The sequence below is a fragment of the Triturus cristatus genome, chromosome 9, assembly GCF_964204655.1.
Source record: "Triturus cristatus chromosome 9, aTriCri1.1, whole genome shotgun sequence".
NCBI lineage: Eukaryota > Metazoa > Chordata > Amphibia > Caudata > Salamandridae > Triturus > Triturus cristatus.
The window spans coordinates 817191409-817335587 of record NC_140592.1 but is presented as its reverse complement, the minus strand read 5'-3'; the positions used below and the strand labels follow the sequence as shown (position 1 = coordinate 817335587).

The following is a 144179-nucleotide window of genomic DNA, read 5'->3' as shown; positions in this document are numbered from 1 at the left end:
GTGCAGAGTGCAGAAAACTCCGCGAACCGAGCGAAGTTCACCGCCCAGGTCTACTTGGAACCATAGCACATCAGTTTTGTAGGGACTGAGTCACCATGCCACCTCATGTGTATGATTCCGAGTCCAACTAGCTATAGTGCTTAACTTGCCATCCTAACCTTACCAGAGAAACAAGTGAATTGGAACTCCAGACACAACACTCTCGACCATCTCAGGGATTGTGGCAAGGGGACACACCCTCTCGCTCTCTCACTCGTACTCGTCCACAGTAAGATAACCAAGAGACACAAAGGAAGTTTAGAAGTTTTATTTAAACTATCATGCTAAAAAATGCAGTATACATGCCACAATTAGAAAACGAATGCATACTAACAATACCGTTAGCATGGTTAATAATCCATAAATCATGAAAAGCCCTGTCCTTTTATAGGACAGCTTAAACTAAACCCCCTCCCTTTGCTAATGAAGCTGAATTATTACATATCAAAGATATCTGGGATTACTGGCAGACCCCGTACCTTAGCATACACAGAAGGCTGTTCTACATCTCAGCAGACGCAATGCTCTTGCCTCAGAATTCTCGTTCCAACAGCTGCATTCTTATGTTATGTCTAGGTGCAATTACCTGCTCAGAAAGAATAATAAGGGACACTGTTGTTTGACTTTGTCGATTGTGTTGAGACTAAATCACCAGGAAAAGAACAGAACGTGAAAAAATATGCAGGTTCGGTGTGAATGTATAATGTGGCACAAAAGGAAAACGTGTTTATATAGCAATGTGTGCAAAGGAAATTGAGGCCTACAACTTGCACAGTTAAGCTAACATAGGGAAAACTACAATGGGCCATGCAGAAAACACACAACAGTCCAAGAGTCTGCGCCAAAGAGGATATTTGCCAGATTTTCAAATTAGTTTCCCCCAAAATATGGTAGTTTCTTTCAGTCATTCTCTCACATGAACATATTCTTAACAAGGATTGACCTAAAAGTGTGTTCCCCTACATCTTCTGAGTGTGGGTGGGTTATTTGTAGGTTGATCAGTGATCCACACACGATACCAGGGAATGTTTCAATGGGGATATTCCATGGGCCATGTATTCAGTTGCTGGGTGCAGGGTCGGCCAGCGCTCAGGTGAACCTACAAACCCCCCATTATAGAGACTTCTATAGAGGTTCTCCAACTCCGCATAACCCAAAGCCACACAACAGAAATATAGTAAAGAGGTCTGTACACCTCGTCTTCTAAAAGAATCTGCCTAAAGCTAAAGTGTGACCACCAATTAAAACTACACAGCATGTTCTAGAATCCCACATCATGTGTCTCAGTACTTTTCACCCTTCTAACGGTAAAACTTGGAAGTTGCACTTAAAACTCCCCTCTTCTGGTCCACACATCATAACGTCTTTGGATTTCTCCAGTCTCCAGATATAGTGTGAACAGTGGTCCTCCCTTTGTTCGTTGGCACCTCTCATACTTGCCAAAAGTACTCCTCCTGAGCCTCACTATCTCTCATACGCAATGTGCCTTTCACTAACTATGAGATCATATGCACGTGCCTGCAAAAAAAAGAAAACATTGCAACCCAAGCAAACTTTCATGTTGAAGATTAAACATTAAAATCCAAATGTTTAAGGCCTTTGGTCAAGTTAAAATGGCACACATCTCCGTACACATTTAAATGCACTGTTATCGATACCTATATAGCTATAAAAATCAATGTAAAATGTTATTCAAATAAATACGTTATTCATCTGATTATTCAATCCATGAAAATGCATACACTCTAAGAAAGAATGTTAGTATGCACACTCATATAAATGTCGGGATTATACATTAAATGCACCTTCAATACCTGGTCAAATGCATCACTTTATGTTCATGATTTAAATCACACAAATATATGAGACCATGTGTAAATATATGTGGTATGGCCAAATTGTAAAAGGATGGAGCGAATATGATGCTGATCTCGTCCTCCCTCTGATGGCAAATCAAGCCATCACAGATTAAGATCTAATCTTATCAGACGGACCATCTAAAACCTTGTGGTGTTTTAGCATCTAGATTCTTCCAGATGTTTTATGTCATCATAATATATTATTGACTCCCCTCAAACTCTACATCTGCTCTCTTTCCCTTCTCTCCCATTTTAACTTTCATGCACCTATATCATTTAAAGATCACCATTAGGAATATCACACAAATGGCAATTATCAGAAGAGGTTTCAAAATAGCACCCAAAATTCCACTCCCCAGGTTTCCAAACCATTTGCCCACTGAAGCAAATCCATTCCCAAGGGATTTCCAAACACCTGTCGCTAACTCTTAAATCTCCCTTCTGGCTGGAAATATTCTTAATGTACTTCTGTAAGTCCTTACTTTTCTCAGGAATGTAGGTGCAGTATCCAATAGGTTCCACCCTCCTTTGAGAGAAGGATTCCTAACACAAGTCGATTCTCTAAAACCATATATCTAATCGCTACCATTTCAGTATTTACAACTAATACGCTCCTGCTGTACTAGTGGCCAGCTTATCCACCATGGCAGACAATTTGCTAATCGTATTGTCATTCAAAAACACAAATACAGATGAGATCATCGCTATAAAAATATCTTCCACTACTTCTCCAGCACTTGTTCCTCGTTTAGACATAGAATTATGTTCCCACACAGAATCCTTAGATGGTTCACATGATAAATCTGTGGAAAAACTACACCTAAATAACACACATCATACCAACCATTAGGTAGCTGGAAATAAGCATGTCCTCCACAAATATAATAAACTCCTGAAATAGCATGGTCTTGACCTCCCACAAACAACTTCCTATTCCCTCCATATTCAAAAGTATGATCACATTCACTCTGCCCCACATATTTTGTGTGAATCACATATCTACCTCTAAGTACGCAAAATTTCCTTTCCTTCCAATCCAAAGTTAGTGTAGCTTGATTCCCTTCGACTTGATGTTTTTCTTCTTCTTTAGCCCGCTAATGCTCATCCCTAAAATTATCTCCTCAATTAAATTCAGAAACCTCTTTGTGACCTCTGTTACACTACAAGTCAAATTGTGTCTGTGGGTATGATCAGTATCTAATGTCGGGACAGTCTTCACGAATAATCAGCTGTCTCCAGCTCTAAAGTGTTAAGATGACAATTTAAATGTTTAAAAATGGGAACTTCTGAAAGGACTAAACCATAGTTTGAAAAATAATATTGTAAATGACCCTGTCCATACAAAAGTCTCCTTAAAGGGCTACAAGTGACACCTTATATCAATGGGAGATGGTGGTATGTAACACCCTTTGCAGCTGATGCAGGCAAATGCTTGCAAACATAACTGTCCCTTTCATCCATAGTGTCAATATATTCATAAAACAGTTTAAAATAAGCATTTGAAGAAAAATCTCCACTTAATGCTTTTACAAGTAATTCCTGATCACAAATGTGAATTTCCATCTCCAGGATATGGTGTTGTAGGGGTAACTATGGGCTTAATCCCTACTGAACTAGGTGTAGACGACTGTAACCCTATAAGCAAAATGATTAGTACTACAACCACTAATGTGCCTGCCATTATATACCTATGTCTATTAGTATTAGGACTGGCTTCCATGATTTTTCTAACACAGAACCGTAGGGTGGAAGTTAGCAGCAGCAGTCTTCTTTGTTAGATTCCACCTGTGCAAACGGGAAAACCAAAGTTCAAATGATATGCAATAAGATTATGCACAACATCTTTGCCAGACTTTCTTAGCCCTACTTCGTGTTCTTCTAAAGGACAACCTTACCCTCCTTCAGCTGCCTTGAGCCTCTGTACTCTTCTTTCTTCACCTACCAAGTTTATATAAATGTCTCTAAAAAATGCACAGTTCAAATGCACTGATAATCACATCTAGAATAAAATGTCTCAGTCTATAGATGGCATAGCAAGTTCAAGTCACAGTTCAAACAAAATGTTCAGTTCAAGGAGGTTTAGTTGGGTCTGCACCATTATTCCAAAATTCCCAGAACTCTCTTTCTCTGTCATTTGTGGCAAAACCTCTGACAGCATATGCTAGCTCGTTTTGACCTTCTGAGAGCAATCCCTTCACCTTCTCTGTCACTCAGATCAGAATCATCAGTGTCCTCTAGAATAGTCTAGAACACACCTTCTCCTTGCAGATTCAGTCTTCCTCTCTCCTCCCTTCTTGGCCAATGCTTTATGGCTGTCACTCGCTGTTCTACAAAACTAGGCCTGAGTCAGGGTCTGAGTTTCACTCATTCACCACCACAGGACAAGACTCTCCTGCTTCAGATTCAGATACGGACTCCTCAAGACCCCTCTCAGGCTGAACAAATGATGTCTTAGATTCTTGCTGGTTCCAGACATCTTGACTAACCTGCTCCTGTGGCCTCTCAACCACCACTGACACTTCTGGGAGAGGTGCAGTTACATCAAAGGGATACGGAACGCAGTGAGTGTGGGCAGCATGCACCCAGTTGGGTAGACCTCCACACTTCACAGCAATTGCTGTGACTAGAATCACCTGGAAAGGACTATGCCAGGGGGACTCCAGGCAACTCTTTCATACATGCTTCTTCACCTAGACCCAATCTCAGGGACGAAGATCATGGTGCTGCTCGTGATGAGGCAGGCTGTGGCAGCTTCAACCCGATGAGACACATAACGCACCATGTCAGCCAGTCCTTTGCAGTAGTCAAGTATCATGTCATCAGTAATGTTCACAAGTGCATTTGCAGGTACAGCGGGCAGTCTCATAGCTCTGCCTATGATGATCTGATGGGGGACAATCCTGTCTTCCAATCAGGTATGATGCATAGACTCATCAAACAAAAGGCAAAGCATCAGGCCATTTCCAAGACTTGGAAGCACACACTTTTGCAAGTCTGGATTTTAATGTCTTATTCTGCTCCATTAGACCTGAAGCCTCAGGTCTATAGCTATGGTCTGGTCAACTAATAAAGCTGCATACAGCTTCATCAAGATTTTATTGTTGAAATGTGTCCCTCTGCCATATTCCAGATAATTCAGGAAGCCACACCTAGCCAAACTCTCTCAAAAGCAACTTTGATACTCTGAGACGGTCATTCTTCCTAGTGGGATATGCTTTAACCAACGTGAAAAGAAACACACAATGACCAAGATGTATCTCAACCCATTGCACACTGACATTGCGATGAAATCCAACTGCATCCTGTTGAAGGGAACACCTGAGCTTCCTAGGGGGCTCGATGTCACTGCATTTATTTTCCCTATATTGTAACATAATGCTTCAGCCATCAGCCTTAACCTTGGAATGAACCAAGTCTGTCTAAACAACCTGACCATAGCATCCCTCCCTACATAAGTAGGACTATGATAATCCCTGGCCAACGGTGGTAAAAGACTATTAGGTAGCACAGGTCTTACCCAGCCGTGACCCGTGGAGGGAGTTCCGTGGGGCGGTAAGGCAGGGCGGGGGAGGGGCAGGGTGGGGGGTTCTAAAAACCGGAATATGGATAATTGCAGGTAAGTAAACAATTAAATAAACAAAACGAATTTCATAGCGCGCGCTGCATCGCAAAATGCGATGCAGCGCGCGCTACGAAATTCGTTTCATTTATTTAATTGTTTACTTACTTGCAATTATCCATATTCCGGTTTTTAGAACCCCCCACCCTGCCCCTCCCCCGCCCCGCCGTACCGCCCCACGGAACTCCCGCCACGGGCCGCGGCTGGTCTTACCTCTCCTGAAACCCAAATCTCATCCTAATCCCTATTCACACAACCTGCATTAACCCAACTATGATGTTCTGTCTCTGATACTTCTTCCAGAAGCCTCTTGACTTCCTCTCATGTGTCAGCTTTTGATAACAAAAGGTTGTAGTAGGTCTATTCTGTCCCTTCATTGGTGTATTCGCAGTTAATGGTGCGAGCATTATGGGCACAGTACTTTGCAACCTCATTAGCATATCTGTTGCTAACGGTCACATAATCATCTCCTTTACAATCAGCAGCGCACTTGATGACTGCAACCTCAGCGGGCATCTGTAATGCTTCAAGAAACTTTTGTGCTTGCTCTCCATTTTGGATAGGTGACCCAGAAGAGGCCATAAACCCCCTCTGGGACCATAACTGTCTGTAACTGTGAACAACACCAAAGCCATACTGACCATCAGTGAAAATGGCCACCCTCTGATGGTCGGAGACACAGCATACTCTTTTAAGAGCACTCTATTTAGCCACCTGTGCAGAAAACACTCTTTGGAACCATGAAGCTTTAACTACTCCCGAAACTGTACAGACTGCTTAAGCAGCTCTTAAATTTTCTACATGGCCTCGCAAACACAAGCCATCCACAAACAATGGAAAATCAGATTCAGGCAGTGGCCCATCTTATATCTCTGGTATTAGCTTGGTGCACAGTTCAGTAACATTGAGACAGTCAAGATCTATGTCACCCTCATCACTATCACTGTCAGTAAGGGGCAACAAGGTGGCAGGGATCAAAGCTGCACAGCTTATTAAGATAACATTTCCAGACACCAGTATGATTGGTTCATACCGGGTCAGGCGGCTTTTTATTAAGTGTTGAGTGCGAGTACGCATCAACAGTATCTCCACAGAGTGAGGCATGTCCACAGAGAATGACCCATAACAATACCTTCACACCTCTCAATGCTGACACCCACAGCAGCCACAGATTTTAGACACCCGGGCAACGCCGCAGTTACTGGATCAAAGGTAGAAGAAAAACAAGTGACAGGTCTACGGGAACCTCCATGAGACTGTGTAAGAAGTGAGAGAGCGCAGCCCTTCCTCTCACTGCAGAAAAGCAAAAACACTTTGTTGTAATCAGGCATTCTCAGTGCCAGGGTACGGCAGAGACTTTCTCTCAACTCCAGGAAGGCAACCAAACAATTGTTATCCCAGGGTACTGGATCTGGCACATCCTTGTGTGTCAGCCTTATGGAAAATGTGAGTATCCACTGACAACTGTAGCCCACCATTCCCAAGAACATTCTGACTTCTTTCTGTGTTGTTGGCACCTTCATTTGCAGAATCACTGAGATTCTTTCCTGTGACACCTTCCTGGCTCCTTTCTCAATGTGATGTCCAAGATAGAGGACTTCTGTCACACATTATTGCAACTTATTGGGGGACACCTTATATCCATTCTCAGCCATGTGGTTCAACAGAGAAATATTATCCATCTTGCAAGCTTCCTGAGTATTTGACGCAACCTGTAGGTAGTCAATATACTGCACCAGGATAGAATTACAAGACATCACCATGGACTCAAGGTTCTTTTTAAGGATCTGGTCAAAAAGGGATGGGCTTTCCGTATACCCTTGCGGGACTCTGCACCATGCCAAACCACGACTACCGAAATGAAATACAAAGAGGAACTGACTGTCCTCGTGCAAGGGTATGGAGAAGAAGGTCTGTCAAAGATTAATGACAGTGAACCACTCAGCCTCACATGGAATCTGAAACAAAATCACCGCTGGATTTGGTACCATGGGACAACAAAGAACCACAATATTGTCTATCTTTCAGAGGTCCTGGACTATGTGGCACTTACAGTTAGGTTTCTGTAAGCCCATAATGGATGAAATATATGTACTACCCATAATCTTCTTCAAATACATTGTTGGATCATGGTCTTGATTACTAGAGTAATTCTAGCAATCATTTCAGGGTTCAGATTATGTTGCTAGGTTCTTGGGTACTCAACATTAGGTGTTATCTGTATACAGACAGGCTCAACTCCTTTGATGAGTCCAATGACCTTCCCTGAAAAGTCGCAAACCTCTGATTTCACTTTATCTCTGAGATCCAGGGATAACTTTTCACTTGCCATCATAGGGAACAACTCAATTGCAGGAATTTGATTAACCAATTTAAAAGTAGCATCTTTATTATGAATTTAGAACTCAACACCTCTTGGGGTGAGGTTAATGGTGCAATTCAGCTTGCACAACAAATCGCATCCCAACAGACTCACAAGACTCGAATAATATACCACAAATTGGTGATTCTCCTCAAAATTGCCTATTTTTACAGGCACATCCTTTGTTATGGGATTTGTCTTTTGTTTATCTGTGACACAGCTTGAATTCTCTTTTCTGAGACGGATAGGGCTGTAACTTCCATTTTTCTGACAGTAGAACGGGTAGCACTAGTATCAACTAGTAATGAGATGGGGTAGCCATTTTCCTCACCATCTATAAATGGACCACTCTGGTCTACCTTCAAGACTGCGCCAAGCACACAATCTTCTTCCCTTCTCTGGCACCATCAAGAGGACTGATCGGAGGTACATAATTGTCAACTGTGTCAAACATGGGATACTGCTGGAAAGCATTATTTTCTTGGAAATAATTCTGACTCGTGTTTTGTACTTGGTTTAAAGTGAATCAAGGGCCAGTAGCAGCCTGCTGTGGCATCCAGGTTGTGGCAACTGCATCACTGGAGCTTGAGACACATTAAAAGTTTGAGACCTTGGTCTCAGCACATTTTGTGATTGCATGAGGTTATTATTCTGAGACTGTATAACCCTTGAGTTTTGACCTTGAGTTACAGGATTAAGATGATATTCCCTCTTCCAATGCCCAATTTATTACAATAATGACAGGGGCTAGACTTCTTCAAAGTAGCCACACCACTCCCAGTGCTCAGACTAATTGAAACTTCATGACCTCCTCCTTGTGGCTGAAATCCACCTCCACCTTGTATTGCAGGAACTCCCTCCTGACACTCTACCTGCATGAGGGGAACATCCCCTACAAAAGGCTGACTTTGAACTCCTTCCTTGGTGCCACCATCAGTTTCTCTTTCAATTTCTTCTGCCTCATTTCTGTTTCATCATTACAGTACTTGGCATATCTCAAAATCTCATCAACTGACTTATTCTGCCAACAAATTAAATGCTGCTGAATCATCATGCTACTTACAGGCCTCAATCCTGTCACAAACCTAGAAACAAAATGTCCCATACCTTTGGGCTTCAGTGTCTTCTTTCCACTGTACTTTTAAATGCCTGCAACAATCTCTCATAATATGCATGAATCGTCTTTTTGGGTTCCTGGGTCGCTCGGTCAATCTTGACCCAGTCAATATCTTGTGGCAATACTTTAGACTTCAAACATATCATCATCTGGTTTTACTTTCTCATTACTATGGGTGACAGACCATTAGTCGGTGGCTCCATTGCCGGTTCTCTCTCTGGCCATTCTGTGGCTATTTTATATGTTGTCCACAAATCACTTGGAACCCCAATATCAAATAGGGTATTTAAATCAGTCCACAAAACCTTTGAGATTTTCACAAACCGCTCAACTTGTTTGTACCATCCTACAGGCTTCTCTCTGAATCTCAGAAAATCATTTGGGAATGACGTAAGATCACTCCTACTCTAAGGTATATGGACATAACTTCCGCTGGGTACTTCCCATAAAGGTAAACTTGTAGAACCCACTCCCGCTCCTACAGGGGTTCTTCATAGATCCATTTAGACCTTTCTTTCTCACCCATTTACACACCGTGACGTCAATCTCACTCTTTGCAGCAGTTCACCCTCCTCACAATTTTCATGAACTCACTCTCCTCAGCAAAACCCATGAAAACAGATACTAAGCAGTTGCAACAAATAACTTTGTCTGTTCAGCTACAGAAATCAACAGTTTGCAATCATACAAGAAATGGTTCAGAATAACACTTTCTGACCTATTCAGACACACTCTGGAATGAAACCTTGACCTGTGGGCTTCATCCGGATTAGTCCATCTTCCCCCTGCAGAAAAGACTCCACCACACTAACCACACCTCACTTTACACTAGGTCACATTCGACACAATGACAACTGTAACTTCTCCATGTTAGGCACCACTTTCACACAAACTTTAAAACAATTACGCCAAACATCATGCAATGTCCATAAACACCACAAGCTAAGCGTAAGCTGTTAAAACGTGCAACCCTAAAATATTAGTTCCTCTGCTGTTATAACTTTGGGTCAAACCGCTGGAACTCCGCTGATCCTCCAACCAGAAACATGGGCTCTATGACTGGGACTGGGATCTGAAGCATTCTAATATAAAGTATTCTAACTTCCCTAAATCAGGACGTAACCACCCTCTCTTTGCTACCATCTGCCAGAGCACTGAGCCATATATACAGATTTCCCTTCAATAGACCTTTTCAGGTTCCTGAGGAATAAAGAGGAGTTAACATCATCCAAAAGTTCAATTTACAGTGCAGCCCAATTGCCTACACAGTGAAGGCACAAAGTCGCTAGATGGGGTTGAGTATAGATTTATTGCAAATTCAAAGCAGAGGTGATATACACTAATCTCAAGAATATGTTGTAAAAATACAGAATCACTATTGGCAGGCCAAATTGTCTGACAAAGTTAAGTCTTAAAAACATGAAGCATACAAGAAATTTTGTAATGGCAATACAGAATATAAGAAACAGAACCTGGTGGTCAGTATATTATTTTCGGTCCTCTCGCCTATACATTAGGAAATCTAAGAGCCTGATTAAGATGTCTGCAGGTGAATTACTCAGTCACAACAGTGACGGATAGCCCGTCCGCTGAAATATAAATCCCATTATATCCTATGGGGTTTATATTTCGGTAGACAGGATATCCGTCACTGTTGTGACGGAGTAACCCATCCACAGAGATCTAAATCAGGCCCTAAGTTTCCTAACTGACCCTAAACTAAGTTGTATTAATTGGAAAACCTAATTAGTTCCAATGATGCAGGAAGTTGTCAGCAATGTAGAGACTTCTGTAGACGTTTTCCAAACTCAGAGGTATTGCATAGCCTAAAGCCACACAATGAAAATATAGCAAAGTGGTATGTACCCTTTAAAGTCTAAAGGAATCTGCCTAAAGCCAAAGTGTGACCACCAAATAAAACAGTACAGAATGTTTGAGAATCTCACATCACGTGTCTTAGCACTTTTCCCCCTTCTCACAATTAAAATTGGAAGTTGCAATTGAAGCTTCCCTCTTCTGGTCCACAGATTAGAACATCCTTCGATTTCTCCCGTCTCCAGATACAATGTTAACAGTGGTTCTCCTTTTGTTTGTTAGGGCCTCTCATCCTTGCCAAAGGTACTCTTCCCAAGCCTCACTATCTCACATATACAATGTGCCTTTCACTTACTATGAGATCAGATGAACGCAACTGCAAGAAAAAGAAAACATTGCAACTCAAGCAAACTTTCATGTCAAAGGTTAAACATTAAAATCCAAATGCTTAAGGCCTTTGGTCAAGTTTACATGGCAAACATCTGAAAACACATTTAAATGTACGGTTATGGATGCATATACGGCTATGAAATACATGTAAAATGCTATTCAAATTAATACGTTGTCATATAAGGGTTAAAAATATTATTCAAACCATGCAAATGCATATATATATGAGAACTGCAATTCGGTGACATTATAAGGAGGAATATTAGTATGCACATTCATATAAATGTCAGGATTATACAGTAAATGCACCTTCAGTATCTGACCAAATGTATGAGTTTATGTTATTGATATTAAATCACACAAATATATGAGACCGTGTGTACATATAAATGGCATGGGCAAAATTTTAAAGGGGGAGCCAAAATTACACTGCTCCACTGGCATACGGTGTGTTTATCAGGGAAGTGAAATAGGACATGACGAAGCACCATTTATGGTTAATAGAACCTATATGCAGCACTTCTTTGAGAACATTATTATTTGTTTTTCGTTTGCTTCCATATGAGCATTTGGGTGGAGTTTAGTGGTGATTAGGGGTGGGCGGAATTTGCGAACTTCACTTTCGCAAATTATCGCGAAAATGTTAAAAAATCTCCGCAAACACGCAGAAATATCGCGAAGATGCGGAAGTATTTTCTGTGAGGTCGCGGCTCGCCAACTTACCCATGCGGTTACTCGCGGGCGCGCCCATCTTGTTTTTACTTGTCTCGCGGTGCATGATCGCGAGAAGAAAGACGTGATCGCGCGACAAATGACGTAACTGTGGGCGCAAACTGTCGCGAGACAGCGCAAATGGCTACCAACAATCCCACATCTCGTGGAGAACGCGACCGGATCGGGAAAACTTGTCGGCGAACGCGGGGATTCAGGTAAGGCGATCGCACGCACGCGAGAATGTATTATTTTACAGCGCGAGCAAGCAAAAAATTTCTGGTAAAATGCAGATTGCGGAAATTTTGACATTTTCGTGCTATCGCAATTTCCGTGAGCGGAACGGAATTTTAGCCCAGGCCTAGTGGTGATCACATCTGTGCTTTCAAGAGGCTCCAAGGTCATGCATGAAGATGTCTGTGAGCCAGTAGTTCAACTGACGATGGTAGTGATGTTGTAGGTTGGCCACGGGTACGCTTTCTAACTGATATGAGGACTCAGTTGTTAATTTCCTCCTAATGTTAGATTTTCTGTTTGATTTGTTCAGAATGATCAACATAGTCAGAAAAACCAAACATAGTGTTAAAATATACTTATATTGATAGACAATTTTACCTTTAAATTCTACTCACCCAATATTTTAGATTTTCCCTTCTTTCAATCCTAGCTCTACAAACTACATATTGAATATGAATACATTTCTAAATAGGGCGGAAGGTGTAAAGACCTTCTTCCATCAGGCCATCAAATGAAGTATTCCATTGACAGAGCCAATGAGGGGTGTGGACCCTGAGTTTTGCAGTCAGGGTGAAGTACCCTGTCCCCCAAACTGTAAACCACACCCTATGTTCTTGGATTCACTTTCACTCGACCTGTGAAAAATCTAGTCCTTACTTCTCTCTGTTTGTTCTGCTCTCAAAAACTAGCGCATCCCCTGATGTTATGCTGCCACATGTTTCTGTGTCAAACGTTTGAGGTTATGTTCGCTTCAGTAGAGATTAACTTCTTTTAGTGATGTTTTTTTAAAAGATGATTTTAGCTTTTTTCTTCTCTTTCATCGTGCAGCTAACCTGCCTTGTTGGTTACTGTTACAGGAGCAGTGTGAGACGTTTCAAGCTGACTTTGGTTGTTGACTTTGGTATTCTGAAAGGACAAGCCCAAACCGGCTACAAAAGCATACTTCTGGTTAAATATACAAACGAAGTACATAATTGGAAAGCGCACGACAATTACAACGTTCAGCTTCCATTTTATAATGCTTTTAAAATTCGACAAACAGTGTTCCTATTCCATTCTGTTTGCGTGCTCCTTGTGTTTCAATATCCCTCTAAGTCTACATTTGTATGTCAAGCATAACACAATTTATGTCAAAAGCCAAATACCACACCAACAGCATGAATCTTCAAAAATATGTGTTCTCTGTTCCAAACATGATTTAAATTAGGGACTCTCTCTTCCAGGGAGGGGTTGCAAGGCCAGACAAGTCTGCTGGCACACCTTAGGACAACACACTTGGCTTTGTAGTAAAGTAATAATAGCGAAAGCCAATAGCACTCCAGTAAACATGATATCCACTTTGGCACAGATGTTTTGGTTCACAGCACTGAAGTTCCAAGTTCCACTTTCAAGCACAAACGCTTTAGGTGTGCCATACGGCCATGAAAGAGAGATACCATGGAGTTGCTCTCTCTGTTAGCTGTTTGGATAAAACCTGCTGTAAGGGGTTACACAGCTCATTTTAGGGCTACGTTATTCAGCGATTGGACAAAAGTTAGAAGACTCTTTAAAAGTGAGAGTACTTACAGCTAAGAGAGCAAACAGGAGCAGATTACATTTTAGTCTAAAGCCTTATTCCCTACTCCTTAAAGTTTCAGATGTTTATGCACACTAGAGAGGATGTTAACTGCAGCTGTTGAGCTGAAGGGTGATTAGCAGCTGTTAATGTCCGGCACCATGGGGCTATGTGCGAATCTATTAACACTCCGCCCCCCCAATGTCCACCAACAAAGAGAGGTAAACAGAACGATTGTCCCTATCTGCGCCATGTTCATTTTTCACACTCCTCTGTAGGCAGACACCAGTAGATAGTGCCAGCATCAACACATTCTGATTGGTTAAGCCAATCTCAGCATTCCATATATCTTGCTAATATGCAAATGTCGTGGGCCCACACCCTTCAATGACTCAAAACATGCCTCTAGTTCAGAACTGGATGCCAATCTCTCACTTAATGCTCAATCGACCAAGACAGAATTCCCCCGGTTCACCAAAACCAGCAAAGAAATGCAGATTCAAGCGTGGCTTTCTTAAACAAACCTAGACAAGTTCGCCCAGCTGGCTAGTGACAGCCATTGCTAAATTGCCCGGATTCATCATCAGCGCAGACCTCCCCTTCAAAGAATCCATTGCAGGGAAAGCCACAACGGCCTGGTACCACTTCTACTTAAAAACGTAAACATTTCTTACCTCAAAACTGACTTCAGAACAAAAGTCAAACATTCCTGCACTCTCATCTGGAAGGAGGTAAAGCGATGCTCAAAACCCCCATCAACACAGTAAAAAGAAGAAAAAAAAAGACCTACCTTATTGCGGCGCCTCTCCTCCGTCTCTCCTCGCGTCAGGAATGGAACAGGAAGCACCCAGGCTCCCCTGACTAATGTTGTGATTGGTCTGAGTGCAGTGGTTCGGTGCTCAGCAAGGGATTGGGAGCCTGGGCATGTCCGTCACCCAGGCTGTAATTGAGCCTGGGTGGAGAACATGCAAAGTGTGCATAAATGTTTGGCCGGCCCGAGACGGCCAGCCAAATATTCATGCGCACTTGGAGTGGGTAAACCACTCCTCTTCCTACTCCTCTGTCATCAGGGCAGCCCCGCTCCGCAAAGCTGCCGGACCAGGAAAAATTACAATGATAATAACATCAAGCTATCATTTTATTTTTCATTTATTTCACTGCAAAAGCTAGTGCGGCGATGCTCTCCCACCTAAGTGGAGGAGCCGCCACTGCTTAGAATGCACACATACAGGGCACACCAATACCGTCTTTTATTCTGCCTTCCACTTCTTACTCTGTGCCATGTGTAACTAGATCAAGGGTACAGGAGATATTGTAATGTAGACCCACAAGGAATTTAGTGTTTGCCCCAAAAGTGTCTCAGTAAGAGTTACGTTAGGTAAGCATCACCACCACCAGCCCTATAAATAGACTCACCTGGTAAAGATCTGACTGTAAACTGCAGATATCACCAGTGATCTATTTAGTGACATCATTTGAGATAACATTGTTATAGTCAGAGCAAGGGAGGGCCAGGCTATTAGTTGTATAAGTTGTATTATCTAGCAGCGCAATTACAGCGGCTCATGACCTGGAGTGCCCCAGAGGACCTCCCGAGGCAAGGTACCTCTGGTCTAGGGGGAGTTGCTCGTCAGTACTTCAAGACATTCTGGTATGGCCCCTCACAGTACATGTTTGACAGTGAGTCTGTACACAATTGCCACTATTGCTCCAAGTAGTTTGGCACTGCAATGCACAATGGGGTACTACCTGGATCATTCTCTCTGGTGCCTACCCAACTTTGCCGATGGTAGGATGACGGCTCATAAATCGCAGTGGACACATGCTTCCATCACGTTCCTGGGGCAGCTGTTCAAGTTGGGTACTACCCTCAAGTTCGAGGGGCTAGTGAGATGTACATGCTTCCGTTTAGACAGTTCCAGACACACGCAGTGCTTCAAGGGGTGATAAGGGGCAATTGGGGTGTCCATGGGGTCGAGCCTGCCACTGACTCTGCCTTGCTGACATGCAGTTCCACAGAATCACAAATGTGTATATGGCATTGGGACAGTAGGTAGGACCGCGGTTGACTGTCCTCTGGCTCCAATGGAACCAAGATTTACAGATCGTTCGGTCGGATAAAAATGTGTCCTATAATCTGAGCCATTTTCCCAAGGTTTTGAGAAATGCGTTCTTGAAATCGTTACAACTTAATTATGCCTATCATAGGTATCTGACTCCAACGCAGCTATATAGGATCAAACCAAAGGCACCAGAGCACACCTAATGAATGTTACTTCTATTCTACATGCATTCCACACTGTCACCCTAAATAATCTGATCCAATTCCAGGACAGATGCCACAATTACAAGTCCCAAGTTCATGTACATAGTCGTAGATATCCAAAAATCAATCTTTATTCCTTTTCAAAACACAGCAGCCGATGCGCGTTTCGCCCAAATGGGCTTCCTCAAGGCTCGCTGTTTCAAAAGAATTGTTCTCACGACATTAACCAGTTCAAACACCTTATAATTTGTGGTCATATACACGATGTCCTGTTAACTTGTCTCATAATATCACAGTTGTTTCCTTGGTAATTAGTTTAATTTGCAGTTGAATTTCCTTTTAATGTCAATGTTTTTAGGTATTCCATTAAGTAACATACGGTCTTAATTTGCAGAACCTTGTTAAGTTCCATCTTATAACTCTCACGAGTCCCACAGAATCCGGTACGCAACAGAAGGACCGGAATTTGTGGGACTGCGTTGGGTCGCAAAGACCCAGGGGTGATCTGTGTGGCAGGCCTGGCACGAAATTGGAATCACCTCGCCTTGGGCTGCACCTGGTGGCCAGAGCAGTTGCCACTGTGGGACATTGGACTTATGAGAACTTGAGTGCTCCCCCTAGCCCAGTCAGGTGGTCCACGCCTCTCAAGGCAACACAACAGAAAGGTCAGTGACAAGAGGCTCGGAGCCACAAGGGAGCCAGATGATGTGAGCCATGTGAGGCCCAATTTACACAAGGGGTGAATATCAAGCTCTCCCCTTCTCCTGTACTGCATGATATCCCAAAGGTAATTTGTGGGGGTATTGGGACCAGGATGCATACCTTGTCAGGAAAAGACGGATACACCAAACAAGGTTTTGCACTCAGACCACTCTACCCACAGGCTCACAATCCGCTACCATAGGGATGCTGAGCAACTCACATCCCTCTGCTACCTGACCGTCGACGTTGGTCCCCCAACTACACTGACAACCCTTGGGGGACACCGATGCAACCACTCCATTGCCCCTATTTGATCTTGTTGCCCTTCCTGCACTACTAGAGTCGCTGCGCCTGGACAGACTCAAAGCAGCCCCAGGGGACTCCCTCCAGCCATTCGCTATCATTTTGCTTGGCGCTCTCCATTGGGTAGACCTGAGTGCATCCCTTCATTGCCCTCACACAGGCCATAAGGGAGTGCTCCTTCACTGAAGCACACCCACAATTCAGGGACATAACAGCCCCGTGCAAAACAGCACTCATCCATCATAGTGAACATCAAGCAGGCCACAGAGAGCTCTGTGCTGCACACCTGGAGTTGCACGAGGGAGGAAGTGCAAAAACAGGAAGAACAGCCACCAGTGTCATCCAACAAAGTGATCACCACCCAAGTCACATATATGGACAACTTTCTCACAGAAATACACTCTGAAATTGGCCTCCTGCAGACAGACATCAAATCCTGCCTGCAAGACCTAAGTAGGGAACTTACAGAAGTGGGCCAGCATTTAAACGACTTGGAGTGGTGTAGAAAAGTTCTTTTTTTGCATAGTCAATCCTGCACTTTTGGTTCCAATGCTGATGGTCATGACTCTGAAAGAGCTCTGGAGCCTGCTGCCTAGGCCTCAGTGCCAGTGCTCTCTCCCTAAAACTGATATGTGTGAATTGGTAGCCCCAATTGGAAAGGACTGTAACCCGTTTATCAGTCTCTAGTACATAGTACCAGTGGTACCCAGGGCATTGGTGTTAAAGGGATCATCAGGGCCCGAAGCACTTTTTGTACCACCCTGAGTGACCTAAGTAGCATACTGGCAGCAGGCCTGCCATTGCAGACTGCAGGAGTAGTGCAAACTGCTTGAAAAGGTGACATCTACCCCCCGGATGTATTCTCTTCAGGGATGGATTAGCTACTGGGGTTATTAGATAATTACCACTTTTACCCACACCCCTAACACCCCTAAATCTAGGATTTAAGGGCTACCCCTGACACCAGAAACTAATTTCTGATCTGACTTGCAACAAAGGACACAGGAAGTGATCTGAGTCTGTTATGACTGGAGCTGAACAAACCAAAGGAATGATACGCTCCTGGAACTGCATGACTATGTCTCATCTTGGACCAAAGCTCAGTTGCCCCAGACAGAGGGACTCCTTGAGAGCTAAAGGCAGCTCCAGACTAGTGATACTAGTCCCATGCACATTGCATATAAAACAATGTACCATAATCAAAGAATCGCTGGCCATTGGGCCCTACAAGGGATTGCCCAAAAGTGGATGGCCCAGTGCATTGTGGGATACATAGTCCTGACCTCCAGCAAGTTTCAGGTGGCTATCATTTTCCCCCAGACATCGAAATAACTTTCTGCTGAGATTACTGCTGCCAAGGCTTATCGGTCGCCAGTCTGGCAGGCACTGCCTTTACTCGATACTGCATCTCGAGGGAACTCCCCAAAATCTTCATCTGATGTCAGCAATGGCTTCATTGTTGACTTTTTGCACCCTGTTCCCCACCACCACTGTGTAAGTGGTAAAACCAGCTTCCCTGAGGCTCCCACTTCAGCACTAAGGACAGCCATAACATCTCTGCACCCAGGTTTCTCGAGTCAGGTAAAATCAAACTGACTGTTGTGGCTTGGTCCTAGGACCCCATCACCTTTACCCTCCTTGGGTTTCACGCAACTCAACCTGCAAGTGACCGATTGTCACTAGTGCTTTTTACCATTGAACGCAATGATAACGTTTTGCAGAACTGTTTTGCACTGATTTAATATTGTTTCTAAAAAACATGGGGCCCGATTCACAGAAGTAATCTGAGACAAAATCCTAAACTTACTACTTTTGGTATTCACAGAAGGCATTTATAGTAGAAAAGTTAGGATTTTGTCTTAAGTTTGTCTTAAGTCTGTCTTAAGTCTGTCCTAAGTTTGTCTTAAGTCTGTCTTAAGCCTGTCTTAAGTCTGTCTTAAGCCTGTCTTAAGTCTGTCTTAAGTCTGCCTTAATTCTGTCTTAAGTCAAACTTAAGACAAAATCCTAACTTTACTACTACTAACTGCCTTCTGTGAATACCAAAAGTAGTAAATTTAGGATTTTGTCTCAGATTAGTTCTGTGAATCGGCCCCCATAACTTTCGTTATACTTTTCTGATTTAATTCATTTTGGTGTCTAAATTTATATTCAAAATCTACTTTATTTTTATAAATTGGTGTCAGATTTCTTTAGAGTCGTATCAATTACTTATCGTCCATGTTGGTAATCTGCTTTTTGCCACTCTACCAGGACTGAACTAAAGATTTATTATTGTGAATCGAAAGACCATATTTGGGGTATTGTGAGAGTATTGCATTGTGATGCCTAAACCAGCATCACCACATAATACTTCACCTTCCTACAAGCGTACACTAGATGGCAGAATGGAAGATCAAGAAATGCTCTGGCAAATAGCAACTCAACTGGAAGAGGTAATACTTGGACACAAAAATGAAACTGGAAGACCTTGAAAACTGCAGCAGGTACAACAACATATGCATACGGGGAATTCCAAGGGGAAACAGAGGGTTCAGATGTCCTCAACTTCACCAGTGACCTTCTTCAGCCCATCAGAGGCAGCTCAGACCTCCCAGCTCTGCGACTGGACAGAGATCACAGATTCCTCACCACCTTGGCTAACGCAAATGCTGACCCAAACATCCTGGTATGCATCTACTACATTGAGGAGAAAGAAGCTATTCTTCAATCAGCACAAGGGAAGGCAGTCTGATTTTTCGGGGACACACCATACATCTCTTCCAGGACCTTGCTGTCTCCACTCTCCGACACCCCAGGGAATTCTGCCCCACGGCACAACATTTTAACGAACGACACATAAAATATCAATGGGGCATCCCTTCAGCATCATGTTCACATGGTCAGGAAAGCAGCGGATGCTCCTCAACATCAAGGGCAAGGACACTTCTGGGCATCCCACAAGACAAAGTCCCCCCCTACCAGGCTTAAGATCAAACTCAAATACTCTTATATCTCCGTCTGGAATGGCAGCAAATGCACAAAAATGGAAAATGGAACAATCCAGAGAAAACTCACCAACAAATACGAAGGCAGGCATCATGGCGCACCTACAAAGGCTGAAACAAGAAATGTGGAAACCACCAGATTGGTGAGCACCATGCCATTCCTGGCAGGGACTGAAACTGGGTCCAACTTCTCATAGAACCTCACCCAACAACCTCCAAAGGGGATAAAGCAAGGGGTCTGGAGATGGAGAACATCTCCAACCTACCTTCCACCTCTTGACTCTCGCTGCTGTTCTTGATTGAATAGGACTTGCCAGACATTGACTACCTCTACCGGTAAGACAGTTTCCTTGCTTCTAGTCAAACCATGAGGTCACTCCTCCAGTGGGTAACTACAACCTCATCCACACTACGGATAGCCTTGGAACATTGGACTGGGCCAAATGTTTTGTTCAGTCCCTATTGTTTCTTCATATCTTCCTCCATCACCATGTTGTTAGGTCTGTCTCACACTAACACAACCCTCTACCTTGATGAATTGCAACAACACCACATACCCCAGACATGAGCAACACTCACCACAGACCCCTACTAATACGTATCACCCATCATGATCTCATCCACCACTAAGCTACTCTTCCAAAATGTCAGCGGAATTAACTCGCCTAACAATTGGCTCCAGGTCTGACACTACCTACTCCAACTAGATCCTGACATTATATTGCTCCAGGAGAGTCACCTCCTCAAAGAGGATCACCACCAAACGCACTACAAGAAACAACCCCACCAACACTGACCCTTGTCTCCCTTCAAAACAGCGGGCATAGCAATCCTATGCAAAGAACACCCTGGCGATAACCAATGCACATCACCCTAGATGCAGAGGGCCAATACCTGAAACTAGTGCAGCTAGACAAGACAACTTTCCTTATATTATTTAATATTTATGCCAATAACAGCGCAAGAATCATTCGTACGACATATCCTAGCTACCCAACTTCTGGGCGCTTGCGGACATATTATAGTATGGAGCACTTTAATCTAGTGTGGGACCCAGTAAGGAATAGAAAAGCCAATATATACCAGGGCACTGGAGCCAAGTCATCCTTTCTCAAAAAGGAAATAACTGAACTAGGCCTCCTTGATGCTTGCTGTCATTTAACTACTCATACTTCTCCCATGTCCATGCATCATACTCACGTATATATTACCTACTAATCACCCACTCTCTTCTTCTTGCTCTGTAATCTGTCACAATGTCAGACAGATCAGTTTCTGACCATGCATATGTGGATCTTTTCTGGACCAACCCACACTTGACTGGAGCCAGCTCTCCTCACTGGCGCCTTAACCCTCAAATTTTAAGTGACTCAGTAATAGGCAAACTATTAGTATCATCATCAGCGACTATTTCACTCACAATACTGAGCAGACAGCGTCGAAGCACATCTTTCGGGATGTTTTCAATGCAACTAATAGAGGTATGATTATTTCACTTGAGATAGCTAGGGTGTGAGAGGCACGACTTGAAAAGCAAAACCTAATGGCGGACATTAAAGCTCTAGAACACGCTGACCAACAGAATCCTAAGAAATCAACACACCACAAATTAGCAATAGTATGAAGTTACCTAAAAGCTAACAAGGCTGAAAGAGCGCTGATAGCAATGGGACAACACTTTTATATGTATCCCACAACTTTGCAAACACACTAGGGAATGGACTAAAGAGGAACAAGACAAACGAGTAATGTTTCACACATTTTTTCAAACTTCATACAAAAGTGTGCATGAAGCCCCAGCGGCCATACATACCTACCTGGAGGATTGTGAGTGGCCGCCTCTAGATCTTCGACATACAGAAGTCCTGGAGGCTCCAATCCATATTTCTGAAATACGCAAAGTCTTTAAATCACTCCCCACCGGGAAGTCCCCAGGCCTGACATCCTCACAGCTGACTTTTTCAAAATCTTCCTCCCACTATTCCAAAAACAACTATTATTTCTTTACAACTCTTTCCTCAAAAACAACAGACTCACCCTTACTATGTGAGAGGCTCAGTGTTATGCTCATTCTACCACCCCATAACCCTGCTGGATACAGACACAAAGCAATACACTAAGATACTAGCAATAAGGATGGAGGCCCGCCTACCAGGCTTGATGGACCCAGATCAGGTCAGATTTATCCACAATCGGCAGGGAGCCAATAACATTTGACATTTAACGCTTCTAGTAGACGAAGTTCTTAATAGGAATATAATGGCCATACTGTATACCTCAATGCTGAAAAGGCTTTCAACAGGGTCAGCGGGGCAGTTTTTGAATCAAACTCGGACCCAAGATGAAAAACAAAATATTGGCGGCCCAGAAGGATTGTGCAGATCAATGGACAAAGTGCCTCCCCAATCCATCTAGCCAGGGGGACTAGATGGGTGGCCACTATATCCACTCCTTTGTGCCTATGTAGTAGAACCATTAGCTATTAAGTTACTCGGGAGATCAAAGGCATCAGATTTAGAGGCTGAGAGCATAAAATGTTGATTTTTGCAGACGACATACTACTTACCCTCACAAACCATGAATCCTCCTTATCCACTCTGGCCCATATGCTTGATCACTTAAACCGGGTCTCCAGCTTTAAAATAAATAAGGACAAAACACATGTCCTCAATTGTTATACCTCTTCCAGGCCCTGCCAACATCACCCTGCAGCAATCTAACATTTATGCCTTCATATGATATGGAAAACAACCCCGGGTATCCAACAAACTACTAATGCTCCCAAGGGATCGAGGTGGGTTGGCATGTCTCAACCTCATTGACCACTACTGGGCTGCCCATCTATGCTATATTTCAGAGTGGGTGGTCTGCGAAACTGACAAACACTGGCTGCACATGGATCAGGAAGTTGCTTGCCCCCCTTATGGGACATTCCCTAGCTCTCAAAGCAACACTGACCCAAAAGCACTGACATAGCTACTCCCACAAAAACCGTCCTAGACATCTGGGATCACGAAGCCACCAAAAGAGGCCTCACAACCTTCCCATCCCTGAATACTCCATTGCCAGAAATCCAGACTTCAAACCTGCAGTCGCTCCCAACTCCTTCCTAGAATTATCACAGGGGAAATGCTGGGCACTAAAGTACTTCTTCTTCGGGGACTCCATTAATACATTTGACCAATGCAAACAAGACTTTGATCTTTCTGAAAAGACTAGAATCCAATTCTTTTAACTGCATCATCGGGTCCTCCAACTACTCAACTCAGTAGCAGTAAAAGGACTGGAGTGTGCATTCTTGGGCTCCAAGGGGCTAATCTCTCAAACATACAATGTTCTGCAAGACTTCACACTTGGATTCTCCCACCCATATCAATTCAGAGGGGAAGCAGACCTACACTGTTATATCTCACCCAAAGACTGGGACATACTCTGGCTCAATATTCCTGACTCACTGCAGAGAGTCTAACAGCAAGATTCTGCATACAAAATCATGTACCCATGACAATTAACCAGGACAAGACTCCATAAAATCTTCCCCACTGCGTCTAATATATGCTGGCATTGCGGCAAAGAGGAACGATCATTCCTACATATCTTATGGACCTGTGCACTCATCCAGACTTTCTGGAAATAAATTCTGGGTCATATCAAGGGGACACTAGGATACCCTATCGCAGCAGAGCCACGGATGGTGCTGCTGGTTATGTCAACATCAGCTCTGGGCACCTTAACTCGCTCGGACAACATATTGATATGGCACATGGCAGATGCTGCAAAACAATTAATAACCCTATATTCGAAAAGGCAGTAAACCCCACCTACGGCACCGTGGTTCTATAAAACATGGCCAGTACTAGCTATGGAGCAAATTACTGCCACCCTTACACTCACAGAACATAAACTTACTCGCATCTGGAAGCCATTGATTGATTATATGTCTCTGCTTGAATACCAATATTTCACTCCACAATGCCTCTGTGCCCTACACCTTTTTGACTGACACTTTGGATGCGAACAGAGTACCATGTCCTAAGTGATGTAACATTTGAAGTCATAAGCAGTGAATGATTAGGGTGAAGCTAAGCAACTGGTGTATATCAATTTTTTATTTTTTTTATTAAACATTAGCTCATGTCTCATTCTTCCACCTAACTATAATGCCATTTTGACTTTTGTTTTTTTAGTTAATTTCTGGTTTGTTTATTAAAATGTAAGTTGAGGTCTTAGAACCCAAGCTAACTATAACGTCACTTTAACCTTAGATTTCTTCAATGAATTTCTGAGTTTTTTCCTATTCTAATTTGGGCCAAAGACCAACCCTATGCAATAGGCCAACCCTCACTGTGCACAGCCTTCGGCCATGTGCAGAGGCTGTTGGCCGCAGGGCAAAGTTGCATCGTACAGCGGTACCATGGGATGGAAGCATGCAATACGGATACTGTGAGAGTACTGCACTACCTCACATGAGTGCCCCACTGGATCCTGTAGGAGTAACTGAGTACCCTTGACCTGGTTTGTAAAAAACATCATTTAGTGAGGGGGTCCCTCTGGGTTCCCCCATAAATGCCTCAGGGGTACTGTCTCCTTCTGTAGTTTTTCAAAAGCTTTTCCAGGACACAGATACTAAGATCCCAAGTCCTCTAATGGCCAGTGCAATATTTACTTGAGCTGTTGCAGCTGGCCAATCAGATAAAGAGATACTGTGTATGATCTTGGGTACTGTAGTACCATGGTACTGCACTTGCTGATCAAAGAAAAGGCTCCCTCGGCCAATGGAATTCGAGGATTTTTTAATTTTCAGTACTGCTGGGTTCTCATTTGAGGCCTGCCGCACATAATGGTCCACATATCACTAACTTTCCAGGAGAGAAACAACCTCATGACCACCTACAGCACATCTTTGCACTATGACACCTACCCGATTGAGCCTCCTATGCTGCTTTCCTTACAGTTAGTACTCACTGCTACTACTAATAAGAAACTGGTCTCCAGACTATATAGATCAATAAAGGGAGAATGTATAAGTCAGCCAGACAGAAGCTGGGAAAGATGGAATGATTGTCTACCTTCCCCAATATTGGAGAAAGAATGGAAGTATATATGTGGATTAACAGGCACACTTGTTATGAATGGAAACTTACGTATAATACATTTTAAATATATACACCAGGGGGCCGATTCACAGAACTAACTTAAGACAAAATCCTAAACTTACTACTTTTGGTATTCACAGAAGTTAGGATTTTGTCTTAAGACAAACTTAAGACAGACTTAAGACAGACTTAAGACAAACTTAAGACAGACTTAAGACAGACTTAAGGCAGACTTAAGCGAACTTAAGACAAACTTAAGACAAACTTAAGACAGACTTAAGACAGTCTTAAGACAGACTCAAGACAAACTTAAGACAAAATCCTAACTTAAGACTGTCTTAAGTCTGTCTTAAGTCTGTCTTAAGTTTGTCTTAAGACAAACTTAAGACAAAATACTAACTTCTGTGAATACCAAAAGTAGTAAGTTTAGGATTTTGTCTTATGTTAGTTCTGTGAATCGGGCCCCAGGTGTATTATTCACCGTCACGGTTATACCGTTATGGGCTGCGAGAATTTAGCCGTTGTGTGCGTTGTGGTCAATGTGATGCTGATTTTTTGCATCTTGCTTGGGGTTGTCGGAGGGTGGCCGAGTACTGGACACTTGTGGTGAAGAAATTGGAGAAATGTCGGGACTGAAGCTGCAGTGTACCCCGCTTGTCTGTTTATTGTGTTGTGTTCCGCATGCAAGGGGAGTGGGCGGTAGATTTGTACGACTGGCGTTGCTCATGACTAAACGCAGAGTGGCTATCACTTGGGGTGGGAAGCGCGCACCGAAAGTAGATCACTGGATCAAGGACCTTGTATACTGCAAAGGAAATATGGAGACTTATGTAGAGGAGGGTGGCTGAGCTAGTTGGTGTGGGGTGGGGCGGCGGGTGACTTGGGGATGCAGCATGAGTGCAATGGTGGGAGGATGCTCTAGTATTTTAGTACAAATTTGTGTTATCGCTCAGGCATTTTATGGGGGTTCCTTTTTGTCGTTATTATAATTTGTTGTTTACGTATTTTGTTGTATTTGTGAGGAGGATTTTGTTTATTATCATTTTCGCATAATGATGATGTGCGATATGGATAATTTTTTGTTGTGTATGTATTTTATTTCAATAATAAAAATTATAAAAAAATATTTTCGTAAAAATAATTTACACCCAATAACAAAAAGCAAGCTTTCTGAGAACAGTTTTACCTTTCTGGCAAATTTGTTGCTATTGTGGTCAGCCTTTTTTTTGGTACAGGAGAGCAAAGATTTCTATGGGAACTAACATGGGGAAATTATGTTTTGGGACCCACCTTTTTTCTTCGCTCCCGCTTGACAGATCAGTGCAAAACTTTCCAAGAAGGAGCCGGAGTGAGTGCACCATTTTTATGGAGAGATTTGTGCAGATTTGTTGAACAGTGCAAACAGTATTGAAGAATTAAAAATGCCTAGCCCGTAGACAGTCAGATCTAGCTCTAACAGCACTGAAACTAGTACATCCAATGTAATATTTACACACACATATATGTATCCACTAAAAAAACAAAGGTTAAAAGTGATGTTATAGTTAGGTGTTGAAGAAAGGTGAAAACTAATGTTTAAAAAACTAAAACTCTCTGAAATTCACCTGTTTACTGAGCTAAGTGTAACTTGTGTCCTTGCCATGCACTGCTTATGACCTCACATGTTACATCACTCATGACACATTAAATAACATGTCATGAGTATTGATATCACTGATGACATAATACAGTCATTGTGACACCATCCTATAGGGTTTGTGGATTTGAAGTAATTCAAAACTCTACACCTGTAGACAATTTTCTATTTACCTAATGGGATTACCCTCTTAAAGACTTCACATAATCCGTAATTGTATGTCACAAGGTTGAGAGGTATGCATTTGTCTTTGTAAAGACACCTTCTGTCAGGCCATATGGACAGTGCTCTGTAGGTTAGTAAAATCCACTACACACATTCCTGAGATGGGCAATTTGACATACAACTTTAGAGCCATGCTTACAACACCTTTATGACATATACCACCTCTAAGTGGCATATCCCTATATTCATAAATTATACTATAACCTGCAATGCATCCCATTGTTTAAGGAAGTCATGAAACTAAACATGCACAGCTTATAGAATGTGTTTACCACTATATTACAGCTATTTAACATGGGGACGTGCCTCAATATCCACTGGTTTTAATGTATTGTCAACAGCAGCTTTGGCCTTTCTCACAAACTTATTAAAACTAAGCCCAGGTGGAGCAGGCAGAGTTGCTCTATGCGGAGCTCCACGGAGTTGGGCAAAAACTCTGTGGAGCTCCGCCTCCATTTCCTCTCAATAAAATGTATAAAATAAAAATAAAAAATAAGCTAAATAAGACACACTTAACTTTATCGTGGCGTCTTCGGTCTGCCCTCCTCCTCCTCGCCATGATCCTGCAGAATCCCCTACGTCAGATGTACGTCGTTTAGGACTGCACGCATGGAGTCAGAAGTTTTGCATGAACTTTGCGTGCTCCGCGGAGCGCGGAGTATGCAAAAATCCTCAAGCTCTGCCAGCGCAGCAGAGTTCCCTGCCCAGGGTTAATTCAAACAGGCTTTGGCTTTAAGCCACAACCTACTTTCAAACGTTCCTCTGCAATCCACATCAGGTGCGCTCAGAATTTACTCTGTTTAACTTGGAGTACTTCTTAAAACCCAAACTTTAGTTATTTGTAAACGGTGCTCAATATAACTTTTAAAATGCGCAATTACAGTCCATCCTAAACTACCAGATGAGGCCCTCACTAGAAGGGAACACAAGCTATCTCAGACCAGTTTCTACCTGTACGGATTTGCATACAATGTGCCTTTGTCTAGAGGAGGACAGTGGGTGACAAACGATGGGTTGTAAAGCTACCCCAGGAGATATTCAAGTGCTCTCCAACCAGCATGCATTTCTTACGCTTTTTAGCAATAGGAGCAAGTGATTGATGAAGATCACCAAGAATATCAGGGGTTCTTCCATCATCAGCATGCTGTTGAGCTACCCAAGACCTGTCTCCTCCAACTTTGAAGACATGCCCACAATTCTGCCACTGGCCATTGGACAACCACACAGCTCTTGCATCCTCGCTCACTACCTCAACCTCGCATAGATACTCAAACCTCATCCCTCCTTTCCTTCCTGACCTTAGACTTGGGCAACTTAATGTGCATAAAATCCTCTCAGACAAACTCTTCAATGCAAACTCCTTTTATTGCATCAATTCTCATTTTGGTCTTACTTTGGATTATTGCAAAACGACCTTTCTTTATCTAATTTCTCAATCCATTTTCAACCGCTCTAACACCATTCACAAATTGCTCAATCATGCTGGACACAAGTTACGGGCCACTCTTAACCTAAGATTTTTGAAAAGCTTAACACCTGAGACACTATGTAGAGTATTGCTGTAAGCCCATATTAAACATCCAAAAGAATCCTCGATGTTTCGTCCCATAGTGACTGCACCTCTTAAACATTCATTCCCTACTCTGTTCTTCCTTTCTACTAAACCATTCTATTGAGAGTGATACAAACTATTGCTCTTGTGCTTGATTCCGGCATCCTCTAAAGACCCCTTCATCTCCAAAGTAACAAATTGCTCTCCATTATAGGAATGGAGTTCAGCCGGCGATACCCCCCTAGAAAAACATGTGAGAAAAGCTAAAACACTCCTGGCACCCAGATGCTTCACAAACCTCACTTCCAACTATTTCAAAATGTAGTCCAAAAGTACAACTGCAAACTTATGATTCTGAGGCAGAGCATAGAATGAACCTAAAGGTCTATACGTAATTTGGCCCACACACTGTCATGACATCAAACTTCAGCCACAGGAGGAACACACATTACATTTCTCTATTCATCTTTCCACCTCTCTGTCCATAGCAAGCCACCAATAATTCTCTTTTAGACTCTTTTTTTCATAGTTATGCCTAAGTGTCCTTCATGATTAGTCTCGGCTAATCTGGCCCTACACTTACATGGGGGTATGAATTTATCATCTCTAAAGAGAATACCACCTCGAAGTAATAACTCACAGTGTACTTTGCTCAACTCTGAAGTTCTCAAGGCAAGCACCCTTCTTGACACCAACCATCTTTAACATAATGTATAACCTTGTTCAAAACATTTCTTCACTCAGAGCATCTCTCCATTCACTCTCTCTAGTACACTTATCCAACAACCAACAAATACTTACCACCAGACATTTCATATCCTCCTCGCCACTTTCAGAATTGGAACTCATACCTTCAGGTGTCAGCTGCAAGAAATACAATCAGTTTTCTTACTTTTGCTACCTGGTATGTGTTTCACATCCTTATGATGCTCCATTAACTTCAAGCATAGTTGTACTAATCTGGTAATTGCCATACTAGAAGCAACATTGGTCCCATTCAGAATAGGAACCAATGGTTTTTGGTGCGTGTGCATAAGAAACTTGGTCCCCCACAAAAATGGTTTAATTTTTTATACTGCCCAAATGCAGACCTACATTTCTTTCTCTATGACCGAATATTGCTGCTTGTGTTATTTCAGAATGCTAGATATGAATGCAATAGTATGGTGATTGCTGTTCTTCCCCTGAGGCAATAGGACTCATTTACCAACAGCATTGGCATCTGCTTTTATGCAGCGTTTCTTAAGTCAAATAAGTCACATTGGAAGGTTCCTGATCAGGTTGACTCTGATTTGAAGGAAATCCCTTTATTTATGACAGAGACCCTCACCCATCGTTAGGTACCAAGGTTCATCAAAGGGTTCCTCCTCACACCATTCTTCAAGGTCAGTAGTGTGGGCTACACAGAGAGGGAAGAAACACTTAGGGGGATATTCACAAGGACTTATCTCCGATTTATCTCCACCTTAACGCATCAAAAGTGGAGATAGATTTAACACCACATTCACAAGCTAGTACAAACTGCAGACAACGACAGTATTCCCGCAATAACTGCCCCAAAATTTATCTCCACGGTGGACACCACCAACTAACCCTAATGAGATGCAGAGTAGGCGTTCCCGTGCAAAAACACACGAAAAAACTACAACACCACTTTCACAACAAACTGCCAGATCTGCGAAGCGAACCAAAAACAGGCGATAAGCAGTGCCAGCACCAGGGATTTAACACCTGCCTTTTGCTGGTGCTAAGCAGGATGACTACCCACAGCATGAAAGGGAGACCAGCCAAGAGCCACACCTGAAGACCCACAGATGCCATGGAGACAATGATCATGCAGCTCCGATACCCATGAGGGCCACAACACGCACCGCCACCACCTCCAGCCCTCCTCCCCCGCCCCCCTGGACATACACATACCGTGCACGACAAAAGAGCCACAAAAAGCGCATGATGACGCACATTGCCAAAAAAAAAATGTGTGGCAAGAAGAACGAGAAGCAGTCACACAGCACTGAAGTAACAAGCAAAAACTTTATTGAAATACAACACAAAACACCAATGCGGAAGACTCCTGACGGGTCCGTCAGGGACAATCTCGACGTCACAGCCTGATAAATGAAGCACAAAATCAGGACGTGTGTCATGCGCACATCAAAGGAGCGAGACACAGAGAAACAGAGAAGGAAAGAAAGCCAGAGAGAGAAAGAGAGGGAAGGAAAGGAAAGGAAAGGAAAGGAAGGGAGAGAAAGAGAGAAGGAAAGAAAGGGAGAGAGAGAGAAACACCGCCACCCCTGCGCACCCAGGCCCCACTGTTCACCTGCTGCCACCGGTGTGTTCACCAGTTGGCACACCACGTGCCCGTGTAAGCTCCAGGCCTCAGCCCCGCCACCATGGCATGGTCCACATCATGCGGACTCACCCTGTGGCCCAGCAGGTCCCACACATGACGCTGAGTCCTGAGTCATCAATGGCGGAGACCACATCAGTGCACATCTCATCATCGCAGGCTGCACACCCGCCCAGCTATTTCGGTGCCACTAACCCTGTGCAATGCCAGTCAACGCCACGTGGTGGTAGGCCCGTGATGGCCGCAAGGCTTCGGATGCCACTAACCCTGTGCATCTCCAGTCAGCACCACATGGTGGTAGGTCTGTGACGGCCGCAAGGCTTCGGTTGCCACTGACCCTGTGCGCAACAACTCATAGTACCTTTATGATTGAGATCCGTGGAGCGTCCGTCATCCAGTCTCCACCGGCAGAGGGGAATGTGACGTTGTCGGCCCCTTATATTTGCGGGGTCACATGGCCTGTAACACCTGTGCCGGATGGGTGTGGTGTGTGTGCAAACCTGCCCTCAGGGAGTGGCTGTGACATGCTGACAACTAGACCAGTGACCTGCACATCACCAGCGAGTACGCCTGCGACAGGTAGCTATGTGAGCCCCCTTGCAACAATGACTCGGGGGCTCTGGGCGTGGTTCAGTCCATGTCCGGACAAGGAAGTGGCTAATGCGTGTGTCCCTGTTCTAGTGTCCACGGCACCCGGAACACAATAGGCAATGTAGCACTCATTGACTGGCATCCCACTAGATGAGCATCATTGACGTAAGAGGAATCACTGTCCCTATATTCATTCACACATTCATACATGAATGATAAAAGACATGACACAGCAGTGCGTTACTGGATGTTTATTGCACATCCAGTGGAGTTTTGCAGCTGGAGCGGTACAGGGACATGCCAAGCACACTTCACAATATGGACCCGTGGAGGGCCAGCCAGAGTCCATCCGGGGATGACAAGTACTGCGGAAGAGGAAGGGTACAGTCCGCAGTCTGGTCACCATGTCATTGGTCATCAAACAGGATATGTATGTAAATAATAGGGACCCCCTGAATATGAGGAAATAGAGTGTAATTCGTAGGACAGGGTATAACACAGTGCAATAATAACTTCCTAGGCAATTGACCTTTTTAGTGAAATGATATCTAGGACGTGTCCAAATAGTATAGATTCTTTTTATATATGTAACGGATAAATATTCCGCAGGTGGTATTTAAGATAATGCCGTTTGGATGACGGGCGTCTTGTTTTTAGAACAGATATCCTGATCCGCGGCATTGTGAAGTACCGATTACTTCTTCGTGGACGCTAACTCAGCTGTAAGTCGGCGTACTTTTCGCCGAAACGCGCGTAGAAGATAATTATATGGCCACTGATTTGTTTTTATCTTTATTTGTTGTTTGATGAATATCATTACATTGAATGTTTACATTATGTACAAATGCATTGTTGAATTGCCTTTTTAATTATTGATTTTTTTCTTTGATTCTGTGAGAATCATATTAACAATAAACACTATTGTGAAATTTTTAAATACTGTTTTGGCTATACTATTTGGACACGTCCTAGATATCATTTCACTAAAAAGGTTAATTGCCTAGGAAGTTATTATTGCACTGCATCAAACAGGATATGGCAGTCCATGTCGCGGTCCATGGTGAGTGCAGCGGAGTGTATCGGTGGTCAGTGGAAGGTCATGGGGCCATGTGCGGCACCAAGCAGAAACAGGCCAGGGGGCGGAAATGAATGCTCGTGCCTCCTTCGGAACTCAAACCTATCCACGTCCTCGTCCTCGGATGTGTGCTCTGCCCCCCACTTGTGGGTGTTGCAGTACCGGCTGCGGCACTGTGTGCCAATGACACATCAGGGGCCGGAGGAGGATTGTCGGCCGCACTGTGTGGCAGTGACACATCAGGTGCCGGAGTGGATACACCTGCCACACTGTGAGGCACTGACACACCAGGGGGCGGAGATGTGGATGGTGTGGGGGCAGCAGCATTCATCAGCACCACGCCTTGTGACAGCAATGCCATGATGAGGATCTGCAGGGCATGGTAGATCCCAGCTACATTTCGCTGATGTGCAGCGGTGGCTGCCATCCTCTCCGCCTCCATCCGCACCATGTCCTCCATGAGCCTCTGCATGTGTGCCAGCTCACAGCTAGGATCGCTGGAGCCACTCTGAGCGGACAGGTGTTCTTCTCTCCGCGTCATGACTCCAGTGATGTCAATCAGGGCTCGTTGGAGACCATGGAGCGGGCCCTGATGGGACCTAGACACCCATGGATGGCGTCCAGTTTGGTAGCCATGATGTCGAACCCCACCCGCACCTGCTCAGCCATCTCCCTCTGGCCCTCCAGCACACGGCATTGGAAGGCCATATGCTGTTTCTGGGGGTCTTGGGAGACTGCCAGGGATGTGGGTGCCTCCTGCTGGGTAGTTTGGGTAGTGGGTGGGGTCTCCTCGATGCAGCTGGGCTGTCCTGATCCTGGAGGTGAGTTGTGGATGATGTCAATGATGTCTTGGAGGGCTTGAGTGTCGATGCTGGGGGTGTCCTTCTTGTCATCAGTGAAGAGTGGCTGGGACTGCTCTGCAGGAGGTGTTGATGCTGCCCCTGCAATGTGAAGGGGAGATGGTGTATTACAATGTGTCCACATGTATGTAGCCGCATGGTACATGTTGACATTCAGACAGCATGGCATTGTACATTGCGACAGTATTTAGATCAGGGCCATGACCCAGACTCATTGTGGGTGTGCACTGTGCTCTGCTTGATTGTGTATGTGTGCCATTATGGCCATCTCCACCCATCCCCCCAGTACCTGGTGTTCACTCACCCTGTTGCGGTTGTGTTGTGTCCTGTCGAGCAGTATTCGGTCCCCCGACTCCGGCCCCAGTCTCCACACTGATGATCGACACCAGCTCCTCCATGTCATCCAGCACGAGCTGTGGCACTGGGCTCCCACTCCAGTCTGCATTGCTGTCTTCTGGTTGGCTGCGAGTTTATCCTTGGTCTTGCGCTTGATGTCAATCCATCGCCGCTTGGCCTCGTCCATTGATCTCTTGTGCTCTCCGACGACATTCACCTTGTCCACGATGTCCCGCCATATTCCATCTTTGGTGCCCAATGACACGTTGGAGGTGACGAACAGTTGTTGATGGTGTTCCATCACCTCCGTGACTAGGATCCTGTTTCCCTGCGGACTGAACTTGGTCTTCCTCTTCTTCTTGTCCTTGCCCTTCCCTGTCCCCGAGGTCCAAGGGTGGTCGTCCGGGGTGCTTGTGGGGTTGCGCTCGTCCTCTGTGCCTGCTCCGGTTGCCTCCATGGTGCTTGGGTGTTGGTCAGTTTGTATTTGGGTGTTTTTTCCACTTTCATAGTGATTTTTCACACCTGCCATGTGTGTATTGCAGGCTTGACGCTGCTTATCGCTGATTTCCTCATCGCGCTTTGGCCCATCGCATGTTTTTTGCGTTGAGGTTTGTGTTTTTATCTCCGTCGATGTGGTTGTATTGCGGATATTGGCCGCGGTTTCAGCAGACTATCGCATGGTACCGCCTTGTGAATTCCACGTTGACAAGGAGTTATTTTACAATGATAGGCTGCGATGTGTAAAGTTGCGTTAGCATTTTCTTGGTGATGTTTAGCACACATTCTTGTGAATATCCCCCTTATTAGTCTATTACCAAGGAGTGAAATAACTATGTGAGCTGTGGGTGTGGGTGACATTTGCAGAGTGCTATGAGAAGCGTGTAGGGATTAAAACTACCTGGAGAATTTCAAAAACATATTGTGTGTCCCTAAGAGATCAATGGGAATGAGCTGCAACCCATTAATGGTACAGGGGTCAACATGTTTCTGCCAGTCTAAAGACCCTATAATGAGGTGCTCGGCTTTCATCAGGACCAAATATGTAAAGGGACTTTGTCATTAAATGAGGGAATAACTACATGTTTAGGGTGTGATGATAAAAAATTAATACAAATTAATTTAAAACCAGTATTCCACCAGTTCCTCCGAAAGAAGCTGCTGAGGTGAGGAGACTTTGATAGCTCAACCTCTTTAAGCTCCCTCTTTTCATCTTTCAAAACATCTGAAGAGCAACCCAAGACTTTCTACAAATGACAAGTTTTGCTCTCCACATCTTTCACTCACAATACCTCTTCCCTACAACTTGATTTCAAAGCAATGGCTAACCACCCTTGATGACTCCACCCAAAAATATCAGGACCCTCCACAGACACATATACTTTGGTTTGAACTGCTCACCCTCTAAACTCCACTTTCGTTTCAAAATAACCCACTAAATCAATTTTTGGATGCATTATTCCTTTCAGAGTTGATGTCATTGGGAATGAGGACATTGTTAAGATCTCTTTCATCTAATGTACTCCTAGAGGTACTGGATATTTTGTACCATGAATCAGGTAACAACAGAACCAAAAACCTCCCAAAGCAAAACTCTCCCCAAGATCCCCTGTGATTGGTACATCGTATTCATTTGTCACGCACAAGACTAAGGGCCAGATGTACAAGGCTTGCATTTTGCGTCTCGCAAATTGTGTCGCTTTGCGACTCGCAATTTACGACTCGCAATTTGCAACTCACAAAATGCAATGTACAACAGTGTCTCAGAAACTGTTTGCGATTCCCAATAGGGTCGCAAATTGCATGCCTCATTAATATTCATAAGGCAAGCGCAATTTGCGATCCCATTGGGAATGGCTAGCACTCACAGGGATGGTGGCCTGCTGGGGTCAGCAGACCACCATGTCTGTGAGTACTTTTTTAATAAAGCTGTTTTTTTATTAAATGCAGCCCGTGTTCCTTAAAGGAAAACGGGATGCATTTAAAAAAAAGAAAAGTTATCTTTTCACTTGATTTTTTTAAAGGCAGGCAGTGGTCCCTGGGACCACTGCCTGCTCTTAAAAAATATTTCCTCACACACTCACAAAGGGGAAGAGGTCCCCTGGGGACCCCTTCCCGTTTGCAAGTGGTTTACCACCTACTTGAAGTAGGTGGTAAACTGCGAGTGTTTTGCGGCCGCAAATGCGGTCGCAAAACAATTGTACATGGCAGCAGGCGGGCAACTAGAGCCAAATTTCGGGGGGGGGCTGAAAAGATTTCGGGGGGCGGGCTAAGTCTTCCAGCCATAGGCAGAGTGGGTGAAAACACAATAAAAGCCTCATTAACGAGTAAATGGTCTTTTAAAGACCTGTGAAGTACTCAGGTGCGGCTGCAATTAGATGGACACCAGCCCGCGAGGCTGTCTCAGCCGGGCTGACACACATGACGGGGGGGCTGAAGCCCGGTGAGCCCAATGGGTGTTGCGCGCCGGCAAGGCAGTGAGTCTCGCTATTAGGAATGGACACCCCAGTGACTCACAAAATAGCAATTGTACATGCCATCACCCTTTTTTGCAGTCGCAAACGTGCCGCTCTCCTGTTTGCAAGCACAAAAAGGGTCATACATCTGGCACTAAATTGTTTAAATTACTTGCCAAACCTTGATCATTTAACTCTTCCACAATGTTTTTGAATGATGCCCTGCAGATCCTGTTAAAATGCCTAATCACACCACAATTCATACACTTCTTCCCCAAGAGAGGGTATTGATTAGAGGTAGTAACATGAAACTTTGAACTGTATCCGAAACATGTTTCCTCTCTGTAGTTGCTTCTCCTCCTCAATGGATATGATTGTCTTCCTTCTTGCTTCTAATTGCACACACCATCTCACAAGCCCCATCATTCAACTCTTTCGAGGACCCTTTTAAATCCGCTGTGATTTTTGGAGTTTCAACCACCTCTTATATATAGTGAACGATTTCTAAAAGTGAGGAATCTCTCCTTGATCTTCTTGTTAAAGCATCTAGATGACCCATTATGAATTGTTCTGTGAAAATTTCGAATTTACCCTTGGCAGTACATACCTGCAAAGAAGCAACACACATATCAGCTGTTTCAGCAGCTTGCTGGTATTTCAAAAATTAATTATGTCTTATCGCTATCAAATTGAGTGATTTAGGGGAAATGGATTTCAAGTCTTTTAATGGCTACCTTACATTTATCAAATTCTTCATCCTCCTCTGCAGACACAAAAGCAGGTAAGTGTTTGACTATTTCTTTGCCTTCCAAACTTAATGAATGCTCAGGTAACCAAATACTTTTCTCTGGCTTTAATCCGTGAATGTCGCCAAGATACATGTTCAACGCTCGAAATCCTCCTTCCATCTTACAGGAGGTTCACCAGGCAACTGCAACCATGGTGGAGAAGGGCTGATAGATTGCATTTTGGAACTAATATTTGCTGTATTGGAAAATATTACCTCTGTTACTACTAAGAAAAAACCCCTGAAGTGCAGAACCAGTGATATATTTATAAGAACTGGAAAGGCAGAATATATAGGCCAAAAGAAAGTTACAAATGCAGAATGTTTATAAATGTGAAAATGAAAGCTATTTTGCAGAATATCACTCAAACGTAGATTGAGATATAACGTATTATTCAGAGCAGATTTCAAATATTGAAAAAAACAGTGTGTTGTAAAATATACAGGGTAGCAGGATACGTATAAATCAATGTACACTTTCAGTAAGTCTCCAAGAACTTTGGTGCTCGCTGGATAAAGTTGAGAACAACTTTATGCGTTCATTGACTGACCTTCCTGTTAGCACCCCGCTCCTTCCTCTGCGCCTAGAATTGGGACTGAGAGCACTTAGTTGAAAAATAGGGCTTAGACCTTTATTGTATTGGTGCAGATTTTGGGTGACACCCAAGCTATTAGCTTATCGGCAGGGCCTAGAAGAGGTCCTTAGATTACCTGGTGCCCTAAAAATACAATGGGTCTGGTACATCCAACAATCTTTTACCCAACTAGGCTGTGCAAATCATTGAACCATTCCAACAGACCTCAGCGGGGTCACTAATGCCGCCATTAAGAGCTCGTACTGGCAGGATAAGACACTTACTTACATCGGGCAAGCAGGAATAGGTTCTCTAGCTCCTGTATTTCTTGAATTTAAAGAAACCCTTTTTTCATGAGGTTGAGCCCCTATCAACTAAGACGTTTGACATTTTATTATAGTCCCTTCCTCTTTGTTCATTTACTTCTAACTGGCAGAGAGTTTCCAGGGATCTGAAAGGAACTTGCCCTCTTTGTGCTGGATTCAATGAAACCATCGAACATGTTCTGCTCTTTTGCTCACTTTACAGTATCGGGGAAATGGATTCTTCCACTTTGTCTGCTCCTGGCCATACGAGATTATAGAAAAGTAATTAGGATTTTGAGAACTGATTCTAGGCAATCCATTGTGTTTGCGGTCTCACTATGCATGTGGAGACGAAGGTCCAAATATCTGCAGTCCAGAGATCCTGGTTTCATTGCAGTTTGACTTGTACACATTCAGTATGCAAACTGTATTTCTTGCTAGGATGATTGTTGTAGTCATTTAACCAAGTATCGACTGATTGAACTAATCATGTGTTTTATGTACTTTTATGCCCTTGTGCCAATAATGGTAAGGTAAGATTTATAGAAGATGCAGCAAGGTTGCGTAAAGTAGTGGGCAAGTAACTTAATCAAATATTTACACTAGCTGCATATAAGAATCAAGTTGTCCCTTTCTTTATTTTCCTATGATCTATTGATGGTAGGACATACTGGGAGTTGCATTATGCACATAATATGTTATGTTATGAAATGAGACTGCTCATGTTTATGCTGCTAGTATTAGCTGCTCTTGTACATTTTGCACATTTATTATTGAGATATCTTTGCTACAACCATAGGATAATGAGAGCTGCAGGTGTTTTTCGGATATTTGCACATGGTTTAATAGCAAGTTGTTGTTATATAGTATGTTATTTAGGATGACGTATCATGGAGATTTTAACTTTTGGAAATTTTTAATTGTGCTTTTAATGGAATTGTTACAATGAATTGTATGTTCCTTTGATGTTTTTTTTAAACTGAATAAAGATCCTTGTTGTAAGTCTCCAAGAGGACTATCTGAGTGCTATCTGAAGAAGTGTGCTACAAACAGGGCTCCTAACTACTCTTGATGACATCACCATGTCATCACTTGAGGGGTACTTTTGTACTTGCTATGCACACCGCTTTGGCAGTAAGGAATGACGCCACCCGCTTCAGATTGAAATCTGAAGATCCGAAGATTCTCAATGGCCAACATGGAAAGATATGCAGCTGCAGACCTCTCGCTGTCCTTTTTTCTCCCGTTCCCTCGTAATAAGGTTTGTTAAACACCGCACACATGGTAATTCTCATAAGATACTGTTGCGCCAATTATAAATTCAGCTCAAACTTCAGATTTCAGAATGCACAAGTCACCCAAAGATTGTCACCATGGATATACGATGGGTCAAATGACGGTTATGGTGTACTTTCACAAGGCACCCGAGTTATGTGTGCAAAGTATTTATTGAGAAAATCAGGGAGGTCAAAACAACAGCCAAAACCTTTGATATGTAGGAACCCACATCCAATGCAGCCTTAAGGCACCATTCTCTGCACTACCTACCATCTTAGAATGCCTGATATCAAACAGGTCAACATTCTAGAATAACAGGAAGAAGATGAGTGAAAGAGAGAAAGAACAGACATACAGGACATAGGGCATAACAGGCACTCTAATAGCAGCAGGTAGATAACTAAATACACTAAATACACTAGAAGACAGCACACTCTAATCAACGTTACAAAAGCAAGTATTGTTATCATGCTACAAGAAATTTGTGTCTGGACCTTGGAAACGTGGGGCATCAATACTTGGAATTCACCAGCATTAGAGTTGAGAGTAATTGCTTGTTATAAAACATCCAGCAGAAAGCAATGCATAATAAAACAAAAAGATCATTAAAATGCAAACAAGACAAGGGGCCTCTGTGGAAAATGACTGAAGTTTGCATGGTTTCCCTCAATGTTTGACCTATATGTTTTACTGAATTAGAAATATGTGCACCTTACCCTGCTAGCTAGAAGTAAAGTGCCTGTACTCCCCTTTAAACTTGTCAAAATGGTTTAAACCCTTACTGGCATATTTATATTTCCTGTAAGGCAGTAGTATATGGTGCTGAAATATAACCTCGGCATGGAAAGTTAAATGACACTTGTAGACTGCAGCACTGATTGTGACATCCACTACTGTGACAGAGAAAGGATCAATTCAGACCTACCCTGTGTAACCTGCATGTACCAACCTAAAAGCACCTGTCCAGACCTTTCAAAATAAACCTTTTTAGCAGGCAGGAAACCCTGCATCTAAAGATTAATAGGTCACCCTAAGTGCATCTTGTCCCCACAAAATAGGGCCACTCAAAACAAAAACCCTTGGTGCGACACACACAACATTTATACAATACATAAGTTAGGGTGGCAGATATTTAAAAGTGGAAAATGTGTGAATTTACAATAAGCATGGTCCTCCAGTGACTAGGCCCCCAAAATTATTTTCCCTGCAGAGCTGTAGCTCAATCCTAGAAAAAGTCAATGTATAGATTATAAACCTTAATCTGTAACCTTTGACACGAAAGGGCTATGAAGTTCATTCAATATCTATTGTTAATATTTAGCAAACATCCAATTTAATAGTTAAGTCAGATTTTTATAAACGTTTAGGAAAAGTAACTTTTAAAAAGTTTCACCTGCCTGAAGCTCCAGTAGGCAAATCAGCATTAGCCCACTAAAAACTGGCATGCTTGACATTCTTAAAGTGGGAAACCAGCAGAACAATGTCCTGGGTGTGGGAAGGTGTTTTTCTTCTGCTTGCAGGAAGACCAGTCACGGTGGACCCAAGAACTTCATTAACTTCTAAAATGGTCTGTCCTTTCACAAGTAAAATATAAGATGACACTTTGAGAAGACAATCCTTTGACCCACCTGACAGGCTGGCACCAAGCCCAGTGGGAAGGTAGTGTAACACTTGGCTTAGTGCTGCAATGCCCGAATAATGCTCAGCTGGTAGGAAGAAGAACCCTGAACATCTGCAAGGATGGTCTTTGAAAATCTGAAACTTTAACTGAAACCCAAGACTAGAATAAGTCTCTAGATGGCCACTGGCACTGCCCCCCCCCCTTATGCCCCATGAAGAACTGTAGGGGGAACTGCCCTGCTGGGGGACCCTGGAGGGTTCCCAAGAGACATCTGTAGACTGGTCCTGTAGAAGTTTGCCCTTTCCAAGAAGCGTAGCCACTGACTTCTCAGCGGACACGCAGCGATGCCCTACAAAACTGTCAAAACCATGTAACAAGGCAGAGTTTGCACGGAGGGGGTTCTGCTTGTTGGTTGTGGGGGGGCTAGGGAAGATGTCCCACAAGCAGGAGAGAGCACTAGGTGACTAGGCAGAGGACAGGTCTGTCGAAGGAAGCCATAAAAATCAAGTTCTCCAACAAAAAGCAAATTTAGTTGACAGGAGGTCTGAAGAAAATGCTTATAAGAGCAACAGCTGGTCCTCAGGAGAAAAACAACAACAAAATGAGGCAAATCTGCCATTTGGGGCTGGAGAAAACAGTATCTGAAGCTTGGTTCCCCAAGGGCACCGGGCAGGAAACTAAGCACATAGAGCTCCACTCGGATTTCTACAAATGCCCTTGGGGAGGACCCAGTCTCCAGGAGTCAGCACAACTTCCTGCAAATATTTGTATGAGGCAAGAGTGTGTGGAACCCCCTACCTGAGATCACTTTTGGCCCCAGGGACCCCATCCCCTGGGGCCCAATGCAATACAAACTGTCTGAGGGACCCCTTCTTCTTGGGATAGAAAAGCACAAACCTGAGCCTGATGGTGAACGGCCCCCACTCCCTGTGTCCATGTCTGGGGAGCAGGGCGCACAACACCACCCCACATCCACAAGGACATTGCCTGGACAAATAAGCTGCCGGCTACCACACCAGTACCAGAGCAGTGTCGGCTAGGCAGGAAGCTAGCCAGGGAGAGCCTATGGGGGCTTCCCACGATGCTCCAGCCTTTGGTTTTTGCTGTATGTCCCAACCTAGGGGCAGGGGCACCCAGCCCCTAAAAATGAAGAACATGGCTCAAGGCAACATTGTTTTAATAAAATGTTGCAGCTTCCCGCATTGGGAAAACTGGAAGCTGCTCATTAACTATTGACACTCAGGGCTAATGAGCGCTCCCATAAGCCCATGCATAGGTGCAAAAGTTGATTGTTGGCCTTTGTGGTGCTCCAACAGTGGGCAGGAGAACCACCAACATTTGTAAATGCTGATTGGGGGCTGAAGGAAGTGCATCAGTGCCAAAATGTAACCCTTAGGCTCCAAGGGGTTATATTAATGCCCCGGCAGATGTTTTATATGTTTGCAAAGCATTCCCAGAGCTTATGCTTTTGCACATAGGCTTTGCAGTGAGAGTACTCATATTGGATGGTGTAATAGCTGCAGTGATAGCTAGTTGAAAGTGAAAGAATGACTCTTCCACACATTTGGTTGAAATAACAATGTTTTATTGTCAATGTTGGTCTTGACAGTGAAATGGAATACATGTTTTAATGAAGATTATTGAAAAACGGTACCATCCCTTTTGATTTTAATGGTGTGCATTGGTTGATTGTAAAATCCATGCTTTTATCAATAGGTTGACACTGACAAAACCAGTAGTTCTGCCTTTTTGAGACTGATGGCCGCTTATTTTGTAATAATGTCAATGTTATAGGTGGGGATGTGAACTGTTATCAAAGGTATTGCCATCTACATAATTGTACATTTTTGTAAATTGATAGTAGTATTCAGTAGTGCATGCATAATGCAATGCTTTTCCATTATATTAGGTTGTACAAAGTCCTGCTGTGGCATTTTGTTGAAAAAAAATGTAAAAATACATGCCAAGCAAGGCCAACAGCACAGAGCCGGCTTGGCACATTGTTCAGCCTACAATATTTTCACCACATTGGCAGATGAAGTGTAGATTATGAAATCACCACAAAGCAGGCAAGGATCTCAAAATAAGGTGAGTGGTCCACTAACAGAGCTGCAGGAAGGGACATTTACAAGTTATTCAATAGTACAGATGCAGACAACTTTCAAAGGTTGAGATAAAACAAAGAGCAGGCATAATGGTCCTTTTGAGAGAATCATCCCCACAACAATGACCTTAAAAATAGTTTGGAACATAGTATTTGTTATTAACGTAGGACCAGTTTATGAATGACAGTGCCCTCAGATCTTGTTTACAACTTCCACGCAATGGTTCAAAAAATGGACTTCTCGGGTACCATGCATCTACACATTCCTCTAAACCAGTGGTCTTCAACATTTTCTGTAACAAGAGCTACTTATATTCAATCAAAATTATTCTGAGCTACTGATATTATTAGTGCTGTATAGACAACATTACGTTAGTGGCCACCCTATGCAAGACTCGCAGCGTTCATTACCTCAGTGCATTAGGCAGAGTTGCCATTAGTAATGCAATAAAGGTTTTATTAACTTGGAATGTAGATATGTTTTGGACATTCAACCATTTTTCTCCAAAAATCATCCTATGAGCTCTGAAAATACATACATTTACATCTTGAATACACACTTTTCAATTTTGGAATACATATGTTAATTCATCCAAGCAATAACTTCTAATTTAGTAGGCTGGTCTGCACATAGGAGAGCTTCTTAGAGGTAACTGGAGAGCTGCCAGTGGCTCATGAGCTACTTGTTGGAGATGCCTGCTCTAAACCAACTCGCTAAAGGAGGGGTTGAAAACGCTCTACAGTTACTGACAATATGATGTTACTCAAATACAAACCCTAAGGTCAATATACATTGGACTCTATCCAATTTCTTCCCTGGGTTAGTTACAGTTTGGCAAAAAGGTGCTCCTCCACAAACATTATAGAGCACCCTGTCCACTAAACTGGCAGTGTACCTGCTCTATTCAGAATTCAGCTCTATGTCATATTTCTGCCAACAGTGCTCCAGCTGCCCGAAACCGTAGAGCAATGGCCCAAATGGGGGTCATCAGTCCAAGTACCTCAGAATAACAACTCTATTTAGGGCGAACCTTCTGACTTATGAGGAAATTCCTGCATTGATTACCAGAAGAAAGCCGCAGGGTCATAGTCCATGCTACTGTAATCTCTCAGCTGGACTATGCGAACAGTCTGTACCCAGGGTTACCTTCTTATCTGCTCCACAGACTTCAGATGGTACAAAATGCAGCAGCGAGATTAATCCAACGGGTTCTGTTCAGTCATCACATCTCCCCGCATATCAGGCAACTCCACTGGCTCCCGGTAGCGAAAAGGATTGAGTTCAAGTCCCTGACCTTGGCATTTCGTGCCCTGCATGATAAAGGACCTAGATATCTCAGGCATAGGCTCTGCCTATACCAACATGAAGGCACGCTGAGGTCCAATTCCCAGTACCTGCTCTGTGTATCTCACTATGCTAAGTCCCGAATGGGAGGAAGGTCCTTCACAGTGAGGACCGCCAGTTTGTGGAATGCCTTACCCTCGCATATGCGCTTGGTTGAATCAGAACTTGAGTTCAGGAAGATCTTGAAGGCCTGGCACTTTATCCAAGGATAACCCCCTGTCGGTCTGTATCACCACCTGACTTCCACTCAGCACTGGGACACCTCTGTCTGAGGTAGCTGCCGCGCTCTATAAGTGTCACTATTGTTATTATTATTATTATCATACCAGCAATAATGCAATTTCATGATCATCCAATGGAGCGAAAAAGTGACAGGTACGCTGTTTCAACTACCTCTAGGCACTTCTCTTCTTTAATACCAATTGAGAGAATGGCTGTTGCTTTAGTTGAAATAAGAAGAAATAAAGCAATATTAGAAAGGATAGTGAATTCAATCTCTAGAGCCTTGGGCTTTGTCATAGATCAGTTAGATGCCCAGGCAAAAAAACTGGTGATCCAAAACGATACGGCTTTATATTATGTTTTAGAACCGAAAGAGGGAGGGCTTTGCAGTATTATGGACTGAATGCTGCACTCATTTTCCCAAAACTTTCTTTGGCGTATATAAGTAAATAGATCTTATGAAGGAGAATGAAAAAAAAGTAAATGGAATACAAAGTGGCTCATACTTAATTCCTAATGGCATCTGCACATGGATGGGGGACATTTTCGGGCCTTGCTGTATGAAGATATTTAAATCCATTATCGGTATTGTTCTGATTGTGGTTAGTATAGGCATTGCCATAAGGTTGCTATCGTGTGTCATCCAACACTAGCAAAAATAGAGGCACACCAATACTTTCATGCTTGATACAACTCATGATGGTGAGAAATGTAATATTAACAAGATTAATAAAGAAATTGTGAGACTGTATTCTATTGAACTGCTGTAAATTAAAATGTTTCCTCTAGGACAAAAGGGGGGTTGTGAAACCTGAATCTTGCCCTTATCGCGGTCATATATTCCTATCTAATATTGGGTTAAAAATCACATACATAACTCAGAATGCATTAACACTTTTAACCAAATATGAATGTCCTTTTATATTAATGCAAAAACTACTGAGCACCAAAGTCCAAAAGAAACTTGCCTTTCTTCACACTTGATAGTTCCAAAATAGGTACTTTTTTTAATTCAATTCTTCATGCATCCAAAACAGGTTGGTGCAACCCACAGATATCGTGCATATGTTATGCACTCAGAATTTCAACGAAAAAGGAGAGCAAAGACAGCATTAAGCGCAAAATTACTACATGCATGCAAAAAGGGCCAAAGTTACATTCAGGTCACCACCGTGCAACCAATAACGAAATACCCAAAGGTGCAATTTAAATTTGGAAAAGAGCTTCTGTGTTATGGTAACCTAGCCACTTTGATTGTTGTCCTTTTATATTAGTTTGAGACTTCCTGTAACACAGGCCATGCTTGCTAAATCTCATGGCTGTAGTAGGCCCAGAAGAGCCGTAGGGTTTAGGGTTGTATCTTGAACATTTCCTAACACCATAACCTCATGTTTAAACCTGCCAAGTGAAAGCTGGATTTTGTGGGAATAATGAGGCTTGTATTGTACATATGGATGATCCCTTCCCCTTAATGGGGCAAGACCCAGTTACCTGCATATTAGAGAGTTTTTAGAGAAGGGTAAAACTTTTCTGTCATGTTATTAAACTTCATGGACTTGTATTGAGAAAAACCATATATCATTAATAGGATGGTCTTCCATGAATTTTAGCTCTAGGCTTTAACTGACCATTTTCTAGTGGGAGCCCTGGTCAGTTGAAGTGACAATTGTCCTTGACCTTTTTCTGTGCTACTTGCTGTTTTGCCGTCAACACTAGCTGGTCTTTAGGTTTCCCAATGTGTTGTGTTTTATTTTTACCATACTAATAGTTTTTATTAGCCCCATCTTACATACACACACATGCACACACAGACAAACACACACACACACACGCACACACATCCTTCCTTCTCTCCCCACACCTTATCCACGATGCAGCAGGCAGCTGGAATGTAGCAGATCCGCTGACATTTCAAGCAATTCAGGGACAGATGACGTGATAGGCTAGCAGATGGATGGAGCTTAGTTGGGGAGGGTTTTCGTAAACCATGCACAGTAGACGGTAGGTACCTTACGCTGTTCTTATTTCACTAGAATTTGTGTTGCTGCAGAAGTCTGAGCTGGCCTTGCCTGATTGCAAAAATCATGAATGGCATTTCTTAGGGGCTTCATCCCAGGTTGGATGGATTTATATCTGATATCCCCACCCTTGGAGTTACCAATGCCGGATGCATTGGTAACTTTACGAGTTGATGGTTGGAAATAGTTCTAATTCCTAGATCTTTAATATTAACATACCAAAATTGGCCTTTCCTCATTGCTTTTGTCACTCCATATAGCAATCCTGAACTAGCTTATAAATTCTGTCACTGGGCCCATCGGGTTTAACGAGACACGCAAAATGAGGCTCTACTTCAGAGATACTCAGAGTACAGTACAGGAGCCACTTCCAGCCCTCCTGACGTTTGCATGCAGCCCCGAGGTGAACAGTAGCACTGGGCTGCTGTTTACTTGACGGAATACTAACCTTCAAAAGGCTGTAAACGGGCAAGCATTTATTTACATGTTAACGAAAGTAAAGGAAAAGAAGCAATGGTGTCCTACACTAATAATTATAATTAAGAACACCTTCATTATCAAAGACATCCTGCAACAAACATGTAAGAATATGATAATGTGCCTTAAATATTCCTAAAGGTATAAGGTATATTCCCTTCACAGGCAGAACCAGAGGTGTAGCTGGGGGGGCCGGTCTGCCCCGGGCGGCATAAGTTTTGGGGGCGGTGACCTACCCACAGTATCACCTGCCGCCTCGGGGCGGCAACAGATCCCCCCATTTCTCAATGCATTTGCCACGAGGGTGCAGCAAACGGAGAAAATACTCGCCAGCAGCCCCCCTCTTTACTGCGGCCGCTGCGGGGTGGCAAATGCAGAGATCACCACGGGCGCCCATAGGGCTAGCTACGCCACTGTGCAGAACTATTTCACCTTACTGCATCAGAATATAGTACTGCGAGTGATAGTTTTCAAACATGAATGATGCCGAAGAGCAAGACAATTGTCCTTTGCATCCTATGGGTAGCCTAGATTGTCGTTATACATGGTACAACATTATAGTTTATTAAATCAAACATAAGAGAAGGTTTTGGACAGTACACATCCTGAACTCATGTATTTCAAGGCGCTTTCGTAGATTATAATGAAGTAAAAGGCTACCAAGTGAAATAGAACATTTTTTTTCTTAGATCACACAATTTGGTCAAGTTAGGAAGCTGGGACTGACCCCAGGTTTTCTGGTTTAACATTTTGCAATTTTGCCAGTAAAAGTATATCTCTATCTCTCTATTGTTTTACATCAAAACTTAAAGCATTGTCTTTTATTCTTGGCACATTAGGTTAGAGCATGGGTGGCAAACAAAACCCACATGAAGGCTTGGCTTGGTATGGCTTGGTTTGGCTTGGTATGGGCTCGGGGATTCAAGAGAAACTCGAGCTGAGCCAGATCCAAGCATCTGGTTCGTGGTTGGCTTTAACCTTCAGTGGCTTATCCACATGTGTCGCATAATGATGATTAAGTATACAATACATAGAAGGATGTGATTTGGCTATCATCAAACAATTTGGTGAATCAAAAGTACCAACACCACAGTGCAGAAACTCTTCTTTCAAGATTCATACCTTTCTCACTACACCATACTTTAATGTGTGTACACTGAAACAGGGTGTTCTCTCCTTACAGGTAAAATCAAATTATTGTTGGGTTGCAATCTGATGTCTTATCACATACTTACAACCAATGTTTATTTAAAGTTTTTCATATCTTTGAGGAAAAAAGAGAAGCAGAGAAATATATTCAGAAAGTGATTACCCAATATTACAAAAAATTTTACATGGGAGGATTAGGGGCCAGATGTACGACCGTTTTTGCGGTCGCAAACGGTAAACTGCAAAAAAGGGTCCTGGCATGTACAAGCGCTATTTTGGGAGTCAGTGACTCGCAAAATAGCATTTGTGACTCTCACTATTAGGAAGGGGCATCCCATCCTAATAGCGAGTCACAATGGAATGTACCATTGTTTTGCAACCGCATTTGCGGCCACGATACACTCGCAAATTACCATCTACTTCAAGTAGGTGGTAAGCCAGTCGCAAACGGAAAGGGGTCCCCTTCCCCTTTGTGAATGGATGCGAAAATATTTTTTAAGAGCAGGCAGTGGTCTCACGTACCACTGCCTGCTCTTAAAAAATGAAACAGAAACGTTACATTTTTCTTTTTTAAATGCATCCTGTTTTCCTTTAAGGAAAATGGGCTGCATTTAAAAAAAACTGCTTTATTAAAAAAGCAGTCACAGACATGGTGGTCTACCGCCCCCAGGAGGCCACTATCCCTGTGAGTGCTGGCCCTTACTAATGGGGTCTCAAATAGCACCTGCCTCATGAATATTAATGAGATAGGCAATTTGCAACCGCATTAGGAATCGCTAACAGTGTCTGAGACACTGTTGTAAATTTCATTTTGCAAGTCACAAATTTCGACTCACAAGTTGCGAGTCGCAGAGCGACGCAATTTGTGAGTCACAAAATGTAAGGGTCGTACATCTGGCCCTCAGATTAATAAAAAAGCATGCTTTCTGGTTCCATATTTACCTTCTTGCTCACCACAAAACAAACAGGGTGTGAGTGATTCTGACGGTAAGACTCGGGACCTGCTCTCACCACAGAAATGCCATTGTGCTGTAGAACCTGCTTAGACTTTAAACAGAGTTCACAATCACAATTTTTTGGCGAAGTGGTAAAGCCAGGATTAAACGTCAAGGCTCTAAATGCCATGGCTAAAACTTTCCCACTATCCCATGTCTAGCGGTGGAGGTTGAGTGCTTGTGTTTGCCAACTTAAGTGAATTTACTACCTTGTTGGGGGGTCTTTATCATGCACCAGCTATCTTAACTGGTACTGTTTCATTCCAAATCAATAAGCAAGTTGCTTCTGTTGTACACCAGACTCACCAGAAGTTACGAAAGCAGGCACAGATGACTTATTCCAGGGTTCAGGAGAGGGACAGTGAATCAGATGCAGCATAACACAGTATTGCTCAATCTATGACTCTTGTAGAGGCTAGGGGTTTAATTTAGAGGGCAATATGGAATGTGACCTTCACAGTAACTCCATAACTCACTGTCCACACCATGTCCACCCAGCTCTCTGCTCCCCTTCCCAGACAGACATTGAGAAGGCCATCAATGACCAACTCTCCAAGTTCATCTAAACAAACCACATCCTGGACCTCTCCCAATCGGACTTCAGAAGCATCCACAGCAACGAGACCACTCTCCTCGCCGCCACAGACGATATCCGCACCCTCCTTGACTGAGGCGAAACTGCAGCCCTCATCCTCCTGGGCCTCTCAGCCGCCTTCAACATCATCTTCCACCTCTGTGCAAGAGTCCACAACGCCAGCATCCGCAACAAAGCCCTGGAATGGATCCGCACTTCCTCATCGGCCGAACACAGAGAGTCAGACTTCCACCATTCTACTCAGAACCCATAGAGATCAGATGCGGAGTGCCTCAGGGTTCCTCCCTGAGCCTCACTCTCTTCAACATCTACATGGCCCAAATCGCAGCCATCATCAGAAGCCATGGACTCAACATCATCTCCTATGCTGACGACACCCATCTGATTCTCTCCCTCACAGACGAACCGACAGTCGCCAAGAGCTACTTCCACAACGGGATGAAGGCAGTTGCCATCTGGATGAAGGACAGCTGCCTCAAGCTCAACTCAGACAAGAACGAAGTCCCCATCCTTGGCTCCACCCCTCCTCCTGCGACAAATCCTGGTGGCCCACAGTGCTCGGAATCAACCCGCCACACCCACGGGCCATGCACGAAACCTCGGCATCACCCTGAACTCCTCGCTATCAATGAGCCGCCAAATCAATGCCGATTCGTCCTCCTGCTTCCACACGCTCTGCCTTTTTCTGAAGATTTTCAAGTGGATCCCCACCGAGTCCAGGAAAATGGTCACCCACGTGCTCGTCAGCAGCAGACTCGACTACAGCAATGCACTTTATACCAGCACCACTTAAAACCTCCTTAAGAAACTGCATAACTTCCAGAACGCCTCCGCCAGACTCTTCCTGAACATCTCCCGCCGCAGCCACATTACCTGAGAGACCTCCATTGGCTCCCGATCAACAAAATAATTACCTTCAAGCTCCTCACTCACTGCTTCACCTTCCACACACCCACCAGACATCTACGCTCTGCCCAACTGGCCCTGGCTGCCATTTCCCTGATCCGCAAGACCACGGCTGGAGGACAATCCTTCTCCTTCCTCGCTGCGAAGACCTGGAGCTCCCTGCCTCTACATCTCAGGCAATCAATGTCACTGCCTCAATTCAGGAAGGACCTCAAGACCTGGCTTTTCTACTTAATTGCAGATTCCTCCCCTTTCAGCGCATTGAGACACTAACGGGTGAGTAGTAACGCTTTTCAAGAAACCTGATTGATTGATTGATATGCTTGGCTTCCCCTATGTCAACCTTACCCCCTGATCCCCATCTTACTGGTATACATGTGCTACTCATTTACACCACAAACCATAATTTTTGGCCCATGAGTAAATGTTTGCAGTATCCCCTGCTCTAGATGGCAGTAGTGAGCATTTAAATGACTCAGCCATCTTGCCTGCTAAGTCTTCTGTGTACTTACAGACAGCCATTCCAAATGTGAACTACACCTTATACGATTGTTAAATAAGCCTCCTCAAAATACAGATTATGGGGATACAGAAAGAATTAGTTTCTCTATCACCACCCTGGGATGACGGAGGCCGGTGCTCCTCTTACTCACATGCGCTGGACCTTACAGAGGAGGCAAACAGCAGTTCAGGTAGCATATTTTTCTCTCTCACTATCTTTCACAGGCTTTTGTTCGCAGTTTAAAAAGGCCTAACAATATATGATACATTACAACTCTAAGGGCTGCATTACTCTTACGAAAGAGCGTCCATTATGGAGGCAAAGCTAACAATTATGATTTTTTTTCCAATATACACCAAATGGTCTATGCTATGTTTAATACTTCAGTTGCTTGTATCTCGGCTGGGTGGGAAGAGGTGAAGCTTTGATGTTGAGTGTTTTAATCTAGTGTCAGTCAGATTAACATTGCTTATACGTGGACACAAGCATGCGCATACACACCTATAAAACTGGTGCAGTTTTATGATTGAGATGAAGGAAATTGGCCACTGGTTGAAGAGCAAGGGCTGTATTTGCTAAGATTTTGCGGTGTATTTGACGCAACATCCTTTTTTCAAAAATTACCTTTCAGCGTAAAACTTGTTTTGCGCTGAAAAATCCATTGAAAGTATTACACACAGTGCATAGTTCTGCTTTGCATTACTTAGTGCCTAGGGGGGTGTTCCATAGGTGGTGCATGGGCGTTCCTATACAACCACCCATGATTTTTTAAGCAAAAACCCTATTTACTGAGAAAAGTGAACAGGGTTTTGCATAACAAAATAGCACCCATTTCAAATAGGGGCTATCATAGAGAAATGCTTTTATTTCTCTTTTCTTTTCTGACTTTGCATTTGTGCTACCTTGTAAAGCACACATACAAAGTGGCACAAGTTTTAAAGTTAGTCCAAGCATAGTATTTTGTACTGGAAGGGTACCCTTCCAATACAAAACCTATGCTACACTATTAGAAAAAGATCCAGGCTAAAATGCTTGATATGGGTAATTTATTACCAGCACAGAATAACAACATCCATCAAGGTGAGGGTCCAGGTGTAACTGACCCTTACAATTGAATTGTTTACCCTGGAGGCTCCAAATAGAACCTGGGGCTTACATGAAAATACACATGTCGCATGCCTTAAAGAGACAGCTAACTGGAAGTATTATTTGGCTTGAGAATACAACACATCTCCCTTATTAGCAAAACAAAGACATCAGATATGAAACAAAATCAAACAAAGTCACAAAACGATCTCGGTGCATTTCTAATGCACACATTACTTTTAACTCTTGACGCGATGGATTCATCCATCTGTATTCTGTGTGAATTACCATTGTCAGCAACGTCATTTGTATTTTCTACCATTTTGCATAGGACATTTGGCTACCCTCTTGGAATTCCAGACTTTACCATCTTGGGTGATTACACTGTTCTTGAACACTTTTTTAATTTGTATAGGTCTGCCATACTTACTAACTCCTTTATTACCTAATGTGGGTTTCAATATCCTGACCCAATCACTCACCTTCTAATCGTGTTCTTTTGTTTTCCACTTGTTGTCGTACCACAATCTGGTTTTATCTTGTTTATATTGAACTCTATTAGCAGTTTCATGTATATCCTGTTTGTGCTCTATTAATTTTTTACATTCTACAATGAACCACCAAGGACATACATCCGAAGCTGGATCTCTACCTTTAAACAACTTGAAGGGACTGATCTCTGTAGTCGAATGTGGGGTTATGCGAGATACCCATAGTTTTTCCCTGAGGACACTCAACCAATTACCCTTTTGTTTTAAGGATTCAATCACAAAATTTTTAAGGACTCGGTTGAAACGCTCGACCTGACCTCATGAGGTTCATAAAGTGAGGTACAGATGTGTTGGATGCCACAACTTTTAAGAAAATGTTCCATTTCACATGAAACAAGCTGTACCCCATTATCTGAAACGACGGTGGAAGGACAACCTTCTCATGAGAAAACGTCCTTAAAGAAGTTTATAACTGCACTGGTGGTTGCCTTTGATACAAACTTAACTTCGGGCCATTTAGAGTGGTAATCGATCATAACTAATGCAAAGTGTGAATTTTCAGGTAACATGTAAAACAGACCTGAAATATCAAATGCATCCTTCTTCCGTGCTTCTTTTGGCCATTTAACTGTTTTTAAAGGAGGAATGTGAACTTTTAACATTTTGTCATTGGAACAACAATCATTACATTCCCGAACGGTACGGTCAATCAACCTATCCATGCCTGGCCACCAAAAATAGGATCTTATCAGTCGTTTCATTGCAGATATACCAGGATGTGTCTTGTGTGCTAACTTGAGGATTAATTCTTGAATACCATGTGGGGGAATGCATTTACCCGCTTTAAACACAAAATCTCCCTCACAGAACAATTCATCAGCTACCTGGAAAAACGGCAATAATTCTGACCTTACATAATCCTTCCTTGGCCAACCTTCCATGACAAACTTCCTGAGAAGAACCCATTTGTCATCCCTTTCTTGGCTCTCCTTCCAAAGTTGTTCCGTGATTTCCTGGTATTGTGAAGGAATCACGTCAGAAATGCCTAAAACAAAATCTACCTCTTTCACAATGTTAACATTACTGTTAATATCATCACAAGGAAGTCGTGACAAACAATCTGCAGTTACATTTTTTTTTCCTGGTATGTATTCAACTGTGAAATTGTATTCTTGTAGTCTTGAAGTCAAACGAGCTATTCTAGCTGTGGCATTCCAACCACCACCCGCAGACAAAATATGAACCAAAGGTTTGTGGTCCGTTCTGAGGACAAATTTGCTTCCCCACACATACATTCTATAATGTTCCACTGCCCAAACACAAGCGAGCAATTCCCTTTCAATTACAGCATACTTACGTTCTGTTTCATTAAGAGTTCTGGAGGAAAAGGCTACATTCCATTGTTTTCCCCCATCTCTTTGTGATAAAACACTACCAAGACCATATAGGCTGGCATCAACAGTAACAATACGTTCCCTCTTCATTTTAAAAGGTTTGAGTGTGGGGGCATTAATGATGTCACTTTAAAGTCTAAGAAAGCTTTGTGTTGTTCGTCACCCCACTCAAATGTGACTTTTTGTCTTAATAATTTTCTTAGGGGTTCTATTTTGGTAGCAAAACTTTCAACAAATTTGCTGTTGTATTCACACACATCGGAGAAAGATAACAATTGTTCTCTGATAGTCGGGGCAGGGGCATTTAAAATGGCATCAACGTTGGATTTCTTGGGGACAAGACCAACTCCCGAAAGGGTATGTCCCAAATATTCTACGGAACGTCTGAACAACTTGCATTTGTGTGCCTTGAAGATAAACCCAGACTTTTCAAGTCTCTTACATACTTCATTTAAGTGTGCCTCGTGTTCTGAAATACAGAGGCTGCTGATGCTAGCCCAAAAGGCATCCTGGTGTATTGGAAAAGTCCTAATGGTGTGGTAAACGCTGTGTACTGTTTTGATTCCTCTGTGAGCTCAATTTGATAGTACGCAGATCTTAGATCGAGCGTCAAAAAGATCTGAGCGCCATCAAACAATGAGACAAGTTCATTGATGTTTGGAAGAGGGTGACAATCTATTACAATGTTGGAGTTTAAGGCTCTTAAATCAACACACACACGCAATTTTTGATCACGCTTACGTACTAAAACTATGGGTGAAACTCATTCAGCAGATTCAATAGGTTCAATAATGTTATCTTTTAGAAGGTCGTGTAACATGTCTTTCAATTCATCTCGGACGTTGATAGGTACCCCTCTTAATTTTTGTTTGACTGGAATAGCTTTATCTTTCAGTACAATCCTATGTGAAAAATCTTTCAACTTTCCTGATTTGTCTCAGAATACCTTGTCATATTTGTGTTCTGCTACTTGATTTACTGTTGTGACCGTGAGCATGTCTTGCTCATTGCATAGGGAAATGGGATCTTTGGAACGTGGGTTGAGAATAATACCTAGTTCCCACTGATCTCGCCAGCCTAGCACATTTACCCCTTTGGTTGCAATATACAATTTCATTACGAGCAGACCTTCCTTTAAATCCTAAAGGTACTCTAAAAAAACCTTCCATGTCAGTTTTTGAACCGTCAAAACTTTCAGCGTAGATGTCAGATTGCCGCAAATCCTTAATATTACAGAGATTTTGTAATTTTTCATTAAAGTACTTTTTACTAATAATTGTCCACGGCGAACCCAAGTCCACCATGAGCTCCAGGCCGGTGCCTAAAACATCAAATGAACATTTGGGAGACTTCATATGGTTTCCTTTCTCAGGACCCGCATGTGTGATGGATACAACAAAACCTTTGTCAGAGTCTTGGCTCTCATTAACGCTAGTAACTTTATTTGTATCAGAAGCACTGGACACGTTGCGTGCTTGATTGTTGAACCGTCTATCCCTGCAGACATTGCTGAAATATCCCATTCTGCCACAAACTTTACACTCTTTATTAATTGCCAGGCATCCTTGAAAAGAGGCAATATGTGATCTGCTCCCACATCTATAGCAAGCAAAGAAACTATTAGGGTGATCTTGTTTTCTTCCTGAAAAGTTATTGTAATTGTGTTTGGGTTTCCCTTGTATTACGTTGGCATTTTTTATTTCTCCTTTTGATTTGAGAACACATATTTCTTCCTCAGAGGTGGACTTATTAGATTTTTGACTTACTACGTCCATCCATTTTTCGGAAAGCTCTGTAGATTTAGCTATAGCTATTGCTTCATTTAGTTTGGGATCACCCATGACCCATAATTTTTCTTCTATTTTGTTTTTTACATGAACGTTAATCTGATCCTGAATCATTTCGTCAGTAATGTTGCCAAAGTTACAGTGTAAGCTTAAAGATCTCAAGGCAGTAAGAAAATCATCGAAAGATTCATCATCCTTCTGTGCCCTGGCATAAAATTTAAATCTGTTCAGGGCAATGTTGGAAGTCGGTTTGAATCTTTTTTCTAACCTAGTCAAGGCTTCTACATACACATTCATTTTATCTCCTTGTCCAGACTGAGGGGAAATTTGAGGTAAAGTTCTGAAAACTTCTTGGCCCTCTGAGCCAGGGCAGTGAAGTCATATGCTTTTCTTCCTTTCAGTGCCCATACGTTCTCCATCTATGGCCTTCGTGTAATTAATAAACTCCTCTTTCCATCTTGGTCAGGGTATGCGTGGATCACCTTTGTTTTGAAGAAATTTAGCTGGAGCTTCAAGTTGCATATTGTAAGAATAAACACTTCCCCACAAACAGTATTGTTGTAAAGTGTACCAATAAAGTTGATTAAATTTATTCCTCTAAAGTCAGTAAACAGTAATATTATGCACTATTTAGATCTTTGAAAAGAAGAAAGAACAAAAAAAAACAAGATATAGCATATATTGACTCACGTGTGAGGGGTCTTCTGAAATTATGTAACAAAAGGTTGGCGCCAAAATACACTTAAAATGAGCAAATATGTGTGAAAACCTTCTTTAAGGTTGTATAATTAAATGCTAGTACACATTTGCAATAATAATTAGTAATTGCTGCTGCCGATTGCCGCCGAATTTCTATTCCGTGTAATGAAATGTGACCGTTGCTAGGTAACCGCAAGATGGACGCCGGACGTACACGTAGCGTTAGCGCGGTGATGTCAGCGCCGTCAGCTACGTGTTCCGGAGCTAGAGGTTGGTTCTAGGGGAGAATGCGGCTGTGTAAGGCAGTAGCGCGGACACTGGAACGAGGTGTCAAAAGCGGTGAGCGCTAACAGTCATTTTAAAAGATGCAGTCTCAAGCCAATTTGTGCATATAGATTTACTTTAAAAAACAAATGTCTGCCAGCGGTGCCAAAACAATCCAAGTTGCCGTATGTCTTCTCCTTGTACTCCTCACAAAACCTTACTCATGTAAACCATCGCTTCCCAACGATGCAATCTCAATATAGTTAGATGCAGCCACAAATCTTCTTTCAAAAACGAAGTGCCTGCAAGCGGTGCAAAGTGATTGAAGTTGTCGTCTTCTCCTCGTATTCCTCACCAATCCTTATACATGTAAAATCACTGCACCAATCCAAATTGAAAACATCCATGATAAAAAAATGTTTTTACGTGGGTTGAAATACTCCGCTCCTGTGCTGGAGATAGGCAGGAGTTTCTTCTTGAGCCTCTCGTCGCCAAATATTAGAAAAAGATCCAGGCTAAAATGCTTGATATGGGTAATTTATTACCAGCACAGCATAACAACCTCCATCAAGGTGAGGGTCCAGGTGTAACTGACCCTTACAATAGAATTGTTTACCCTGGAGGCTCCAAATAGAACCTGGGGCTTACATGAAAATACACATGTCGCATGCCTTAAAGAGACAGCTAACTGGAAGTATTATTTGACTTGGTACCCTTCCAATACAAAACCTATGCTAGACTCATGCAGACGCCCTTGCACTATGGTGCAAAGCTGAGTGCAGGGCACATGGCTGCCTAATTGAGCACCGGCACTAGGGAGAGGGAAGGAGAGTTTCATATTTCTTTTAATATGGCACTCTCCTTCTCTCGCCTTCTCACGTAACACAGTACAGCATTTTTGTCTGCTGCGCTGTGTTGTATCAGGATTTAGTAAATCTGGGCCCAAGTGTCTGAAGTTGACAACCGACAAGACCAAAATCATAATCTCTGGGAAGACCACTTCACTGTGGGACTCCATTTGTTGGCAAATAGAGCTAGGACTGACACCTACCCCTACACCCATGCCAACAATATCAAGATCGTCATTGACAGCAAGCTTGACATGACCACCCAAGTCAAATCCATCACTGGCTTTTACGCCCATACCCTAAAGATGCTGAGGAAGATTTTCAAACGGCTCCCAATCAGCACCTAGAAAACTGTCAGGCAAGCCATAGTCATAAGTAAGATAGACTACTGGAACACTTTCTATGTCGGGATCAACAAAAAACACACCAGAAGGCAGCAGACCATTCAGAACTCTGTGACCAGAGTCACTCTCAACCTCCCATGCCGCCCTCACATCACTCCACATCTGAAGGAGCTACATTGGCTTCTCATGCACAGATGAGCACAATTCAAACTCCTCACCCACACTTTCAAGACACTGCATAACAATAGCCCAGTACAGTATACCTCAGCAATCACATCCGCTTCACAAACATTCCAGACACCTCCACTCATCCCGACTTCTGCTTGCACACGTTCCACACATGCGGAAAACCAGATCTGGCGATCAAACCTTCAATATTGCTCGTGAAGTGTGGAACGATGAGCCAATACACATAAGAGCCTGCTACTCACTTCCTGAATTCAGCAAGAAGCTGAAAACCTGCCTTTTCAAGTAGTCCCACTAGGACCTGGGTTTGGCTAAACTACACCTGCTCAGCGCCAGAATACCCTCCCAGATGTAGAACACTACACAAACCTGCATAACATAACAACATAACTTAGAGATAGCAACCAATACATAACTAGCGATAGTGCCTACATGATGAAGCAACACACCTTGTCATTATTTGTGGAGAAAATGCGGAGCCGGTGGTGTGTTCGGAAGACAGCATTTTATGTAAAGAGCTGAGTTTACAGCTCAGTAAGGCACCTAGAACCAATGTTTTCTGATTCTGATTTGTTGTTTACGCTACCCATATGCCTACATTTTACAGATCCACATCTCTCTACACCAAGTTACTCAAGATACCTGGAATATGTATTTCAAGCAATATCTACACTTTTACAAAATAATTATGAGTATTTTCAAAAGAAAAACATAAAAATGCCACACAAACCTACAGCAGACCAAACAGGGTGTTTTTTCATTCAGAGTACTTGCTTTTTCACAATGTGCGTACACAACACGGTCTCCTATAACTTATGAGTATGTTGAACTGAGGGTCGGACTGGGACAGCAAATAGGCAGGGTACCATAGGAAAGGGGCTCGTATTAGCGAATCAGCTAACAAAAGTAGCAAACATTTTCAAACCGGGACAGCTTTGAACTTGTGGAGAGATGCTTTATAGGTAATAGAGACTGAATGTATTTGTGCTTGCTGCAGGCAATGTTTGTGATGATGTCAGGAAAATCAACAGAATAAACCGACCCACCAGACCATGAAACAGGCCCTCAAACAACCAAAAAACCCACGCAAACACTGACCTGTCAGGCCAGCCCTCCTGGCACTGCTAGACTGCACTACAGGCCAGCCAACCTTGATTGAACTTCACAAATCGATGAATCGTATTCAATTTTAGGGCACTTCGTCCAGAGCTCTTTACATTCAGCAATTGGGTTGGAGGACTAGAAAAAAGCAAGATGCAACTAAGCCCTGACCACGGCTGCAGAGCTATGTATCGGGTAACCACCAATTCACTTAAAATCTGTCACTACGCAGCAGTTGTTATGCAAGGAGGAAAGAAGGCTATACGTTCTTTGATCCTAATTAGGCCAGGTGGGGAATGCCTTTTAAGGAAGAAAAGCAATTGGAATGCGCCCGGGAGAGAAAAAGCACGCATTATTAATTTAGATAGGGAACATTTTTAATGCGGCCGGTTGGGTCTTGTAGAGTTTTGTAATTTCATGAGGTAGGCAGGATCTTCAACAATGATAAACTGGCCTTCATCTGACATGCGCCGCACCTGCACGGTCACGAGGACAGACGCACGGCCTCACATACGTAGCATGCCAGCGCCAGACACAGACGTTTATAGGTTCAGCTGGCGCGAGGAGGAGAGGGAACGAACTTAACGTTACATTTGAAATGGTTCCACACTTGCTCGAGCCATTTCAGAGACTTTTTTTTTTTTTAGGTACAGCTGTCTGGCAGCCTGTGCTCAGAAGAACCAACAGATTATCAGTCGCGCATCTACTAGCACTGAGTGATCAGGGGAGATCAGCAGTGCTACTGACAGCATTTTTTGACACACACCGGCAGCAGTTAGCATACTTGAAAGTCACACTTCAGTTGTTTTTCTTGTCAGATGTGCCACAATAGAGGACTCATTATGAAAGGTTCAGGGTTTGGCGGTGGAGACATACGGGCCGAAATTCGAGAAGCTGGCCGGTATTTCCACCCTACCTGCGGACATCACGTGACGAGATAATATCCCCAGAAGGGAGAATAACCTACGGTAATACTGGATTAAAAAAACGCTTAGTTAGATTCCGACAATTTACTAATCAAATCTGAGCGACGGACAGTGTTGCTGCCACGTTAGGGGGTGGGGGGGGGGGGGGCGTGGATAAGTGCAGTTTTTTGCAGGGGAGTAGCTATAACTGGTGCAGCAGGTGCAGTGGCACCTGGACCCAGAGCTCCGAGGGGTCTATTGATCCCTGATAATTGCTGTTTGTACTACCCCAAAAGCAGTCAAAGGACTACGTTCCCTTTTTGCCCAAGGGCCCATGGGATCTTTGCCATGCTATTGGTTTCTGTGGATGCTTGGGGGAGGAGGCTTTGCCTGCTTCACCATTGCTGTGTTAGGGTGTGGCTGGTGGCAAGCAGTGCCCCAGCATCCCACCACTGGCCTGGTGTCCCGGTGGTTTTACTGGGTTGACCTTAGAATTGCCAGATCCAAAAATATACGCTGTCGTGTACAAACCAGTACATCTCGATTCTAGTACCACTATTATTTATAGTTACCATTCTAATTAGCTTTAGGTTATTGGCTTTCTCGTCATTATCTTGTCCCGAACCATACTACATTGTGGCACAAGCGAACCTGCAATCGGACAGTCTAATGTATACCTAGGGCCCCCTGTTTTGTGGTATTTATTTTTTTAACATTTCCGTCTGTATTTATCCATATTTATTTTTGGGCCATCTTCTTGGTATTCTCTTACACATGCCTTTATACATGGATGCCTTTCGCGTTTTAGCAAATAAAGAAGCCACATATAATATAAAACTACACCCACAGGTACATATTAGTATTATACTACAAATATATGTTAACACATTTCTGTATTTAAGTAAATATCATCCAATTTTTAACTCCCTATGCTGTCTATCTGTTCAGGTTTTGCTTGGAGTTCATGAAAGACAGTATGGGGAGTCTCTTACAAGAACAATTTTCTGTATGTTTCCGCTTTTAAAAATAAATACAGACAGGAAACACATTGTTTTCTGCCTGTATTCATCTGTAAAAATCAGTAAAAACGGAAAACTGGGAGTCTTATGTATACCCTAACCTTTTTCTCCATTTGTTTCAAAAGTCTATAAATATAGTCTACACTGTCATGTTTTTTCCACTATTTGTCTGCATCGGACAGACTTCTTGAAGACCTGGCAGGTCAGGTAAAGATGAATGCATTGCATCAATCAATCAATCATAGGCATTTGTATAGCGCACTGCTCACCCGGAGGGTCTCAAGGCGCTGGGGGGGGGGGGAACGCTACTGCTCGAACAGCCAGGTCTTGAGTTGCTTCCTGAAGGCGGCGGTGCCGGCATAGAGGGCGTTCCTGTAGTCCAGCCGACTGGTGACGAGGGCCTGGGTGACCGTCTTCCTGGTCTCGGTGGGGATCCACCGGAAGATCTTTCGAAGCATGCACAGGGTGTTGAAGCATGAAGACGAGACGGCGTTGACTTGTCTGGTCATCGAGAGGGAGGAGTCCAGGATGAAGCCTAGGTTGCGTGCGTGGTCCGTTGGCTTGGGGGTGGCTCCCAGGGCGGGGGGCCACCAGGAGTCGTCCCAGGCGGAGGGTGATGATCCCAGGATGAGGACCTCCGTCTTGTCTGAGTTCAGTTTCAGGCGGCTGTTCTTCATCCATTCGGCGACGTCTTTCATCCCTTCGTGTAGGCTGGCTCTGGCGGCGTCCGGGTTGCTGGTGAGGGAGAGGATCAGCTGGGTGTCGGCGGCGTAGGTGATGATCTTGACGTTGTGTTGACGTGCGATGGTTGCGAGGGGGCTCATGTAGACGTTGAAGAGGGTGGGGCTGAGCGATGACCCTTGTGGAACGCCGCAGATGACTTCGGTGGCCGCTGACCGGAATGGGGGGAGGCGGACTCTCTGGGTTCGTCCGGCGAGGAATGAGGTGATCCACTCCAGGGCCTTCTCCTGGATGCCGGTGTTGTTCAGGCGCTGTACCAGGGTGCAGTGGCAGACAGTGTCAAATGCTGCGGAGAGGTCCAGGAGGATGAGGGCCGCAGTTTCCCCGTTGTCCATTAGGGATCTGATGTCATCTGTGGCTGCGATGAGGGCGGTCTCCGTGCTGTGATTGGCTCGGAAGCCGGATTGCGAGTGGTCGAGGGATCCGTTGGTCTCGAGGAAGGCGGCTAGCTGTCTGTTGACGGTCTTCTCGATGACTTTGGCAGGAAACGGGAGGAGCGAGATGGGGCGGTAGTTCTTGAGGTCGGAGGGGTCTGCAGTTGGTTTTCTTCAGCAGGGCACTGATCTCTGCGTGTTTCCAGCACTCCGGGAAGGTGGCGGTGTTGAAGGAGGCGTTGATGATGTCGCGGAGGTGGGGTGCGATGATGTGGTCGGCCGTGTTGAAGATGTGGTGTGGGCAGGGGTCTGTAGGGGATCCGGAGTGGATGGTGTTCATTGTGCGTGTTGTGTCTTCGGTGCTGACTGGGGTCCAGGTGCGCAGGGTGGCGGTGGGGGGCATCGGTTCGGTGGTGGGGTTCGTGGTTGGTGGGCCGAAGCTGTTGTGAATGTTGGCGATCTTGTCGTGGAAGAAGGCTGCGAGGGAGTCGCAGAGGTCTTGCGAGGGAGTGATGTCATTGTTTCCGGCATCGGGGTTGGAGAGCTCTTTGACGATGCTCGTCGGTGAACCAGGAGGCTTTCTTGCTGCCGCGTCTGCTGGGGGGGTTCTTCTTCAGTGGTGCGAGGGCGTCTGCGCAGTTGGTGATCCACTGTGTGAGGTTGTTGGCGGCTTCGTTGGGGTCCGTTGAGGTGGTGGGGGGGTTCTGGCTGAGGAAGGTGGTGAGCTGGTCGCCGGTGATCTTGTTCCAGCTCCTGCGGGGGGCTTGTTGAGGGTGGTGGTGGGTCGTCGTTTTACTGAAGCTGAAGTGGACGCAGCTGTGGTCAGTCCACTGGAGATTGGTGGAGTGGCTGAAGGTGACGTATTTGCTGGATGAGAAGGCTCCATTCTTATGACTGGCTACAGACATTAGTAGGTGTCTGTCTTGTGATCAATTCCCCAAAACAATAGAATAAGAAGTATAAAGATGCAGTAAGGTTAGAGTCACCTCCTTAATCCACTGGCTTGCTTGAGCAAGCCACGTTGATTCATCAATGTTATGGGTTGTCTGTCAAAGCCCTCTGGGTGTTACTGATATTTACATTTTATTTGTTGTAAAGTTTTCCATTGTTGAGGAGTCAAAAAATTGCCTCTCTTTAGCTTTAACTCTTCTGTTTTGAGACAGCTCCTCTGCTGCTCCTTCTCCTGTCTCCTCCTGTCTCAAAGACGAAAAAATACTGAGCATTCACAGTGGTACAATTTCTCTGCGACAAGGTCGCTCTGCACACGCAGGGGACTATTTATGAGACGGCTCCAAAAATGTTGAGAAAGGCAACGCAGCGCAAATCGCTGCATCGCTTACTCTGCCTTGGGAAGGTGTTCCATAGGCATTGCCTGAGTGTTCCCTCGCAACTCCCATGGTTTTTGAGGCATTCCTAGATTTACCAGAACTGGCAAACCTGGGAATGCATCAAAAAGATACGCCTTCTGAGGTGAGGCATAACGAGGAGAAAGATCTTTATTTCTCCTTGTTACTTCCGCTTTCTATGTGTGCTGCAGCAATAGAAAGAGGAGTATGCCCCTTCCTGCACAACATCAATCCTGGATGCAGCGCAGGCACCCTTGGACCAAGGATGCCTGCATTGGCTCTAGGCTGCTAAAAGGGCATCAGCACAAGAGAAAAGTCAAGAATGTGACACATTGCCTTCAATACGGTGCATTCCTGCCCTTTCCCTCTCACGCAGTGCAGAAAGGTGCCCCTATTTGACATGGTCACCCACACTTTTTGCCTGGTATTTGATGTGATTTTGACTGTAAGTGCACTGGGTTCCTGCTAACTAGGTCTCCAGTGCCAGATCTCTTTCCCAAAACTGTGCAACTGTACCCCAACTGGCTATACCTTTAGTACTCTCTGTAAGTCCCTAGTAAGTGGTGCCCCTAGTACCTAGGGCAAGGAGCCTCACGACAGTCCTTAAAGGCTGCAGCCCGAACTGTGCCATCCTAAAGGACCCCTCACCAAGCCTGTACAGACAGCCAATGCAGGGTGTGTGTCTTGATGCAGAGAAAAGTGAAAACACAACTAGGCACACATCCCTGTGTGCCATGCCAGTAGACACTACATGCAGTATAGGTAAGTCACCCATGCAGCAGTCCTTACAGCCCTAGGGCAGGGTGCACTATACTACATGTGACAACATATCTGCATGTACAGATATGCAGTTGTGCTCGTCAGCTCTATGGCTGCTAGTACAAGTGAACAGGGAAGCCATTTTAAGTACACCTGCTGGACACTGGTGAGAACGAGTTCCACAGCTACATGATAACTTCAGTGAAAATTGGGATGTTTGGTATCAAACATCTCATATTCATTAATATTGGCCATGATGCCAGTGGTGGATTTATTTATACATGCACACAGAGGTCACCTTAGAGGTGCCCCCTGGAAACCTTCCAGCTACTGTTGTGCTGACTGACAGTTTATCACCAGCCTGCCAGCAGAGACAAGTTTCTGCCCCCATGGGTGAGAGCCTTTGCTCTCAGGAGGCCAGAAACAAAGCTTTCTTGAGCATAGGGTGTTCACACCCCCTCCCTCAGGATGACCTGCAGATTAGCATTCCAAGGCAGGAGACTTTCAAGGAGCCCACCACCTTTGGTATGCAAATCTGGTTTCTCTGACAGGAGAGGAAGCTGACCCCTTTTGTCCAGAACCCTTTGGCAGCTAGACAGGTGGAAAAATTAGCCAGTCAGATAGGCGTGTCCACCCTCAGTCTAGTACCACCTCTAAGGTGGGGGCTACCTGAAGTGGAGGCAACCTGTCAGAGTTAGCCATCCTTGTGATGGCAAACTGAGGAACTTGTTATAGCATTATACCCACTTCCTCCAGGAAGTGGTCATATAGGGGGCATAGTGACCCCAGGGGTAGGTAGCCCATTGGCTACTACCCTACACTCCCCTAATACCCCTAAATTCAGTGTTTAGGGGGGTCCCCGGCATTAGAAATTCAGATCCTGATGACCTGTGAAGGACACTGAAGAGCAGCAAAAGTAAAGACTCAAGAAGAAGCAACTGGCCTGGCACCAGCCCTGCCAGCCTGTCTGCTGCTGCGAATTTCACCAAAGTCAACCCGTCCTGCAGCTGTCATGCCTCTAAAGCGTGGGAGGACTGCCTTTCTTCAATAAAGACTCAAGAACTCCTGTGGAGCATCAGAACTGTTCTCCTGCATCCTCCAAACACCCCAAGAAGAACAGTGAGGAATCTGGAACCGCCAAACCTGACTCCGCCAAGCAACACTGCAGCCAAGCCCCCTAGCATGAGTCGAAGTGAGCCAATGGTGTCATCACGGTCCCCAAGCCCTCAAGAGACAAAGTCCAGCTTGGCTTCACCCTTCGTGAACTCTCTGATGTCACCTGCAGCCTCTGTGTGCAGCTTCCTCAACCGCAAGTGCTCGTGGATGAAGAAACTCGACACCTCAAAGACGAGCACCTAGCTGTCCCGGCCTGAGGAGAAGAGGACCTCCAGTATCCCCACGCCCCCTAGCATTGCAAGACTTGAAACCTCTGGTTGGTTCAGCCTAGCTGGCCTCCCAGTCCAAACCTGCAGTCTTTTTTCCCGAAGAATGACCCCCATTGACTAACATTGAGCACCCAACACTGTATTGCACCACTGCACCAGGCCGCCTTCGTGCCTCCAGAGGTTACCTGTTGGTGCTGCTTTGGACCTTGCCGAATACTCATCCTAAGTTCTGGAGATTGGTCTAGTAAATTGGAGTATTGTACCTTATTGCCACACTTGTTTTCCCTCCCATAGCATAACCCTGCAGCTTCTGAAAAATGCACTGTCGACATTTTGGGCGTAAAAGTATTTCTCTTGCAAAACGTACTTACCTGATCGTATTGGTTCTGGTGCCTAAACATATGTAAACATATGTTTTATTTGTAAGAATTGGTGTGGATCTCCTTATTGAATAGTTTGCATAATTTATTGACTATTGTGTGTATTTGCGGATGTCTAACACTCTTCTCCGAGAAGCCTAAGGCTGCTCGACCACACTACCCCCTAGAAGAGCACCTTGGGATTGCTAAAGGAAGGCCCTGTCCACTCTTAAGAGAATACCTGGACTCTCTTTGTGATATACCTCATTTGGCCATATCATATAAAGAGCCAGCTTCCTACACGAAGTGCAGTGCAATAAGGTGACTTGCTGTACTGCACTGCTTGACATTCTCATAATTAGGACCCAGAGTGCCTGGTTGATGGCTGTTCTCCTGCTGAGGACAAGCACATGCTCACACAGGAAGTGTGTCTAGCTGCTGTTCTCCTGTTGCTACCAGGCTGCACTGCAGTGAGTGCAGATGGCATCTTTTCTTCTTGTCACTGCCAAGCTGCTACTCACAAATGAATATGCCATACAGCTCCTGTGATGCGGCTATACCTGCTCCCTCTGGGCACTCTTGTAAGCATTAGAGCTCTTGGTGGCTTTTCTTCTGCTATGGCTAAGCCAATAAGACTTAATTTTAATTGAAAATACAAACAACACCTAAAGGCTTTGCTATTGCTTATTGTTTTACTTTTTCTCCCCTTATGATCAAATCTCTGTGGGCTGCTTTTGCTACTGGGCTTTTGAACCACACCAGGTGGAGTGGGCTTCAGGGCTTAAGGGCAGAAGGCACTATTCTTCCATCAATCACTCCACCACACTCTATTTTTAGAGAGTATGATTGCCACTGAGTGGCATGAATACTGCGGGAAAGGCATCACTGAAATGGATGTCAAAAGGGTGAGCATATAATGCCGACACTGGTGATACTTAGTGCTGATTTTTAAGTGGGTCCTTTTACCCGCTACCTGTAAATTAAGGTCTTGATAAGCTTGATTTTTTCCAGTGGTGGATGCGTCATAAGAGCTCACCTGCATGGGTGTATCATTTTATCTTAAAGAGGTTGCAAAAGGTGCCATTTTGAAGATACTAATGAGGGACTAACTGGGTAAGTGGAGAAGGTGAAGAAATGTAAAAAAATAAGATTTTGGATTCCTGAGATAGATTATTTAATAACTTCATCCAAAACATCTTCCAATAATGTCAGCCAGAAATTGAACCACTTGAGCCCTCTGAATGAGATCCTGATGGAAAGTATATTAATGAGATGAGGACATGACTGATACTAAAATGCCTTATCTTAAAGAGAACTTAAATTTCCCATCTAATAAATTACTTTTCACCAGCAGGTAACTTTTTAGGAACCCTTGACAGGGACAGACTTCTGCTTTCAAACTGCCTTTGATCAAGTAATCAAACTACTAGAACAGCATGCCCTAAGTATTGTGCTACAAAAATATTTTAACAAGAATATTGATAACAAAAGAATTGTGAAAATAAGCATATATAGGTAAGCATAGATGTCCTTTACTTATCTCCAAATGTATGTACCCTGATGATATCCATTTTCAAGGTATGTGGATATAGAGTTAAAAATATGAAATCTATTCAGACTAATATGTACTTACCCTCACAATATTTTTGTTGGCAATATTCTTGCTATGAGATTTCTGCAGGATAATATTTTTGTCCTCGATATTCTGACATAGAACCAGTCACGTACATGTATGTCATCGTGCGATCCTCGCAAGAGCAGCGTATTTCTAGCTATGTGACTCGGCGGCCATCTCGGAACACGTGAATATCCCAATATATAAGAATTATACCAGTATTTTACTGAGTATTATTGTGCCATGAATTTGAAGAGGCCCCCACATCAATTATCAGTCAGCTATTGTGTGCAGTGCAAAATAGTTCAATACTCCTATCCACATCTTCATAGTCAATCCCATGCAGCACACATCCTCGTTCAACCCTTACATAAGCTACTTTCTGAGCTATGTAACCCAGTAGCCATCTTGGAACATGTTAATTTCCCCGATCTAATATGTATTAGAATGTGCATTATCTTCCTATATTACAATAGCACATTACTACAAAATCAAATTGTTTAAAAACAATTGTCACCTCCTCAAAGAAATATCTACGTGTATATGTATGTGTCCGTACATTCATCATCAATCCAAATCCGTGTTATATATGATATCTTAGTGTGTGTTCCAAATCTACATATATTTGCCAAATAACACATGTTTTTCTAGGTGGTTACTACTCCATGTGTATTAGTATTGTGTGTCATTATTGCTAGTCACCCAAACGTCCACCCCTGATGGTGGCGGAGTACGAATCATCAACATTGCAGTCCCCCGAGTCACAGGCGGTACACACTCCGTCAACGCGGCCGGCGGTTCTGGCTGCAAGCATCGCAGTAGGGCTGGCGGAAGACTGCTGACTCCACCGTGCTCTTGGAACCGCCGCCCTGGCGGTATGGCGGTAAAACCGACAAACTCGCAATCAGACCGTTAGTCTTGTGCCCGATATTGTCTGAGTCTCTGAGGACTTCTTAGAGGCATGTGGGGGTAGGCAATCTGAAGTTTTATTCTACTTAATTGGCTCAAGGATTTTTTCCTATCTATGTCAATAAAAAATTGGTGAACCAGATGGACGTAAGAGCCTTCCAGACCGGCAATCATTGCCTAACAACATGGTCTTATTTGCAACAGATGCAAGGGTGCCTGTGATAACACTAGACTGCCAAAGGAAGCCAGTGCAAAAGAAAAGGCAGGAATTGGCCATATTGCCTTAAATACTGTGCATCCCTGCACTTTCCCTATCATGCAGTGCAGCACTGTGCGATATTCTCGTAAATAGGCCCCTTGGTGTGTCAAAGTTTTCAGTGTATGCATTAGTTTGATATATGTGAGCTTCCTGATGAAAAGCTGGTTACGGAGTCCAAATTCTAGCCTGATCTGGCTTTGGGCTGCATTTGGAAGCAGCTGAAAGATTTTCCTGAATACTTTAGTGATGATGAGGTTAGAGAAACTAGCAATATCAGATGGCAAGGCATCAATATCATACTAATAGCCAGGCTCTAGCTTGCTAATAAATGTTTTCAGGAGTGGTTTGAGAGAAAGATCCTGCAATTTGGCATGTAACTGTTTAAAAGTATATTTGTTTTTAGTTGCAGTGATACTTTGTTAATTGAAAGAGACCTGATGACTAAAAGTAATGCCTTATTATTTTTAAGAGTATACAGTTTTGACTTTTCGATTATTATCAAACCAAGCTCCTTTCTTTTTAGATCTTTGTGTGCCGACTTTAATAATTTTTGATTGAATTCTGATTTATTGTTGGTGCAATAAATTCAAAGTTTGTCTAACATTTGTTGAAGACCAATCGGTGTGTTATTCATTACAAGCAAACCAGCAGCATATTGTAACATCAGAAGATGTAGCTGGATCACACATGAGTTTATCGAGGTCTCTCTTGGGTCTACTGTAAAGAGGGTCTGTTGTATATCACAACAGGTTGCAGCACTCATCCCTTTTAACTTACAGTTCTTAGGAACTTTATGCCATTCTTGAATAGGGATATTAAAAAGTTGGGTTGGCTTTGCTCAGGGCCGGCTTTTGGGCGGTGCAAGCAGTGCCATCGCACCTGGTGCCAAGGTCAGGGGTTGCCATTTGTGCTCATTTCTGAAAAGCCTGCACTGTCGAACACTGTTGTTCCTCTTTCTTTTCCACCATGTTAATCTTTGTAGAAATAGAAGGAAGATAACAGTGTAAACAGATCACAAGGCGCGCTCATGCCTGCCCATGTGCAGTGCTGCCACATTTGGCTATTTCCTACACAAATAGGCAAAAAATTTCCCATTTGTTAGAGAAAAAAAAATTGCGGGTGGCTACTTTTTGGGTATTTATTAGCCTGTTGTGTGCATTTTTTAAGCTGTTGCGGCGCCTCAGCAGTGTCGTCATCACCACAACACTATCATCATTGGCAGCCAGCCCTCAGCAAATGGACAACGAAGAGCACAGCATGACTGGCCCCGATTGGCCTTTGTGTGTAAGTGCAACCACACTGCATGCACCACCTGAGGATGCGTTACCAGCACCACCTGAGGATGCAAACTAGCTTGTTTGGGTCCCATGGCCGTCAATCTGGGAGTGCGCGAAAGTGCTACCAATGAAGACCATGAAAACATTATTGTCCGAAGTCCGTCCCGCGGCAGTGAAAGTCACGCTGAGTCAGAGTGCTGTGGAGTTCGAAAGTGGAGCAGGAGTCAGTGTCAAGGCAAGGGCTGGTTGGCCTATTCTGCAGCCTGCTTCTGTTGCGCGTGATATCCCTAGGTTCCCAGCAGGTTTATTAAGGTAAGATAAGTGTTCGAAGTGCTCACTTCTCCTGATCTGCTACTTTCACCTGCCCTCCTCTTTCTCTTTTTCCCTCTCCTCCGGTCGCTCTCTTGCTGCTCCTCAATTGCTAAAAACTGTGACTTCAATAAACATCTGTTACCATCTGTTTGCTCTACTTTCCTTCATTTGTTTCCCTGTGAAATGGTTCCAAAACAGAAAGAAACACTTTTGCTAAGTGTTTTGCAGACTGTTTACTCTTGCAACCAGGTGAAACACCCACATGTGTGCTTAACCACCATAATATCACAGGCTCTGCATTCTAGGCACCTTGCACATGAACACAAAAAGTTTGAGGACTTTGCCTGAACCGCTCGCAGCAATATCACTGCATTGGCGGAGTACTGGCCCGGCCATTAGAAAATGCATGTTTTTTTACTTTGTGCTAATCGTGAGGCTCCCCGGTTGTATCCTGGTACACTTGTTCTGAGTTTCCTATTACTCGGCAGGCACCGCTTTGATTCATGTTCTAACCATCCACTGCCATTCGTCACCTGCTTCGTATCTGAGAGGCGCAATCTATGCAGTTAAGGGCATAGGTTAAAACATTAACTTAAATCCTTTGCTTCACGTGGTGTACCATTTGACCAGTCAGTATTTGAGTGCCTGTCCCCTGAGTTTTCTGCTACTGCATCCAAACATATCATACAACAATGAACATATGACTAAAACAAGGCAGACCTAATAGGTTTGCTAATGCTTGTTAGTAGCAAAACAAAAATAACAATTTCATTGTGAATAATCAGAATTGAAAATGTTTCGGTTCTGAAAATATGAGACTGAATTAAACATTATTAAGTCTGTGGAATGGTTAGTGGACACTTTGACCACTAATCTTACCTTAATAAACCTGCTGACGTGACTAAGCCACTCAGAAGACCGCTAACCATTCCACTTCACCTGCTCCGCCACTGTCAGCTACCCACCCTCTTTCTTCCTCTTACACCTTTTCCCTCTCTTTCTGTCGCTCTCTCTCTGCTCCTCACTTTGTGGTAAATAATTCTCCTTTACCTGGACTGAATTTGATACAGGAACATAATAAAATAGCTCAGTAAAATGAGAGGCAGAATCCGGGGTATTAGAGGTTCGGAATGGGCTTTATTCCAATACTCGATTATAATCGGTTGCTCCCAATGTTCCGTCACTACGAAGGTTCAGGAAGTGAAGCACACACATTATTGACATGAAATGGCTTTTATAATACATACATTACAATGAAGCGAATGCAATAGGCGTAACAATTGATAAGGAAAATGACGAATTGTCTGCGTAACCGAAAATGGGTGGAACAAAGAGTAAAAAGGAACATAATTGGTGGTGATGTCACCTATAGGTGGATCTATAAGATAATACTTGGCATGGATGCGCGCGCAGCAGCATGACGTGTGATTGACGTGTAACTAGGGGGTGAAGGGGACTTGACATTTAGCTCTACATGTGGAGACAAGAAGTCTGAGGGGTCAAGTCAACCTAATCCCAAATCATATCTAACATCCTATGTTTAAAGAACTATGTTATCCACAAAGGAAGGACTCTCGGACAGAATCTATTCTATACTGACTGTGCGTGCGTGTACAAGCGTCTAAGTGTCTACACTAAATGCGAGGGCAGGAATCTTCCATAGTAACAGGACTATGAATTACTTGCATAAGGGCAGAGAAGCCGGGCCCTTTGCTTGGTAGCTGGAAGAATGTTTACTTAAACTACTAGGCAGGAATGCATCGGCTGAGGGAGAAGCAGATAACTCGAAGGTGAAATACAGTTCTTGGCAGAGAATAGGCTGATGTCAGGCTTCGTGAGCCGCGCAGAGAATGAGACAAAGTTCATGGTCACAGATGCAGGCTCAGACTGGAGCTTTCAGAGGCAGAAGGCAAGAGGAGTTTTGATGACAGAATCAGGGCCTACTTGCCTGGACTGTAAAAATGGCATAAGTGAGCCATATAAAGCCGGTGGCCTTTTGTACTTAGGAATGGAATATCCGGCCTATTCATGGCGGATCTGACAGAGGACATGTTGACGGTGGACGCACATGTATTTGCGTCTTCATAACTGGAACTGGAGGGAACATACATGTACTTGTGACATGCACATAGAACCGTTGGGGTCCAAGATAGGGGACATAACTGACCAGAAAAATCCATATTTCCACATTCCCTCCTTGTCCCCTACTTGCCCGTTAAGAGATATCAATCTTCATTAATCCATTGATCTGTTCATATAGCATCATTTGTTCTTCTTTCTTCTTCCGGGATCTTGAATGAAATCTTGGTGGTGGAGTACACGATGTGGCACACAGACCACAAATCGCTGGTCCACATTGTAGACATAGACAGCAACTGAATAGTATGAGAAGGCCAATACCTAGGAAGGATAGAACTCTCCATCCCCAGGCTGATATCACACTCCAAAACCAACTGGACCAAGTCCAGGTGCCTGGATTCTGGTGTATCTGGCTTACAATCTTGTGAAGGCGAGTTATAGCTTTATATACAGATGGCGAATTCTCTGGTATGAATACGCAGCAGCTTGATCCGATGACCCTACAAGCTCCGCCTCTATCAGCCAGGATGACGTCAAGGACAAGACGATTTTGAAGCACAACAATCCGCATAGCAGACTGCTCTTCTGTTAAATTGCCTAAGGCGGAAATAGTTTCATTCACTACTGCTTCAAGAGTTCTAGTTAATCTACGTATCAGCTTACTATTGGTAACTGTACCTATATAGGGAAAGATGCCTTTATTGAAATCTACATACTTGTCCCATGCTGTCTCAGTATAATCGACAATTGGGAGATCTCTCCGCTCTCTATTGTGTACTAAATGAATATTTCTATAATAATCAGGAGGAGCTAGGAAAACAGGTGGCAAAAGGAATGCTATGTAGCAGGTACCATCCCAATCTAGAGGTAGACGCATATATGCAGTCTGACCACATATAAAGTAGGAGTGGCGATAAGCTCTGAATGAAGATTTGCCTTGATCACTGAATTCTACTGTAGTAGTGCATTGACTATGGCCCATATGTATGGAACCAACCTTTCTTACACACAATTCACCTTTTGCTGGGAATACTGACATGGTGGGTAAGACTAGTTCAACTTCGGATACGACATTTAGAATCATGAGATTAGGTGTAAAATTACCTAATCCATATACTTCATTTTCTAGATCAGTTCCTGTTCTTTTGGGGCGACCCTCCTTGTCAGGATAGCAGACCTTGAGTAAAACTAGGTTTAGGTTTCCCCATACCCACTGATCTTGGTAAACTGCTGTGTCTGAGTCTATGGAATTGATTAAACTAAACCATGCTCCACAGGAGCCATTATGTGTAAATGGATGTGGAAAGAAAGGCAAGACTCCTTCATAATTCTGATAGGGAGGGAGTCGGCCACACACCCAACAATTAGTTGCATTACTAGTCTGATGGGAATGATGTAACATACTAATGAAAGTGTTATTGCGCAGCGCAAGTCTATAGGACAATTCATGCGGGGGTAAGTCACTAAAAGAATGTTCTGCAATAACATTGTGAACATTTCTGGCAATAGGGTAATATATGTGCAACAACATACTGGTAATAATTATTAAAAGACTTAAGGAAAACAAAATTAATAATGTCCCTATACAATGGCTACGCAGTGATTTACAATACGCCTGTCGTTTCATCATTTTTCGCGACTGTTCATGATTCAGGTCTAGAGGATACATGTCAGAGACAGATTCAACCGCTTCACCTAGGAGAGGACTTAAACAATCAAACCGTCTGACGTCCTAGGCCTTAACTTAACTTTGTAAAGTTCGCTTTCAGTTTTTTCCACCAAAGGAAGTTTTGAATCAGTCTGTGAGGGAGTGCAGGGCACAATGTCTATATCCGAGGATTGTCCATGAAATTTCTTGATATGACTTGAATGAATCCAGCCCTTGCGGCCCTCGATCTTCACGGCTGTTCTTGTGGTCAGCAGAACCAACTTGGGTGTCTTCCACCTGGGCTCCAGCTGAGACTTTCGGTCGAAGTTTTTCACAAATACAATATCACCCGGAACTATGTCATGGGGTTTCACCTCAGTGTTGTCGGGAAATGCTGCAGCAACCTGTGAACGACAAGATTGTAGTGCAGACATCAAGGAAGCCAAGTAATCTGTCAGCATATTACAGTCAATATCAGTTATTTTGCGTGGTACAGGCGTCCCCCACATATTTGGTGGTCTGCCGAAGATCACCTCATACGGGGATAGCCCTGTTCTAGAGTGTGCTACCATTCTCATGTAAAAAAGTGCAACTGGTAATGCTACTATCCAGTCGACCCCTTTCTCTCTGCATATTTTGGACAGTCTGATTTTCAGTATCTGATTATGTCTTTCTACGAGACCTGCTGCCTCGGGGTGTCGGACACAGTGGAATTTCCACTGATATCCTAGCAGAAGTGAAACATGTTTCATTAATTCGGATGAGAACGGCTGGCCGTTATCTGAGTAGACAACACGTGGTAAACCGTAGCGTGGGAAGAATTCTCGAACTAACTGTTTGGCAGTAGTCGGGGCAGTGTAATCTGAAACCGGGTATGCCTCCGTCCAACGGGACAGAGCGCAGACAACTACGAGAACATATTTGAATCCTCGACATCGTTCCATCTGGATATAATCCATCTGGAGGACTTCAAAAGGGTGATCAGGAGGATGAAATCCACCCTGTTCTACGGGAACACTTTTTCCTGGGTTGAACTGGCAACAGATCATACAGGTACGGACTTTTTGTTTGGCTGCTGCTCGTAAATGTTTATTGAACCAAATGTGTTGAATGCTGTCTAGCATAGCTTTTTCTCCTAGATGTGCTGGACTATGTATAGTGTTAACTATAACTTGGACCATTGAATCAGGAAGGAACCATACAGACTTTTCTTTCATCATCCATCCTTGGTCCGTTTGGATCCCTCCTAATTCAGTCCATTTCTTTATTTCGTCTGGTGTAGCATGTGTCTGTATGTCAATTACGTCAAGAGTAGGATCTTTAACTGTCATACAGTGTGTCGGCATCGGGACTATTGTCTTTGTCATGTCGGATGTTTGGGTTTGAGCAGTCTGTTTAGCTGTTCTGTCGGCTAAATCATTGCCTTGAGAAATGATATCAGTAACTTTCGTATGAGCTTTACATTTCATAATTGATATTGCAGTAGGTAGATGTATTGCATCTAATAAGGCATGAATGAGGGGTCCGTGCTGAATGTGGGCACCGTGGGAAGTTAAATAACCTCTCTCTCGCCACAGCACGCCGAAGTCATGTACAACTCCGAATGCATAACGTGAATCAGTGTATATGTTTACTTTTTTACTTGTGGCTTGAATACAGGCTTGTGTCAGAGCGATGAGCTCTGCGGCTTGAGCTGACAAAGTATTTATACGATTAGTTTCAATGACTTCAGTATCTGTTGTGACTGCATAAGCAGCCACCAACTCTCCTGTACTTGTTCTCATACATGAACCATCTACATACAACGTCAGGTCTGGATCTGACAATGGAACATCTGTCAAGTCTTGTCTAGGTTTCGTCGTTATAGTAATAACTTCAATACAGTCATGAGCTAGTGGGTCTGTTCCGGTTACTGGCAAAAGTGTGGCAGGATTCAATGTGTTACAGCGTCTGATTTCTATGTGTGGCTGAAACAATGTAAGTTCATACCCTGTAAGTCGCGCTATAGTCAAGTGTTGCGTTTGCGTTCTATTCACAAGGACTTCTACTGTGTGTGGAACTTGAACTGTCAATGGATGTCCTAATACTATGGCATCGCTTTGTCTGATTGCTAAAGCTGTCGCTGCTACTGATTTCAGGCATGCAGGCAAAGCCTGAGCTACGGGATCTAATGTACTAGAAAAATAAGCACATGGTTTGTGTGCTCCTGCTTGTTCCTGTGTGAGTACTGACAAAGCAGTACCTCCGCGTTCTGTAACAAAGAGTGTAAACTGTTTTCTGTAACATGGCGTTGCTAAAACAGGTGCTTGACATAAAACTTTCTTTAGGCCTTCAAAAGCTTGTGTATGTTCCTGAGTCCAAGGGAGAACAGTCGATGTGGCTGCCTCCTGGGTTGTCAACTGAATGAGTGGTTTTGCTAGAAATGCATATTGCGGGATCCACTGTCTACAGTATGAAGTGAGGCCTATGAAAGCCCGCACCTCCTTTTGTGTCTTGGGTATTGGCATGTTAGCTATTAACTGAATGCGGTCTGGTGTAAGCTGCCTTCCCTCCTTGGACAGCGAGTGTCCAAGATAAATAACTCGCTGGACACAGAATTGCAGCTTAGAAGGGGACACCTTGTGCCCCTTTTCGGCTAGAAATTGTAAAACTGTCAGTGATGCTTTTTCACATTCAGGTTCGCTTCGGGCGGTGATCAGCAGATCATCGACGTATTGAAGCAGAGCAGTGTTAACTGGCATGTGGATACTGTCAAGTTCTCGTTTCAGTGCTTGGCTATAGATGCTGGGGCTTTCTGTAAATCCTTGAGGTGCGCGTGAGAATTTAAAGCTACGTCCATTTAAACTAAATCCGAATAAATATTGGCTTTCCGGATCTATTGGGACGCTGAAAAAGGCATTCTTGAGATCGATTACAGTAAAGAATGTTGCTTCGGAATCAATAGCTGTCAGTAATGACGAGATATCGGGAACCACAGGAAATTGTGGCACAATGCATTTGTTTAACTCGCGCAGATCAATAACCAATCGATATACTGGCGGGGCCTTTGGATCTGTTCGTTTAAGAATCGGAATTATTGGTGAATTACATATATTGGAGTCAGTTTCTACAACCACTCCTTGGGCAATGAGTTCGTCAATGATTTGTAGTAAAGCCACTACAGCATCTGGGGGTAACTTGTATTGTCGCATTCGTGGTAGTACCACTCCTGCCTTTAGTGTGACTCGATATGGTGTAATATTCATGCAACCAACATCAGTAGGGCCTTGTGCCCATAGATGTGTGGGTAAAGTCTGTAGTCGGGGATCCATGTCTCTGGACACATAATGACCTTTAAAATCACGTAAAAACAATCTTACTCCTTCCGGAGAACAACATATTATAGCTCCTAGAGCTTTTAACGTTTTTATTCCTAACAAGTTTTCTGGACATGATTTAGTAAGCAATAAATCTGTAGTTCGGGTCAGAGGTCCTATCGTAAGTGGCAGAGGTTGTGACACTTCATTAACAATAGGCTTTCCTGAAAACCCAAGGGAAATATTCTGTGAGCCTGAGAGGGGTGCCCCTGGAACTTCACTACGTTTTATTGTTGTTCGACTTGCCCCTGTATCGAGTAAAAACTTTCTGTCTTGGCCTAATAGTTCACTATGTACATAAGGTCCTTCTTGATCTACAGGGATTTCGATAAGGGGTAAGTCAACTTCCCTCTCTAGGCTTTTTCATGCGTAACGCTGATACTCAGGGTATTCATACTGTGCGGTCTGATACATTTGTCGTGTTGTTGTTTGTGTGGCAGTAACAGGCAACGGTGGTGCAGCTGGCACAAACTGTATTGGCTGTTGTGCGGCTGGCATGGCCTGGGCATGCTGCATAGCTCCTTGTTCATTCTGATCTTGTCTGAGTGGCCGTGATCTTTCTTGTGTTTTACCTATGGCGATATTATGTTTTAAAACTGGGCAATCGTGTACATAATGACCTGGCTTTTTGCAATAATTGCATGTCCCTTTTACAGGTCCTGCTGACTCGGAATGTGTCATACCCTTTTTATGTCCTTCAGCTGGAACTGTCTGGGAAACTAACATTTTCATTTTCGTGTCTTTCATGCGTCTGTGTTCATGTTCTTGTTCCTCTCTAATTCTATTGTGATGGTATTGTAACATTTGTAACATTTGTGATGGAGTGTTACCTTGCCAGGTACTCTCGAACTTTAATACTCTATTCTTTACTGGGGGCAGAGCATTTTCTACTAATTTTGTTACAAACAGATGTGGGTATGATTCGCTACTTGCTTTTATGCCACTATTTATACCAAAACATTTTTCAAATCGGGCATAGTAATCACTAGTGTCCTCATCTTGCTTCTGTTTACAGGCTGAAATTGTACCCCAATCTTCCTTTTTCGTAGTTAATAAACGTGGCAGTACCTGTACTAGTAATCCTGGTAATGCCTTAGTTTTGTCCCCAAGCCCTGCTCCTGCAGTTCGGGCCTTTTCTTCTGCTTCTAACACTGACCATTCTATCTTTTGGTCTACTACCTCCCACTCTTTTTCCTTGAGTTTCTCATAAATGCCAGCAGGCATCAATACCTTTAATATTGTCATAATGTCGGGATAGGTGTACTCTCCCATGAGTAACATGTCTTTAATTTCTCGGTGAAAACCCGCTGGGTCTTTGTCATGACTGGGTACCACTTTCTTCATTTGTAACAATTCTATTTTCGATATGGGCGTATATACAAATACGCGTTTAAACTGATTGTCCTCGCCCTTTATTGGGTGCACTTCTCGTAAGGGATTCTGTCTATCCATGTGATACATAGTTCTTTCCTTGACGGGCAATGGAACATGTTCTGAACATACAAAAAGAATATATTGCTTTCTTGATTCTAGAATTTCTTTAATTAATTTAGTACCTGGACCCCTCCATTTATTCATAAGTACTTCAGTCAGTATGTCAGGTAAGGGACCAGGGTCCGAATGTTGACTTCGATATAGTATAATGAGTTGTTGAATCATATAAATCCCAGCTAACCTCTGTTCATCTGGGGTAAGATTCAAGAATGTGCGCACTACTGTATCATCACTATATTTTCCGGGACTGTCCACCCAATGGACAGCTGCCCTGGCTAAATCTTGTTCATCCATAGAATCGAGGAAATGATAACCCCTTCGTTCTCGGAGTAATTTGTCAGCTGTTTGGAACGAATGCTCATTAGACCTTATATGGACTATGGGTGTTGGGAAACTCCTGTTATTGTCTGGACATATCGGGCGTATCGGGTCATTAAGACATCTCGTACTATTACAAGATCTTCTTTTACCTACATAGGCTATAGTTTCTGACTGTCCTGTGGGCGGTCCTGACCCTTCTTCCTCGCTTTGTTCGAACTCGTCTACCTCTAATCTCTCTTCGTGTAGGCGTTCTATTTCTTTACGGATCTTTCGGCACATGGCTATTATACAATTTTGTTTATCATGTCTCCCTTCTGATATATTCTGGCTCCATCTTGTAAGAATTTGCATTGCTTCCGGGTCTACCCCCGGTCGGTCTTGATTTCTGATCACACAGTTTATGAGGAAACGTAACAGTTCCCCCTGTATCTCTACTTTCTGGTATTCCATAGCTCTGTTAATACATCCTGGATCTCGCCCTGTGTGGACAAAATGGTATATATTATCTAGATGCGCAGTCATTCCTGGTAACTTCCCTAAATACACTGCGGCTCGTCTGATACGCAATGATGCTAGGGTCATTTCGTCCTCCTTTCCAGGCACAGGGTCATATCTACAATCTATAAGAAGTTCCTTAAGCGCACGGGCACTAAGGAGTTTGGGTGTACGTGAATGTGCTGACTCTTGAAAAGTGAGTTTATTTATTCTGGGTGGCGTAGAAAAGATATTGGTAGCACCTCCCGTGGCCCCATCTGGGGTGTCGGGTGTGAAAGGATTCGTTGAACGTGATACAGCAACTATAGATGTGGACACAGCTATAGAAGCAGCTGCAGGAGCGGATGCAGAAACAGATGTGCTTGCCAGAACTTGTGACTCGATTTGTTGCTGTAGGGATACGGGTGCTGGATCTGGGCGTTGGATCTCCCTGGTATGCGGTCTATGCGGGGCAGAATTAGCATATTCGGGAGCTGCGTTATCTAAATATGAGGAAAGAAAAACGTCTTCTGCGGTTCTAGGATGCCCCTTAGGATGTACCTTTATTGGGAACAATGGGGGTGGCAAGTCTTTCGGTACTTCTGGGGTAGCCTTAGGTAATCCTTCGGCCAGAAGGGGATACATACCATTCATAAGGGCATTTCTTTGTCTGTCTACTTGTTCTGATTTCACTCGGATACCTTCCTCAATTAATAGATTTTCTTGAACTTTATTGGAATTCTCTTTACTCTTCTCTTCCTGTCTACGTGCCTTTTCTGTTCGTCTGTGTGATTCTTTACGCCATAATTCAATGGCATCTTTCTGTGACTGTCTGACTTTCCTTTTCCATAACTCTTCTTCTACTTTCATGATGCACTCTGCATCCCAGGTTCCCGCTGTGGGCCACCTCTGACTTTCTGGTAATCCCTTGGTGTAGTCTACCCATAAATCAAGAAATAATATAGCGTCTAAGCCATGTTTATGATACATAAAGTGCCCTGGAGTGTCCCTAGGAGGAATAGGAACGGCTTCTTCGAGTACCCCTTTTCTTGTAGTGATCTGTCTTAATTTCGAAAAGAGCGGCATATTGAGAACTGACCTTATACTTGGTTTTGACCAAACTGACCTGATACTTGAATTTGAACAGACTTAATACAATAAACACGATAATGAACAGTCATTCATACCACAATATACAGAACGTATTTAAACATATTAAACATTAAACATTAAACCTTTAACTGAAACAACAATGATGATTGTCTGCATAACTAATCACCAAGCTTAATTCTCGACAATAACTAGACAATGACTAGACACTTCGGAATACTTCGGAATACTTGATATACTGCTAAACAGTACAGATACACTGCTAAAACAGTGCAGACCGGATTTGTGTACCCAAACCCGTCTTGACCGGCACAACCTATGTGCACGTCAGAAATGCCTCCCCAGCAATGGTACTCACCGGGTAGCTTCGGAAACGGAAGGCCTCAGTAACTTGAACTTGACCTGGACTGGACTCGACTCGTCGGACACTGGGCTTGACTTCGGACTGGTGGGTCTCTGTATACCTCGGATCTTGCTCTCTCAGCTAGGCTCTGGTCGGGATACTTCGCACTTCTCACCGCCTCGTCTGGGTGTTGATCGCAGTCTCAGTCGCCCCCGCTTGACCGGAGGGAGATACAGGAAATCCTGCTGGTACGCGTTATTGTCCGTCCAGCTGTGGCAGGAGACCGGGCCTGCAACGCACCGCCGGCGCGTGAGATGAGAAAGTGTCCCTGTTCGGGCGCCATTCATGTGGTAAATAATTCTCCTTTACCTGGACTGAATTTGATACAGGAACATAATAAAATAGCTCAGTAAAATGAGAGGCAGAATCCGGGGTATTAGAGGTTCGGAATGGGCTTTATTCCAATACTCGATTATAATCGGTTGCTCCCAATGTTCCGTCACCACGAAGGTTCAGGAAGTGAAGCACACACATTATTGACATGAAATGGCTTTTATAATACATACATTACAATGAAGCGAATGCAATAGGCGTAACAATTGATAAGGAAAATGACGAATTGTCTGCGTAACCGAAAATGGGTGGAACAAAGAGTAAAAAGGAACATAATTGGTGGTGATGTCACCTATAGGTGGATCTATAAGATAATACTTGGCATGGATGCGCGCGCAGCAGCATGACGTGTGATTGACGTGTAACTAGGGGGTGAAGGGGACTTGACATTTAGCTCTACATGTGGAGACAAGAAGTCTGAGGGGTCAAGTCAACCTAATCCCAAATCATATCTAACATCCTATGTTTAAAGAACTATGTTATCCACAAAGGAAGGACTCTCGGACAGAATCTATTCTATACTGACTGTGCGTGCGTGTACAAGCGTCTAAGTGTCTACACTAAATGCGAGGGCAGGAATCTTCCATAGTAACAGGACTATGAATTACTTGCATAAGGGCAGAGAAGCCGGGCCCTTTGCTTGGTAGCTGGAAGAATGTTTACTTAAACTACTAGGCAGGAATGCATCGGCTGAGGGAGAAGCAGATAACTCGAAGGTGAAATACAGTTCTTGGCAGAGAATAGGCTGATGTCAGGCTTCGTGAGCCGCGCAGAGAATGAGACAAAGTTCATGGTCACAGATGCAGGCTCAGACTGGAGCTTTCAGAGGCAGAAGGCAAGAGGAGTTTTGATGACAGAATCAGGGCCTACTTGCCTGGACTGTAAAAATGGCATAAGTGAGCCATATAAAGCCGGTGGCCTTTTGTACTTAGGAATGGAATATCCGGCCTATTCATGGCGGATCTGACAGAGGACATGTTGACGGTGGACGCACATGTATTTGCGTCTTCATAACTGGAACTGGAGGGAACATACATGTACTTGTGACATGCACATAGAACCGTTGGGGTCCAAGATAGGGGACATAACTGACCAGAAAAATCCATATTTCCACAACTTGCTGAACACCGTGACTTCAATAAACGTCTCTTACTCTCTGTTTCCTCTACTTTCCTTTTTTGTTCCCTTGTGAAATGGATCCAAAAAAGAAAGAAACACTTTTGCTGGAAATGTCTTTTTCTGACATTATTCTGTTCCAAAGTGCAGCCTCGGGTCGAAGAGAAAAAAGGTTCAAAATACAAAAAAGAAATAAACAACTAAATAAAGCATGACAGAGCAGTGGCAAAGTGACCAGTTTGGTTTTATTCACCCCCAAACACTTAGTGCCACTTTACAAAGTTTGCCAATGAAGCACTACTATCATTTTTCTCGTATTTCTTTTTTTATGTTTGAAATGCTTTATTGAGGAAAAAGTATAATGAACAACAAAATACAGATCATAGAAAGAACATTGTCATACAGAATCAAAAAGAGAAAAAATAAAGGATCATCATGAGATAAATATAAGAAACCAGAGGGAAAAATTAAATTAAAAAGCATTTTGTAAAATTTTAAAGGCAATCAGGGGAAAAAAGGGGGGAAAGAGAAGAAAAAGAAGGAAAAAGGGAAGGAAGGGAAAGAAGAAAGAGAGAGGTAAATATGAGGCGTTAGGAGAAGGATAGATAAAGAAATCAGAGAGAAACAAGGTAGAATAAAAAGAGCAAACAAGCCAAGGATAGGGAGTAGTTGAAAGGCAGGAAAGAGAAATGTAAATGTAGAAGATACAAAAGGGAAAGAGTAACTTATGGGGGTTTGAAATTCTCAGAGGATAAAGGAGAGATAGATTTTGATTTGAGAGCCATGCGGTCAAGATATGCTGTGAGAGGCAACCAGAATAAATCCCTATTGAGGGTAGGAGTGGAGGCAGCAGCAAAACGAACATCAAGCCTGTGATGTTGACAAAGAGAATTCCACCAACATTGTATAGAGAGCTTAGAAAGGTCCTTCCAATTAGAAGAAATATGTTGGAAAGCCAGAGCCAACATAAGATCTAATAGACCAGAGGAGCGGGAGGGAATATCAAGAGTATCAGAGATACTACCTAAAAAGAGAAGAGGGATAGAGTATGGAATAGAGATAGAGAATAGACGAGAGACATAAGACCACACCTGATCCCAAAGTGCGAGAACAGAAGGGCACAGAAAAAGTAGATGAAAAAGATCAGCATTAGGAGCAGAACAGTTCCAGCAGGTAGAGTCCTTATCAGGAGAAAAGCGAGAAATAGAAACAGGAGAGAGATAAAGCCTGTGATATAGAAAGAACATAGATTGAGTTAGTGAGGCGGAACGGGAAATTTTTAAGGACCTGGCCCAGATTTTGTCCCAAACAGCTATAGACCAGTCGCAGCCCAAATCAAGTTCCCAAGCAAGTTCCAATTTAGATTTTGGGCGGGTCGGATTGGGGGAGGAGAAGAATTTATAGATAAGAGAGGCCTTAGGATATCGTATTTCTTTAAACAGTACTGTTTTCCCGGGGTGGGGAAGTGCACCATTCCTAGAGATACTGCAATACCTGGTTGATGACTGGAGTGGTAAACGTTTAATGTGATCGTTAGCAGCTGTTTTCCTTATTTTAGTTTATAAAATGTGTACCGCGGCTCTGTGTTCAGGGATGTGGTCTTTTTAGTCATTTAACACACATATTTGGGCCATATGGTTTATGTTGTCCAAAGATTTAGTTCTGCTCTCCAGTGTTAGCACTGCACTAGAGACCTTCCCTCTAAAATGTTACTGGGTGTTTGGTTCTGCCTCCACCTGTCCCACCTCGTCCTCCATCAGAATTGAGTTGAATTGGCTGCCCACAAAGCATTGGGTGCAAAGCCTGGCTAGAGGTCTAGAGCTGTCAGGGTTTATCACCCGCAAGTGCTGGGTGCAGTACCTGACATTCAACCCCTGCTGCACAGGGCGGGTTAGCCACCCTTTGATGGTTTGGTGCATGGCCTGGCTAGAGGCCAGGACCTGTTGCCTACTCTTGCTGTGTACAGCTGAAAACCATGAGCAGCAGTGGTTGGATACCCACATAGGGTTGAGTGCAGAACCTAGCCAGAGGCTAAGCCCTGTGGCCAACCCACAGCAATAACAATCAACACAACCCAACTAAACATAACAAAACACTCAATACAGTAACAGCACACCAACAACACACCAAACAATGAGACACAAACCCTCACTTTAACAATATACAGTAAAACACACCAAAACATGAAAAAACACAAAACACAGCAATTACAAATTACAATACAGCAGCACAACAACAGCACAACAACAACATAAGGCAACAACAACACATGTAACTACAAAAATAGCACAACCTAAGCATGGCATCACATACCGAGAACAAAACACCAAACACCAATAGCTGCAGAACAAAATATCAATTATAAATACTCAAAAAGCAAAGCCACAACACAACAACACACCTACAAACAACACATTAACACAATGACAGAATCAACATACCAATAAAACACCATAAAACCACACGCTAATATGAAAAATACAAAAGCAAACAATAACACTACAAACATTTATGGAACACAATAATACATAATTGTATTGTATTGTTTGGTATTGTATTGTATTGTGGTTGTTTTTATGTGTTGTTGTGGTATGCTGTTGTGTTGTTAATTGTATTGGTGTGTTATTGCATTGTGTCGGAGTATCAGCTTGGGCTTCTTTGTGATATTTAATAGGAACAATAAATCAGGGCTCTTTGTTGAAAGGAAGTACCATGTGTTTGTCATCTTTTTTGTATGTTTGAAGCTGGAGGAAGATTGGCATTGTGCATGCATGCATTTGCTTTAGAAAGTCATTGTTATAGTGGTTTTCACACTATCTGTGTTTTTGATGAGGGGCGTGGCCAAGCAGGCTGCGATGGCAGATGTGTTCTGCTGAGGCTCCACGATCGGGCTGGAATATTGCCCACTTCCCTGCATCGAATCTGGCTGCCAAACCGACACCCTGGTATCGGATTATGAGAAGCATCAAGCGGTGAACAGCCAACTCAGCAGTCGAGGGGATCCATGGTGCAAACCGTAATTTTAGTGACCCCGACTCTAGGCGGCAAAATGGCGTCCACCCGCACCTAACTTTAGCTCCTGTAGGATCGGGTTTGTGCCGAGGGGTGCACACCAAGAGCGTGGGCTGAGGGACAGACATTCAGGAACACGGAAGCAGTGGGAGGACGACTCGGCATTGGTCGCCATCAGCAATCATCTCAAGAGCGAGAAAGGGGTCAGAAACCGGTGGCGGCGACCAGAGGTGGCCCGCCATTTCAGCCGCTACGGGCTTGATCAGGAAGACGGCCTTGGCTAGGCGTGCAATCGAGTGGCACCGGGAGTAACAGCCCTGACATCAGTGGTCCAGGGGCGTTGGGACTGTTTCCACCCCCGACCCTGCCGCGATCCAGAGAACTGCTCTCCGCCGGAGCCGCCTGACCCCAAAATAGCACCCGATGGTCGCAGCGGCTGACATGGGTGAAGACAAGACCCCTGAGCCCATAGTGAATGCGCGGCAGCGGCGAAGAAGAGGTGAACGGCGGACCTCCCAGATCGATTGGTGCTGAATGAGCGACCCCCCGCCGCTGTGTGTGCCAATTTGAACGCGCCCAGGACAGACAATGCCTGACCCTAATATGGTGGCATAGAGATCCACACTACACCTGCGAGGGCCTGAATACTGCATCCCCGGTGAGGCGCTCAACCCGGCAACCAGAACAGCCACAATACCTGCCTGGAATCCTTCCCCGAGCAACCTACACAGCGAACTGCACCCCCCCAACCCCCCCCGCCCCCGGCAGCACCGATCTTTTCTAGTACAGAGCCAGAACCGCGGGCCAAGTGCTGGGGCGATCTTAGCAGTGCCACTCCGCCCCCTACAGTGCCAGGGTGTCCTCGTCTCCTCGCCCGGCACGCTCCTCACGACCAGAGAAGCAACCAAGAACAGCACCGGGGCACCTAATAAGCGGAGGCTCTGCCACGTGCTCCACAGCCACCGGCAGCGCCCACCATGCGAGGGGCCCTCCCATACAGTGCAATGGGGAATCCGAGGGTCTCGCAGCACGCAACAGTACCGGAGACTGCACTGGAGAACCTGCTGAATACCCGGACATGGGCCAAAACAACCGCAACTCAGTCTGATCAAACTATCTCTGATAAACTTGACCAAGTAGTGGCAGCATCGAGCTTTCTAGGGTGTCTATGGAGGAGTGACTCGGCACCCTGATGACAGACATTAGTCTCATCCTGGATGACCATCAAAAACTGGCCGACAAAGTGAAGGATGGAGAGAAGATTATGGCCGACCTGCAACCCTCCATCAAGGCACATCAGACAACACTCCAAACCGTCCTGGGCCGCCTGACCATCATGGAGGAGCGAGTGGATGATTTGGAATGGCGCTCGAGGTGCTGTAACATCAGCGTGCTGGGACACCCAGAGGGAATCGAAGGGGCGAATCCGGTGGAATACATGGAAGCATGGGTGAAATCTTTCACTCCCACTGCTGACCGCACAGCATTCTTCTCCATTGAACGCGCTCACAGGGTCCCAGCCCGCAAACCCCCGCCAGGAGCCGCCCCCAGACCAATGTTGGCGACATTTCTGCACTTTCGAGACCGCGACACGGGCCCCCTGCATGTAGAAAATAAACAGATAATGATCCGTTTTTGAGTTGCTTGCTCCTGTTGACTATTTTAGCTCTTTTTAGATATCCATTTTTGATATATTGTTTATTTGTCCCCACAGACAGTTTTTAGAGCCCTGTTCTTTCACAATGTGTACTATTAATGTGGGTGGTGGGTCAAGACTGATTTGCATATGGCCAGGTTTAAACTGGGGTGGCATGGTGAGCAAAAGAATGATGGATTTAACCCAGATCTCTTGACTGGGGGGAATGTTTTGATTTGTTCTGCATTCCGTCCATCAATTGTGTGTCTTTTGCTTTCTCGCCCTAAGTGTGCCAGGTATGCCCAGACTTGGGTCCTGGGCTCACTGTGCCACTGGAATCAAGCTATCCTGGATGAAGAGGGGTGAAACCCTGAAACCAGCCCTAGGATGCTTGTTTCCGGTCCAGGCAGGACCTGGCTTGGCAGTTCGGGCTGGACTGTTCCCATGAGGCACAGGGTCAAGACTGATTTTCATATGGCCAGGTCTAATCTGGGGTGGCATGGTGAGCAAAAGAATGATGGATTTAACCCAGATCTCTTGACTGGGGGTGAATGTTTTGATTTTTTCTGCATTCCGTCCATCAATTGTGTGTCTTTTGATTTCTCGCCCTAAGTGCGCCAGGTATGCCCAGGCGTGGGTCCTGGGCTCACTGTGGCACTGGAATCAAGCTATCCTGCCTGAAGAGGGGTGACACCCAGAAACCGGTCCTTGGATGCTTGTTTCCGGTCCAGGGAGGACCTGGCTTGGCAGTTCGGGCTGGACTGTTCCCATGAGGTACAGGGTCAAGACTGAGTAGCATATGGCCAGGTCTAAACTGGGGTGGCATGGTGAGCAAAAGAATGATGGATTTAACCCAGATCTCTTGACTGGGGTTGAATGTTTTGATTTGTTCTGCATTCCGTCCATCAATTGTGTGTCTTTTGCTTTCTCGCGCTAAGTGCGCCAGGTATGCCCAGATGTGGGTCCTGGGCTCACTGTGCCACTGGAATCAAGCTATCCTGGCTGAAGAGGGGTGAAATCCCTAAACCGGTCCCAGGATGCTGGTTTCCGGTCCGGGGAGGACCTGGCTTAGCAGTTCGGGCTGGACTGTTCCCATGAGGCACAGGGTCAAGACTGATTTGCATATGGCCTGGTCTAAACTGGGGTGGCATGGTGAGCAAAAGAATGATGGATTTAACCCAGATCTCTTGACTGGGGGTGAATGTTTTGATTTGTTCTGCATTCTGTCCATCAATTGTGTGTCTTTTGCATTCCCCAGAGCAGCCTGTCTTATTCTAGACCTCGAGAAGGCCTTCGAAACCCTCAATTGGCAATACCTGTTCTCGGGCCTAAAACGAGCAGGGATCAGTCCCACCCTCTTTGTATATACACAGCTCCTGTACACCAAACTAACCTCGCGCATCCGCATGGGACGATGCATATCACCAGCATTCGCGGTGCAGAGGGGCACGAGGCAGGACTGCCCACTTTCGCCTCTGCTCTTCGCTCTCACTGTAGAGCCCTGGCTATACGGCTGCGCCGGAAGAGGGAACACTGGGGCATTCCCATCGCGGATACCATAATTAGTGTCTCCATGTACGCTGGCGACCTCTTACTATATATCCGGGACAGTACTGCGGATCTAACACCCATTTGGACAACACTGACAGAATTTGCGGGAGCCTCCGGGCTCAGAGTAAACTGGGACAAATCCACAGTTTATCCACTGCACCCAAACCTCACCCCTCGGGATGTATGGATGGGTGAACAGAAATTGACCTGGAGTGCAGGTGGCCCCCGTTACCTCGGGATCCGTCTCTGCCACTCTCCGGCTGACATATTTGAAGGCAACCACTGCAGAGTGCTGCCCGGAATCAGACCGGCGGTCGGTTTCTGGAAGAACCTCCCGTTAGCCCCGATAGGCCGTGTGACCTTAGCCAAAATGATAATAGTTCCGCGGCTATTGTACCACTTCACAAATCTGCCGGTATTCCCACCCAGATCATTTTTCCGGGACTTAGACTCGCTCCTCAGCTCGCTCATAAGGGGAACATGCAGACGTAGGATAGCACTAGCGAAGTTACAACTACCCACCATACAGGGAGGACTGGGCGCACCGTCCTTCGAATCGTAATTCTTGGCAGCACAATTACAGTAGCTGTCCTACTGGACGGCAGGCAGACACATAAGTGAGACGCACGCGGCGACTGGCAAGGTACCCATCCCAGAATTCCGCCGCTTGCTACTGCCAGGCACCAAACCGCGACACACATACCCCGTACAAGTAGTGGTGGCATGCAAATGCATGCAACGGATACACCGTATGTCGGCAGGGATGCCTCTGTACTCCCCTCTGCTGCCGCTGGTTGGCTGGCCCAAACAAGAGAAATACTACACAACTAACATGCTCCGCATATGGACAGACCACGGCCTAACCGAAATAGAGTCTCTGTTTGGGGACGGACAGCTTAGACCATATCGCCAGCTTATGGAAGACTATGATCTCCCCCTTGGCCAGTTTCTACTCCACCGACAACTCATAAAAAGCTATCGATCACACCACGACCTATCGACCGGAGAGCCAGCAACTCAGCCGGTTATCCACACGATCATACACATGGGGGTGGGACGACACCTGACCACATGGCTCTATAAAGACATTCGTGAGCTCATAAACAAATCTCTGGATTACCCTGCGGGCCACTTGGGAGGAGGAACTAGGGCGCCAAATACACGAGAAAGAATGGGAGATGGCCCTTGAATACCCCAAGAAGGTGTCCAGAAATGCACGCTTTAAAAATATACTATTCTACATCCTACACAGGGCGTATCAAACGCCAGCGCGCCTCCAACAATTTTACCCAGACACCCAGTTCCTCTGCCCCAGATGCCGATCACAGGAAGCAGATTTCCACCACATGTTCTTGAGTTTCCCTACACTACAGCCGTATTGGAGCAATGTTCACAAGACACTCAGGGATCTCACGGGTCTTTCGCATATGAACACCTGGGAAGCCTGTGCATTAGGAATCTTTTGGAAACAGAAGCAACGCAAAGTGTCAATCCGCTTTGTCTCACTGGCAATATTGCTGGCTAAAAGAGGTATAGCCATGACCTGGCGATCCCCCACGGGTCCCCCGATTGCGGCATTAGTGGGAGCAGTACACAAATGGGCGGCAGCGGAGGAGGAAACACTCAGGGAGGAGGAGGTGAAGGGGATACGCAAGCACCCCAGCTCTATGGAGTGGACCCTATTGTTGCACCAATTCAAACAGCCACCAGCACATGATGACCCGGATGGTTCCCCACACACCCCAGTGGACCCACAATCACAAGCCCCGGCCAGGAGCACACATGCCAGCTCTCCTGTTATAGCAAATACGTAACGCTGCTCGACAATACCACCACGAACCTCATGGGACACGTAGATAGGCCGTAATGGCTGGACCACCCCGCCCCCCAGCAGCACTCAGACATACCAACAAGCGAGATTCGTACCAACCCTGATACCCCGTCCGATACATATACCCTAGGTCCCATTAACACTATCCCTGTTCTGCATCCCAGTTAGACATAGAAATTGTTTATTGAAAGGATTGAATAAAATACAGGATTCGTGTCCACCCAATGCAAGAATAGCAATGTCCAATGGTGCAAAATACATGAAATGAAGTCAAATTACATGTATTGTAACGCAATCTGTTTTTGTAATACGAAAATGTCAATAAAAAAATATTTAAAAAAAAAAGAAAAATCTGTGTTTTTGATGGGCTATGCGTCATTTTTTTGTGTTGTGGAGTGTGACAGGTAATATGATCAAAGCTACAACTTACAGACATCATTTAGGGATCGTGGCATGGTGATTACCACCCACAGACTAATGCCAGCTGTGATGCGTCATGGACACCCCTGACATGATGGAATCCTCTTCTGGCATGATACTGATCATGGCTTTATGGTGGCAATTCTTGGCATAATGGTTGTAACTCTTAAGAGAATGTGGCCATGCTTGGCATCTTCTTGCCCATCACAAGCATTTTGATATTAATTCTTGACATACTGTTAACATCCATGGCATGACGGAGTCCACTTCTCCATAACGCGTGCACTGGCATTATGGTGGCAATTCATTCTGTGTTGTAGGCATTATTGGCACGATAGTGTCCATCCTTTGTTTATTGCGTGTATTCACGATATTGGTAATTATTTGCATTTTAATAACTTTATCTCTTAAGAGGCCTCCCTATCGCTGTAACCTGTATGCATCTATCAGTGCAATTGCTGGCTTATTCATTCAGCCCTTAATCCAGGCACTAGCTTCCCTACTAATTATGTATGCATGCAATCGCTTTGTTCAGCCCATCCATGCACGTATTCATCAATCCAAGAGGTGACAAACTATTTCATTTAGCAAGTAGCCAGACATATTGCATTGCAAATGCTTGTTTTTTGCTGTGGCACCCCAATATAGTCTGTGTTTTGGGAAAGTATAACAAGTGAAACATAGTCATGGAAAAACGAGTTTTATGCACTTTCCTTCTCAGGTGCGACGGGAGAAACATGACTTTCAGGAAACCAGCAGATAGGACCGGATTGTTCTAGGAACCAGTCCCGCTCTGTGCGGTGTGTTCAAGCACTGATGTGGGCCCCAGGGGAAGAAGGTGTTTTTGATCCGCGTGACAGACTCTTATGTTGCCATTGAAGCTAGCGCCGTGTATGTGATAGCATATCTTTCATGTAAGGAACACATCCGCTTTATGTTTCACAACATAATGGCTTTCCAGTTAATTTAGTACTTAGAAAAGGTGTCTAGTGAAGGCCTTACGAGCTCTATCCCCCGTGTATTTATAGAGCAAGCACCGTGTGGGGAGCAATTGCACGCACGTCCATAAATGTGCCGTGTAACTTCACGCTGCTTTTATGGGAGAATCATTAGAATACGATGTGGTGTCCTGTTGTAAACCACATTTAAGTATGGCCAATCATTTTTGAAACAGTCAATTAGTCTGGTAGTGAGGCCATATTATGTGGAATGAAGTAGATTGTCCAGCTTAGGTTAAGGAAGGCCTCATCCATGCTAGATGTTCAGTTATATCCAATACTGATTAATTTACGTACAGCGATTCTAAACCGTGCGCATTTAAATAGCGGCTTAAACATCAGGCATGGATCCGGCGCTCCTGGACCTACGGTGGACACCCTTGGACTAGATTCATCCCAGATACTGATCGTAAGGATATAAGAAGCACAGGCTACGTACTTCTGTACTTTATACAAACGAAGAACACAGAGGGGATGTATAATATATGTAAAATGTAATGGAAGAGGATACATTTGTGGTGTAATATCAAAAAGACAAACCTGCACTTGGAAATTGGAACTCACAGAAAGCAATGGAATATCGTTGGGAGGGCTTAGTTATGACTGAAACTATCTAAAACTGGTGCCACAAGCTCAGACTAGGTCAATGTGCCAATTAACTAAAAACTCCAAGTGCAGTCTCCTGAACATGTGTTAAGTGTACGATCTAACACATGCACTGAAGAGTGTGGCACACTCACATAGAGCACCAGATGGAGGGAAGCCAAAGGTTCACAGACGGATGGATTTTTCAATGGTTGCAGGGCACCAATGTGCAGATACTATTCTTTCTTCAGCTGCTGTATTGTCACTGTCTGTGCAGGCCCCCCACATCTTGAGAAAACGGCCATTAGCCCCCAGTAAAGGTGTGCCATCCATGCAGTATGTGGACTTTCTGCAGCTCCCCAAAGCCATTGTTGCCTTTTGTGTATGCTTCAGGAATATGGAGCATGCATATTGGCAACGCGATTTCTTGTTGTATAGCCTCCTGCATCCACTGCTCCTTCTCCTGTATCTTCAGATTGCACACCAACATGAAATCCACCACTACGCAAACCTTCTCAACACTCGCTCACTTTGCAAACACGCCACTGAGATCTGGAACCTCACACCACCCTCACCCGACGCCGACTTCTTCACCGTGACCTGGCTCACACCCACGTCCACTCCCGACATTGCCATGGCAAAATCCAAAGGATACAAGATCATACACTGAGACCGCACCAACAAACCCGTGGGAGGGATCACCATCATCCACAAAGAAAACATCCACTGCGCCACCGAGACAGAAGACATCATCCTGACCATGGAACACCTTAACTTCAAACACCATCAGAGGCATCTTTGCCTACAGACCACGTGCAACATGCCCCAGCTTCTGCACCATCACCCCCGACTTCATCACCCCTCCCACCATTGACTCCAAAGACGACATTTTCCTCGGATATCTAAATTTCTACCTCCACAACCTCAACAACACCAACACCGCCAGCCTACCTGACAGCATGAATAAAATTGTACTCACCCAACTCATCACCAACCACATCCACAATGCAGGAAACATGCTGGACCCCATCTTCAACTCCAGGAACAGGGTCAAGTACAGCCACATCACAAACTCACCTGGACTGACTATTCCATTGTACACTTCAATATCTCCAGCATCTGCACCTCCTCCACCGAGCCCCCCCACTGCAGTTGGAGCAAAGGAGCCAATGAACTGACACGCTCAGCACATCATGCCCTAAAGTGGCATCTAATCTGGACCAAGCTGTCAAAAACTTCCACTCCTGGATCACCAACTGTGCTGACATCATCGCTCCCATCAAGACCAGCAGACGCAGGAAATCCACTGACCAGGCAAGATGGACTACCTAGGAACCAAGAAGGTAAAACGCTACTCCAAGCAACTGGAAAGAAGATGGCACACAAGCAAGGACACCTCAGACAGAACCACCTTCAAGACCTCCCTCCATATCTACCACCGGCTACTGAGAGAGACAAAGAGGAAAGCCCTCGTTGACTGGATCAAGTCACCGCTCCAGCCACAGCAAAGAGCTCTTCAACATTGTCAGAGAGTTTGCCAACCCTGCAGCCAAAGAAAACAGCATCACCCCCTCCCAAGAACCTTGTGACAATCTTGCTGACTTTTTACACAACAAAATCCCCACCAATTATAGGAACTTTGAACCCCAGCACAAATCCTCAGATTTCCTTCACACACTCATAGAAATCAACACGGACCACAGACTTACCTCAGTGGACCAGTTCACCCCCGGACACCACCACCTTCATGAACTCTATTCACTCAGGAGTCCCCACAGACCCCTACCTGCACCACATTTTCACCCTCAGAAGACATCATCTGTGGTGTTCCTCAAGTATCCTCCCTCAGTCCCACTCTCTTCAACACCTACATGACCCTCTTGGCCAACATCATCATATTCCACGGACTAAATATCTTATCCTACGCAGATGACATCCAGCTTATCCTCTCGCCTCACTGCTTCAGGTGCAAGCTAAGTATAAAAAATAAGATTATAATATTATAATTTTGTTTTTTGTATTCAGCTTGCAGCTAAAGCCTGGGCGGGGGGTGGGGGGCTGGTCTCCCTGCGTTACAGAGGCAGGAGTGGTGGCAGCACCTAAAGTGCACATGATGGTTTGGCCGACCATCTTCGGCCACCCAAACCGTCATGCGCACTCTGCTTATTCTCAACTCAGTCTGCATTACAGCCCCGGTAGAGGACATGCACAGCCTGCCAGCCCCTGTCTAATTGCTGAAACACAGCGCTCAGACCACTCACAATGCTGATAAGGCACCATTGTGATTGGTCAGGGGATTCTGGGATGCTGTGTGCTTCCTGCTTAGCACAGACAGGAGGATGGAGGAAGAGGAGGCGGCGGTCGTCGAAATAATGGTAAGTGTTTTTTTTTTATTATTTCCCACCCCCTCCCTCTTCCCCCGCATCATCCACCCTGTTTGGTAGCAGCCGCTACTGGGTGCAGGACAAGATTATCACCAACTGGATAAAGGACAACTGCCTGAAGCTTAACATGGACAAAACAGAAGTGCTAATCTTTAACAACAATAAAACCCCTTGAAACGACTCCTGGTTGCCCTCGGAACTATGACACCCAACCCTAAAATCACACCAGAACCCTCTGCATAATCCAGGACAGCAAACTGGCCATGAATTCCCAGATTAACGCAGTCACCGCTGCCTGCTTTCACACACATTGCATGTTACATAAAGTCTTCAAATGGCTCCCCCTGAACACAGGCGTACCATCACTCAGGCCCCAATCACCAGCCAATTAGACTGCGGCAACCCACTCTATGCTGGGATCACCATACATCTTCTGCAGGGACTTCAGACCATACAGAACTCCGCTGCCAGACTCATGCTAGACCTGCCCAGGTGGACCCACATCACCCCCCAACTCAGAAAACTCCACTGGCTCCCCACACAAATGAAATTTAGGCTGATAATGTGTGCATAAAAACACTGCACAACATAGGACCAGCCTACAACAACCATTGTCTGCATTTCTACCACCCTACCAGACAACTACACTCTGCCTCCTTCTCAATCGTCCACAGCCCCCTGCATCCATGAACCAAGAGCAGAGGAAGCTCCTTCTCCTAATTCATGGCAAAATAACTGGAACAACCCCTCTCTGCAGCTACAGATCTCCACCTCTCTACTGGAACTTCGGAGAGCACTCAAGAACCTGGATTTTTAAATGAGTCTCCTTGACCATCATGATCCTCAAGCGCCTGGATACCCTCTCGGGTGGATCCCCCACTGCATAAAACCACTTGATTGATTGGTATCACTCCATGGATATCTCATTGAAATGAGCATCCAAAGGAAGAGTGAGTGTACATATGCACCCCGAACGGCACAGGGGAGCAGTTTTAAAATGCACAATGGGAAAATGCTATTTAAGTGTAGTTGGGTGTTGGGGGCGTGGCCAAGATGGCGACTGAGGTGGACACATGATAGAAAGCTCTGTGCCTGGCCCATCACTGATCCTGAAAATTCCACCACTCCCTGCTGGCCCAGTGGCACACAAAGTGCTCCCCTGTCCCTGCTACTGGGTGTGGCTGTGCATGGGGGGCACTGGTTTGACGGATTGAGATCCCGGGCCTGGAGGCCCATGCTGCTCCTACGGCTTCGCCTGTGCTGGGCTGGCGCCCAAGGACTGTGCTGCCTAGAGAACTGGGGCCCCATGATGTGCTACCCGGTCAAGTGCGTCAGGTGCAGAGGAGCGCCCTCACTTGCTGTCCCTACTCTCTGCCACTGCCCGCGGACAGTAACAAGTGGCAGGGACACATATCAGGGGGGCTCTCAGTATAACGTGGTCCTCAACCAAAAGGCCCTGAAGCCCAACAGATGATAGGCCCTAGCCAGTGCACTTTCAGACAGCAGTGTCCGGCAGTAATTACTTAACCAGGGCGATAATACATGGATGAAGAGCTCAGAACCTGTCACACGCTCACAACACATGTGGCATTAGGACCCAAGCACACCTGTCTCCATAACCCTCCTCAGCAACAAGAAGTGGACCCTGTCCCTTGCCATATTAAGCCGAGCCCACGGAGGGCAGGGCACTCACACTCTTTAAATATTCCTTGATTTATCTATCTGCATTTCATCTCCTTTCTGAGCTCTTTGCATCCAAGCTCCACCCCACACGAGGCCTCCCTGAGGCAGGATACTGGCCTAGTGCTTATGGCCTGGGTTAGCGAACGCTGAGACACTAATAGAGGTGGTGAGACCAGGGTGGCCCCTACCTACTACACTGCTACCTGTTTCACCCCCCCGGGGCACATGGATCAGGGCGTGACCTCAGGCCATACCCTTCATCAGCTACCACGTTAATACTGCTGCTTTGCTCATGGAGCAACCACCACGATGGTGAAAACAACACAAACAGGACTCAGGCTCCGGCCAGCGGCGCACAGGGGACTAATGAATGCCTGACAGATGATATCCTTGTGGATAAGACACTAGTGGCCACACTATCAGATTATTCCCGCCGATTCGATGAACTGCTCCAAGAGGTTCTGGACATCAAATCTACCTTGGGACCAAAACTGGATTCCCTATGCATAGAGCTGGGCCGTCTCCGTGAAGACCACAAAAAACTGAAGGATTGGGTTGAAAAGTCTGAATCCATGCTGGCAACTTTCAGATCCACGGTTTTAGACTCTGACAAGTGCCTTCGACAGTGCAGGCAGAGGTGAAATACCTGCAAGGCTGTTTTGAAGACCAGGAAGGGAGGTCGCGGTGAAAGAATGTGGGAATAGTAGGCCTCCCCGAATGAACAGAAGGTCTAACCATGGAACTCTACTTGGAAGACTGGTTCATTCATACAATCCTCCAGGGTAAACTTCTTCTCAGTGGAGAGGGCCCACAGGATGCTGAGGGGTCCTCCCTGCCAGGGCGCCCCGCTGCGTTCCGTGGTGGTGCGCTTGTTCAATTATCGTGACAGAGATCACAAATTGCAGGTGACTAGAGCAAGAGGCCGATGAACAATTGATAACACCAAGGTACATATCTACCTGGTCTACATTCTGGAGGTTCAGAGATGCAGATCCTCTTTTCTTGAAGTGCAGAAAAGCCTGCATGAACATAATGTGAAATACTCTCTACAGTTCCCCCGCTAAGCTCCGGGTGCAACATGAGGGCACTACCACCTTTTGTGCAACTCTGGAAGGGGCTTGGTCCTGACTGGAGCATAAAGGACTTGTATCTTCATGGAGACAAAACTGGATCCCCCATTCTGTGGCAAACACAGAGTCATCAGTCGGCATGCAACAAACGCTGACCTCAGGTTCCCACCAAAGAACAAGCAGCAAAGGAGAGGGCTCAGAGGTAAGGGACATGAAGAAACACACTACATCACTTTCTCCGTTGGCCTCAGGCTCCGAGGCGGAGACCTGCATGAAGACACACGGGCAATGACAGACTCTCAGCTCGCAGCGGTGCTGGGTAGGGTCCCCATCATCACCCCTCAAACATCCAAAGAACTGATATGACAAATTTCAAATAGGTTTGGAGGGGGTCTAAATGAGTGATTATGACTGTTGCAGGGTTGGGAATGCATTACTGCCCCAATTCTTCATATAGGACAAGCCACAGGAGGTGGTTTATATCATGCGGACCTACCACGGTCACTGAACTTGTTTCCCCCCAGCTACACAGTATAACTGATATAGACACTTTTGATTCTTGTTTCATTTTTATTGCATATAAGTGCTAAAGGCCAATTGCCCGTTGGCGTACCTGCCTGGTAGTGGGAGTTCGGGACTGGTCCTACTCTGTTTTCATTGTTCACAACGCAAAGGAGGAACTATTATTAATCTCAAATGGGGGTCCTTGCATGCTGTGCGAGTGGGTGGATTACAATGGTGGGTGTAGGGTGAATTGTTATTACTTATGGGGCTGATTTTGCTTGCATTAAAATGGCTTTGGTGGCATGTGAACAGAGCTCACCCACACTGGTATTGACTTGGAATGTTCGTGCCCTAGCGGGGTACACCAAATGCTATCATGTAGACCAATAGCTTCAGAGATGTAGGATCGCTATAGCCCTCCTACATGAAACTCATCTCACCTCACAAACATTGAACTCCACGCACAAGTGTTGGATGGGGACACTGGGGGGGACCACGTACCCTAGCTATGCTAAGGGTGCACTGATCTGGGTGGCCCCTGGAACACTGCTGGAAGTCCTGCACACTCACGTTGACTCTGAGGGCCACTATGTGGTGCTGAAGGGGCTGTTAGACAGTCTCCCAATATCGAGCGTTGGACCACTATTGCCTCATGTAGGTGTAAGACTGACTATATGTCGGCAGTACCAACTGCCCGATTACAATGCAAACGCTGGGCAGGTGGTTGGAAAACTGCTCTTTTCCATTGCGGATTGTGCTGCTTTGTTCGCCCTAAGTTGGCAGTGTATGCCCAAACGTGGGTCCCTTACTCACTTTGCCACTGGATTCAAGATAGCCTGGCTGAGGAGGGTCTGAACTGGGGTGGTGGAGTGAGCTAAAGAATGATGATGGATTAAACCCAGATCAGTTGACTGGGGGTGAGTGTTTGATTTGCTCATACGCTCCGTCCATCATCCCATTTGGTATCGCTTTGCATCCCAGAAAAGGGCCACAGCACAAGCCACAGTGGAAAAGGGCAGTTCTCAAACATCCATGCACCATGTGCCAGGCACCAGCATGTGGTGTCTGGCACATGGTGCAAGGATGTTTGGGGGCGACACATGTGCCCCCCTGGTTACATTCCAGTGGCCCTGCTAGGGGCCCCTAGCTTTTCCGACTGCCTGTCTATTCATGGCAGTGGGATATCCTGATCCCTACTGAGGTGCCTGTGCAGGCACTGCCCCATTGTAGGTATTAGGAGTCCAACCGCTGTCCCGACATGCTCCTTGAGCCCGTTGGAGGCGGCGGTCTGTCCCACCAACTGATGCAGTCCGACCTACCGCATCGTAATGCAGCAGTCAGACGGCTATCCTGGATTTCGGTGGATCCGCCACCGATGGCCTGCCACTGGCAAACCCACCGACATTCTAATGAGGCCCATTATATGTTTGTTTAAAGATAATGAATGATATTTTTGCCTTCATTGTTTCTGTTTTCAATATAAGTTAAAATTACTATTTTTCACAACAATATGTGTTGTACTCGATATTTTTGGTTTTACTAGTGAAGTCTAGTAAGTTGATATTTTTGTTATTTAATTTCCAATATTTTTGTTGTTTCAATATAGTGTGCATGGATATTATGTCAGTGAACCAGTTTAGAGACATCAGAAAGATCTGGGTATCAAAATTGACCCAAACAATCAATAGCAAGTGCTTTTGGTGGATGAATATGTCATTGGTATGTGTGTGGAATTGCCAGAAGTGTGCTCTGAAAAGCTGGGGTTACTCAGAAATTTTGTACACAAAATTAAAATGAAATTCAAAGCAATTCAATTACAGGGTGCAGACCTATCTCCGTACACATGGTGTGCATATTGCAAATTTGTTGGAATCATAAGTCCAATAGATTCATAGGAAATGGAGAGGTCAGCCACACACTCCACTTATGCCCGGTGAGGGCTAGTGCATGGTATGCTTGCTGGTGTGGAGGTCTGCCTGCTAAATGTTTATGCTCCAAATGTAGACAATAGGGGTTTTTACTTAGAGCTTGGAAGACACTGCTTCTCTCTGTGGAAGTGCCTCTGCTATGGGCCAGGGATTTTAAGTGTGTGCTCGATGGAGTATTGGATTGACACCCCCCAAGGTTACATACTAAGCCCCACATGACAGACGTGCTGCGCACAGTAATGGACCATTTGCACTGCATTGATGTGTGGCGCACAACGCACCCTGGGGTACAAGAATGCACCTGCTATGTGTCTGTGACGCATATAGCCAACTTGATAAGTTCTTGGTTTCTGGCAAGGTGGTGCCGCTGTGCTACAGACACACGCTCTGGGACGCTTCCTATCAGACCATACCCCGGTACTGTTGGAGTGGGGAATGGGTGGAGTCCGATCAAGAAACCCTCTGTGCTCTCTCCTCCCAGAGACACTTAGAGACACCTTGTACCAGGAGGAACTCAGGGAGGTGACTGCTGGCTATTTCGAGGCTAAATGCTTATCCACCTCTAACAAGGGGTTGGAGTGGGATGCATTCAAGATGGTGGCACATGAGGAGAGCCTGTCTAGAGTTGGTGGTGCAAGGCGGCATCTGGAGAGAGAGAGCTTACTGAGGCGGAGGAGGTTCTGACTGATCTACAGGGTCCAGGACCCCCGACAGTAGCACATCATGAGACCTTACTACAAGCACAGCTCCAGTGGAATATATTTTGGACAGACTGGATTACCTGACTAGGTGCGAATACTGGCAACTATTACACCGGGTGGGCGAAAAGTCCAGGAGACTTCCAGCATGGCTGCTGAAGCAGTAACGTCGACCCCGCCCTTATTGACTCTCAAACTTCCCAATCGGCATTAACATCCTGCTGAAAGACCATTTGGCTGTGCTTTATAAAAGGGGCTCACAAGTTAACCTAATGGATATTGGGAGGTTTTTAGATGACTTACCACTCCTGCACCTGACTAAAGCGCAGAGTAAAGGTCTTAGAGAGGTGCTCAGATGCGAAGACTTATAGGAATCTATGAAGAGCATGGCCCGCTGCAAAGCCCGGGGCCCGTATTGACTCCCAGTATGGTTCTATCAGAAGTTTGCTGACAATTTGTTGCCACACTTGCTGGAAACCGTCCGGGAATCCAGGCATGCAGGTGAACTACTGCCCTTCATGCGGGAGGCTCAGATCGTCATCCTCCCCAAGTTGGGCTGTGACCCACTGGACACCGGTTTGAACTGTCCCTTATCCATGCTGGGAGTGGACACAAATATTTTGGCTAAGACCATGGCGATGCGCCTGGGCAGTGTGGTGACCTATCTGGTCCATGAAGACTAGTGTGGGCTTATGCTGGGCAGAGGGACACATATGAATATCTGGCGACTTTCCAATGTTGTTTACTCAGTGGCAGGTGTCGATATGCCGGCGGCAGTGGTCGCTTTAGACATCGAAAAAGCATTCAATACCCTAAGCTTGGATTACCTTTGGGAAGTCCTGAGGAGGAAGGGAGTGAGCCAGGAGTTCATCTCCTGGGCCTGGCTACTTTACGGCTGACCGATGGCGCGTGTCTACAGTGGAAGTGTGGTATCTGAGTGTATCCCTATAGAGAGGGGCACAAATCAGGGGTGCCCGCTGTCCCTGCTCCTATTTGCGCTGGCAATGGAGCCCTTGGTGATACGGTTGTGATGTGATATGGTCCGGTGGGGGACACACTCATGTCATCTCCTTACATGTCGGCACATTACTTTAGGTTTGCCACCGAGAGAGGTCGGTACCCACATTCTTGGAAATGCTGTCCTCCTTTGGGATGGTCTCGGGCTTACGTGTTAACTGGCAGAAGTCGGTTCTCTTCCTGCTGGCAAGATTGGTTGGGGTGGATGCTGTCGCTCTCCCTGTGACGGAGCTCAGGTGGGTGTGTGACCACTTTCGGTATTTTGGTATACAAGTCCCCCATACGGCAGAGGCTAACTATGTACCAAACATGGGAGGTTATTGCAGGTCTGGACGCCTCTGTTCAATTCCGGAACGGCCTCCCCCTCTCTATCATGAGAAGTGTGACCTTAAGCAAAATGGTTCTGCTTCTGTGACCTTAAGCAAAATGGTCCTGCTCCTGCATTGCCTCTTTGTCCTACAAAACTCCCTAGGCTGTATTCTGCATACCACTTTCACCACCTTGAATAGTCTTCTGATTAATCTGGTGTGGGCCGGCCAGCACAGTAGGGTGAAGCTAGAGGTATTAAAGCTGGACATGGAGTCTGGAGGCCTGGGTCTACCGGACCTTCGCCTCTATTATTTTCAGGATTACTGTAGTATGCAGTGCAGTGGTGTGCTGAGGGTCCCAATACTGAGAAGGCCTTGCAGGAGGATTAAGACGGAGGGCAGACCTCCCGAGATGTTTAATGATGGGATAATAGGTCCCCTATGACTACCTGTTCATAGTCTATCAGGTTGCAGTGGTTTGTGAGCTGGCACTTCCTTTAGGGGAAACAACCTTTACAACGCAGTCATTACATCGCACTACCTTTACAACGCAGTCATTACATCGCAACATCCTTTACATCGCATGTCATTACAACGCATGTCACTTCAACGCAAGCATTGCATTGCAGGTCATTACAACGCATACCAATAAAATGCATAGTACCCTTACACTATCCAACACTTACCCTACTGTTGCACTCACAGGAGTTAGAATAGTAATTTTTACCCCTACACTATCCAAAACTTACCCTACTGTTGCACTCACTGGAGTTAGAATAGTAATGTTTACCCCTACACTATCCAACACTTACCTTAAATGCGATGTAATGGTATGTGTTGTAATGGTATGCATTGTAATGATATAATGCGATGTAATAGAATGTGTTATGTTAAGGTAGTTTCTGAAAATGCGATGTTTTGGCATGCGATGTAAAAGAATGCGTTGTAAAGGATTATGTGATGTAAAAACTGCGCTGTAAAGGAATGCATTGTAAATGTATGCGTTGTAACAACATCATACATTCTTCCTTTAGTGCTCTGCAGAGTTCCTTATGCTTGACTGCTTCTCCATCGATGGCTGCACGTCGGAAACAGAATGTGGTGTACCTTACGCAGTGGAATGCTGGGGGATGCATGGCAGCTGGGGATTTGTATATTAATGGAACCTTCCTCTCGCTCAAGGATGCAAGGGAATGCCATCAACTGCCACCTGGTCAATTTCTGCAATATGTGAAAATTTCACGGGTATTGCAATTATTGCTTGACTCTGGGTTCTCTATGGAGCTGATTTTGTGCATATATAAAGCTCTAAAGGCGCACTACAAGGTCAACGTGACTAAAATCCAGGACAGATGGTTGGCAAACCTGCCGCTGCCCCTTACAGAGGGGGAATGGCGGTGGGCATTTGTGCATGTCCAAGAGGTTGCCAGCAACACCCGCTTTAAATTCACACAGTTTGATTATTTACATCACACTTATTTGACACCTCAGCGAATATCTCATTTTAATGCGGCACACTCTTCGGAATGTCCTTGGTGTGGTCAGGAACTGGCGACGTTCCTTCATATGACTTGGACTTGCGCAAGTTTGCAGGATTATTGGACAGAGGTATTGCGGGTACTGTGGGACATTGTGGGAATCCACATTAAGCACTAGGTTCAGCACTGTCCATTCGGCATAGCTCGAACCCCAAAAACTGTGTCACGAATGCGATAGATTTGCCCTACTGGAGCTTCTGCTGGCCAAGGGCTGCCTTGCAAAGAATTGGACCCCCCCCCCGACTGGATAAATGGAGGGCTGATTTGAGTGAATGGGGAGTAGCCAAGCAGCAGTGACTCCAGCTGGTCCACACAGATGAGAACACAGAACATGACTTAGAGATCTGGGTGGATATATTGGAAAGGCTGATAACAGATGAGGAGTCAGGGGTTGTGCAATCTGTTCCTTCTCAGATTGTGGGATCCACCAAGCCGCTGATACCACTTGAGATCATCTCCTCAATTGTATGAATGTTAAATAGCAGAGTCTGCAAGAGTAGGATGTATGTGAGGAGAGGGGTCACCCACAAAGGCAATAGAGGTCAGACCAGCTGCGATCCCTGAGGTTGACTGAGGGGTCCCATCTGGGACGGGATGGCTCCCTATGGCCGTTGTGACTACTAGATTCTAGATGAGCGGCGGCTATTTACGGAAAGGTTGGCCTCTACGACTCTTGGCCCCCTGTTCCTCCCCCCAAATGCTCTCCATCTGGGCGAGGAGGTTGACCTCTCTTGAAGACCAGGGCCACAAATCCTGTTTTTTGTTCATTTTTGTCTGACTGCCATGGGTGATCACACCCCTTAATGCTTAGCTGCCACCACGGTGGATGGTTATTGCATTTTATTTGGGTGGTCACTCCCTGGTATAATGCACTGTATGCTTGCTATATTGATGTGGAACTGTATATTCTATCATGATACTACTGAGTTAGGATCCTGGCACATAGCACAGGTTAAATGTGAGGCTTTCTGACTGTAGGATGCTACATGTTTCTTAATTTTGAACTGCTTTCATATGTGACCACATGTACTGTACTATACTGTGCAAAGTCTTAATAAAAACAAGTTAAAAAGAAGGAAAATACATGAGGCTGAGACATCCGTCATGTAGAAGACTGTCAGATTCTTTCTCTGATTCCACTGGTTATTCAGATATTTCTGCAATAGTCTTCCAGATTCTTTTCTGGGGTTCATTTTAGGTGGATATTGCAATAATTTGGTGAACACCTACTAAGACAAAAGCATTCGAGTTTAAACCACTCTCATCTTTACAAGAATGACATTAGACATCGAGCACATAACAATTATTCACGTACTAGTATCTCTGGCCTATGGGCTTATCATTGGTAACTTTGCAAAACTTGGTTCTGGGATAAACAACATTAGTCTCTCAAAGTTTTAAAGTTCTGGGATGCCTTTGAAAGGGCCGGGTTCAGAAATTCTGGACCTGTTCTAGAGACACAATCCAACGGTACTTTTTAGCAGCATGGAAGCGTAGAGGGGAGGAATTTTGTTATTCAGCAAATCAATTAAACAAGAATCCCTTTGGACACCTAGTAACCACAGACCACTACGCAAAGTTAGTTTGATTTATTACAAAGCCAAAAACAACTGAACATAAAGATACCTCACAATGAGAGTTTAGAAATACATCGGAATTAGCATGAAGGCAAATCTGTGTATCCAATTTAGAGGATGTAGCATAAACGATACAATTAGCTCAAGAAGCAGAATGCAGAGGATCAGAAAGTATGAGTCCACATTTCCCTGCATCAAGGGTTGGTGAATAAAGAGCATTAATCTATCCCTACACTACACTAAAGCGACTTCACTACCTAAGCATCGTCAGGAAGAAAGTATAAAAGGTGTTAGCTTGTGGAGTCTTCCTAAGAAGTCTCTCCAACATCAGTGGGTGATGTAGCATAAACTTATTGAGTCAGAGCTTGTTTTCAGATGCCTCTCTCCGAAGGCAGAAGAAGAAGTGGGCACTTTCCCCACTCCCAACATCACATTATTGCAAATAGGTGACGTTACAACGCATGCCGTTGCAACGTAAACTTTTACTCCGACTTTCTGTCAGGGGGGGCGCTGGAAGTTGGAATAGATTAATTTTCTATTCCAACTCCAGTGTGTGCAACAGTAGGGAAGGTGTTGGAGTTAAATCCAACACCTTCTACCCACTGCTGCACACCTTTTGCGTTGCAACGACATGCGATGTAAAGGCATACGTTGTAATAGTTTCATTGTAAAGGCTGTCTCCCTATTATTGCAGGTAAGTTTCCCAAGATTCATTGCGGGTAACGCCAACTGCTCTGGTTTCAATCCCAAAAGTCATTTTCCATGGGACAACGGTGTTCTTCTCTAGCAACAGTTTGTCCTTGGTTCCCAGGCATTCTCCTGTGTGAAACACAACGACCTTTCTTTATCGACTCAAGTCACATGATGTAACTTTTTCTCTCCTTCCCTGACTAGTAAGACAAAGACATTGTTCTAACTAACAAGAATGCTTCTTTCACCTGCAACACAAACGTAAGAATGAACAAATTCCACAGTTCACATGAAATTCAGCTGTTAATTCCAAAGTGAGAGTTTTCAGGGAAGTGCAATTCAGGCATACAAGATTCAGTAACATAAGAAAACAGCACATGAGCTTTTATGAGTGACATGGAAAATAAGGCACATTCAATTAATGCATTTAGCGACACTTAAAATGACAAAACTAAATTAACATTTTAGTACATGAATAATGAATTGTCAGTTTCACAATTTAATGTTTCCTGATAGTCACATTTACTTTCCAAGTTAATTCTCTCCATGTTACTTTTCAATGGCTTAAATACATCACATTACAAGTTAATACATTTCACAATTCTAACAAGGCATGTTAACACAACAAAGGAATATATGCAGGTTCACTCTACACGTCTGATTATAATGCACCCCAACAATTAAACTGCGTTTTACGTTACATTAGTTCCCCCCTCTGATGATGTTGAGTCAAAACACCATTAAAATTCCTGTAGAGTAGAACGATCTAAACAGATTTCGTAGCTAGTCTCCTCTGTCTGAACTCCTCCAACTGTTTCAGATTGTCATAATGACTGTCCTGCAGTCTTTCCACTCTTCTCTCTCTATCCCTTAAGGAGCTCTCCACTTGCCTCGCCATATGCCATTTTTATGCCTTTATCATACCTATGAAGATGATTACACAGACTACAGCAATTATGATTGGCTTCAAGATATATCCAATATTTCTCTATCCTAGGTTAGCAAACCAACTTCCAACTATGCCAAATCCCTTTCCAATCTTATCCCAGAGTCCCTTGGTTTCCAGATTATGTATCTCATGATGTATCTCAGTGATGGTACTTATATATCCTCTCAGATCTTTAATTTTATCAGGGATACAAGTACAACACTGTTGAACCTTCAGCATCCGACAGACTCCGCCTTCTTTTGCAAATAACGCATCTAATGCAAGACATTTTTGCTTCACCATCTCCCTTATTGAAACCATCTCCCCGTCAAGGAGTAGCAATGACTGAGCTGTGTTATTCAACAACTTATCCACAATAGTAGACAACTTCCTGATCTTGATGTCATTCAGCACTACTCCTAGGCTAGGTATCATCGCTCCAAATATGTCTCCCACAGCTTCATCAGCACTCAGTCCATGTTTCTTTCTATGGTTCGATTTTCCTCCAAACTTTCCAGATCTTTCACATGATATATCTTTGGAAACACAAGTGCCACATAACAAGTACCATACAAATTGTTTGGAAGCCGAACATATGCATTCTTCCACCCACAAAATGTACTCCTTGACCCACTGGTACAGATTCTCGAAGAAACGTCTTCCAAGGACCATCAATTAGAAAAACATGGTCACACACACTCTGTCCCACAAATATAGTCTCACAACGACTCTGAACTTGTCGTATGCAAAGCTTGCCTCGTTGTTCCCAATCTAGAGCTATAGGACCATAACTTCCTTTAGCCTTGTGAGCTAACTCCTCCTTGGTCCATTCAAACTTGCTATCCTGGCTGTTAAATATAACAGCTAATCCCCTGTGTCTATCCTCTACTAAGTCTACAAATTTCTTTTCTATGTCTGTTAATATGCAGGTCCGGTTATGTCTATGTGCTTAAGCGGTATCGCTCCTCCTGCTTAAAATAGTCGTATTTGTTCAAATGTTTATAGACCGGCATTTCTGAGAGTACCAGATCATAATTTGAGAAGTAGTACTCGTAATGGCCTTTTCCAGAGAACATACTAAATAGCAAACTACAACTAATTGCTTGCATCAAGGGTAAGTGATGAGATCTAATCCCCTTCTTGACCAAAGCAGGCAATTGCATGCACACATAACAATCTCTCACATCCATAGTATTCACGTACTTGTAAAACAGCTTATCATAAGCATTCAGCATATAATCACCTTTAGACAAATCTACATGAAGAAAGTGACTAGTTTGCTCTATTCAGCCTTTTTCAGATCCTAGTGAACACTCCATTGATGCAGCAGCGGTAGGTGTGGATGTCACATGTACCCCCACTCCCTGTCCCTCAATCTTGTGTTCGCTTAAAATAGACTCAGTGATAAATACAGCTATTACTAGGATTACTCCTACAATGAGTGTGCCTATAATACATTTGTGCCTAAGAATCTAATTTCCAGACTCCATTTTCAAAGTGGCTCAGACTGTAGCTATAAGAGGATCAACACACAGAGTCACTTTTCTCTGCCTCCTGATCACATGCAACAAAAGACTTTCAGCAACTTTTCCTTGGCTCTTGAAAAATTCTTTTAACAGTCTTTGCACAATATTTACACAGATTGGAAGACTTCCCTAGCCCTCTTTCTTCTTCTAAATGGAACAGTCCCTAATTTTTACTCTTCTTCCACTGGGCCTAGTTCAAGTTCAGTTCACATCCCTTATGAGAGATCAGACTCCCAAGATTCACTTATCAGTGCAAGTTCTCTTTCAGATGCAAGTCTCAGGTTTCTCCCTCTCTGTCTCATAGGCCACGTTTCATTTGCGGCATTTTTCTATCTTAACTGCACTCAACCAATTTCCACACCAGTTTCTTCCACTAAGTCAGACTCTATGCCACTCGCAATGTTACCGTCTCCCTCAGAGTCTATACCAGGGTCTTGTGTAGCTTGACCCCCGTCAGCCTGATCTGGTGGGTATTCAGCCTCTTCAGGAACCTCAACAGCTTGGATTGCCCTCTCAGGCGACCCCTCTGTCATGGCTGGAACTACTTCTGAGAGAGGAGCTGTTTCATCAGAGGGACCTGTGAATCGTCAAGTGTGGGAAGCTTGGATCCAGTTTGGCACTCCTCCACATGTCACAGCAGTATTCATCACCAATATCACTTGATATGGTCCACGGCACCGAGAGCCAAGACAGTTTTTCCTCACATGCTTTCCAAGAAGCACCCAATAACCTGGTCTCAGGTCTTCACAGAGGTCTTTCAAAATTGGTGCAGTTGCTGCTTCAACCTGATGAGACACAGAACGAACCACATCAGCCAATCTTGATCAATGTAGTGGCGGGAACGACAGGCAAGCGCATCGCCCTTCCCATCAAGATTTCATGCAGCGATAACCCAGTTCTCCTGTCAGGAATGCTGCTCAAACTCATCAGAACCAAGGGCAATGCATCAGGTCATTTCAAAGATTTTGAGGCACCCGCTTTAACCAGCCTTGCCTTTAAATTCCTTTTAATTTGCTCAACTATGCCAGATGCCTCCAGCCTGTAACTACAATGCAGTCTTTGATCCACATTCAAGGCGGTACACATCTATTCCATGACTTTGCTATGAAAGTGCGTTCCTCTATCCGACTCCAATATAGTTGGAAATCCGAATCTAGGAATGAGTTCCCTCAACAATAACTGTGCTACTGTGAGACTATCACAACTTCTAGTTGGATAAGCTTCCACACATCGGAAAAAGATGCACACAACCCCCCAAAATGCATCTCAACCCATTACACACAGGCATCTCAAAAAAATCCAATTGGATCAGATTGAAAGGACCCCAGATCTTCCAATGTGGCTCTAGGCAACCACTGTCTTCTTCCCAGCATTCATCTGTTGGCACATGACACAGCGATCACACAGTGCTTCCACAATCACGCAAACCTCTGCCTTAACAATCTCACCCTTGCATCCCTTCCTATGTGGGCTGCTCCATTAATTTGCCTTGCCATAGTGTTTCACAGACAATCAGGCAACACTGCCCTACCATCAGCTGAAACCAACATGTCATTTTCTCCCTTCTCACAACCTGCTCTGATCCAACCCGCTTGCTCCTGATCTGTTGCTGCCATTTGCAAATACCTGATTTCATCCCATGTGTCTGTAACAGCTAGCATCATGTTGAGTTTTGTCTTCTCTATACTCCTGCCAAAATTTTTCCCATTGAAAATACATGCGTGTGTAGCACAAAAGTGAGCAACTTCATCTGCATATCGGTTCCCTGTTGTAATAAAGTCATCTCCTTTTCCATAGGCTGTGCACTTAACGACAGCCACTTCTCTTCGTAAATGGAATGCTACCAGCAGTTGTCTCACATATACCCCGTTTCTAATTGGTGAACCTGATGACGTTACGAACCCTCTCTGCGACCACAGCTGTCCAAATTAATGAAACACACCGAAACCGTACTGGCTATTGGTATAGATGGTGACTCACATCTGCTCGGAGACTCGACATGCACAGGTCAAAGCAATGATTTAAGCCACTTGTGTGGAGTGTACCCCTTGTAGACAAGCAGCTTCCACTACCCCCAAGATAGTACAGACAGAAAATGCCACTCTCAAATTACCTTAATTGTCTCTTAGGCATGAACTATCAACAAAAAGGACTTGGTCGGGATCGGACAATGGTTCTTCAACAATGTCAGGTTTCGGCATGGTGCAAAGCTCAGTAACATTTGGACAGTCATGGTCTTCACAATCTTCCCCATCAGCAGTTGGAACAGGTAACAAGGTAGCATGATTTAACACAGAACAGAGCTTCAGAGTCACTTTCAACACCTGCTCATATCTTGTTAACCTATTATTCGTCAAATGCTGTGTTTTGGTTCTCGTCATCAGGAACTCAGCTGAATGTGGTACATATACAGTAAGTGGATGACCCAACACAATGCTTTCACATCATTCAATACTAACACCTGTTGCAGCAATGGATTTGAGACATCTGGGCAAAGCTGAAGCTACAGGATGTAATGTAGCTGAGAAATAGGCCACTGGTCTACGGGCACCCCCTTGTGTCTGGGTCCGTACAGAGAGAGCACAACCCTCCCGCTCATGAAAGAATAATGAGAATGCTTTGCCATAATAAGCAAATAGTCGTTATCCCAAGGTACCAGATAGCACACATCCTTGTGGGTCAGCATCTGCAAAGGCTTTGCCATCAAGGAGAAATATGTAATCCACTGTTGGTAATAGCCAAACATTCCCAAAAACAACCTGACCGCCTTCTGGGTAGTAGGCAGATTATTTTTCATGTTCGCCTCCACTCGCTCTGGTGACACCTTCTTCTTGCCTCTTACGATTCGATGACCCAAATACTGTACTTCAGTCAGACAATACTGAAGTTTACTCAGAGACATCTTATACCCATTGTCAGCCAGATGGTTCAGTAAGGTGATAGTATTGTCCTTACAAACCTCCTGTGTTTCAGATGCAATGAGGAGTTCATCAATGTACTGAACTAGTACTGAGTTTCTGGGCATAACCAAGCTCTCAAGGTCTTTTTCAGTACCTGATTGAATATGGGTGGACTTTCAGTATACCCCTTGAGGGATACAACACCACATTAAGACACGATTCTCCAAACGGAAAGCAAATAAAAATTGTCTTTCCTCGTGCAATGGGATGAGGAAAAATGCCTGACAGAGGCCAATCACTGAGAACCAGTTAGCCTCGCAGGAGACAGGATCACAGATGGATTTGGTACTACAGGACATCACAATGATGAATAAATCCAAAGAAAATTTAGGCAACGGACTTGTAGAAAAGTACCTCACAATTTTACTACAGTCTTATTAAAGCGGTGGTTATTGCACACTTCTTGTCACCTGTTGCCTTTTGGTGCCACTGATCACAGATTCCAAACTATATTACTTAAAGAGCAGTGCACTTGAACAAAAGAACTTATTTAGTCTTTTTACATTTCTTTCAATCCTTTATTTTCAAACCCAAATGAAGTTTCACAAAAAAAGGGCAGCTAACGCGTTTCGTTCATTTCGGCGACAAGCCAAGAGAACTTCTTCAGGGACAAAGTAACATAAAACATGTATAAGACAAACACATCATATCACTTGACTGACGGACATAACTAGAAATTCTTAAAATATTACAAACATGATATAAAACAACAAAGCATATACCTTAACGAAACGGACATTACAACGACATCCTAAAATATTACAAACTAAATTAAACACAACATGAACAAACATTGAGTCTTAAAAACCACCTATATTTTAAAATGCCTCACAAGACACAACAGATTTTGAATGACTTACATTGCTTCTTGTAGTACTTGTGCCGTGGATATTTCCCATGTTAATGGAATTGTATTTCCATTCCAAAAAACAAGCAATTACTAAAAGCTGTACCTAAGTGCAAAATAAATTTCTATATGTATAAACAAAACACGGGAAGGAGATGCTAATTATGATGGAGACAAAGCAAAATAAACAACAAATAATCAACCTCACCTCTTTAGATCACACAAACTGATTCAAAAGTATTTAGCATCGGTCAATTCACAAGCTGGGCCAAATTACAATCATTCGCCAGTAGTTTACCTTCAAAATAGCATCTATAATAAAAACTGATATATGATGCTATTAGTGAGATTTTTAGAAGTGTCATCATGTGCTCAAAAGCCAGATGCAAGAGTCAAAAAACACTTTAAAAAATATATTATATTATCACGGGGGTTAATACCCCTAAAACAGCCCTAAAAGATCTTAACCATTACGTTTAATTTCATAGGCTTAAATTTACTGAGTCCGCTCAATGCATCAACAGTCAAAAAAGTGATGATCAGAGGGATAAGTGCCCTCAATCCCCAGTGGGATAACCTCCGCCTACAATGTAAAGGTAAAGGAGTGTATCAAATACTAAAAAAGGGGAATTATATTCCCAACAACAACCATTCAAATGATATGCCAAACATCGTTATAATAAAAATATCTCACTAAAGTATCCTTTAATGTTGCTAGTATTTCAAAGCTGGGCCATACACATAAAACGTGTTTAAGTTCAACAAGTAACCTGCCATATTTTACAATCTGCCCATCAACTTGTGAAAAGATAATTTATAGAAGATATTAAACTAACATCCATAGCTGTTTATACATCTAGTATTGTCACATATCAATAATATCATGTATGTTACGTGCATTAAACCGCATCCCATTATTATAAATATTAAACATATTTCAAAAGGGGTCCAAACCCAAACAATACCCTTATTCGAGTCTTAAACCCATTAGCAAAAAACAAAAGGGGATAATATAGAGTCTGGGCTGGCATAAACACTTGCCTAAAAACGTGGTGGACTAGACCCAGAATACCGGCATCAAATTAAAGCAAGTTGCACCGAATAGTAATAACCCAAACGGTAAGCTTAGTTATAAACTGAAATTTGTCAGTACCATACGCAAAGGGAACACGCCCAAGCACGCCAAAGACACTCACCTTAATACGCGGTCGTCCACGCCTCCCAGGCAAACACCATCTGGAGGCAGAGAGACTCAGTGCCATATTATTGCGGGCTTTAAATACTTTCAAAAAGTAAGCAAAACCAGATGCACCTGTGTGTTCTAGCAGGTAGCATGTTCGACAAGCATTCTAAAGGGAATCAGTAATCGCCATCTTTGGAGAACGAGCTCCTAGGACAGCGAGAAAGACTTCACCATTTTTACGCCATTTTAGAATGCTATAGGAAAAACAAAGAGAAAAGGATTTTTCACAACATAATTTCGCTGAAAAGAAATATCTTTGCCAAATACATTTAACAATTTAAATCAGATAAATATCGGCTACATCTTTCAGATCAGGAGGTCAAAATTAATCCATAATAACTGGAAACCAATGCACTTAGTCTCTATCGACCAACACCATATTTAAAGGAGGCTGAAATCGTAACATAACCACCAATGACCCCGTTTCCGTAATGAAGGCCATCTTAGAATGGCCTAATAGAACCTAAAGAAATATACAAAATTAAGACGAATGAATAGCGTCAGATATGTGTATTTATAAAGTAACACATTCACACATCATAAAATAGTAAAATCGCGCAACATCTTTTATTAGAGAGTGCCTCATCCCAAAATAAAAGCGACATTAGTTAGTAGATCTTATCGCAATACTGAGCCATAAAAAATCATTATTGAGGCGCCACGAGCCAAATCTTGAAGTGAAAAATACCTCACGTACATGGTAAATAACAGACCCTATATACAGAGTAAACAATATCCTAAATGTCTATAGTTAAAAATTAACGCATATTACAGAAATGAAAAAGTGCTCCCCAATTGTCAAAAGTAATGAAAAAATGGTCATCCATCAATGGTTCACTCCATCGCATCTCAAATTCCTGTATTAGGTCCGGTATAGCAACCAAAGAACAATAGGTGTAAATTAGTGTAAAATTAAGAGGAAGGGAAATGGAATTAAATAGAAGAAGAAACATGAAAAACTAAAATATTTTTGAAAACTTTAGAAAAATGACTTTATATATAACATATCTTACAGATTTTGAGCACCATTCAGAGAAGATGCACAATAAGATGTTTAAAATTGAATTGTCAATGCCTCAATGCAAGGACGATGATTGCACCATGTACAATGGAAAGAGGGGTATAGTGACCTGTAAGCATCAAACAAATTCATTAGAAGATGACATCAGATACCATTGGATAGGTCAGAACAGGAGAGCTCATGAAGCAAACAAGATCAGTAAGATGGAATAAATACAGATTTAGTTTAGAAAACAGTGGAATTCATTGTCTGTATTATGGCCGCAATTAATCGCACGCAATCTGCAAATCCATTTTGCCTCTTTCTGTCTTAGTACTAACTCTCTACTCCCACCTCTATTATTAATTGGCACATGTTGAATGCTATGGGGTCCCAATAGACTTTTTTTAAAATCTATATTGATCTTTGGATCCCCTTTTTGACCAGGGTCTTTAATGCTTTGTGCATAATGGGACTTCCGGAATCCTGGAAAAAATCTATACTGGTCCGGATCTTTAAGAAGGGGGACCGGAGCTCAGTATCCTGCTATCGCCCAATTTCCCTATTGGATTCCCTGGGGAAAGTGATGGGTCGAATAATTCTTGGGTGTTTGCAGGAGTGGGCGGAGGATAGTGGTATCTTATCCGACCTACAATATGGGTTTCGTGAGGGTCTGGGGACCATTGACCAAGCCTTAAATCTATCACTTCTGATGGATAAATATGTAAATGTCAAGGCTGGAGCTCTCTATATGGTCTACGTTGCCCTATCTGACGCATTCGACTGTGTCTCTGGTCTGTTCTGTTAGAGATGGGGGTGGAGCAGAGTGTAGTTACCTTTGTGAGGGAACTATACTCAAATGCGACCGCCAGGGTGAGGTTTGGGACCAGTGGAGAACTCACTGCGTCGTTCGGAGTGGAGAGGGGTGTCAGGCAAGGACGTGTCCTGGCTCCCTTTCTCTTCACCCTTTATACCAATGGATTGGAGAGGGATATGTTGAGGGGGGCCCAGGACCTCCCTATGGTAGGTAATCGTCCAATACCGGCTCTTCTCTACGCGGACGATGCAGTGATACTGGCCCACACCCCTAACGAACTACAAAGGGCGTTAAGTAAGTATTCATCCTTTATGGCCACCTTGGATCTCAAGGTCAATATTGGAAAAACCTTTGTTATGAAGGCCGGGGTTGGCAATAAAAATAAACCTAGGGCTATTTACCTGAATAATGAAAAATTGGCAATCACAGATAAATATCCTTATCTAGGTGTGATGATTGACCAGAAATTAAGCTGGAAAGCGGCAGTCGATGTGAGGAAACTTCAATTTATGAGAACTACCACAGCCCTTGTAAATTTCTCTAGGAAATTAGGTAAAAAAGCACCCTTGGAAATGGTTAAAATCTACAAAGCTAAATGTATTACAGTGGCTCTGTATGGAGCGGGTGTGTGGGGCCACGTAGCTTTGGATTCTATCCAGGGGGTAGAGAACACCTTTTTGAGGTACCTTCTTGCATTACCTAGGAGCTCTGCAAATTTTCTTTGCCACTTGGAATTGGGTCTTCCCTATGTGGCAGATCTGGCGAAAATACAGCCACTTTTACTGTGGCACCGAATTTGGTCGTCGGATAAAACAGCCTTTTCACAAACAATTATTCAAGACTGTAAAGCTCTGGAAAATGCACTCAAATCTAGGTGGCTATCCTATGTTAAAAGATTTTTAACTGACTTAGGGTTAGTAAAATATTACCATGATCCCTTTTTAATACGGGAGATATCGAGGAAGGCTTTTCAGAAACTCTGTCTAAACCACCTCGAAGAACTGCGACTCACTTCTGAGGTCATGAAACAATCAGTTGGACACAGCTTGACTGTTCAGACAGTATTTGGGATGCAGCCTTACCTAACCTATAGTATTACTGCTTATGAATTGTTTCTTTTGGTTAGGTTTAGGCTGAACTTCTTCCACCGTTTAGTTGCTTTCCCGTTGAGAAACAACTGGGCAAAAAATCTACCGCCCTGTCCTTGTGATGGGATTTCGACCCAATCCACAATGCATACCATCCTTTTCTGCAACTATTATATGGAACAACGGAAAAAATTACTTATCCCATTATTAAAACGAATGGGTTTCCGAACTTGTCGTCCAGCTTTTCTCTTTCTACAGTTACTGGATGGGGCGGGGCTGGTTTACATTGTTTCTAATTTTTTGCAGTATATTTCGCGCCATAGAACTAATTTAGGATGATTTTAATAGGGTTTAACGATTGGGACGGGTCAATGATGGGATTTGAGTGTTTTAATCTATATTTATTATATGACCGATTTTATTACTTATTGATGGTTAAAATATATTGATGCTCTTTATCCAGTCACTTTATATGCATTGTCACTTTAGCCGTGATCAAATTCCCGTGATTATCTGTGTATGTATTTTTTTGGTTTTAAAACTTAAATTCAACAAATTTTTTAATGATGGTACATTCTTATGAGATGTTTTAACACTCTATTTGTATGTGTATCTTTTATGACCTGTCTTCGGAAGGTCGAATAAAGAAGTTTTTGATTTGATTTGAATGCTATGGAACCAGAAAGTGGAATCAGATATACGATGTTGCTTGTAATGTTCTGTCATAGGGTACCTTGTATCTCCTTTCAAAATGGCTCGACGGTGCTCTTGAATTCTAAGTTTGAGGCTCCATACAGTACTTCCTACATATACCAAGTTGCAGCTACAGCCTAAAACATAAATCACATAACTAGTATTGCAATTTATAAATTCTCTAATTTCATATTGTTTTACACTATTGTATGAAAAATGTTGAATCTTATTTGTCCCAAAATATGCAAATACTGCATGAAGTGCATGTATGAAAACCACATGGTCTCTTTGATAACCATATTCCAGTAAATTTAGATGTAATGACATAACTAGGATGTAACAAGTCCTTTAAGGTTTGACCTCTTTTGTAAGTTATTGATGGATTGGCAGTAAGATCTTTCCTTAGATTTGGAATTTCTAATAGTAGATGCCAGTTCTTTTTAAAAATACTGAAAATGTTATCACTGTGCGAGGTATACTTTATTACAAATCGTAGTTTGTTGGTAAATACTGACATTTATTATACATGCTGTTTTGAAGGTAGACTTCTGGCGAATGATTGTAATTTGGCCCAGCTTGTGAATTGACCGATGCTAAAGACTATTGAATCTGTTTGTGTGATCTAAAGAGGTGAGGTTGATTATTTCTTGTTGATTTTACTTTGTCTCCATCATAATTAGCATCTCCTTCCCGTGTTTGGTCTATACATATAGAAATTTATTTTGCACTTAGGTACAGCTTTTAGTAATTGCTTGTTTTTTGGAATGGAAATACAATTCCAATAACATGGGAAATATCCACGGCACACGTACTACAAGAAGCAATATAAGTCATTCAAAATCTGTTGTGTCTTGTGAGACATTTTAAAATATATGTGGTTTTTAAGGCTTAATGTTTTTTCATGTTGTGTTTAATTTAGATTGTAATATTTTAGGATGTGGTAGTAAGGTCCGTTTTGTTAAGGTATATGATTTGTTGTTTTATATCATGTTTGTTATATTTTAAGTATTTATAGTTATGTCCGTCAGTCAAGTGATATGATGTGTTTGTCTTATACATGTTTTATGTTACTTTGTTCGCAGCCCTGAAGAAGTTCTCTTGGCTTGTCGCCGAATTGAACGAAACGCGTTGGCTGCCCTTTTTTCTGTAAAACTTCATTTGGATTTAAAAATAAAGGATTGAAAGAAATATAAAAAGACTGAGTAAGTTCTTTTGTTCAAGTGCACTGCTCTTTATGTAATAAGGACATCACAATGTTGTTTACCTTTCTAAGGTCCTGAACAATGATATAATTCTGCTCAGTTTCTGCAGTCCCATGATGGGTGAGTTGCACGAACTTCCCATGATCTCCTTTAGAATGCCCTGCGCAATCATGAACTCAATTATAGGTGTAATTCCTTACACCATTTCTGGGGTCAGGTTGTTCTGAGGAGTTCTTGGAAATTCTGCATTGAGCTTGATCTGTATGCGGACTGGCTCGCCTCGTCGGATCACTCCGATTTCCTCTCCTGAGAAACTCCATACCACTGGAGAGACGGCGTCTCTCAAATCCAACGTCTTCCACTGTCGGTAAGGGAAACATAGCTGTATAATGGTTCTGATTAGCCAATTTGAAAGTAATGCCCTCATCATTAGCCTGCAACACAATCCTCTTCAGCGTACAATAGATAGTACAACTCAATTTACACAAGAGGTCATGCCCTAGCAAACAGACTGGACTCGAATCACACCAGTGGTGCAACAAAATGTGTGGGGACCCCCGTTGCAAGATATGCTGAAGGGGCCCCTCGCTCTCACATCAGTAGGAGCTGAGGGGGCCGCCTTCTGTATGGGTAAACCTTGGAGCCCGCACACCGCTGGTGTTGCGGGGGCCTTTGTTACGCCCCTGAATCACACACCACAAACTGATGGTGATCCTTAAAAGGTTCTGATTATCACCGGCACTTCTTCTGTCAGATGATTTGTCATTCTTTTGTTAGAGACTACCACAACTTGGATTGATTTTCCCTAAAGGGGACGGTTTGGGACTACTGCAGATGTCACAGTAGGATGGGTAGCCCCAGTATCAATCAAGAATGTAATGGGGTTACCTTCTACGTCTGCTTCTGTGTATGGTTCACTCTAGTCTAATTCTAAGACTAAGCCAAGAGTACAGTCTTCCTCCCCCTCAGGCACTGTCTTAAGGATGGGTCCTGATCAAATTCATCCAGCGCTTCCATTAAGGGCATCGGATGATAGGTTTGATTGCCCTGTGAGATTCTCTGAGGTTGTGGCATTTGCACTAACTGGTTTTGATTCCTTCCCGCATTAAGAGATCTCGGCCTAGTCACTGTAGGTAACTGATTTACCCCATCTGTCAGTTGCACAAGTTTTACTTCCTGTGCCTGTTTTGCAGGCTTTATACGACACTGTTGCTTCTGATGCCCAATCTTGTGATAAAAATGACAAGCAGTGTTCTTTTTCAGGGTCGCACCATCTATCCCTGTTTTGGGATCTATAAGGACACCTCTTCCCTGTCCCGTCTGTCCTGCAACTGATGTAACTTGAACACCTCATGGAACATTCACTTGACTGCGAACTACCGTTCCCTCTGTTGCCTGCACTTGCGCTCCCTTCTGTGCATTTCGCATGTTAACCAGCATCAACTTCTCCTTTATCCTCCTATGTTTAGAATCCACCTCATCACTGCAATACCTGGCGTACCATAAGATCTCGTCTTTGGATTTATTTTGCCAGCAGAATAAGTGTTGCTGGATCAGGAGGCTGATTTCCGGCCTCAGTCCTGTCACACATTTGGATACAAATTGGCCCATGTCTTTAGGATTTAGTGTATCAAACCCACTGTACTGCTTAAAGTCTTGCAAGAGCCTTTAGGAATAGGCATGCACTGACTCTTTACTCTCCTGGGTAGTTTGATCTATCTTATCGATCTCTTTAGGGCCTTTTTTGGACTGCAACCAAGTGATCACCTGTTCGTAGTATTCATAACCAATGGTGAAGGACCATGAGTTTACATGATCCCTCTCTGGCTCAGCAGCAAGCCGCTCAATTGCAATTTTGCATGCAGACCACAGATCCCTAGGACCCACAATTTCAAACAAAGTATTTAAGTCAATCCCCAAACCTTCGAGATTTTAACAAAGCGATCGACTTGCTTATACCATTCAGCACGTTTCTCCCTCAACCTGAGAAAATCATTTGTAAATGCAGCTAGGTCACATCTAATCCAGGGAGCATGCACATACCCTCCACTAGGTGCCTCCCATAACAAATATGCCTTGACTCCCTGTTCCCCCCACCGAGGTGGTATTTCCCCTGTCGCCTTTCTCGCACTCTTCTTCTTCGACCATCTTTCCTCCCACTTATCCAGCATACTCCAAGCCCTAATTCCTATAACCAGCTCTCTGCTATATGTCTTCAATCCTGTCACTCTCTTTTCCTCCAGCTCCTGGTCTCTAAAGTTAAGCCTATGATTTCTCTGTAACAGTTTCATACGAGACAAGTCTACTCCATATCTTCGAGCTAACTCTGATAACTTCTTACGCTCTTGTCTTGCTCTATGGGTGACATCCTTTGCTACGAACAACAGGTCATCTGTCTCAAAGGGTCTCTATCCTTTCCAAAGGTAAATTTCCACTGATGATCTTGTCTACCTCGGCTTTCAAACTCACCACATCCAATTGCTTCACTTTCACTGTAGCCTTGATGGTACCCTGACTTGATGTACCATTCTGACCCTCCTTGCTATTGTTGTGATCCCTCAACCAGTATTCTAAGTCTGAGACGTCTGAGACCTGCTGACTTCCAGTGGCTCCCTGACTTGTACTTGCTTCAGAGGCTGCAGCAATTGGTCCTCTCACTGAAGTTCCCCTTCATCTGTAGGTCTGTACCAGTGCTTGCCATAGGTATAGACCTTATAGTAATGGAACCAATGCATATTCCCGAAGGATCGGCAGTAGCTGCAAAAGGGGTACTAGATTCCCTATGGACTAGAGATGGACAATTCCTACTCATGCTCCCTGTTTTTCCCCACCTAGTCCTTGCAATCAGTACGGGCTGACTCTGACTAAGGCTTCCCATTGAGATTGGATCATACACAGAAACAACAGGGCCAATAGTAACCGGTACTATAAGAGCTTCTGGTAACCGTGAAGCAGCATTATCTCCATACTGTTCCATACCTCCTATGGTAGACACTCCTGTCCCCCCAATGCCTGTGGATATCCTCCCCACAACTCCTGTACCTGTACCCATTTGAGCTGATGCGCTTCCCACAACTTCTGCACTTCCCGAGTCACAACCCCTTCCCCTCATTGTGGACTGTAAGGCAGAGGACGTTCATTAACAACCCATCCAACAAGCTGTCATTGTTATCACTACTGTTACTTCCATTTACCTTTCTGCTCCTGTTCTGGGAATCTACCTCTTTGACCAGCACTGGATATAACCTATTTCCTTTTATGGTACGCACTCTCCATTTCCTAAGCTGTGCTGCCCACTGTGCGTTCTGATATGACTGCACAGTTTTCTTCATTCTCCCTTCGTATCTCTGCCTGCATTTTGCATGTGCTGAACGCATCCAGGCATCTAACGCTTCAAACTGTGTTGGTCTAGGCAAAGGTTGCAGCTGAAACAGTGCTCTTCTTAACTGACGTAATACATCCAGCTAAAATGGACCAAACCGCGGAAACAGCAATTCACCCTCCTTATGCCAATTCTGAAGCCAAATTATGTTATGGAGCCCAACTTTTGTCACCATGTAATGTGCTGCAGTATCCTCGGGTGGCACCTCTTCACCCACTCAAGTGACAACCCCTTTGTCACCCCTGAACAGATCTTGCAACACCCTAAAACATCGAAAGTTTTCAATTGCAATTTGTTGTTCAAAATATTACGACGGAACAATTCTTTCCCAACCACAACTTCCCAATGACTACCAACCAATCCCAGCGCGGCGTTACACCAACAGACCTATCACAGCGCAACACACTCTGACATCACCTTCACTCCTCATAGCTGCTCACCCTCCTTCACAATTTCTCCGTACGCTTTCACTCACACAATCATCTTAAACTCTATAATTGTCTGCCATCTTGAAGATAGATAGAATTCAACCACTCAAGGACATTCACACACGGTGACCCTCAGCCAGCACGGATCACCCGAATCAGTATAGCTCACCTCTCTATACAAGGTCCATTAGATGATTCCCATGAATTCCATTCACACAAGGTTCCCTGTCTTAGGTGGAACTGCTGATGACGTCTCACGACAACTCCTCAATTCTGCGGTCACTCAATCACAATCTCACTCTCGCTGTCTTCTGCACCTTTAATATATCCTGGGACCATAGGTCACTTCAGGACCTGAAACTCAAATCTAAATCCTTGGACCACATCCGGCCCGAAACCACATTCACTCGACTCTCACTCGAACTCTGCAAGACATCACACAATCAAATCATTCCCACAATCTAACTCACAACATACATCCTATTAATATGCACTCCTCCGCTCACTGCTGATCTCGCCACACCACCAAACTCCGTCAGTCTCCACCGGATTCCGACGCCTTATGTTCTCGGTCATTGGGCTCCATTTTGGGGCTTTTTGATGTTCTAGGCTCCACTTTTCTAGACTAACTCTGGATTCTCCCCTCGCTTCATGTATTAACCATCCTACTCTGCTACCAACTGAAAGGGCCGGGTCCATAAATTCTGGACCTGTTGTAGAGACACAATCTAATGATTCTTTTTATCAGCATGAAACCGTAGAGGGGAGAAAATGTGTTATTCAGCCAATCAATTAAACAAGAATCCCTTTGGACACATAGTAACCACAGACCACTACGTAAAGTTAGTTTGAATTCTTACAAAGTCAAAAACAACTGAACATAAAGATGCCTCACAATAATAGAGAGTAGAAATACATCAGAATTAGCATAAAGCTAAATCTGCGATTCCAATTTAGCATAAACAATACAATTAGCTCAGGAAGCAGATTGCAGGGGATCGGAAAGCATGAGTACAAATTTCCCTACATTGAAGGTTGGTGAATAACGACCATTAATTTATCCCTACACTACACTAAAGCGACATACCTACTTAAACATCTTCAGGAAGAAAGGATAAAAGGTGTCAGCATGTGGAGTCTTCTTCAGAAGTCTCTCCACCATCAGTGGGTCAATGTACCATAAAGCTATTGAGACAGAACTTGTTCTCAGATGGTCTCTCCCTGAAGGCAGAAGAAGTGGGCATAAGATTCAGCTAACATAGGAAAACAGCTCATGAGCTTTTACGAATTACATGGAAAATAAGGCACATTCAATTAATGCATTTACCTACGTTTAAAATGACACAACTAAATAAAATATTTTAGTACATGGATAATTGTCCGTTTCACAACACAAGTTCTTCGCGTTAATGTTTCCTGCTAGTTACATTTACTTTCCACGTTAATTCTCTCCATGTTACTTTACAAAAGCCTAAATACATCACGTTTCAAGTTAATACATTTCACAATTCTAACACGTCATGTTAACACAGCAAAGGATTATATGCAGGTGCGCTCCTCGTGTGTGATTATAATGCACCCCTACAATTAAACTGCGATTTCGCTATGTAACTTTCTAGTTTCTAAGATTTCTTTTAAATTCTAGCATTTTCGCAATAGGCATGTATGCCATTGGGTAACTTTGTCTGTGATGCATCACAATTAACTCACTGTACTTTCTTTTGTCTATTTTGCAGATAACAGTGCAGAGAAGCAGAGTGTCGGAAGCCTTTGCAGGATGCGGCGTGATGTAGGATTGCAGCGGAGAGCAGCATTGTCGTGAACATGGTCTTGGGTGCTGGTTTTCAGGCAAGTTACTCAGTTGGCTGTCAACGAAGATGCAGGAGATGTTGCTGTCATATGTCCCATGCAGGCCCATTGTCTTTTTCCTTATGTTAAAATGAGCATGTTGCAAACTGCCCTCTGCTTTGTGCAGGGTACTATACAAATGTATTTTGCTTTGTGCCACACTGTATTTTCACACAGAACATGCCGTTATTTTCGAGTTCTGTTCTGTTTTGTCCTGTGATTTCGTCTGCACACCATAGACAAGGTCAAACAACGGCGGCGTGGCTACGCACCGATGTGAAGGGAAGCGGACTCCAGAGCACCGTCCATGGCTTCCCCACACCCGCAGTTATCCTGATGCCTTAGTGGGGTTTCCTACCCTAATACTGATGGCAGAAACGTTGATGCCAGCGCAGAACAGCACTAGAGGGGCGGCCGTGCCCTGCAGGCGCTGAAAAAGCAGATAAATACCTGGACGGCTCTCGGGGATCCGAGCGCGGTGAATCCAAAATGGTGGCGGAGCACTATCAGAGCAGCCTTCGCCGCACACCGCTGAATGGAATTACGGCTGCCCGTGAGTACCGCCTGGCACATAAGATTTTTACAGGCTGGGGACCGATGCTGACGGATGCGGAGTTCTGACATTGGCAGTAAAAAGAGCGCGCTCCTCAGGAGTTGGAGATGCGGGGCACCATCAAAATGGCGGCCATTACTGGCGCTTATGATCCTGCTTGCTGATGATTTAAGAGGCAACCGGTGTTAAATGGTAGCGGCAGTTTCAGTCGGTATCCTTTCAAGTATTTGCCCGGCGGTAATCGCCTCTCATACCACTCGATAATTTACCAATAAAAGAGGCAGGCGCTGGAGACTGGAAGGCAGGAAACAAGGTTTTATTCCGTCGGAGCAGAACACATCAGATCAGACAGCAAGGTATCGTCACGAGGTGCTCTAACTGCATCTCTGAGACCTGGTCTCTTATACACTGGTTTATTGCTTTATTATACATAGTACATTCTTGAGATTCCCTTGATGTGCGGGGAAATATCCCCTGAAGCCCCGGCTCAGATCCGATCCCACACATGGTTACAGTAGAGGTTCCCACCCTACCCGCAGTGGGAGATGGCTATCGCGCAGCAGGGAATTCCGCTAATTCCCGGGGGTGTGTGCAACCGGCCGGGTCTCAGGGGGTAGGGGCTTTGATTCTACTGTAATCCCTTTGATGTGGGGTGTTTCCCTTACAGTAGGGGCAATAAACTGCATCCGCAGGGCTAGGTGATGGCCTGGGACCAGTTCAGACAATGGGGCGCAGAGGAAGGGGGGTTATCAAAGGAGAGGCATGACCATGTATGGGTTGTCGGTCGGAAGTGGTTCCGTAGCAGGGTCGCGCAGAAGGAGAGGGTTTATGGCCTGTACGAGAGAGCGGGGGTCGCCAGCGCGCGGGGGATGCTTGCAGCGCCAAGGGGACCGCGCTGGCGATTGACAATGAGTGGGGTGCCTAAAATGGCAGCCGTGCGTTCGCTGTGCGTGGTGCTGGGGAGGGGCAAGATGGCGCAGATAATGTTCAGTTTGCAGGCTAAATTTCCACAGTCCTCCCTTTTAACATATCTCGCCAGCTTGTCCGGCCAATATTCACCTTTGTTAGCCTTTCAGTTACAGTATCGTCAATGTTCGTCACACATTTTAAAGATACAGAGTCGTTAGGGTAGGCTGGAGTAATCTGACACATTTGTACATTGTCTCATACAGTTTGATAAAGTAGGCGAGGAGGAAGTACATTCAAAGTTGCAGTATAGTCGTGTACATGGCTGGTGTTGTATGAATGTTACTATACAAAGTTACATTTTCTTAACTTCTCAGTGTACAGTCGGAAGTGATTGATGCAACATCATGAAAACTCGATAAGAAGATAGTTAATATAATAAGGTGGTTGGGAGAGGTTTTTCAACTTTGACATGGGTTCTTCTTTCCAGTGTCCTTGTTTCATAAAGAGCTATCACTGGTAAGCTCTCATTGTTGTTCTTCTTTCGTTGGCACTGTTGAGCACCGGCGGTGGAACTAAGGTCCAGCTCAAATCCGATTTCTTCACGTGGCAGGGTGCGACCACTCACTGTTCTTTGATTCCAGTCCTGTTTCCCAACACAGTTCACCACAGGTACTTTTGAGACAGGGTGCCGGCCTTTTGTTCCTCGGTAGTAGGTCAAAGTCATAGTCCAAATGAAAGAGGAAGAGAGAATGGGGTGGCATGGGATCGGATCAAAAATGCGGACCAAGGAGAGCAGAATCTTTTCAGCACTGGGCCCATCAATCGGGCCCGACGGGTTGAGACTTCAGGCACGCTGGTCAGTGAGCAGGGGCCTCGATGTAGCCCTTCGCGCTCATCGTTCTGATAATGGTGCCTCGTCTCACACTCTTGTTGCTTCGTCGCTTCCCCCTTGGTCGATGTCATAGATGATTTATGATCCGCAGCCAGACTGTGCGTCACATCCGACCCCTCTCTTCCGATGGCTGCAGGTTATCCTTGAATAGGTTATAAGAAACGAAAATCTTAGAGATCTTGGCAGGGAAGACATTTACATACTTCATTCTCTCTCCCAACCACTGAGTAGTTGCGGAAATGCTCTTATCTGTTACTACATGATTGGTGCCTATTAACTCTGATGTTAATGTGCGTGTTACTAATCTATTAATTACTGCTGTGGTGCAGGGTTCTGTGGGTGTCCCTGTCCATCGTCTGGCCTTCTAGGTGTCGGTTTCTGCGCCTTATAATACAAGGTTTGGTAGTACCCGTAAGTGCGGGGTGCTACTGTCATGCGTTCATGAGTATCCTTTTCATACAGTAGGTGACCCTTTATCAGCTTAAAACAGGGCCATTAGTTGTTTCGTTCGGGATACTCTGAGACGGCTTAGTATAGGGCTGGAGTTATTTCTGGGAGAACAGGGTGCTTTAGACATTCTATTTCGGGCTAATTGGTCAGGAGTGATTCTGGGTGGTGGAGATGGTGTCCTTTAAGAACAAAAACCACTGACATATAGTCCCCGTGTTGAGGGTCAGATTGGGAGACATCAGTCGTCTTACCTGTCCTTTCCTTCTTGGCCGATTAGGCTTAACGTTTGCAGAAAGGAGAGGTAGTAATCGTGGTAAAGTATGGTTGTTTTTGTTTCTGTCAATTTTGTTCGAACACCACCGTGTTCGGGCCAATTATACACTTACCAAAGAGGTGTATGTCGTTAATTTATTCAAGAAGAAAGAGGACAAGAAAGAGCCTTTTGCGAGGGAGGGGGAGAGAGAGTGAGAGAGAGAGAGAGAGAGAGAGAGAGAGACGTGTGCAGAGAGAGAGAGAGAGAGAGAGAGAGAGAGAGAGAGAGAGAGAGAGAGAGAGAGAGAGACGTGTGCATCAAGTAGGCTACTTTGGCGTACATACGACACAAAACAAGAGAGAGAGAGATGGGTAAGATAATAGGCCACTTGGTGCACACACAACATGGAGTAGCATGGGTCTGTTCCATATAAGAAAACACAAGCGGGGAAAAGACATAAATTCGGTGACCACGTACACACAAATGCCGGATAGGGTGTGACAGTACATGCATCAAGACGGAGACTCGGGGCTGCGTCGAGCACGGGGACCTCTCCTTTCCTGTCCTCTATTCCTATGCATGCTGCGTACCTTCAGTATTTTGTAGTTCATCTTATGGGTTGTCTGACCCTTTATTCTCCTCCCTTTGATCGGTGGACGCGCACTTCAATCATACAATGACGCTCTCTTCAAGTGATCCGAACATGAAATGCATACACATTCATATCGTATAATCGTAGTACACACGCACAATCATATCATACAGTTTTTCATGTTCCCAATGGTGGTCTGTAATTTTACGCACTATCTCACAACGTTTGTCTATGTTTTCCCTGATATTGAACTTTGTGCGGTCCATGTCCACTCCACTCTTCAGTCGGAACTTCGTCGTGACCTATAGAGGGGAAATAAGAGGGGAGGGGAGGTGCAGTATTCAAAATACCCCAGCGCGCGCAGACACGAAAGGTTCTACCTACCATGTACCAGGCTAGCCGCAGGGGTGGGTAATACCACGGACCTATTATTCTTTAGTTCGAGGCAAAGATGCTCTAGCTCATTCATTTCCTAAATTCGGGTTCCCTGGTTGTGCATGTATTTCTCAATTGGTCGTGTATTATGGTGCAGGATACCATACCTTGCGTGCGACATATACCTTAAGTTATAGTTCATTATTGATTCGACAATTCTTGGAAAAAGGGCAGGCATGATGGGTACAAATTTCGTTAAACAAAAAGATTTTTAGGCAAATTGGGTCTGTATTATCTGTATGCTTTCGCTTAGGAGTAACAATCATTTATTTAAGAGAAAAAACCTTCAACAACCCAGATGATTAGTCATGACACTGATTCCGTAATTCCTTTTAAGAAGCCCTTTATTTAAAACAATGTCAGTGTAGAAATACGGGCCTACAGCCGCTATAGGCCGGCCACGGTGCAAGAGGCGTCGAGCAACATGAGCAACACTAGATTAACATAAAAGTCGGTTCCCCCCTCTCCCCCATCGTCATGTGTGAAAGCATCGCATACATGTATATATATCTCTTTTTAACACGAATGTCATGTGACTGGAACGCCACAAGGAGTTGTAGGCCACTCCTACATCAGCGCCATCTTAGGGCGGGGTCGGGCCAGTGCACAGTCTAAGTTTTTCCATGAATTAGCAGTTGAACCAGAATTCCTTTCGGTGGTTCGAGAACTTTCGTTAGCGTCAACTTTGCGTCAGCATGGCGTCAGTGCAACCTTGTAGCAATGCCACGGTTTGTTCTTAGGGCGGGGCAGCAGGCGGGTTCTTCCGCCGACGCTTTACTGTCTCACTGTATCAAGCGGAGGCAAGGTGGCTGCCGCCCGGGGGCAAAAAGAGCAATGGTGGTGGTTTTGTCCTTACCGGAAGTCCGCAGGAGTCGAACGTCAAATGACTCCAACCAATTCTGCAAGGCTGAGGGGAGCGTTCTGTCAAGGGTGGGGCCCATGCCCTAGCAAACAAGCTTTCGAGTCCAGAATTGTCTCACGGTGGGCCAGGCCTGGAACCGGAGGGGTCAACCGCCGGAGTTCAAGGGCGGCAGTAGCAGCAGCTCTTCGGTACAGTCACCGGAGAGGAGCCAGCAGCAGAAACAGCAGCAGTTCGGGTGGTGCTGCCACCGGGGTGATTCCAGTAGCAGTGACGACAGCAGTTTGGATGGTATCACCACCGGGGTGGGTCCCCGATTACCTTGCTGCGGGGGCCCACTCCTCACGTCGGGCGCTAGCGGCAGTCCTGGTGAACCCGGTGCTTGGGTGGTTGCCTGGCGGCCGCGTGCAGGGGTGCCGGCTCAGCCGAACGGCGAATGAAGTGGCAGGGCGCAACTCAGCTGGCCGACGTGTGAAAGGTGTGGTTTGGGGTGCCCTCATCTGCTGGCGAGCCTCCACCTGGGGAGGTGGGGGAGGTCCGTCCGCGTCGCCTCCCCCCGCCAGGGCACCCTCCGTTATTGAAGGAAGAAGTGACTGGGAAGACCCGCACAGCGTGCCAGGGTGAAATTCAGCAGGCCGATGAACAAGATGGCTGGGTGCAGCTTAGCTGGCCGGTGAGTGAAAGACGGTTGGGTGCAGCTTAGCTGGCCGGTGAGTGAAAGACAGTTGGGTGCAGCTTAGCTGGCCGGAGAGTCAAAGACGGTTGGGGTGCCCGGCGAGCCTCCACCTGGGGAGGTGGGGGAGGCCCGTCCGCGTCGCTTCCCCCCGCCAGGGCACCAGCCCTCATTAAAGAAAGAAGAAGAGAAAGCGGAAAGGCCCGCACAGCGTGGCGGGCTCCGCCTTGGTGTTGCCAGAACTTCGGCGCTTCGTATAGCCTCCGGCCTATTCGCACAATCGCTCGCCACTGATGTCAATGGATTTTTGCATGGCTTTTATAGCCCAAAGTCAACTAAGAGGGACCGCCCAAAACAGGCCAATGTTGCAATTTCGAGGAAGGAGAGGCGAGGACGGTGTCACGTGGACGTTAAGGCTTTGGGATGGAGGTTGCAGCAGACTGTCATGTAAATAGTTGTTTTAAAACGTGTTTTAACCTGTTTACCTTGTTGGTGTGTTTGTTATATCCTATAAGTTATTAAAATGTTATAACTACATTACTTCGTTGGAGTGTTTGTACATATTTGTAGTTTGATGACGAGCACAAGGAGGTTACTGTGCAATCGGAAAATTAACATAGCCCAATTGTGCGCGATCTAGCCCTAGTTTGGTGACGTCGATGGTGGGTGTCAGCAGGCTTCCGTTTGTGCGGGATTTTGTCATGCTTATTGGGCGGGGTGGGCAGTAGGGCAGACATGTTTAGGTAGCGAGAGTGATGGAGTCGGGCTACCTCGCGGTCGTCTCGACCGTGAGCTTGACTCGTTCCCTTGGTTTCATATGTCCCACAAAGGGCTAACTCCTAGCGTTATTTTAGTTTTTGTAAGGTCAAAAAGGATCCTACCAGTGCCTTTACTATCTTGTCGATTCCTGTCCGTTCATCCTTAGTTAATCGATTCATTCTGGTGGACTCTCTCTTTCCTATCTCATGGTCGACTGGCGTTGTGGTTGACGTTGGGTTCGGCACAAGAGGCTCAGCCGGCGCGGAGGCCGTGAGGGCCGAGGCCCTTGTACTGCTTTCGCTCGTGTTCGGGGGTTGTGGGTGTTGTACTATTGATTGGGAGGGTGCATACGGAGGGGGCATGTAAATGATCGGAGGACCTAACAGTAACTCGTCATTCGTTTGCTGCTTGGAGGACAACTCAGGGTAGAGCAAAGAAGGGGTCCTAACAGCGTACTGGCCTGAGGTTTCGGGTTCCTGTCTTAGTTTAGTTTCCCTTCTCTCTTTTATGTCTTCTTCTAACTTTCTAGCGGCAAGGTGAGCTGCCTTTCGTAATTCCTTTTCTGCTTTTACTTCTTCCCTCTTTTTCCGTTGCGTTGCTTCTTTGCGCCACATGCCGATACTGTCAAGCATAGTAGGCGTCGTCTTATTGCTACGCAGAGCTATTTCTAGCGCTTCTATCTTATGGTCGTCGAAGGATCCCATCAGTGGCCACTGACTTTCGGGGTCCTTCTTGGTATATTTATGCCACAGCTTGCTATAGGCTACGGCGACTAATCCATATTTAGTGAACATGTCCTTATTAGGGGTGCCTTCCAGTGGAGCCGGATGGTTCACCTCTAATAAGCGGTCCGGGCAGAACCAACTACCAATCAGTGGGGAGAAGATAGGCATGACGGGTTTCAACGGGGACAAAAGTCAGCACTACCTATCTTTTCACTGCTTGCAAAGACTAGACAGAATATCTCTATTCTTCGTTATTTGTAAGCAGAGAATACCTCCAAAGAACCAATATCGAACAACTAGTGTTCAGACAATCAATCAATCAATCAATGGGGAGATAAAGATAGGCACGACGGGTTTCAACGGGGACAAAAGTCTGCGTTACCTACCCTTCACTATTTGCAAAGACTAGACAGAATATTTCTATTCTACGTTATTTGCAAACAGAGAATATCTCAAAAAGCACTATTCTTCAAAACAATCAATGTTCGGACAATCAATCAATGGGGAGATAAAGATAGGCACGACGGGTTTCAACGGGGACAAAAGTCTGCGTTACCTACCCTTCACTATCTGCAAAGGGAGAGAGAGAGAGTATTTCTACTCCTCCCCGTTTGTAGACAGCGAATATCTCAAAGAGAACAATCAATGAGCACAATCAATGAGCAATACTAGTATTTCCAGAGCATTAAACAATCAATCAATTATTTCTCAATTTGTCGTGTATCACGACCTTACCCGGACCGCGTGGACAGTTTCTCGTCTTCCGCCTCCAGCGCCCGATCGTCCTCTACTCTCCGTATTTGCCGCGGCACTCCTGATGGTTCCCAGTCAGGACCGTAGATCACTCGAGAGAGGTCTGCTCGGAACCAGTGAAGTTCGGATGATCGGCTGCCAGACGAGGGTCTATTGGGCAGGAGCTCTCCCGATCGTTGCAGTCGTTCACTCTGTCGTCGGGACCTCTCCCACTGGATCCACGTGTCGCTGATGGGCCCCACGTTTGGGACGCCAATTGTTAAATGGTAGCGGCAGTTTCAGTCGGTATCCTTTCAAGTATTTGCCCGGCGGTAATCGCCTCTCATACCACTCGATAATTTACCAATAAAAGAGGCAGGCGCTGGAGACTGGAAGGCAGGAAACAAGGTTTTATTCCGTCGGAGCAGAACACATCAGATCAGACAGCAAGGTATCGTCACGAGGTGCTCTAACTGCATCTCTGAGACCTGGTCTCTTATACACTGGTTTATTGCTTTATTATACATAGTACATTCTTGAGATTCCCTTGATGTGCGGGGAAATATCCCCTGAAGCCCCGGCTCAGATCCGATCCCACACATGGTTACAGTAGAGGTTCCCACCCTACCCGCAGTGGGAGATGGCTATCGCGCAGCAGGGAATTCCGCTAATTCCCGGGGGTGTGTGCAACCGGCCGGGTCTCAGGGGGTAGGGGCTTTGATTCTACTGTAATCCCTTTGATGTGGGGTGTTTCCCTTACAGTAGGGGCAATAAACTGCATCCGCAGGGCTAGGTGATGGCCTGGGACCAGTTCAGACAATGGGGCGCAGAGGAAGGGGGGTTATCAAAGGAGAGGCATGACCATGTATGGGTTGTCGGTCGGAAGTGGTTCCGTAGCAGGGTCGCGCAGAAGGAGAGGGTTTATGGCCTGTACGAGAGAGCGGGGGTCGCCAGCGCGCGGGGGATGCTTGCAGCGCCAAGGGGACCGCGCTGGCGATTGACAATGAGTGGGGTGCCTAAAATGGCAGCCGTGCGTTCGCTGTGCGTGGTGCTGGGGAGGGGCAAGATGGCGCAGATAATGTTCAGTTTGCAGGCTAAATTTCCACACCGGTGCATGGAGAGTGGATGACAGCTGTAGATCGCCTTTGCCTGCAGATCTAAGGAGGTCTGAGGCGATCGCCCCGGTGCTCCATGCCGAGGACCTGTGGGGGCAGAAGAGGGCTCAGAGTCCGGGACCTGTGACCTGAGAGTCCGGACTGACCCAGCCTATTGCGGCTCTTGACACCTGTACTTGGAGTGCCTTCCTGCTATCATACCAGAGGCCCCTGCGGACCTACGCGCCCATTCACGATGGCGAGAGTGTCCCGAAAGAGGGGATTTGCTGTACTATAAGTGGAGGAGACAGGACAGCACACGGATGATGAAGACGAGGTGTTAGCGAGACGGAAAGATGGCGCCCCGGAGGGCCCCACCTTGGTGGATATCATGCAGGCCATCACTTCCTCGAGGGAAGCTCTGGAGACAAAGATGGATTCCATAGGGGCAGACCTCAACCTTCTGAAGGATGACCATCGCAAACTCAAAGAACGGGTGAATCTTATTGAGAAAGCCATGGAGGAGGTCCTGGCAGCGGTTACTGCTCTACAGCGCTCTCTGAAAGTAGTGGAAGACAAGGTCAAGGTGCTGGAAATGCAAGCGGAGGACAGCGAAGGGCGATTCCGCTGGAACAATCTCCGAATCGTGGGGGTTCCGGAACGAGCGGAGGGGGACAACGCAGTGTATTTCATGGAGAACTGGCTTCGAACGGAGGTGGCCCCGGAGGGCCTCTCCTCCTTTTACGCCTTGGAGTGGGCTCACAGGGTGCCGAACAGACCACCCAAGCCTGGAGCTCCCACTCGGCCGATAGTGGTGAGGCTGCTTCACTACTGAGACAGGGACGACCTACTACATCAAGCCCGGGAGAAACAAAATTTGCAGATTGGGAATGCCAGGGTGATGATCATTCTGGACTTCACCAGGGAGGTCCAAAGTCAGCGTGCTTCCTTCCTGACTCTTAAGCGGAGACTGCGCCAGTTGCAAATTCCCTATGCCATGTTGTTCCCGGCAAGCCTCCGGATGGTTGATGGAGTCGAAACTCACTTCTTTACTTCTCCACAAGATGCCTGGCACTGGCTGCAACTACAGCGGACACAGACAATGGGCACTTCACTGACGGGCAGCACAGGACAGACATCGATCACTCCCCCGCGATCTCCGAGGACTCCTACACCATCGGGGAGGCAATTGGGAAGACACAGGGCCGTGCAGGCCGTCTTGGATATATTAGCCACGGAGAAGCCAGTACGAACTCGACCACCAGCGACCATGGCAAGGGCAGATCCGAAAGCTCGCGACCCAGCAGCACGAACGGAGACTCTGAAACTGAATTGCCCGACATCACGCCCCAAACAGCGGATGGCTTCATATGAAGATTACATGTTGTTACCTGTTACATGCACTTCCTTTTTGACCCGCACTGCTCCCCGGTCCACCACGGGTTATCCCGATTGTTGTGGAGGGAGTACCGGCAACCTTCGTTCCCCTCTTCCGGGCTGGGGACCGGAGGGGGAGGAGTATTAGGACATTATTTAAACTGATGCCTGTTCTCCCACGCAGCGGATGCGCGCAGCTGGCCAGGCAAGTTGAGTGATATTTGCTCCTTAGCGCTGATTATATTTCAGCAAACTGTGCTTTTAAAATCTTTTAAACCTATTGTTGTTGTTACCTTCTACCTGCCCTTCCTTTTTGACCCGCACTGCTCCCCGGTCCACCACGGGTTATCCCAATTGTTGTGGAAGGAGTACCGGCAACCTTCGTTCCCCTCTTCCGGGCTGGAGACCGGAGGGGGAGGAGTCTTAGGACATTATTTAAACTGATGCCTGTTCTCCGGCGCAGCAGACGCGCGCAGCGGGCGCACCAAAGGCAAGCCCGTTTGCGCCCGGCCGCACCCGGCCGGTGCTAGGGGCCACAACCCCTGCCCGTTTTCATGAAAAGGTTACATCTTATAGCTCCCATCATCTTCACACACTCAGAGGTGAATTTAACATTACATGCCGGCACTCTCTATATGTCATCAATGGCGATTCTTACTGCCACCACTGTGGCTATTCCCTCCAGCCTTCCATCAAAATGTCAAACCCTCTGGGCAATCTACCTTTACTAAGGATGTTCCTTCTAAACTGCAGATCAACTGTAACAAACTCAAAGTAGGAACTCCCGTCCCGCTCCCTTGGTCCGATCACTTTTTGATCCCCTTAACCTGGGAAATGCCCGGACCCTCTCCTCCCCCAATATATTCTCTGTGCAGGAACGGAACTGGTCTAGATTTTCCACGGATTAGTGGAAACACGTCTTGGAAACCACAAGACCAGCTAGCAATCCTAACCTCAACTTGGCTATTGAGAATTTTAATTTATGGATTCAAGCCTCACTGGATGCAGTACTTCCCAAAAAACCCAAACACAAAATCAGCAGGCAGAATACCGCCCCTTGGGTCTCCCCCAAATTGAGAGAACTAAAACAATCCTGCAGAAGGCTTGAAATGAGATGGAGAAGGGACTATTCAGACCGTACCAAATTAGAATATAGGGAGGCAATTAGATCTTATAAACTGGAAATCAAAGCTGCCCAAGCTGTTTTTTATGAAGATAAGATTAATCTATCCTCAAACTCCCCTAAAGAAATATTTTGCATCGCTAAGACCCTCACCAAACTGCCCTTGAAACAGCCTTCGCCGGATGGTGCTCTTACACTTTGCAATAGCCTGGCAGAATTCTTTCTACAGAAAATTCAAAACATCTATTTGTCCTTTCCAATCTCACAGAATCATCACATTATGGCACCCATGTCAGAATCACAACATAGAATCCGAAACTCACTAGAGCAATTCCCCCCCTTAGATCCCGTTCTGTTGGGCCCAATTATGACTGATCTTAAATCTGGTTCCCCAACAGACCCTGCCCCTCCTCACATCCTCACATTAGCCACCGATATCATTTGTCCTGCTATCCTTGACCACGTGAATTCCTCCATTTCATCTGGTATAATTCCCCCGGCCTGGAAATGCGCTATGGTCAAAGCCCTCCAAAAGAAACCTAATCTCAATCAGGATGATTTCTCCAACTACCGCCCCATTTCTCTCCTTCCATGGGTGAGTAAGATTGTTGAAAAATACATAAACACTAGTATGGTGGATTTTCTGGAATCTAACGATTTACTTCATCCCTCACAGATGGGTTTTCGCCCCCAATTTGGGACTGAAACCGCCCTCCTCGCAGCAACTGAGGAGGCTTGGAGGATCCTGGATCAAGGGGGTAATGCAGCGATTATCCTCCTTGACCCCAGTGCCGCTTTCGACACTGTCAATCATAATACTCTGATCCTCAGACTGTACAATGTAGGAGTATCCGGTATCTCATTAACCTGCTTACAATCCTTCTTGAGTGAGCGTTCCTTTAAGGTTTTCGAAGGAGATGTTGTTTCCAATCAATTGCCTCTTAGCTGTGGGGTCCTCAGGGCTCCTCCCTGAGCCCCACGCTATTTGATGTTTATATGAGACTCCTGGCAGAGATTGTCCATTTATTTGGCATAAAAATCATCACCTGTGCAGATGACACTCAGCTTGTGGTGGCGCTAAACCACTCCGAGAGGTCATCTAGCACCCTAGGCTGTTGCCTAGAGGAAGTTGCCAGATGGATGGAACTCTCATGCCTTAAACTCAGTGGGGACAAGACGGAGCTCATGCTCCTGGGCAACTCCCCCTCATTCAACTCTGCCTTGCTTTGGCCCAACTGTCTTGGGCCTGCCCCAGCCCCGAAAGACCAGATTAAGAGTCTGGGCATATGGCTCGATTGTTCCCTCACTTTTAATCATCAAGCAGCAAATCTCTCAGCTACTTGTTTTGGCTTACTTAGGATACTGCGTAAGATTCTTCCCCTCCTCCCTTTCCAGGTCAGAAGAATTATGGTCCAGGCCCTTATCCTTTCCCACCTGGATTATGGGAACAGCCTCTATCTGGGAGCTCCACAATACACCATCAGTAAACTCCAGATTATCCAAAACTGTGCTGCCCGCCTGCTTCTACAGATCCCTCACCGACAGTCTGCAAAACCAGCCCTAGAGACCCTGCATTGGCTGCCGATTAGGGAAATGATTCAGTTCAAAGCCATGTGTTTGGCCCACAAAGCCTTTTGGAAGAACGGCCCAGCTATTATCCAATCCCTGAACACCCCATACCAACCTAGGAGAAACCTCCGCTCAAGGGCCACCTTTCTCTCCTTAACCCCAAAATAACGAGAGCTAGATGTGGCGGACGGTCTTTTACCTACAACGCTGCTATTCTTTGGAACCTTCTTCCACTTTGAAATGAGCCGAATCTGTTGGCCTTCCAAAAGCTTCTAAAACATGGCTTTTTAGGAACTGTATCTAAGTCTTTCCTGCTCAGCCTCGGTTGTGACGTCTGTAGCGTTGGGAGGCCTCAGGGTAGCCATTGCGCTTTATAAATATCATTTCATTCATTCATTCATTCATTCATGCCAAGACCCATGAGGGGTGGCAGCCAAGACAGCAAGAACTGAATGTTGATGAGGCCACCGTGGGGTGGTAACAGTCGATTGGCACCGGAGCAACCAATGGGACTACCATTCAGGTTATGTTATGGGGGGATACCCGGGGGGTTCTGGGTTCGACAGGGCAAGCCTATGCCTCACCACTTTTCGTGTCTTGTGGTTCATGTTACTAGTTTTGATGGGGACTAGTTGGTCTGTACCTGTCCTGGGGTGGGGGAGTTGGGGGGGTTTGACTGTTGAGGGGTTTATTTTTGGGTCCAGGCATGTCGCTGCAGGGAGATGGGAAGGGAGACTTACACGGTTTGAGAAACGGGACCCCCCATAGGAATCAAATGTATCTCCTGGGACGTTACTGAGATGCACACTATGCTACGTCCCCATAAAATCCACACATACCTAGTGAGGAAGGGAAACAGATTGCCTTGCTGCAGGAAACATATTTAACACAAAAGGAAGGGCCTGCATTGCAGAAACGATGGAGGGGACAGGTGTTTTGCACTACGTACTCAGCCTATGCCAGGGGCACATTGATCTGGGAGAGGGCGGGAGTCCCTTTTCAGAGCACCAGACAACTGATAGACCCAAAGGACCGATATGTGGTGGTCTCAGGGAGATTGGACGGCAGGGACATAGTACTAGGGAGTCTTTATTCCCCCAACGTCGATCAGCTTGCGTTCTTCGCACACCTCTCGGGGATGCTGGCGACTATGTTAATGGGGTCGGGGGCGACTTTAACTGTATTACGGATATTGACCTGGACCATTCTCACCCTCCACTCCCAGATGCTCCCATACACAGACTGGCAGCGATTAGACATGACTGGCAGCGACGTTGGGGGTTGACGGACACTTGGAGGGCCCACTCCCAGGTGAGAGGGATTATTCTTATTTCTCTATGTTCTCCAGATGTGCAGGGTGGGTTCACACTCAGCGAATATTTGCCCAGAACGATATCCGACCATAACCCACTCCTAGTGTCCTTGGATTGGCTACGGGTTAGACCTACCATACCTAGTTGGCGCTTGCGACCAGAGGCACTGAAGGACCCAGTGTTTCGGGCCATGATCAGGTCCGTTATTGCTGATTATTTTTTGGTTAACACTGGGTCTACGTAGAGTCCACTTATAGAGTGGGATGCCTTTGAAACTGTCGTCAGGGGTCGTTGCATCGGGGAAATGGTTGGAGTGGGGAGGGTATTGCTGCGGGACGTACAGACCATGGAAACCAGGCCCCGTTACTTGGAGAAGGAGAGGCCGGAGCGAACGGATTGGCAGGATGACCTCCTCGCAGCTCAGGAACTCCTTGCGACGCAGATAGAAAGGCTGCGCTGCTTCGACTACAAGGCATACATCACCAGGGCCCATGCAGAACGAGATAAATCTTTGGCATTGTTGGCCTGGCTGGCCAACCCAGCGCATAGATGGAGGATGATCCTGGAGCTGAGGGGACAGGGAGATGAAATATATTATGGCCAACAAGACATCAACGCCTTGTTTTTAGAGTACTACACCTATCTTTACAGGAGCAGTATTGCCCCTGGGACTGAAATGGAGGGGGGTTTCCTTGCCGACTTGGAGCTTCCCATGGTCGATGCCGAGGTAGCGGAGGAATTGGGTAGAGATGTTGAGATTGGGGAAGTATGCTGCGCAATCAAGAACATGGCTAAGAACAAGACCCCGGGGACAGATGGGCTCCTTGTGGAGTTTTACTCAACATATGTAGATACCTTGGCCCCACGGTTAGTGGCACTGTATAATAGAGCAAAGCAGGAGGGCTGTCTCCCAGCCTCAATGAGATAGGCGGTTATAATTCCATTCATAAAACCCGGGAAACCGGCAGTGGATCGAACTGCATATCGGCTCCTCGCCATGCTCAACTTAGATTACAAAATACTGAGCCGCATACTGGACAGTCGGCTGTTGACCCATATGCCAACGCTTATACATGTAGATCAGGTGGGATTTATCCCAGCCAGGAACATGGCAATGAATGTCCGTAGGTTCTTGCGAATATTGGGGGCGGACACTTACTGCAAGCAAGAAGCATGTATTTTCACGGTTGACATTGAGAAGGCTTTTGACAGCCTAGAATGGTCATATCTATTTAAGGTAATGAGAGCGTTTGGCCTGGGGGACAGCTTCATGGAATGGACGACATTATTGTATAAAAATTCCACTGCCAGAGTTCGAACGGGGGGTGATCTCGGAGGCCTGTGTGGTGGGCAGGGGTACGAGGCAGGGCTGCCCACTGTCGCGCTGACAATGGAACCCATGGCTGCGCACACTAGATCGGGCCGATACTACCAGGGGTTGTTGGTGGGAGGACAAATACAGCATATAGCCCTGTATGCGGATGACCTCCTATTGTTCCTGGCCAATTGGGGGGGTCCTTACGGGGAGCCAAGGAACTGCTGGATCTCTTGGGGAGAAGTGTGGGGCTCAGAGTAAACTGTGCCAAATCGTGCTTTTTTGCTGCATGTCCGGGTAGGGAAGAGCTACTGGAAGCAGAGGGTGTGCATTGGGAAACCAGATGTTAGCCCTACTTGGGTACTCGGATATATATCATGACCCTGTAGACCTATTAGAGGGCAATATAGGAAGTGCAGTGAGCAGTACCAAAAGCAATTTTGAATTTTGGCGGACCCTGCCATTGTCTGCGGCGGGACGGGTGGCACTGGTGAAAATGGTTACGTTACCCAGACTCCTTTATTTCTTTGGGACGCTCTTCATCTGGATCCCACCTAAGATTTTTGCCCAACTCAATACAATGCTTACAGGGTTCTTGTTGGGTACAGGGAGGCGGAGAGTATCACTTACCACTATGATGAGACCCAGAGCAGAGATGGTTTTGCGGTACCCGATTTCGAGACATACCATCATGCTGCACAATTTCAATGGTACACAAAATGGATGGCATGTAGGCTCAGAAATACAGAGGACCTCGACGGTCCAGACCCGGGCCTGGACCTACTATCCCGGGAGCTACTGCGGCTGCCCATGAGGGAGAGGGCTTTCCCCCGGATCTTCAAACGGTTTGCCAGTGCTGGAAAAGATTGGCCAGACGAGTGCAAGTGCGGACTCCCTATGCGCCTGATTGTATGTGAGACGCTGCCGCATGGTGGAGATTGGAGCAGGTTGCGACTCTGGGGTGAGGCTGGGATCTCTACTGTAGGGGATTTATTTGCAGACAATACCTTGCTCCCCTTCAATGATTTGCTGGAGCGCTATGACCTGCCAGGAGGGGATTTCCTGCTCCACGCCGCTCTGACGACGGCCCTCCAAAAGCACTGGCGGGAGGGGATAGTAGAGCCCCAGATTTCACTGGCTTGTCAAGATGTGGTTATGGCGGCGGGTAATTTCAAAGCCGTCACTTGCCTCTACCGGCGTATCACCCAAAGAATGCGACGCCCCTTGACGGCATTACGGCTCAAATGGGAGGAGAACCTGTGTGAGGTGATCGATGAGAAGCCCTGGGAGAAGCTCGTAGAACGGGGCCTGGAAGAGCTCTAGGAATTCGCTTCCAGTTAATTCACTTTTATGTTTTGCATATGGCGTACCTCACCCATGGCAAGATCAATGAGTACTTTGGGGCTCGGACTGGGTGCCCGAGATGTAACTTGGAGCGTGCAGGATTTCTCCACATGTTCTGGGATTGTCTGCATCTCGGGGAGTTCTGGAGAGGGGTGATCACTGAATTGACGACTACGACGGAGAAGGACATAGTGCTTACACCAAATTGTTGTCTATTGCACTGGTTTCCCCACAACGCCAATAACAAGGTCACTAGTAAGTTCATAGATCTGGGGTTGATATTGGCCAAAAGGGAACTCACTAGTCAGTGGAAGACTAAGAATGGCCCAAGCGTAGCACAGTGGACGAGAGAGCTAGTGAAGTGGGCGGATTGCGAGGGGGCGTTTCGTTTACAGATGGCCCTTCGCACGTGGACCAAAAAATCACTGGAGACGGCAAGGGCATGGGTGGCACTGGTGGACCTGTTGAGACACCCGACTGACGATGCGGCTGATGACCACGGGGAAGTGGTCCCTCAGGTGGGGGAATGAACTCCGGGTCACTTTGTTGCTCTGGGGGAGTCCCCCTACTGGGGTGGGCTGCCATGGTAAACATTTCCCCATATTTCATCACTGACTGGAGATTAAGGGGCATGGTGCCCTCGATGCGCTGTTGGACCAGCCAATGCCCAAATCCAGATGTTTAAATGAATCAGCAACATGCCTGGGGGGAGGGGTGGGTGAGGGGTTTGGACGGAATTGGGAGGGTGGGAAGGGACCAGCTGGGGGTCATTTACACAGGGATTATGGGTGGGATCCAGGGTAGGCGGAGGTCACTGCCACACACTGAAGTGTACAGAGATAGGGATGTGCTATGGCTTCGAGTATTCAGAAAAATATTTCCTCAACAAGTGGACTGCCAACGGACACCAAGAGCTCAGCCTGTATTTACTCTGTACAATTGCATTGAATATTGAGATGAACATTATGTCTTGCCATAACGCCGGTAAGCCGATCTATCTGTCCTTGTGTGATATAATAAAATCTGTTTACAAAAAAAAAATAGACAAGGTCAACCAACAATGCCCCTTGTTATTTTGTTCTGGTCAGGACTCAGCATCTAGACAAAACATACAAATGCAGCTGTTGTTGGGGAACACATACTTTGTCATATAGCTATGTAAGAGATAGGTAACAACACACTTGGAGAGGGATCTTTCTAGGGAAGAGATCGTGACATCACCTGAGATGTAGAACTTTTATCTGTGCATGCTAAAGTACGGGGTCTTTTGCAAACACCCAGAGATCTTCTGATATATAATCCCTTTGCTTCTGTAGAAGGGGAGAGGGTAAGGCCACCCTGTCTTGTATAATGACAGATCCTTTTATGATTTATAGACTACTTACTCTGCTGACTGTATTTGTGTTAGGCATTTTCTTACTCATTGTGACACATATACTGCAAACTAGAGCATGATAGTTAAAATAAACATTTTAAACTGTTCTTGTGTTTCTGTCAGATCTTATCGTGGACTAGTACAAGTGTGAGATTGAAATGGTGTGTCCTGCAACCAAGATTCCTGAGAGAGTTGGGAGTGTTGTGTTCTGGGATGTCTAATCATGTGTTCCTCTGTGAGTGAGTAGGAGGGCAAGTGAGACACTATAGCTAGTCGGTCCTTGGCTTATGGGTACTCAGGTGGTAGGATGACTCATTCCCTGCCTACTAAGCTTCTATGATCCCAAGCTTAGTTCTGTGACTCTGCAGAATCCCTGCAACATGGCTCCACCAGTGTTTGGTCTGGTACTTATTCACGGGACCCCTGGGTAGCACTTGTGCTTGTCCATAATACCCGTCACTCGAGTCACTGCTAACTCCAGGACCTGGCGGATCACTGTGCATGGCCACGTCGCCTTCAATTGAAGTACCTTTCTACTCATTCTCACGTATCAGGAGAATTTCTACTGCCAATTTAGAAACAACCTTCCACTATCGTTGTACCGGTCGTGGTGTCTCCTCGAGTATTTCTCTTGCGAGCCCTCATCGAATTTTACCGTCATTGGACGGTCTTCGCCTTCTTGTTACAAAGGCAATTTCGTTTACAATCAGGCATGTACACATCTAAGTCCTGATGATGATCCTGGCACCCTACATATAGGATCGAAACGCCGTTGACTCTCTCTAAAAATAGCATGCACGTTACTCCAATGTGTTAAAAAGTGCAACAGCTATTTTTGAAAAAAGCTTATAACATTGCATTTTTGAATAAGCTCAACTCTCTGTCTTGCCTGAAATGCCTTGTTTGTTTTGTTAATGTTTTGTTCAACCTTGGGCACAGGACTGTGTCCCACGTACATTTGTTTCTATATGTATGCATCCTTTATTGTTCATAATTAAATCGGTTGTCCGGCTGGACTCCCGAAATATAGTATCGATTCGGAACTATATTTATTTTTGCATTACCTATGTTTTGAGGATCATTGTTGTCTATACTAAACGATTACCCAAGGTCCTCATTTACCTTTTTGGGTCCCCTTGTTCTAATGAATATGTCCATAATACCCGAGCACCATTTCCCAGAGAAGTCCTTGGTGGGAGGGCGTCCCCTCCTCAATTTGTAGGGATCACCTATTGCTGTAGGTTTTTCAAGCTTGAATTTTTAAAGGTTTTTGACCCATTTTTAGTGTCACCATTTCAATCCCTTTCTTTGGCTTAATGGCTCAACCAGTTGCTATTTCAGCTCATTGCAGTGCAGCGGTTTCTCAATATTTGTCACAGCATGGATTCCCCGATGCGGAGTCTCCGGGTGTTTTTTGTAGTCGAGGCGAATACTGCATACCGTTTCGAAGTGTTTTACTCCTGGGTTATTTCTTCTGCTGTGGATGCGAATGATCATTCGTTCAATGCTTATACAGCTGTTGCTGTTCCGGCAGCTTATCACCCTTATACTGTTGTTGAAGTTCCTCTGACGGCCTAGGAGCACCAGATCTGGTTTAATGGCAACCTGCCACATCCTATTGCTACTGTTCGTATGGGCC

At 44.9% G+C, this 144179-nt stretch overlaps 1 long non-coding RNA gene across 1 annotated transcript; it reads left to right on the top strand.

Moving 5' to 3' along the window:
• Window positions 1-70253: 70253 nt before the first annotated feature.
• LOC146798891 (uncharacterized) lies at window positions 70254-124170 on the top strand. The gene is made up of 3 exons (XR_014969211.1): window positions 70254-70472; window positions 118421-118540; window positions 124087-124170. It is a non-coding gene; the product is annotated as an uncharacterized LOC146798891 (long non-coding RNA).
• Window positions 124171-144179: the final 20009 nt, after the last annotated feature.